The sequence below is a fragment of the Doryrhamphus excisus genome, linkage group LG11 (assembly GCF_037039965.1).
Source record: "Doryrhamphus excisus strain RoL-2023G ecotype Guam linkage group LG11, RoL_Dexc_Guam_v1.1, whole genome shotgun sequence".
In the NCBI taxonomy this organism is placed as follows: Eukaryota; Metazoa; Chordata; class Actinopteri; order Syngnathiformes; family Syngnathidae; genus Doryrhamphus; species Doryrhamphus excisus.
The window spans coordinates 10647720-10759034 of NC_136367.1; the positions used below are offsets into that span (position 1 = coordinate 10647720).

Genomic DNA, 111315 nt, shown 5'->3' on the forward strand with positions numbered 1-111315 from the left:
ACACAAAATATTGACACTTTTGGCCCAATTTGGACATTTTCACTTAGGGGTGTATTCACTTTTGTTGCCTGCAGTTTAGACATTAAGGTCTGTGTATTGAGTTATTTTGAAGGGAACAGTAAATTTACAATGTTATACAAGCTGTACACTGACTACTTTACATTGTAGCAAAGTTTCATTTCTTCAGTGTTGTCCCATGAAAAGATATAATAAAATATTTGCAGAAATGTGAAGGGTGTACTCACTTTTGTGACATACTGTATCTCTACCATGAATAACAAGATTTACTGAGTAACTATTATTTAAGAAAAATGACAAGACTCCCGCTAGGTTTGGGTGTATATTTATTTGGCTGCGGAGAAGAAGCAAGATCATCATCATCACTTTATCCAACACTAACACAGCACATAGCATTTATCCCCACACTGTAAATGTTAGATGATTAACTGCAGGAACAAAATAAGACTGCTGCCATCCTTAATAAGCCAAGGGTACTAAAATATTTGACCTTGTTAAAAAGGAAATATATTTCTTGTTTTCAGTTATACCACTGTCGTAAGTATTGTGTAGAATAAAACTACACACTGTAGATGCCCACAGTGACTTCCTGTTCCTTTTCATCTGCGATTTGTGTTGCCCGACTTCCTCTTTCCTGCCAAGAGGTGTTTGGGTTTGAGGTCAAACACGTGTCGGTCCGCCTCGCCCTTCTTTCCCTGGCGGTTCATGCCCTTCTGAGAGTTCTTCATCAACAACTTTGTCTTTTTCACCATCTGAGCGGCAAAAGAAGACACGTTCTCAGGCTGTGCTTTGTAGCTTTTGGCTTGTTTCCGTGAAATATTTATGACCATAGACTTAAGTGAAGACATGCAAGCATACCTTTGCGTCTCGCAATCCAGACTGGTCTCGAGGAGGACGAGAGGCGCTTTGGCTGCGTGTTTTGGAAGCTGGCAGCACTGATGCCTCACGTTTTCGTTTCCTGGTGACGCTGCGGGAGCGTCGGGCCTGCTCAGCGTAGTGACTCTGAAGAAGACAAGCGCATGGTTCACCTCTGGTCTGGTGATACAGCTAAGGGCTGTGTGACTCACATTGTCCTTGTTGCTCATGTCCAGGCCGAGGTCACCCATCTCCTTCTCCAACCTCTTCCTCTCAACCTGCACACGAGAGGAACATTAGTAACATAATGAACAAATCAGTTTATCATACTGATTATTTAGCCCATCCCACCTTGGCGGATGTCCTGGGCATGCGAGGCCCATGCACGTCCTTTTCTTTGGACTCCATGATCAGAAGCTGCTTTTTCTCACGGATCTGCTTGGCCATGATACGGATCTCCTGCATTTCCTCATCCTCGCTCTCGTCATCAGAGTCATATTCGCCAGCCTGCTCCTTTAGCTCCTCCTCCTTCTCTAGGTCCTCCAGTTTCTGCAGCAGACAACAGACACTTATGAAGCATTTAGGAGGCCAAAGAACCTCGACTAGAAACATTTGAACTTTTAATAATGCTTACGTTCATGATGTCCGGGTCGATGTAGTCGGCAATATTGTGGCCTTCCCACACCTCTGGGATCTTGTCATGCTTCTCATCTTCGTTCATCAAGTCCCAATATTCTGATAAGACAAAGACAATATTAGCATTAGAGTGGACTGATGCACAATTGGCTGATAGTGAAGATGCTCACTCTGAAGGTCCAGGATATAGTCATCTCCCAGCTCCATCTCCAGATCTCTCTCCTGGAAGAAAAAATGCCTCATTATCCAGAGAGCAGGAGGAACGTCCCTTAAAAGGGGTTGTCTTACCATAGTCAGCTGTTTGACGATTCAATTCGACTATCAATCTAGCAATCGAATGACATACAAATGTCATGTGATCAAGATTGTACCATTCTGAAGACATGGGGGGTGGCCAAGGCTGCTGTTGAGCACATTTTTACAAATGTATTTTTTTAAATTTAAAAACAGCCTAATTTGGGTTGTAAGAGAATTACAAATGACACGATGCATGTTTTGACCTATATTTACCACACGTTAAAATCACCCACTTCAAGTGGTACAACCCAAAGGAGCGTTAGCTTTGCATGCTAGCAAGATTGTCCCACCTATGGACTTATTGGCTCATAACAGCTATGAAAAAAATTCAAAGCGTCTAAGCATTTTGAGGACAGCCCTAGTCTCTTGTTTTTCTCATCTGTGGTGGACACCAAACCTACCAGCTTGCGCTTGGGAGTATCCACCTCCATGGCCCTCCTACGCAACAAAGCTCCTTCAGGGATAAACGGAGGTCTCGTCTGGAGAAATATACCAAAGGTGAGCCAACTACACTACAGCCAATGGTTAGGACTGTTATGTCATTGAGGATATTCAACCTTCTCGTCTCTCTTGGCGGGCATGGCCACGTGGAGCCGGTTGAGGATGTCATGGACCTTCTTGCCCTTCATCTTGTTGTCCACGCGGTGGGCGAGGAGACGGTCGCAGGCCTGTGGCACAAGATGACATGTTCATAAGGACAACAACAACATAAGCACATCTCTCCACTCTCCTTGTGTCTCACCTCGTTCTTGACCTGAATGACGCCCTCCTCCGTCAGTGTGCTTGTCTCAATGACGGGGATGCCCTCAGCTGTCAGATCTGCAAACATTTTCTGACAAAGAAATAACCAGCGATATTACAACTGGTTACTAAATCCCAGCATAGCAGAGCAACCTCCAACAAAGAAGCAACACGGTGACCCACCTGGTCCTCCTCAGACAGCTCGCTGATCTTCTTCACGTCACATTTGTTGGCCACGATGATGAGAGGCTGCAAAGAGAGAGCATGTGTTGCACGTCAACAGGAAGAGACTGTAGAGGATAGGATGATGGCGTCACAAGCCGACCTTGTTGGCGAACAGAGGTCGGATGTTGTTGAAGAGCTCCAGCTGTTCCTGCAAGGTGTGTCCGCACTGCTCTGATGTGTCCATGAGGTAGAGGACGGCCGATCGCAGGTGAGCCAGCGCTGTGATGGCCTGCATCTCGATGGTGTTCCTCTCTTCAAGGGGGTGGTCCAGGACCCCGGGGGTGTCCACCACCTGAGCACGCACAGACAGGGAGGAATGACAAGTTGGTTTACATGCTTGATAGAAACAACCATCAGCAGGTAATCAGGGGAATCAGAGGGACGCTGGCATTGATTGTTCGCTGCTCTCCCACTCCACGCCACTGCAGTTGTCATTTTAAACTCTTTGGCAGTATTTTTAGCTAATTTTGCTTAACTTGAAAGTCTGTTATTTCACATGCGAATACTGTTTTATTTGCGTACGATTACCCACGTTTAACATGTGTATTACCTGGATGGAGAAACCACCTGCCACTGGAAACTGGGTCCAGCCATCAATGTTCATTAAGCCGAATCGCTCCACGGGATGACAATTGTTGGATTTACTTCTCCTCATCGCCGCCTCGCAAGTTCGACTTAGACTCCATCCTGAGAAGTTTGATCTGATCTTTGGTCTCCGATTAAGGACCTGGGACTGTCTCAATGGTGTTAATTCCTAGCCGGTCCGACGTGGCTAGGTGGCTAACCGGCATCCGTCCTGATCTGACAAGACCCTCCATTATTCTGCTGCACAGCTCCATAAACTCAATCCTACAGTCACTTCATTTAATATCCTCATTGTGGAAGAGCTCGGACTCCTGTGGCGCCCCCCTATGTCCACCGGAGCGCTCACAAAAACTTTACCACCAGCGGTCTGAGCAGTGTATCCCCTCTGTTTGGGCACCCATCGCACAACTACCACGTCATCAGAACACTGCCACCAGGACACCATTTCCCTCCAAACTGGCCAGAAAACGTGGAGTGGATTACAGCCTACTCGGCCTCAACAGAGACACTCCACCTCCACCAAACCTGGACACTCTGTTAAAATTGACTTTGAAATTTTAATGCACAAGCCTTAAATAACAAGGCATCATTTATTCATGACATCATTATTAATGCTGGGATAGACTTGATATGTTTATTTGAGACCTGGCAGCAGCCTGATGTCGACTCCAGTTTAATTGAAGCTTGTCCCCCTGGCTACACAAATCTTAGTAAAGCCGCACCGCTGGCCGCGGCGGTGGCCTTGCTGTTATGCACCGGATAGGCTTTGAGCTGTCCCCCGTCTCTACCTGCCCATTCCTCTTTCCAATGTCTTGCATTCAAATGTAAGCCCCCAGTCTTCTCAACTGTTCTCCTGGTTTACACCCCTCCCAAACCGAACCCAGCCTTTATTCCCGAGATGCAAGACCTCCTCTCCACTCTCTGTGCAACAACAGGGAATATAATCATATTGGGTGATTTTAATATTCATATTGATAACCACTCTTCCTATTCTGCTGCTGAATTCATGAATCTTCTTGATTGCCTCAACCTCACTCAACATGTTAACGTCCCAACACCCTCCAAGGGCCACATTCTTGACTTGCTGATCACCAACGCCAACCTCATCAGAAACATCCGCTCTCCACTTTCCTGACCCCCTGCTCTCTCTGCATCTCCAGTCTTTGTTGAGCCCCAGCTGGGGGCCACTCAGCCCCTCTGCTACTTTAGGGACATCTCTCAGCCGGACAATGAGGACATCTTGAGGATGAAGCCCTCCGCCCTGTACCCATTTCCCTCAGCCACAGCTCCACAGCCTGTACGAGAAGTTCCAGTCCGGGTTTCGTTCGGGTCACAGTACCAAAACAGTACTGGTTAGGGTCACCAATGACCTACTATTGGCAGCTGATGCTGGCTCTCCATCCCTGCTCATCCTTCTTGACCTCATCGCTACTTTGACACTGATGATTGGTCCTTTACATCCCCCACCCCACCGCAAAGGACTCCTCACCCCACAAGTCTCCTCACACCACCTCCGCTCAGGGCAGGCCAATCTCCTCCTCCTGCCTCCAAGGACCAGGCTCAAAACTATGGGCGATCACGCGTTTTGCGCAGCTGCCCCAAGTCTGTGGAACAAACTCCCTGGTCATCTGAGGGCGTCACAGACATTAGACTGGTTTAAAAAAGGTTTAATTCATATCTTTTTAGAAAAGCTTTTCCATAGTTTGCCCATTTTAATGCATATTTAACGTCTTTTGTTCACTTTGTTGTTTTAGTTTGGCTTTGGTCATTTCCACCTGCACGGCTCTACTTATTTTGGTTGTTCTTATTGTGTTATTGTCACATTTGCTGTTAACTTCTATTCTTCTATTGTAACTGTTGCACCTTGAGATCATTCATTTGATGTAAAGTGCGTTATAAATTACATTTATTATTATTATTATCATCATCGGGTATCAAGCTGCTTCTCACCTGCCAACGCAGGTATCTGTAGTCCATGTGACCCACAAACAGCGACTTGGTGGTGAAGGCATATGGTTGGACATCCACATCTGCTCGGGTCACCTGAGGAGCAAAATCGGGTCACAGCTGAGTCAAGGGCCACAGTCCCGTGCCATGCCACAGTTAATCATTTACCGCTCTTCTTTTTCTAAGCAACAAACAGAATCCAGAAGGGACAGCTCACATTTAGACATGTCTACCTTGTTGATGAAACTGGACTTTCCCACGTTGGGGTATCCACACAAAAGCAGTGTCCTCGTGTTTGGGTCGATGGTGGGCAAACGGGACAGATGCTGACGCACTGTTGAAACCAGACAAAAATGAAGGCGTTGTGTTATATGTAAAATGAGAAAATTAATGAATGAAAGTAGCATCCTGTAGTTTAATTTTCCAAGGACGGCTCTACCTTGTTCCAAATACTCCAGACTGGACTTCTGTCGCTTCAAGATGGTGCACATGCGACCGAGAGCGGCTCTCTTCAGCTGCTTGCATCGATAAAGGGAATCTCCATACTTCATCAGACGCACGTAGTCTTTGGCCACACTGGCGGTTAAGAAAAAACATTAAGGATGCCTCACGGGAATATTCTGCTTGAAAGAGCAACTTACTTGTCAATGAGATTCTTAGCGATGTTGATCTGCCCCAAGGCCAGCTTGTAATGGTCTTTGTCGTACAGCACGTTCATCAGGTCAGCATAGAAAGGGTGGATGTCCTGTAGCAAACCGCACAAGACTCACAACAGGTCTTAATCTGGAGAATGTTTTTTTTTAAAGAGCAAGTTCACTCACGTCCAGTTTTGGGAAGTCGGTCAGAATCTGTGTGAGGCGGTCATGGTAGTTCTGCTGGGTGAACTTCACCTTGCGCATGTAAAAGTGTCGGATGCGGTGGATCTGGTAATGCTTGTGTACCACTGTGGGTGTCTTCCTTTGCGTTTTGGATAAAGTGATGTCAATAAAATCCTGAAGAGTTTAAAAGACAACAGGTTATTTTTAATGACTTGGACATAAAAACAATGACAAGTGTGTTGGTGGCTGGAAATCATTGTCTTTTGTGGAGAGTTTTGAAAGTGACATCAATGGTTTGCATGTAATTAGTGTATACACATTAAAACAACATAAACACACAAACTACAAATAGTTTTATATTTAAATCAGGGTGGATCCTGTGAAAGTGACTCAAACAACCCAAACTTTGTGCTCAAGATGCTGCTCAACAGAACCTAAAATCCACATTCTCCATGTCCCCTCGCAGGCTCCTTATGTTGTCAATAAATGGTGACGCCATGTATTGGTAGTTATAGTACAAAAATGTAACTGTCAGTAATGTCAGATGCCACTGAATAACGAAGACATGCCTTCTCACACTTATACCGAACAAAACCTCAATCAACAAAAATGAAGTTAGCATATCCCCTATGGTGATATCGATACGCCTATGTAATAAAGACAGGTTATTGATTTACATTTTTATTATTTGACTCGTCCAGAGCCTTTTACTGCTGCTGCACGTGCACACTAGCTAGCCAGTTAGTGAGCAGCATATTTCTGTCCTTTTCAACTGTCTCTTTCCAGACGAAAGACGCAGTTAAACACCAACAGCTGGAACTGTTACTGTCGTCAACCGTAACTTACCTTGGCTGTGGGAACCACCATGATCTTCTTGAAGTTATACAGTGCCATCTTGACGAGACACGTTGTGGTCCACAGACGACAAAAGCGGAACAGACGCCACCAGAACCGGAAATGACCTCTGACAACATTATGATTGTGTTTCTACATGTTGCCCTCTGCCGGTCAGATGTCTACATTGCATGAAAAACGTCAACATGGCAGTCTCATGCCGTAGTTTAGGGGTGGTGTCTATAATTACTATGAGAATGCTGACTTGCTAATCCATTGTTTTCAGTTTGCACATCAAAACCTAGAATATAATCACTATCTCGCAAAGCCCGAATAACACAATTACTGAACGAGAGCCAACATTGACATTAGTATAACAAAACACGAGTGTCAATCATACATATAATGAACATATTGAGTACATCTAGACTAATAAGCCGCTCAGTGGAGCTCCCACTCAAAAGCCAAACCGGGAACATATTGTGATCCGCGGCGATGAGCAGTCAGCCAATCAGCGTGGTTCCTTTTTACCACGGCCACGCCCACAACAACCGATCACGAGTGGGTCCGCGTGCCCTGACTGCGAGCAGTTAGCCAATCAGAGCGGTCCACTGAGAGTGGTTACCAATCAGAGCGGGCAGCTACGGACCGCTACTGGCGCGAGGAGGCAGCAGAGAGAAGGAGGGGCAGAGCGCGAACCCTCCGTGACAGCTGCGGGTTCCGCTCTGGGCCAGAGAAGATAAGAGAAGGAAGAGCACCCACTCCATGAATTCAACCCAACTCATCTGTTTAGCCGGCACACAACATTGCACATATTTAAATTTGTATTTTTATTAAATTTAAACTTAGTTTTATTTTTCACATAAAGTAACGTTTAGTTATTAATCATACTATAAAAAATGACAATCTGAAATGCTGTACATAAAAATTAATGCAAGAAATATCTACGTTCATATGTGCAGTTCACATTGAGTAAAGAGCTAACTCGACAAAATAATATGTCCCTTTTTATGTTATGTCACAAGGAATGTCAATGCAAAGTTTATGTCACCTTTGATGATATCAAAAGTTTGAGTCGAAACATACGTTGAGGCTGCGGGATGACTTGGGCCTTTAGGAGCGAGACATCATGCAGCGTAGACGATCTTTGTGTTGAACACGAAAGGGAAAGGAAACGGCGACTTCTCCATTCCTAAATCATCTCTCTCATTTTAAGGAGTAATGAATGTCTGCTCAGTCGGAAGCTGTGACACCTTCCTTTCTTGGATTTAGGATCTTTCAGTCGATAGTTCTCCTTCCGTAGAAACTGTCGCTGACCGTGGGGGATTTGCCTCCCGTCAAATTGTGGGCGCCAGATTTATCGAGCACGACTGCACTAAGTTGGTAGGCAAGCTAGCTAGCAACTAGCCGCGTAGCTAACCCTCGGCTAGCTTACCTGCTAACTAGCTCGCGGTGCTAGTCACAGAGGCAAAATTGTGGGCAAATATATGGGATTGTCGGCTGGTCTTTGCACTGTGACTGCTATTTAACACGTCTAAGGGTTTGAGGACTGTTTTTTGACAAACTTTTGTGCCGGTTATTTAAACCTAGCGTGCTCGATATAGCCTGCTAGCTAATAACCTGCGCATTTAGCCTGGAACGAAGTGAAGGCCTCAGTCCAACCCCGCCGTCAGCTGCCTCCACCGCCAGAGTCTTTGCCGAGCAGTGAGAGTTGACAGGTGAGTTTCTTTAACTTGTCTTCCTGCCGCAGAGCAGCAAGCAAGGCGCACAGCTACAAATTTGCTAATACTTGTTGTGGAAAGTGCCTGTAAGTTAGCTTGCCTGCTAACTAAATATTAGCTTCAAAACGATGGGGGTTGGGAAATCCGCGAAATCACGCCGGTGGACGCCATCTTTCATTGGATGCCTACCAGTCTCGATCTGCTTTAACATCCAGTCTTATTGTGTCTCAGATACTGATACGTTAGTGTGTTTGTGCTTGCTATGTTGAGTGTCGTTTCCCTCCAGAGACATGCATCAGAGCGTCACCGGGTATGGCCCTCGTAATGTTGGCGTGCTGCTGCATTTCTCTGCTGCACCCAAACATCACCACACTGACCCCGTACCTGACGCTCACAGCTACCACCTGCAATGCTGATACAAGTAATCAATCAATCAAATAAACAAACAGACGCCCGTCAAGGTGTGTAGAACACCCCTCCTGGGGCCTGCTGGCCTCCTCCGGTGCCAACCCACCAGTTATAAATAAACACCGTGGCTGCTCTTTTGGACTGCTTGGGACTACTACAACAACATGGTGTTAATAAGCGAGACACCTGTTGTAATCCCATCTTGTTGTGCTGTCATGAGATAATATTGTGTATAAGTGGATGATAAGGAGTCCCAGTTAATGTTCAAACCTCCGCTTTAATTGTGTGTGTGTGTGTGTGTGTGTCTGACATGATCTGTTTTCTTCTGGCTAAAGTGCACCGTCATCAATATATAGACACCTTGAACTTTGATTTGTGTCTAAAAACACAAAATAAGTTCAGAGTGTTTGCAGTTTCAATTCAGTTCTGTTTGTGCCTCATGAATTTGTAAATACTTCTTATTGGCTGCTGCCAATAGTAGTCATTCATGTATAATTACTACATGTGTCACCGTGTTTAATGTGGTGTGATGTGGACCGTGAGGTCATCACAGTAGTTGTTTTGATGGCTGACAACAATCGAGGCTCATTCATTTGCTCACACTATGTATGGCAAGGAGTATGTGGGTCAAAGGTCAACAGCTTTACAGCGGTGCCATTCTTTTTCCTGCTTTGTTTGCAAACACAGTCCGCAGGCCCCCTGATTGCTGTTGCAGGACTAGCACATGCTTATAAGAGATCCAATTGGAAGTACAGCAACACACACCACATCACCCATCAAGCTTTGGACTCAGACAGGAACATACAGTGCATCCGGAAAGTATTCACAGCGCTTCACTTTTTCCACATTTTGTCATGTTACAGCCTCATTCCAAATTGTATTAAATTAATCTCTTACCTCAAAATTCTACACAAAATACTCCATTATGACAATGTGAAAAAAGGTTTTTTTGACATGTTTTGAATTTATTAAAAATGGAAAACAAAAAAATCACATTTACATAAGTATTCACAGCCTTTGCCATGAAGCTCAAAATTGAGCTCAGGTGCATCTTTTTTCCACTGATCATCCTTGAGATCTTTCTACAGCTTAATTGGAGTCCACCTGCAGTAAATTCAGTTGATTGGACATGATTTGGAAATATAATAACTGTCTATATAAGGTCCCACAGTTGACTGTGCATGTCAGAGCACAAACACCAAGCATGAAGTCAAAAGAACTGTCTGTAGACCTGCGAGACAGGATTGTCTTGAGGCACAAATCTGGGGAAGGATACAGAAAAATTTCTGCTGCTTTGAAGGTCCCAATGAGCACAGTGGCCTCCATTATTCGTAAATGGAAGACGTTTGGAACCACCAGGACTCTTCCTAGAGCTGGCCGGCCTTCTAAACTGAGCGATCGGGGAAGAAGGGCCTTAGTCAGGGAGGTGACCAAGGCCCCGATGGTCACTCTGTCAGAGCTCCAGCGTTCCTCTGTGGAGAGAGGAGAGCCTTCCAGAAGGACAACCATCTCTGCAGCAATCCACCAATCAGGCCTGTATGGTAGAGTGGCCAGACGAAAGCCACTCCTTAGTAAAAGGAACATGGCAGCCCGTCTGGAATTTGCCAAAAAGCACCTGAATGACTCTCAGACCATGAGAAACAAAATTCTCTGGTGTGATGGCTTTCGTCTGGCCACTCTACCATACAGGCCTGATTGGTGGATTGCTGCAGAGATGGTTGTCCTTCTGGAAGGCTCTCCTCTCTCCACAGAGGAACGCTGGAGCTCTGACAGAGTGACCATCGGGGCCTTGGTCACCTCCCTGACTAAGGCCCTTCTTCCCCGATCGCTCAGTTTAGAAGGCCGGCCAGCTCTAGGAAGAGTCCTGGTGGTTCCAAACGTCTTCCATTTACGAATAATGGAGGCCACTGTGCTCATTGGGACCTTCAAAGCAGCAGAAATTTTTCTGTATCCTTCCCCAGGTTTGTGCCTCAAGACAATCCTGTCTCGCAGGTCTACAGACAGTTCTTTTGACTTCATGCTTGGTGTTTGTGCTCTGACATGCACAGTCAACTGTGGGACCTTATATAGACAGTTATTATATTTCCAAATCATGTCCAATCAACTGAATTTACTGCAGGTGGACTCCAATTAAGCTGTAGAAAGATCTCAAGGATGATCAGTGGAAAAAAGATGCACCTGAGCTCAATTTTGAGCTTCATGGCAAAGGCTGTGAATACTTATGTAAATGTGATTTTTTTGTTTTCTATTTTTAATAAATTCAAAACATGTCAAAAAAACCTTCTTTCACATTGTCATAATGGAGTATTTTGTGTAGAATTTTGAGGTAAGAGATTAATTTAATTCAGTTTGGAATAAGGCTGTAACATGACAAAATGTGGAAAAAGTGAAGCGCTGTGAATACTTTCCGGATGCACTGTACATTTGCAAGTTATCGTATTACATTTCAAAAACATGCACTGCTGTGATTAGATGTGTTTTTGTTTTTCTGCCTTTTTAGACACATTTTATACAATAGAGACTTCAATCTGGAACATCACCTAGCCCAGGAATCCAGTCAACCTTCCAGTTATTTGCGGGGAAACAAATTTTCTATAAAATATAAATCTGATCCAGAGTCAAACTATGGCCACCATAAGACCATTAACTGGACAGGCAATTCTTAACTGTCACACAAGTGTGAGTAGTATACTAGTTCACAGGTGTTCTCTTTTTCAACGTCATAATGTAGTGGTGTTATGATGGACCTTTTGTCCTGTGTGGTGTTCCATAGCTTCCTTGGTGACACAGAGACTTCTCCTTGAGGAGCCAAGAAGCAGACGGCTCATGACTTCTGACCAGGACGCAAAAGTTGTAGCTGAACCACAGGTGCAGCAAGTACAAGAGGCTAAAGAGAACTCTCATTTGGTAAGTTGAATTGCTTGGTGTTGGTTTCATTTCATGTAGTGGTAGATGTAGGCTAGATGTAGATGATGATTTTAAATGTACCGATTTTAAAGCTAATGTACACATCATTATACGTCTAATTTGTAATCATATTGATTAACAGTTGTTACAATGTGGACCAAGTCTGTGGTTATTTGCGTACGAGTTATGTTAAGAAGCAGACTGTATGTGGTTGTAACTTCAAGCTACACAAAAAGTCCTATGATATTTTGTTTGTGCGCGAGGACAAAAAGGTAACGTCAAATATTTCAAAACAGAAACTATAATGCCAAATTTTCTGTGGCGGTCCAATCTATCAGTGGTGGGTTGAAACAAATAAACGAATGCATGGGGGAAACATTGCGCTCGCATTGCTTTCACCAATTGGTGGTGAGCGGTGAGAGTTTTTCTTTTGTTTGTGTGTGCTATTCAATTTCAAATTCAAATTTTCATTCATAATTGTGTTCACTCACCATTACCACTGAACCTACCATAGAATTGACTGTAATTGTCAAGAGTAATTGTTGTAAGTTGCAGGCTTGATTGATGCTAGTCATGTGATGCTTTTAAATAGAGGCGCGTGGGTGTGCGTGTATGTGCGTTTAGCATGGTGGAACAGATAATGCTACACCAGGCACCTGCCTGGTAATTACCTTGTCATCCTTTTAGAATGGAGTTTGTTTCCCTTTTATGTGTATGAGAAAGGTTACATAAAAGCGTCACAACACATTTTCATGCCACCTGATGTGTCGTTGCAATTGATGACATTAAGCCTGTCACAATAACAAATTTTGGTGGTCGATAATTGTGCTACTACTTACCGACTTACACTACCGCTCAAAAGTTTGGGATCACTTGGAAATGTTTTTGGCCAGTCTGAGATATGTTTTTTTCTTGGCAATCCGGCCATGAAGTCTGAAGTCCTGAAGTGGCCGCTTCACTGTTGATACTGACACTGGTGTTTGACGGCTACTATTTAGCACAGCTGCCAGGTGACGACCTGTGAGGCGTCTTTGTCTTAAACTACACACTCTCAGATATTTGTCTTCTTGCACAGTTGTGCATCGGGGCCTCCCACTCCTTTTTCTGTCCTTGTTAGACCCAGTTTGTGCTGCTCTCTGAAGGGAGTAGTTAACAGCATGGTAAGAGATTTTTTTAGATGGGTTTTCTAATAATCTATTAGCCTCATAAAATGATGAACTCGGAGTAGCAGCCATACCAGGAGATTGATGCAGAGGACTGACAGTTGTTGATAGTAGGCCTCTATGCAAAAGTGTAGATCCTTCTTTGAAAATCATCTGATTCATTTTAATTGTTTGTGAAATGGAAAAAAATTGTGAAATGCATGAAAAGGTGTTTTTCTTAAAGTCAACTTTATTGTCAAATATGCTATACATGCTCGACATACAGCATACATGAAATTTCAGTCCTCTTGGACCCCCGGTGCAGAAAGTAATAAATAATAAATTTACAACAGCTAAATTAAATAATTAACAGTGTGAGCAGTATAAATAGACAGTATAAACAAATGAGGTATGAACAGTGGTGCAAATTAGCATGGCAAAGTGAGATTAAAATGAACAGTCATGAGGTATATGTAATAATAGTGCTAATGAGTGAGGCTAAAGTGAGGTGTGCAGTTCTGAGATAAGTGTGTGCATGGGCAGAGTCAGAGTCACGGACCCAGAGACAATGGTGTGGGGCCAGTGGGGGGAATTGGTGGCAAAGCAGGGGAGGGAGTTAAGCATCCTGACTCCCTGGCGGAGGAAACTGTCTTTGAGCCTGCTGGTTTTGGCCCAGAGACTCTGTAGTCTCCCCCCCGATGGCAGCAGGCTGAAGAGACTGTGGGAAGGGTGGGTGGGATTCACCTGCAATCCTGGTGGCTTTGCGGGTGAGGCGGGTGTGTAGATGTCCAGTGGGGGGGGACACACCAATGATTTTCTCAGCTGCTTTCACAGTACGTGGGAGATTGTTGTCCTCACACCACGTAGCCAGGCGGCTCACCTCACTGCTGTAGATTGTGTCATCGTTGTTGTTGATGAGACCCACCACAGTTTTGTCGTCTGTGTACTTGATGAAGAGGTTTGAGCTGGATGAGGGTATGCAGTCGTGGGTCAGCAGAATGAAGAGGAGGGGGCTCAACACACATCCTTGGAGGGCCCCTGTGTTCAGCGTGATGGTGCTGGAGGTGTTGCTGCCGACCCGGACTTCCTGTGGTCTCCCCGTCAGAAAGTCCAACAGCCAGTTGCACAGGGAGGTTTTGAGTCCCAGCTGGACTAGTTTGAGGATGAGCTGCTGGGGGGATGATCGCTTTGAATGCTGAGCTGAAGTCAATGAACAGCATTCTGACATGTGGGTCTTTGGTCTCCAGGTGAGTGAGGGCTGAGCTGAGGGCAGTGGAGATAGCATCTTCGGTCGAGCGGTCGGACCGATATGTAAACTGGTAGGGGTCCAGTGCAGGGGGGAGGGTAGATTTGATGTGGTGCATGACTAGCCGCTCAAAGCACTTCATAATGATGGGAGTGAGTGCCACCGGGCGGTAGTCATTGTAACAGGATGGGGACTGTTTCTTCGGGTCCGGGGTGATGGTGGTGGCTTTGAGGCACGTTGGGACAACAGCTTGGCTCAGCGAGGTGTTGAAGATGACATCTGTGAGCTCCTCCGCACAGTCTCAGGACACGACCAGGAATATCATATGGACCAGGGGCCTTCCTTGCGTTGGTCTTTTCATGCTGTCCGGAGAAACCTGGTCGTTGGTAGGCGGCGGGATCTTCTGTGCTGAGGTGTTGATGTCTGCCTCATAGCGAGCGAAGTCATTCAACTGATTCAGCAGAGTAAGAGAGTTGTTGCAGGTTTGTGGAAGGAGGGGGCTTGTAGTCTGTGATGGTCTGGATCCCCCGCCACAGGTTCCTGGTATTTCTGCTGTCGTTGAAGCGGTTAGGGATCCTCCTGGAGTACTGTCTCTTGGCCTCTTTGCCAGTGACAGGTTGGCCCTGGCTTTCCTTAGGCGGACCTCATCCTCAACTCTGAAGGCAGTGTTCCGAGCCTTCAGGAGTCTGTGGGCTTTCCCTGGAAAACAAAGAAATGTGCAAGTGATCCCAAACTTTTGAGCGGTACTGTATATACACGGTAATTTAAACTTAAGAAAATAACTATTATCATTAAGATTATCATTCAAAGATCATTGTATCATGTCACATTTGAGCCACTAGACTATAGTCAAGTGTGTTGTACCTATGTGAGACGTACCGTAGTAGCTAATCGCGGATCAGCACCATATGTTTTTTTTGCTGGTCAGTAATTGTGCTACTAATTATCGACCGATATTGAATAATTTTGACCTTTTTTCGACTTAATTTTTTTTTTCATTCAAAGGTCATTGTGTCATGTCACAGTAGTAGTAGTGTATGTAAAGACACATGTAAAATAGATTGCAGTAGATTAGTTTCATGTTTACAAGTGCCGTACCAGAAGTAGTGACTTTCTGAATTAGACGCTCATCACATGTTCCAACAGAAGTGTAATGCAGTAATCATGTTTTGATCTGACAAATCTTAAGTTGATTGGCTGGCCACCAGTCCAGGGTGCAACCCCGCCTCTCGCCCGAAGACAGCTGGGATAGGCTCCAGCCTCCCCCCCGTGACCCTCGTGAGGATAAGCGGTAGAAAATGAATGAATGAATGAATGAAATCTCAAGTTTGATCAAATGTAGAATTACCAGAGCTACTTGCTGGGACATTAACACAGCGGCAGCTGTTGAACTCCGATGGGGAGAAAAAAAGCACCTGCTGAGTAATGAGTGATCGTGGGAATGCTGAGGTAGGCCGGATTGCAAGGTTTATTGTGTACTTAATGAGCAGTTCTTTATCATTCACAGTACAGATGACATAGTTCACAGTTTCACACATGCTTTAACTTCCTAGATTTGAAAGGAAACAATTTTACTGAACCGTATTAAACCTGCAAATTCTATCTTAGTCTTTTAAGAACAACCATTTTCTGGAAAGGGAGGATCTACTAAATATTGATGTCATTTTTCTGTTGAGGTGCCCAAATTTAGGCACCTGCCTATTGCACACTTTCTTCAAATCTTATAAACTTCATTTCACTTCCCATCTATCACTGTGTTCTTCTGATATTATATATTTAACTGAAATGGCTATTCCCAACAACTAGTGATTTAGAAAGGAAAATGCCTATAAATAAAGTATAAATTCTGAATAAAAATAATAATTTAAATAATTTAAAATAATAAATAGGGTGCCCAAACTTTTTCATACCACTGTATCTTTGCACCTACACTACTGCTGAAAAGTTTGGGATCACTTGCAAATGTCTGTTTTTCAAAGAAAAACACATTTTCATGCATTTCACAAACAATTTTTCCCATTTCACAAACAATTAAAATGAATCGGATGATTTTCAAAGACGGATCTACACTTTTGCATAGAGGCCTACTATCAAAAACTGTCAGTCCTCTGCATCAATCTCCTGGTATGGCTGCTAATCCAAGTTCATCATTTTATAAGGCTGATAGATGATTAGAAAACCCATCTAAAAATCTCTTACCATACTGTTAACTACTCCCTTCTGAGATCAGCACAAACTGGGTCTAACAAGGACAGAAAAACGATGCACAACTCTGCAAGAAGACAAATATCTGAGAGTTTGTAGTTTAAGACAAAGACACCTCACAGGTCGTCACCTGGCAGCTGCACTAAATAGTAGCCGTCAAACACCAGTGTCAGTATCAACAGTGAAGCGGCCACTTCAGGACTTCAGACTTCATGGCCGGATTGCCAAGAAAAAGCCATATCTCAGACTGGCCAAAAGCATTTCCAAGTGATCCCAAACTTTTGAGCGGTAGTGTGCATCTTTCTATTTTTCTACAGCCAGTCTGTGCTTTGAAAAATCAACCCTGGAGGGATGGCTTTTGAAAAAGGGCTGGGATTGAATGAGTTAAATGTCTTTTCCAGCCAAAAAATGGCTTGCTCCGAGAGTGGCAGAAAATTGTATGGGAGTCACAGAACAAAACCGTAGAGGCGGTGAAGGTAAACGACATGATGCTCCAGCATGGTTAGAATGACATGTATGGACTCACCTTGGCTTTTGTAGCGTGGATGGATCAAAGCTGGTTAAAGATTTTGTAGTGTGTGAGAAGTGTCTCCTCATTCAGCGCCACACTTGTGGGGGGGAAATGTGTCTGTAAGTGAAATGTTGATTTCTTGCTTCAAATGCCAAATATTGTAATGAGTAAAAACATTGTAAGAGTAATGCGTTAACGTGTTAAGATTTATTTAATAAAAGAACAATGCGTAGACCCGTTCATCCCATCCCATGACTTTTGTTGGAATCTCTGGAAAAAAAAAAGTATTTGACCTCTTTGGGTGTGCAGGACAACCCTTGAATATCTGCTGCATTGCTACAGTGCTGTACACGCTGGCTGACTGCTCCACCTGACTGCTGTTGTTACACGCTCTGGTTCGGACTGGAAAGGGGCTTCATCCAGCCATGTTTGGCACCAGCGCAGTGGAGGAGGAATGTGTTTAGCTTCCAAGTCACCCCCTCGTTATGCTACCAATTAATTTCCAATTGAGACTTTGGAAACTAAAATGATTTCAGGTGTTTGGAGGGGTAAATGCCATACACACACAAGACTTACCGTCATGCTTGTGACTTCTGGTCATTCTCTTCTGATGGGAGAGAAGTGAGCAAATGGCTTAAAGGCAGAAGTGAAACAAATCCAAAATAACAGCATTTTCCATTGCTGTTTACACAGGATAAAAATGGGAAAGAGAATTGGAAGCACAAAGGAGAGGGCAAAATTTCCCTGATGGATCTAAGTAGCCTAATTTGTCCGGTTCATGCTCAAATTTAAAACATAATAAATTCTGTGTCCAGGTTGCAGGGGGTTCCAGCATTCATCACTATTAGAGCTGTCAGCCGTTTGTGTTTTATTTATTACTGGCAACATTGAAATTGTACACTTAATTTATTTACCAAACAGATCTCCACTCAGTGTGGCCATTGTCTTAATGCTATTTTGTGGTCGTCTGTCATCATATAAAGGTATAAAGTCTCAAACAGTTAGAATAGAAAATGACTAAGAGCTGAAGCAAATATTCTTTGGGAACTCTCAACCCCTATGAAAGTATTGTTTTGTTTCCTTTTTCCAAAACCTTTATACTCAACAAGTAAACGCTGTGGTTTTGTTAGTTAAATCATTGTGTTTTACTGCCTGTTTGTTAGATTTTGTTTCACATACACCTTTTCCAAAACATTTCACTTCATCTTTGTTTGCCTGCTTCATTCACACCAGTTAGACTCCCTCAAAAACTCTCTTCTGTGTACAGTCAGATTGCATATAGTGTGTGTGTATATATAGCCCTAAAAATAACAACCACTTTCACTATGCACAATGTCCATTTAGGAAGTCAAATGCTTGATTATCTAAATACTGAAACCAATTGGCCCTTCATTACTTAGTGAAATGTTTTTTTTTTTTGGGGGGGGGGGGGGGTTATTTATGTTCAAACAAGCGGTGTGGCTTAGTTGGTAGAGTGAAAAGGTAAATGTGTCAAAGTGCTTTGAGCGCCTTGGAGGTGGAAAAGCGCTATTCAAGTGAAGTACCATTCACCTCGTGTTTTTTTCCCCAATTAATTGACAAACCTTTCAGTATAATACTCGATTTCTAAAATATTTGATAGCTGCAGCCCTAGACAACAAGAGAGTAAAGTTTTCCAGTGAGACGTGAGACTTGGAAAAAAGTTGGTATGTACCCCATGAACATGATTAGGGATCGACCGATTTTTTTACGGCCGATACCGATTTTTTCCATCACCCTTAGCTGATGGCCGATTTTGCTTGGGCCGATATTTGTGGCCGATACTGCTTTTGCTCCCTCAATTTACATGAAAAAATGACAATGATAACAAATATTTATTGAAATGTGAACACTGAACACAGTAGGATCCAGCTTTCTTAAACACACATTTAAACAGCATTATCAATTTTAAAAGGAATAAATATTCAACCATGTGTAGTTAAAGTTTATCTAGCATCGATGTGATGACTGCTCCTCTGCAGTGTGACGCCCCCCCCCCACACACACACACACAAACACATCACACTGACACAATTTAGTAAGACATCTAAAACATTTCTCTCATCATTAAAGTTCGTGTTGTGCACGCTAAAGACCTCTGATAAGCAGACACGGCTGCTCCAATTCCTTGTGTGTGTGTGTGTGTGTGTGTGTGTGTGTGTGTGTGTGTGCGCGCGTGCTTGGAGAGAGCGCACACACAACACAACACGCATTTAACCTCAGCCCATTGGCTGAATGAAAGTCCTCCAAACACCATGGGACTGAATTGCCAAGGTTGCCATTAAAGCGGTGTTGGTAACAGCTGTACATATTAGCCTCCAACTACATCAACAGCTCCCTAATTCCAACGGGAGGCACTTTTAAAGATGAAGCATTCAGCAGCATTCCTGCTTTTCACACCCACAAACTAAACTATATTGTAGTGTCGCTCAGAGCACTTCCTGGTTCCCAGCGTGCTTTGCAGCACCGTCGATGTAAATAGTTCATCAGTTTGTCGTTAAAGTTGCATAGTTGTTCATTCTTGGTCTGCTCAGCTAGTGAGAGTTAGAGCTAGAGTGCTTTTATTTGTCTGTATGTATGGTATAAAAAGCAAGCTTATTCTTTTACTTGGCATTCATGTTTCCTATTTCAAAACAGGTGGCAATATTTCAACTAAGCCTAACTGTCAGAGGCTAATTAAAAGTTGAAAACGTACCCTTGTTATGATGTGGCGGTGGGGTGTCGCAGCGGATGCCTGTCTGTAAATCATGTGGCGGAAAAATATATCGGCGAACACACGCATGTATCGGCCAATACCGATTCAAATAAAGAATGCAAATATCGGCCCGATATATCGGCCGGCCGATGTATCGGTCGATCCTTAAACGTGATATCCACTTGTGGATTTTCTGTGGGACGACAACAAGTGCCAAACTAACAGCATTGCTTGCTTGTTTTAAAAACCAAAATGTGACTGTGGTAAAGTAGTATTTGCTGCTGCATGCTCATTGTTTTTTGTAAAGTACTTAGAAAGCCGTTTATCGCCATACGCTGTCACGTTTTTTTTCCGGAAACTGGCCAATATTGATTGGTGGCCGATCAATCGACCCTAACAATAAGTCGTCTATGCCAAGCTCTTCTCAATCTGCTGCCTCCGTAAGGGACCAGGCAAACTTGAGCATTGATAAAGGTCATGCTGTCCACGAGGCATGCGCTGATGTTGCTATCTGTTTCCATGGCAGCAAGCTGGGACAGGAGTAGCAGTTTTAAAATAAGTCTTCTTAATGGCAGTGAGACGGTCAATTTGCTTCTGAGGTGTCACATCCACTCATCCGCTTGGAGTGGGGCAGGAAGACCATTGAGATGTGATGGGAACACCATTTAGAAACATGTGGCGATGACCGTTTGAGTCATGAGTTGTCTGCTGTCTGCTTGCAGAGATCCTTGTCTCTGTAGGGGGATGTGACTCACGGATGGATGCATGTAGCCCTCAAATCACTCCCCAAAGAGTGCCGGGCTTGCTATGCCTGTGAACTTGAATGAAATGCTGCTTCTGACCACATTCTGAAACATTGCAATATTCCTAGAGCAGCAAAACATCCCTAGACCATCACACACTATGATGTTCTTTTTCTGAGATGGGGCCTTACTTGTACTCCAAATGTAATGGGCCACACATCTTCCTATCATCAGAACAGAGTATTTTCCCAAAGGTCTTGGGGATCATCAAGATGTTTTCTTACAAAATGGAGACAAGCCAATGTTCTTTTTGTTCAGCAGTGGTTTTAGCCTTGGAAGTCTCATATTTTTCCCATTTGGAATCATCGGCCGTTGTAAAATGTTCCTTACATTAAAGGATTTAAACAACAATGTGCTGAATATATACTCTTGGAGCCACAGTCGTGCACGCACACAGCTACTGGGCATTCTAAATTGAGCTAACCCCTGCTAGCTTCTGTTCACTCTCTGTATGACGATAAACAGCCAACATTCACTGGCGTTTGCCATTTCAACCCGTTTAGGTCGGGAGGTCCGCCGGTAAATACTTCCTACACAAACATTCTTTCTCACGATGACAGCATTTGATTCATGTTATGTATCCACCGCGGCATGTAGCCATCAACTCGGCTTTATAATTTATACCGGTATTAGTCATTTTCTTACCATCTTATCTCATCATCATTCTTATCATAAAAAAAATTGCCCAACCCTAGTCTGAAATCTGACTTAACACGTCAGATTTAAGTGAAGCTCACAGTGTAGAAATAGAAGCAGTCTTTCTTTCCTCCCTTATCGTCATACAAAATATGCATAGATTGTACAAATGTGAAACAGGTTAGTGGACTTTTTCCACGTATGTTATCTCTGCCACATCCCTGAGTCACATATTGTGCTCTCTCCGCAGGAATCCGCCAAGGTTTCGGACCTCAACCCCAATGCGAAAGCATGGGCCAACCACATGTTTAGCCTGGACCCCAGCGGCAGTGCTGACAACTCCACTGCGGCCTTGCAGCCATGGAAGGAAGGGTGTGAGAGTTCAGCCAACCCCGGCCCACAAGGTTAGCCTGCCATTTGTTTTGATCACAATATTATTTACTCTAGTCAGTTTCAGAAAGTCTCAAAGTTTCTTTCTCTGATTTACTTGTTTATTGGTCAGTAATATTATTAAGGCACACGGTGTATAAGCTTATGCATAGTTTATATATAGATATTTATATATAGATATGGTGGTGAAACGCGATGTATCAGTTAGTCTGGGTTGGACCTCCTGTGTCCTGGCCTGGTTCATCTCCTACATGGCAGCAGCATGAAATATTTTAATACAGGCAGCAATAGACTAAAATAATGATTTTTCCATGTTGAGCACTCACCGTGACAAATTCCTCTTTATTTTAGGCAAAAGCAACACCAGCAAATTGAGTTGTTGATTACATATTGAGGGCCGCATGGTTGGCATGATGCCACACAGTCAGGAGGTCGTGAAGACTTGGATTTGAGCGTGCTTGGGCATGTCTGTGTGGAGTTTGCATGTTCTGCCTGTGCGTGCGTGGGTTTTCTCCGGGTACTCCGGTTTCCTCCCCCATTCCAAAAACATGTTCGGTTAATTGGCGACTCCAAATTGTCCATAGGTATTAGTGTGGGTGTGAATGGTTGTCTGTCTATATGTGCCCTGTGATTGGCTGGCCACCAATCCAGGGTGTACCCCGCCTCTTGCCTGAAGACAGCTGGGATAGGCTCCAGCACCCCGGGACCCCCGTGAGGATAAGTGGTAGAAAATGAAAGATTGGGTTTGAGTGTGCATTTGAGTCCCTTGTTGGTGTTCCAGGCTATGAAACCAATGAAGATGAGGCTTTCAAGGAGCCCCTACTAAATGACCCTGATGACCCTCCACCGACACAAGTGATGTTGGCCCAGCCTCCCCCATCGGCGCCCATCACCCTGGAGCATTCTGAGACGCCTTACCCAGAATTTCCGGAGTCGGGGCAGCCTGCACCAACAGGTCAGCTTGTGATGCAAAAGTAACAAAAATGTTTGAATTTTAGATTGCTGTGAGATTTCCATGTCAAACGTGACCTTGTGTGGTTAATAGTCAGTGATCCCCAGCCAGAGAATCCTCAGGAAGGATTGAGGGAACACTTAAAGAAGACATTGGAATTCTGTCTTTCCAGGTGAGTGAGTGTGACATATTTTCCTCCCAATTAGGAATGCATCTTTTCAGTTTTCTGGACTTGAAAGCAAATCAAAGATTTAATTGTCAAAGTGCATGCAGAATTTTGTCTCGGTGGCTATTTTTCTGCCACAATCAGTGTCTGACCAAACCTCACTGCCTCGTCTTCCTTCAGGGAGAATCTAGCCAGTGACATTTACCTCATCTCCCAAATGGACAGTGACCAGTATGTGCCAATCGTGACGGTGGCCAACCTGGATCACATCAAAAAACTCAGCACTGACGTGGAGCTGATTGTGGATATTCTTCGCTGTGAGTATAGCCTTGTGAAAACAGACATGTGACTTGTTAATGTTGATGTCCTCCTCCTTTGCGTCCAGCTCTTCCATTGGTCCAGGTGGATGAGAAAGGGGAGAAGGTGCGACCCAATCAGAACCGCTGCATAGTGATTCTCAGAGAGGTTCCCGAGAGCACGCCCATTGAGGTGAGTGCAGATCTTCTGAATTAGTGTGTCAATTGATGCATTGACTTTCTGTTGTTTTGTGCAGGAGGTGGAAGCTCTTTTTAAGGGAGACAGCCTCCCCAAGTTCATCAACTGTGAATTTGCCTACAACGACAACTGGTTCATCACCTTTGAGTCAGAAGCAGATGCACAACAGGTAAAATGGATGAACATACAAAACACTACACTGTGTCTAAAGGGAATAACCAGAATGTGTCTACTGTCTAGCAATGCCTACTGTTTTGGCATGTTTTCATGTAGACATTTACCGTGAGAAAAGAATTAGAATAAAAACTACCCATACTAGTATACCTCATGACATAGCTGTGTGTAAGTCTGTTGCTACCTTTTGCTACCTTGCTACCTTTCCAAATGACCAAATTCTTATCTTGATGAAGGCATATCAGTATCTACGTGAGGAGGTGAAGACTTTTCAAGGGAAGCCTATCAAGGTGAGTTATTTTGAGGTGTATCACATTACTGCTACTGTGCTATGTTGTTATGGACATTGTGTGCAGAGAGGTTGGTTGTAGTTTGTGATGATGTCCTGGTTCCTGTCATGCAGGCAAGGATAAAAGCGAAGGCAATCGCTATCAACACTTTCATGCCAAAGAATGGTTACCGACCAGTGGAGGTGAACCCATACGCTCAGCAACGCTACACGTCCTACTACATCCCACCCGTCTACAGCCCCCAGCAGCAGTTCCCTCTGTACAGCCTCATCACGCCACAAGCCTGGTCGACCACACCCAGTTTCATCGACCCCACACTGGTCAGAAGTCCAGACCACATTGTGAAGGCATTTAAAATCATGATTGTCATCTTTTATGTTAATCTACTCTTTTATCAGGTTGCACCGTTTCACAACAGCCAGTTTATCAATGGATTTACACCATCAGCCGGCTTTAAGCCACCAACTACCCCCATCGCTGTCAGACACCACTCACCCAGGACCAGGTTGGTGCTCAACACTCTCTGAACAAGACGACAGCTTTTGCATCAGCATAAACATGTTGACAAACAATGTTTTCTGCAGAAATCACAGTAAACCTCATCTGAGGCCAGCCGTCCCCACAGCGGACAGTACCGGGCTCCTGGACAGCCCAAGCCTCTTTCCCAGCTTCCCCAATGATAGGCTGAACGGTGTCCGCAGCAGCCCGCCTACACGCTTCCCTGCCAGCCAGCCCAGAACCAGGTTACCTTCCACCACCACCTTTCCCCGCAGGGAGACTGTGGGCACGGGCCGGGTGTCCGAGTTCAACACCATAGACTACTCCTCACTGGGAATGGGCAGAGGAAGGTAGGATGTTAGAGCTTATTTAAAAAATGTACACTATACTCAATATTGTAGTTTGTTACAATGTAGATTTTATTTTTCTAAATGATCTTCATTACTGGCAACTTGAGTTTGTAAATGTAAGTGTTCCTTTTCTAAAAGAAAAATCTTTCTGCTTGTAGGAAAAAGAGGGATGAAAAATTTACAGTAAGTACTTGTTGACTTCTTGGAACTATGTCTGCTCCATTATGATCTCTGAGCCGTCGTGTTGATGATGAACATTCAACAATGCCAAAGTGACTTTGTGCGTGTCTGATAGCGACTGACGCCTCAATCGCCACCGCCGCCTCCACCCAAACCTCCATCGCCGAGCTTCGAGTTGGGTCTGTCCAGCTTTCCGCCTTTGCCTGGAGCAGCCGGTCAGCTGAAGACAGAGGACATTTTTGACCACCGACTGGCCAGCAGTGTTGTCATCCCGCCTGCCAAGGACAGAGTAGGACTGACCGTTAATTATGCAAATTATTTATAATTAGAAATGCTCCATATTGGCTTTTTATACGTACGCTATACAGCCTTCATTCGTTTATTGGGGTTAATTGGTTTCAGCCTCGACCACAGTAGGTGAATTTCTGTGAAGTAGGATTCAATATTAATAAATAGAATATTTAACGCTAACACGTATTAAAGGAAGATAGCAAACTCACCACCCCCCACAACGCTTTACAGTCATTGCAAATACCATATTACAATCTGAAGGCAAGACATGGAAAGAATGCAGACATACTGAGCCAGTAACCTTGTTGCCGTATGGAGCACAATGTCATCACGTGTATGCCGATATCATTATAGCACAAAATCCAATATGATACCAATAGAAACCAATATCTTAAATTTTTTTTTTATCCAATATCAACCAATAATATTGGTCTGACCCTATTATGCGACATCCTTCTGTATAATCATAACATTAAGTGAATGTACTGTATCTGTCTTACAGAATGTGAGCATTGACTCCAGTCCTGGAGGAACCCCCTCTCTACTTGGGCCCAAAGAACCTCTTCCGCCCCCATCGTCCTCTTCCTCCTCGACTTGCCCGGCCACTTCTTGTTCCTCTTCTCTCATGCCCACAAGCTACGTACCCTCACAGACCACGCCCACCCCCACTCCAGCCTCGACCTGGACCCCAGCGGCTTGCCCTCCACCGCCCCCCTCCATCCCAGTAGCGTAAGAACCACGTTATGTTTGCTTCTATGATATTGTTGTGACAGTGCTCATATACAGTGGTGTGAAAGTGTTTCACTTAAATGTTTCAGATCATTCGTCAGTGACAACACAGCCGTGCACAAATACAGTTTTTGAATTAAACTTTATTATTAAAGACGTATTTATTATAAGTTTTTTCTAATCCGACCGTTCACTCCCACAGACCTATTATACGTCGTTTTAAGAAGATCATGCTTAGTTTACTTTAAGCTGACAAAACGGCTACAAGGTGTCAGCAGTACATTTTTAAAAGAGCGAGTCTGTCTGCAGCCACCAAGAAGTGAAAAGTGCCGTGTAGCTCACAGGAGCTTACACAATGAAGGGAAATTTTAACACTGCATGAATCCATGTAAACGCGTGCATACACACACAGTTGAAAACATGGAGGAAAAATTGGTTCATTTTATGGAAAACATTTTTTTTATTATGGCATCATTGTTTCGACATGTTGGAGAGACATATATGGTTACATTTGTGTCAAAGTGAAAGTTAGGCCTGAAATGTATCTTTTCACTCAAAGCCTTTTTTTTGTTGTTGTTGAGATATGCGATATATATATATATATATCGCATATCTCAACAACAACAAAAAAAATATGTGTGTGTGTGTGTGTGTGTGTGTGTATATACACACACACACACACATACAGCAAACATCAATGCTGATTATAAAGGGTCACAATGGAGAGGACAAAGTATTATATTATTACTTACTTACTAATTTATATAATATTACTGAATTGAAACAGTCAAACATATTAGTAGTGATAGCCGTAATGAAAATATGAATGATGATAGAAAACAGAATTATTGCGACACGCAATTGAAATACAGTAAACCTCGGATATATCGGATTCAATTGTTCCCACTGGTTTGGTCCGATATAAGCGAAATCAGTTATATGCGTATACCGGAAAATGTCCGTTTTACGCATATATCGGATTTATATCCGGTATATGCGTAAATCGGATTTTATCCGTTATAAAAAGGCACTTGCTTGACTATGTTTCCAATGTACCTGGACTGGGCAATGAAAAGAGACTTAAGATAATGAGAATTTAACTTTATTGGACTCTGAGCATAACAAATTGTTAATTAAGCTAGGCCCTGTTACGCCTGTCAGGCCTACGTTATTTCTAATAGTGAGGTTAAGATCTCATTCACTGCTGTGCTAGTATTATTGACGTCACTCACTTTTATATTTGTCCTAAATCTGGAGCCAGGAGAAAGACAATAGCCAGTGACATCAACAAGATTAGCATAACGTAGGCCTACGTGATCTTAACCTCACTACTGTTTTGGGATTTGGCCTCATGTAGACCTAGGGCCTACCCTTCCTGCCACATTCATTACACGGACGCGCAATGCCATGGGGGAACTTTCTTTGATCCATGTTCACAGCCAAAGCTGAAGATTATAACATCTTTGTATGAATTACAGACATGTACATGAGCATGTACAATGAAATAAAAAAAAAATCTGTAGAAATACAGATTTGAGAATTTTTTGTAGAAATGCCTTCTTGTTGCTATTAGGGAGGTTTAGAAACCAAACGATAATGACGTCACAGGCTATTGACAAGTCGGCAAGTTCCCATACATTTCAGTAGCATGTGACGTCATTATCGTTTGCACTTACGTTTATCGTTTGGTTTCTAAACCTCGCTAATAGCAACAAGAAGGCATTTCTACAGATTTGAGAATTTTTTTTTTTCGTTGTACATGTCTGTAATTCATACAAAGATGTTATAATCTTCAGCTTTGGCTGTGAACATGGATCAAAGATGGATCAAAGGCCACGATGCGGCCATCCGATATATGCGAGGGAAATTGGAACGGGACTGGAGATTTTGTCCGAAATAGGTGAAATCCGTTATAAAAAATCCGATATATGCAATGAATTTTTATTGGAAATGCATTAAAGAAAAATCGGTTCTTTTTTATCTGTCCGTTGTGAGCGAATTTCCGATATATCTGAGTCCGATATATCCGAGGTTTACTGTAACTACAATCTCATTGCTGATTCCATTTTTACTGTGATAATAGCATGCCAGTCGCATAATGACATCATGTATAGAGAAGTACTTATCAGACATTCTTTGTAAAAATGTGTGCTCAGCACCCCCCGTGTCGTCAGCATGACTTTTGATGACATTTTCATATGGGTTGGTGGTAAGATTGATAGTCAAATCATAGTCCTGAATCAAATAGTCGCCTATTCTTAAGACCCCAATACTATATTATACAATGTTGACAGTCACATGATGTCATCATTCCTCCACACACTTTCCATGTGTGTTTTATTCCAGAGAAGTGAGGATGACTGAGTTGAAGATAAAGGAGGTTCAGCTGTCCGTGGAGCGTGTTCCCGGTACTCTGTCCACCGCCAGCAAGTCTGTGCAAGTCAACGGTGCTGCTACGGTCAGTTCAGAGGCGACTCCCCCCGTTTGCATCGGTCAGTGTAATCTGTTGATTGGATGTCAAGTGATGACTCTGTGTTTGGTGTCAGGAGCAGAGGAAGCCTTCTTACGCCGAGATCTGCCAACGAGCAAAGGAGACGGCCACATTGACGCAGCCCCCGAATCCCAAGGAAGCGAAGCCAGCAGGCGCTGCCCCCGCAGGCGAGGAGAGGAAGTGCCCTGACACCTCTGCCCCAGTAGGGGAGGCCAAGGCTAGAGAGACATACCCCCCACCTTGCTCTAAACCTGGCTCAGCGGCAGTCGCCCCAGGGAGACCCCCACGGGAGACCCGGAGGTCAGCTGGGCACTGGGCCTCCCCACCCCCACACCCAGGGAAAACCCCCAGCAAAGATTTCCATCATACCCCCCCAAAGTCCCCACTGTAGGGTGAATCCCCAACACTCTAAAGCGCCACACAAGCATTTCTGGATCAGGGCTTTCAGACAAAAAGCACTTTACTGTGCATGTAAAGCACCATCTCAATTCTTTTTATTCTATTTATTTACTTTTTCTTTTGTTTTTCTTTTTAAACATGACTTTTAGTTCTGCTTGGCCTCTTAAGCATTGCATAATTGACTCCAACAGCTCTGTATGATGGCTAGGCTCTCATAGCAGCAGTGGGGGGCTGCTGGAAGCGCTGGTGGATGCTGGGAAGGGAAAACAGACTCCACTTTGCTTGGGAGCAATGGTGCTTGTCTTGTTGGTGTGATGACAATATGCGGTTATGTGCATATGGAAGATGGAAAAACAAAATGGCATCGTTGCGAGACTCCTGGTCACTCTTTGTTGAGATTTTGTAAGCTCGGAGTGGTGCGCTTCTATCTGCTGGTTTTTTCTGTTAGCATGGTTAACACTGTACATGACATGAGCTCAGTTGGAACACAAAAATATTTCCAAGTGTCACCCCTAACATTTTAGTGTGGAGTGAAGGTAACCAGCAGAGACCATTTGAGGTGACAAAGTATGTGAAGAAGAACGGACAGACGGGTGACGATCTACCACTTGTGGACAGGGCTAGATGTGTGTCACAAAGGTCCATTTTCCACTTGGGAAGAGAATGAGTGGCAGGAGCAGTCAAGACGAAGTGAGGGTCATGTGACGTTTGTTTTGTGAGCCAATATGCACCTTTCTTTTCTTTTCTTTTTTCCCCACTGTTGCTGACCAGATTTAGTCATTCCTTTTGGTTGTGTGGTGTAGAGGCTGTGCTTAGGGTTTTTTTTGTTTGTTTGTTTTTTTTTTTACGAGGGAGAGCAAATTGAAGAATGCCATTAAATGCTGAGTTGGTGTTTTCGGAAAGTAGCACTGCAGTTGCGAGAAGGAAAGAGCGCCCCCTAAAGGTCGCAATGACGTGACGATGAGCAGAAACCCTAACCGACAAACTTTGAGTGGATTCACATTGTGCATGCAAGGAGGTTTGCGGGCGGAGCTTGTGAGGTGGGCGGGCAGGATGGAAGCCGAGTACTCTGGAGTGTAGCAGCCTCTTTGGCACACGTCACACGTTTCTAGCATTAGCTTCTAGCTATTGCTAATGTACATAAGAAAAACATCCAGCCACTTTCCCTCCCTTATGTTGTAGGTCATCCTCTCCCACCCCACTCAAAGAAAAACCACTGTAATGATGAAACACCAGGCAGGACGCCACTCGTCCCGCCAAAGTCTTCCAATCGTGTGAAGCATTGTGGGTAATTCTGCTGACAGAAGACGAGGGAGACGCTTTGATTAGGATTGTTTTTCTTCTTTGAAGGACTTAGATGCACTTGGATGGCTCGATTCTTTGTTTTTGGCTTATTTATGAAGCAGTGCAGTTTATTCCGCATTTTCTTTTTAGCCAGACGGAAAGGTCTTCACAAACATAAACACATGTAAAAGAGTTCCATCCAGTGTTTGAGAAACTTGAATTTTATTTAAACTTGAAAAATGACTTTGCCTTAACTTTTATACACAACGAGCATAGAGTTTATTCCCCCACCCTTGACATGCAAAGAAAGATGATTTAGCGACGTCACCAGTCTTACGGAACTAGAGTACAAAAAAATACTAATCTATTAGCGTTTTTCTTTACTTTGTCCCTTTTTGTATAAAGTAGAAGAAAAAAAAAATAGTTTGGATGGTTCTTTTGGTTTAGGGGGCGAAAGTGAAACCTTGTAAATGCAAAAGGAGTCAAAACTGTATTAAATATATGCACTTTGAGGTGTGTGCTTTGCTTGTACAGTTGTAAATACTCAGAAAAATATAAGAGGTACCTTCAAATGACAATTATAAAAAAAAATCTATTGATCATGTTGAGCTATTAATGTCACTATGGAGCTGGATGTAGAATTTAAAAAAAAAAACAAGACTTCATGTTGTATTTTTCTTTCTTTTCTAATTTGAGTTTGTGTGTGGACTATGATGAATCCTCTCTGTATGTTTTAGTTGAATTGTTTCATTCCATCTGTTGTCCATGTAATGTCCTCTGCCCGCCATTGTCCTGGTCAACACGTCGGCTTCTTTGTTTACATGAGGACAACACGTCTTTATCGCTTCTCTGTCAGCGTGAGAGACCTTTCATTTGGCCACTGACGCTCTCATATGACTAGCGGCCAAAAGCATCCCCAACTGCTTCATTTGTTCTTGGAGTGTGAGAGAAGACAAGTAGGAATATGCTTAGCTTGGCATGAAGACAAGAAACTTGATGTCCAGTAGAAGCTAAGCTTTTGTGTCTTTATCAACTTACCAGCTTGAGCTGCTTTGCAGGAGGTCAAAGGTCAAAAGACAAACCCTTTCCAGCCTTGATGCTCAGCTAAGCTAATGTCTTCATAGATAAAGCGTGCATGTTCAAATGTGTTTAGGCCCTAAAAAGTCTCATCTGTGACATGTTTTGGTGGTCTTGGGTCATGTGGCCCCTAAAGCACATTTGAAGCACATACGAACGTGTTTATGGAATCTATTTTCTCTCTCGCCTCCCTGTGTATCCATTTCACCTCATTGTCCGTTTGCTCTCAGTGGACAGGAAATGGACTCCCGGTGTAGGTTTCAAAAGCGTTTGATCACAAGCGGGCGCTCCAGTTGTTGTCCAGCAGATGTCACGTGTACATAGCCTTTGCTTCACCTGCAGTGGCGAGAACTGTTGATTGACGCATTGTCACCTGACCTGGATGGGACTGGAACTTTTGTGCCTGAACTGTGAATGTGTGCATGCGGGGACTAACGGAAGCACCCTGCCACAAAGATGGCCGCCACCGTCTCTTCTGGCCAACGAGGATGCCCCTTCGTGACCACGGTCACTACTCATATCGCCCCCTATTGGCCCGTCTGGACAGTGCCATTGACCCCTCACGCGAACTTTTGTAAAGCAAAAACCCGAGGATGCACAAGGACTTACTGGAACAAGACTCGGTTCTATCTACTCACTGTGGTTTAACCCATTAGCGCTAACATACACGCAACGCTAACAGCTGTGGACAATCGTCGACTCTGCGTCAGGGCTGCCTAACGCCAATGTGGAACTCTTTGGCTTTTTTGTTACCATTGACGTTTTTCTTCCATTGGAGACTGGAGTCAAGCGTACGTGTCATCTATAGATAATTTAAGTTACTCTTGTGTCATGATGTTCAGCTGTCTCATTTGGAGGAAAAAAACATGTAGCTTACTGAAAAAAAATAAACATTTAGGCACTGTTGAGGAGACAAGTGTGTTCTTCGACCGCTGTGCGGTTATTTTGTTTTTAGCCTTATTTGCATTGAACTATAGTTGTTGACCAAAGTTATGATTACCTTAATCACTACCCTTCACCGCGAGGGGGCGTCATGGTCCACCTTTGGCTACAAAGTCTGGCTTTACCTCAGACATCCACCAGGGGGAACCAGAGACTAAACATCTATTTAAACTTGTAAACACATCACGAACATGACGAAAATGGCAAGATTTTTTCCAGATACTCTAAGCACTAACAAATCCGTTTTTGTAATGTTTGATCTGAAACGGAAAGTACATGCAATATGTTGTACAGTACTTGATATGTACACTAGTGCCATTTAGACTAGCCAAGCAGATACTAGTTGTATATGATAAAAGTACGTAGGGCGTTTAAGGTTAGCGGCCGGAAAGCGCATGGTCATCTATATCTGCACGTTGGTCACAGCGTGGCCGCAGTGGCGTTGTTTTTGTCAGCGGCCCTCTTATTTTGTTAGGCGGATCACCGGAAGAAGCTGCATTACGTCGGTATGAACTTGACGGTTTCAGAAGGCCACCGAGCAGCGCTGCTGCAGCACTTGAGCTGCGAGGTTCCGACACTTTTTTGTGGATCTTTTCGTGAGGATTTGACGGGGACAAAAGACGGCCAAAGAGGCTCCGCAAACACATTTAAAGCGCCTGACGACGGCGGAATGGCGGACAGGGACCCGGTGCCGATACCCGTCGAGGTTCGGGCCAAACTGGCCGAGCTGGAGTTGGAGTTATCCGAAGGTGAGTGGCCGAATTCCCCCGCCGTGCTCGGTGGTTCGTCTGTCTGCTCAGCCGGCTGCGAGTCGGTGGTTGGTCAGAGGTGAAGGGTCAAGTTGAAGTTGTTGGTGGTGCTTGGGTGGAGAAGACCTTCTAGTGAAACGGAGCAACATTTGGACTACATTGGCCGTTTTGAATAACACGAACTTTTCAGCATACAGAAGTTTTTGTGCACTTCTTGCTAACGTTGGACACCAACATGTGGTGCCAAGTATGGTTGACTTTGATTGTGTACTCCAGTGTGCCCAGATGGTTTGGATGGTGCCAGTATGTCAGCATGGGACCACACCAGCTTCTCCGTCTTATCAAGTTAGGAAATGTCAGTTTTCGTGTTATTTAAAATACGTTTGGGTTTGAGCTGACCTCATTAGTGGAAGCCTTTGACCTAAATAGCATCACACAGGTGAAGGATGCCCTGTGGGATGTGTTGTGGTCCTCTAGTATGACTTATTCATGATGGCACTTCTACACAATTTATTCGTGTTCAATCACGACTGTTTCATGCTGGGAAGTCTCTCTAAGGTTTCTAGTTACTTTCTATTCAGATTTAAACGTATTTTGTATGATTTTTTAGTACACGGGCCCAAGGGTACCTGAATTTCTTCTAGAAGCAAACAAGCAGCAAAAGTGCATGACAGGAATGTTCCAATCTCCAAGGGGAATTAAATAACGTCCCTCCTGGAAAGTCCTCTCTAGCTGCTTCCTCGTGAAGACCTCCATCATGTTGCGGCGTCTCTCGCATTATCCCGGCAGGCGGCGTCCGTATTGATTTTCCCATCAAGCACTTCTTCCTCCTGCGGCTGCGTCACATGGCTGTCAGCGTGTGGCGGAGCGTCGTGTCATATTTCAGCTGCAGCCGTCTCCTTCCTCACCAAAACATCAGCTGATTCCTGAAGCTGAGAGAAAACGTGGCGATGGGAATGGGAATGGGGGGGTGGAAGATGACACACATTCCAGCATCTTCTGTCTTTATTTCTGCGGCCATATAAACAAGCCGTGGAAATGAGGTCACGTGACCCACTGCATTATTTACTTACTGAGCTTCCAGCATCCTGCAGACTGACCTATTTTCGTCATTTCCACGCATCTTCTGTCCTGAAGTGGGGGCGGGGCTTAATGGTCAGGTGGCCAGTCAGCTTCATTGTGATCTTTTTTATCTTCCTGACCTCATCAACACTACTTCAACAACGGCGTCCATGTTGGCGTCCTCATGACTTCACCCCGCCTGTTACCATAGAGACGTCATTCCCTCTCTTCCTTCCTGCGGTGCCTTAGAATGCTCACACATTCTTAGATGCTGCCATCTTGGATCCGCCTGAGTGACAGACCCTTGACCCTTGACCTCTCACCTCTAACCTTACTACCCAAACTGGAGCAAAATCTTCACCTCGTCACAACATCATCCTCATCTTTACTATACACCGTGACATCCTCCTCATCCTCATCTTTACTATACACCGTGACATCCTCCTCATCCTCATCTTTACTATACACCGTGACATCCTCCTCATCCTCATCTTTATTATACACCGTGACATCCTCCTCATCCTCATCTTTATTATACACCATGACATCCTCCTCATCCTCATCTTTACTATACACCGTGACATCCTCCTCATCCTCATCTTTACTATACGCCGTGACATCCTCCTCATCCTCATCTTTATTATACACCGTGACATCCTCCTCATCCTCATCTTTATTATACACCGTGACATCCTCCTCATCCTCATCTTTATTATACACCATGACATCCTCCTCATCCTCATCTTTACTATACACCATGACATCCTCCTCATCCTCATCTTTACTATACACCATGACATCCTCCTCATCCTCATCTTTACTATACACCGTGACATCCTCCTCATCCTCATCTTTATTATACACCGTGACATCCTCCTCATCCTCATCTTTACTATACACCGTGACATCCTCCTCATCCTCATCTTTACTATACACCGTGACATCCTCATCTTTACATCTTTACTATACACCGTGACATCCTCCTCATCTTTACATCTTTACTATACACCGTGACATCCTCCTCATCCTCATCTTTACTATACACCGTGACATCCTCCTCATCCTCATCTTTATTATACACCATGACATCCTCCTCATCCTCATCTTTATTATACACCGTGACATCCTCCTCATCCTCATCTTTATTATACACCGTGACATCCTCCTCATCTTCATCTTTATTATACACCATGACATCCTCCTCATCCTCATCTTTATTATACACCATGACATCCTCCTCATCCTCATCTTTATTATACACCATGACATCCTCCTCATCCTCATCTTTATTATACACATGACATCCTCCTCATCCTCATCTTCATTATACACCGTGACATCCTCCTCATCCTCATCTTCATTATACGCCGTGACATCCTCCTCATCCTCATCTTTATTATACACCGTGACATCCTCCTCATCCTCATCTTTATTATACATCGTGACATCCTCCTCATCCTCATCTTTATTATACGCCGTGACATCCTCCTCATCCTCATCTTCATTATACGCCGTGACATCCTCCTCATCCTCATCTTCATTATACGCCGTGACATCCTCCTCATCCTCATCTTCATTATACACCGTGACATCCTCCTCATCCTCATCTTTACTATACACCGTGACATCCTCCTCATCCTCATCTTTACTATACACCGTGACATCCTCCTCATCCTCATCTTTACTATACACCGTGACATCCTCCTCATCCTCATCTTTATTACCATCATTCTCATCAGCGTCATCCTAATTACCTTCTTCATTCTAATGGTCATCCAGCTCATTATTCTCATCATTCTATCCTGGTGGTGCAATGATACAGGTTCGATTCCTGGCCAGGGTTGCATCAGAAAGGGCACCCGGGGTTAGACACTAAGCCATTCATACGACTCCATCCTCATCATCAGCATCCTAGTTAAGATTCTCCTTATTCTCATCATCAGTATTCTAATTAATACTTTAATCATCATCATCATTATCCTAATTAATACTTTCATCATCATCATCATTATCCTAATTAATACTTTCATCATCATCATCATTATCCTAATTAATACTTTCATCATCATCATTATCCTAATTAATACTTTCATCATCATCAACATTATCCTAATCAATACTTTCATCATCCTCATCATCATTATCCTAATCAATACTTTCATCATCATCATCATCATTATCCTAATTATAACTTCATCATCCTCATCATCATTATCCTAATCAATACTTTCATCATCCTCATCAACATTATCCTAATAAAAACTTTCATCATCTTCATAACATTAATTAAAACTAATTAAAACTTTCAACATTATCCTAATTAACATTCCACCTCCTCCAGAATTACAAACAGAACATTACAGAATTTACTCTTAAATGAGAATCTCACAGAATTGACATATTAGGAAATATCTTTACAGAATTTCTTCACAAACATGAACCCCCCCCCCAAACCAAACATGTCAAAGCGGCTACTGGAAACACCGGATAAGTCGGCCAAAAAACGTACTCGCCAGCGATCCTGATGGATGTTGTCTGACTTAGCTTAGTTTATATAGTTTTAATAAAGCAGTTGGAATTGGATCAGGAAGTACGTCTTCCTTAACCACAAGTTTTTGTGTTTTTGTATTTAATGAATGGCCATTTTATTCACGGACATAAAAAGTAGCCATCCAGGTGGTAAAATTAGTCTAAAAAGTAAAAAAAAACAGATTTTATACATTATCAATGTCATCATTAACATGTCATGTACCCCCCCCACACACACACTTTTGGTGTGACTTTTGGGGTGTTGGATGTTGCAGGGTTTTGGTGAGGGTGGTGATGTCATCCTTGGGGCAGCAGGGAGGCACGTTTGGAGACGTGGTTGGTATTGCTGTCAGATTGCATCATTGCAGGACTCAGACGCTCCTTGTCTTCACTCTCTGGCGCTTGGCACCGCTGGAGGGGGGCTGGAGGGGGCCTGGCGGGGGTCTAGAGGGGAGCAATAGTTTGTTTGAAGCGAATGCAGCGGAAATGAGGGCTGTGGTGTAATCAATCATCTGAAAGAAGACCATTCGATGAGATGGTCAGCGTCTCGTGTCCCGCCCATCTCCACGCCCATCTCCACGCCCATCTCCACGCCATACCCATCAAGTCGCCAGCTATCACCGCCAGGTGTCCTCCACACGTCCAAGCTCTGAAAGTCTTTGCCTGATGTACGAAGGTCGGGAAGCGCGTGATGGATGCCCTGATGCTGCGTCAGCAATGTTAGTGCTGAGGTTCCCTGCTGACGCTTGAAAGCGTTCTGGCGCTGGTACCAGTAGGTCAGAGAAGGAGGTGGGCGATGAATTCCATCTGTGTCTTTCTCTCTGGAATCTTCCTCAGAGTTCCTTCATCGTTGCGGCGGGAATGTTAACGACAGCGCTCTGGCCCGTTTGCCGCTGACGTTTTCTGGCGCGTCAGACCTTTGGCGCCCTGTTTGACGAGCTGGAAGTGGCGCAGAGTCCGGTGGGCCGCCGGCCTGCCAGGAAGCGCTCATGATTTGTGGTCCTGTGAGCAACGACGTGTCACGGAGGCAGAACCCTCGCCACGCCACCTCGCCATCTGTTCACGGAAAGTTGGACACAGCAGGAAGTGAACATCTCAGCTGTAGGAATGTTGGAGCAAAGTGGACCTGGATCAGTCACATGACGTGGGATCAGGCAGGGACACAGTCTTCTTCAGGCTCTGCCGCTCGCCGTGGAGCAACGCCGCACCCCAACCATCTTGTCGGGAAAGACGGTTGGTGGTTTGGAGATCTGCCAGGTGGCGTTTTTACATATGGAAATAAACCTGTCGTGTCAGACGGGTGCGGCAAGGCGTTCCAGTGTCTGAGGCACACGGGGGGGGTTTACTATTTACTTTGTTCAGGTGTTCGTGTTGAAAATAACTGTCACTCTTTGGCAGCCTTAAAAGGGGCGGTACTAGACGGCGTGTTGATGGATAGACAGGGAATGGTCACTTCCATAAAAACATGTCCTCCATTGTTGTCCTTTCTTGACTTTCATTAATTGATTATGATATGATGTCATCAATCTGGTCCCGCCTACACACAAAACAAGGATTTCCACTCCCGGCTGCCGTGTCCTCCAGAGGACAGAACCTCGGTGGCGTCTCAAATGGAATACTTGAGTCCACCATTTTGAGCATTCATCCGGTCACTGCCTCCTGTACCAATGGAGACCTCCCTCCCTGTCCATGGAGCAACAAACAAGCTCAGACTGTGGGAAAGTCGTCCAAACAAAAGATTCTCCTGAGAAGAAGAAGTTGTCGGGTTGAACGTTGTCTCTGCGGAAAGAAAAAAAGGATTACGTATTTGGTCCTTTTGTCCCATCACTTTGAATGTGAGGAGAAAGTTGGGGTGTCTTCCTGCTCAAAGCTGACGTGTTGATGAAGATGGATGGTTGTGAACCCCCCCACCCCACCCACACTGATGATGCTTTCAGGTCTTTGTTGGGGCACAAAAAGGATGCTCCATTATTTCATCGTTTTCCCGTCTTAAGCCCAACAAGAACCCAATCAGAGTCGACGCTCGCCTTCAGTTGGGTTATCAATAGCATCATGTGACCGCTGCCCCAACTCGACTCCACAGTCCGCCTTGTCCCAGGAGTCTCACGTTACATTTTGTTTAGTTGGCTCTCACAACCAGGCAAGCGAGTCCGTAGGACCACACTCAGTCCTGGTCTTCCTACTAGAGCCAGGCTGATACAGGATTTATGGGCCTGAAAAAAGCCGTTCTGATATATCTATATATATATCTGATATATGGGATGATATCCAGTTAAAATGCATAGAATAGTCGCTTACTAAAATATTCCATAACTGCAGCCCGGATAACGGATATGACCAACCGCACGGATTAGGCGGGTTTAGATGCTAGCCATCCTTTTGCGTCATAACGTGTTTGAATACAAGACAGTGCAACTTCACTGCACAAGCTATGGCAGCTCGGGGGGGGGTCACAAAAGACATCTCGGCTTTTTGTGGACCACTTGCGCTGTTTGGTTTCAAATTGACTCCACCGATCAAAAGCCTCCTTAGGGAAGGCTGTGCTGCACATCCACGTTGGAACTGTGGCATTCAACTATCGCCTTTGTGCCCTCATTCACGTTCACGTCTGCTCGCTAACTGCTAGCATTCCGTGTTGCCCCCACCTCCACAAAGAAAAGATGCTTACTCTCTTTTGTGTTCATTTAGCCAATGCATACAGGCACATGCCCAGCGAAGCCTCATGTCATCCAGCCTGTGTACCACAGAGAGATGGAGCAATTTATCCAGGACTCATAATTACCGACATGTTTTTTTTAGCCTTTGATAAATCCATATATCTATTATCGTGACAGACCTACTGACATGATAGCATGATAGCATCGCTCTTATAGCCTTATTACAATTACACAAACATGTGGCACAATTCCCCACAAAAGTACCTTGAAAGACCAGAAAAGACCTTGAGACAAGCTAAGTTCAGTCAGATGCTAAATAAGACGGACAAGCAGGGCCTGTGTCAATTCAGAATGATCTGATTAGATTAGGGGATTATGGATCTGCAGGAAGACACACACACACACACAAATACACACACATGCAAAGCAAAGAGATAAAACTGTGACTAAAACAATATTAAAATAAAACATATTTGTCATACTGCTGTCATAGACGAGCTACTGCACTGCTAGCTGAAGATCAATGATAGGAATAATGCCGATGCACCTCCCTCCCTCAAGCCGAAGGAGGAGGAGCATCAGGAGCACAACAATACGACTCAACAGCTTTTACCCACAGGTTGTTAGGCTGCTGATGTCTGTTGCCCCCCCCCCCCACACACACACCACTGCCCTCCCCCCTCACCATGGAGGGGTGAATACTCATACACTCCTGCCCCCTCACATGGACAGGTACATTTTTTGGTAATGGTAATGGTAATGGTTTTATGTCATTTGAACATGCATCAGATTACAATTGAGTGCATCCCATAATCAGTTCCCAGTTCCACATGTCCAAAAGGAGTAGGAAGAAGCAAAGCTTATTAAATCCTACCCCTCCATCTGGTACTTTTACAATCACTAACTGTTACATTTGTTCACTTCCTGCTTTCCATAATACCATAATTCCATCAAACTTCCATTTTTTAAATAATGCACCTCATACTTCGGTACGAGGATATGGTACATATGATATGAGCATCCAATGCCATAATGGGTACCATAGTAAGTGTCAATATAGTGATATATATAGCACATCATGACTGGTTCAAGACTCTTCATCCTTGTATTTAGCAAACATCAACTGCTTGTATTGTTTCTTGAATTGGCTCATCGTTGTGCATTGTTTGATTTCCTTACTCAATCCATTCCATAGTTTGATTCCACATACTGAAATGCTATGGCTAGCATAACGTAGTCCTAGCATAGAAGTGTTTCAAATGTACTTCTTCCCTGAGATCATATTTCTCCTCTCTTGTAGAGAAGTATTGGATGACATTTTTAGCTCATTGCTTATTTTTAGCCTTATGCATTATTTTAGCTGTTTGAAGATGAACTATATCAGCATATTAATTAGTTAGTTTATTTTATATGTGTATGTTGTTATATTTTATATTTATTTATATTTTATATTTATATTTCGTGGCTGAACTGGGCCAAACTGGCCAGTGTTTCCTTTCTGACATTGTCGTGACCAAGAATCAGTGAACCGTCTCCGCTCGTTCTTGTGGACCCAATCTGGTGCATGGTGTCTATATTGTCATCGTCAAGTAGGTGTACAATGATAGGAATGAATTTGGAATAGTACTACATTATCAACATTTACACAATAAGGAACAGGTACACTGTGTACACAGTATACTTATTAAAGTGTACCGATGCAAGTATTTCATTTGAGACACAGCAATAGCCACCTTGTGAATAAAAATCTGATAAAAATAATAGAATAGAATAGAATAAAAGATCTTCGGCTGCCTTGGCTAGCAAGCCAGTCAGTATCCACGTATACATGGAGCCAAATATTCCAATTGCATTGGGTTTGTTTGCTCAAACGGAAAGAATGTAACCTTTGTATACACCTCATTCCCAAAGAAAAGTGCCAATCCCAAAGAACGTATAATCGGTTTCCCAGCAGTGGTATTCCTTTCCCCATTCCGATTGAGGTATCTTGTACCCGCCCAAACAGAAAGCTGTCAGGGTGCCTTCTTCTTCGTGGTGTTTTTCTTCTTCTGTTGTTTATTGGCGGTTGGCAAGCAGCTTTGGTGTGCATTAGCGCCATCTGTGGAACAGAATCTAAACCCTTCTATACGCCATTCACAAGTCCACTTTTATTAAAAAAGAAAATATATATCTATATAAAACATGTCCTGAGTTTAATTATAAAATATTAGCAAGTCAACTTTCCATCTCTTTCGCTCACATGAGGACCAATCAGTATCGTTGACCGGCCAATGAGCGGACAGGTTGCTATTCAGTACGCTCTCACAGGTAAACATGGAAGAAAAAAGTGTAATATTACTTGTAGTATTTGTTGTATTCTGTTGGTAGAACTGATAAAGTTTATAAGATATTGTTTTAAACTTGGGCCGCACGATGGACGAGTGGTTAGCATGTAGGCCGCACAGTCAGGAGGTCGGGAAGACTTGCGTTCGTATCTCTGCTTGGCCATCTCTGTGTGGAGTTTGCATGTTCTCCCCGTGCATGCGTGGGTTTTCTCCGGGTACTCCGGTTTCCTCCCACATTCCAAAAACATGCTAGGTTAATTGGCCACTCCAAATTGTCCATAGGTATGAATGTGAGTGTGAATGGTTGTTTGTTTATATGTGCCCTGTGATTGGCTGGCCACCAGTCCAGGGCGGACCCTGCTGTTGATTTGGACCAGAACCAGTCATGCTGCTTGGTGCTGAACCAAGACACAACGTAGGAAGTAGGACGACGTGTTTGAACAAGGGTTGATTGTCAACTATGGGTTGACTTTATTCTGCAGTCATTGAAATAAATTGTGTTTATTTATTACAAAGATGCGACTGTTTGGGCATGAATAAAGATGTTTATTAGGTCCGTGCTTAGCAACCAGCTGTTGCCGCGGGTAACAAGAGAGAGAGGTTGACATGGCGTGAAAAGACCACATGATTTGACAACTAAATGTCTTCTTTGTTGACGATTTCCAGCCTTTCTCTTCACCTTTCATACGCTTCGGGTTTTTATCAGCAAATCAGATTTCTCAGATTTTTTTGCTGTGTCAGCAACCGTAGAGTCCAAAAAGCCAACTGTGTGCACCAAAAGTCACAAGTTGGGCAGAAAAAACTCCACACAAAATCGACAACTGGCTTGGACCCGTAGGTCACATGACACCGGCCCTTCTGGACTCCACTTCCCATCATTCCCTTGTGACGTCTATTGGAGGGAAGAGGTGTTCTCTGCTTGGTTGAGCCATCAGCTGTTATCACGTGTACACGCGACCAGCATCATTGGTGTCACGTGTTGTCCCAGCGAAGTTTGCGGTCAGAAAGGAGACGTGACTCTCAGCCGGATGAACGCCTGATCTACACGCTTGATCTACACGCTTGATCTACACGCCTGATCTAAACGCCTGATCTAAACGCCTGATCTAAACGCCTGATGTGCCGTGTGACGTTCACAGTTACCCGCTGTTTGATGGCCCACAAAGGATGCTTGGTTAGACACACACTGAAGCTCAACCAAGGAGACGGCTTCTGTTTTAGGATGGAGGAATGTGTGTGTGTGTGCGTGTGTGCGTGTGTGTGTGTGTGTGTGCAAAGGAATGATTTTGTATATTTTTGTACTTTGAGTGTGTGTTTGTAGACGAGGAATGTGCTCACTGACGACCAGCAACAGATGCCTTGCTTCAGGCCAGGCCAACATCTGTGTGTGTGTGTGTGTGTGTACGTGTGTGTGTCCCACAAGGAAAGGCAGGACGTGTGTAAGCCACAGCAATGCTCATAAAAGTGGGAATGATGGGGCGACTCTTGATGCCACTTGTAGAAGGTCCCAGCAATAAGAGCAGTGTGTTTTCATTCATTCAGTCATTGGGGGCAGCTTTCATGGGGGGGGGAGTATGTCCTTCCTGTGTGTGTGGGGGGGGGGGGGGGGGGCAACAATGAGAGCTTCCTTATCAAATGAAATCAAAACGTTTTCTGCCAACACCTACAGTAATTGAATAAAAATAAACTGGATTATAAAAGTGCTTTCAGGAAAGTGTACCAAAATACTATTACTTTGTACAGTACTCACAGTAGTAGTAGTAGTACTCCCAAATCCATGACAAGAGATCTGTCATTATCATTTATAAGTCATTTTCTTATCATTGCAAGCCCAACCCTAATGTCTAATTTATCGGGCTGTCACAAGATCTCATGTCATTAAAACGTGATTTCTCATTCACAAAAAGTGTCTCATGGGAACTTCATCATTTTTAATATATTGCCGTGTGCCTGCATGTTTGTTTCCCGCCTTCACAAAGGGGCCAGCAGAGGATTCACTGTGAATTGGTTTGCTCCATAGAACAACGGCATGAACGAAGCGAGCCCTTTTGTCAGTCATGGAGGCTCTTTGTCTCGGTGGGTGGAGGCGGGGCTGCTAGCATGCACACAGCAGTACAGAAGAGTGAACCATAGTACAAAAGAAATTGTCATATTAAAATATTGTCATGGGCTGCACGGCGGACGAGTGGTTAGCGTGCGGGCCTCACAGCTAGGAGACCCAAGTTCAATTCTACCCACGGCCATCTCTGTGTGGAGTTTGCATGTTCTCCCCGTGCATGCGTGGGTTTTCTCCAGGTACTGCGGTTTCCTCCCACATTCCAAAAACATGCTAGGTTAATTGGCCACTCCAAATTGTCCATAGGTATGAATGTGAGTGTGAATGGTTGTTTGTGTATATGTGCCTTGTGATTGGCTGGCCACCAGTCCAGGGTGGACCCCGCTTCTCGCCCAAAGACAACAACTTTTCATTGTACTTGTCTTAAGAGCAACGTTCTTGTATATCCAAACTTGTGTGTCGTCTGGCCTAAATTGAGTGTCTCATGACACGCCCACTAATTTCAGTTTACTTTTCACTGTCACATTCGTTTTCTTTGATGCATTCCAAAAAGTGTCCTTCAGCATTGGGAGACATTGAAGGGAGAAAAGTCCACTAAGTTTTGTTCTGTTGTCCTTTAGTGTTGCGAGTATTCTTCCACTTCCACGTTATTGTTCCTTTGGTCTGCGGTCCAGTGGTTGGGGACCTGTGGTCTACATGGTCCTTATTGTGAAAGTGGTCTAAACGGCTGCCATGGTGATGTACATCAGCATAGAACTATGTGATGATGTAGTGAAGTCCAATGAATAAAGGTTGGTGGCCATCTTTGCTGGCATCACACGCGTTCATTCCTTCATTTGTTCTTCTTTTATTATGAAGTCCCAGCAATGCAAAGTGCCACTTGGACTGTGGAACAGATGTCTACTTGTGGATCATGGATTGGCTCAAAGACATGACATCACACATCATTGTGTGCGTGTGTGCATGTGTGTGTGTGTGTGTGTGTGTGAGAGAGAGAGATAAAGGGGGCACACAGCTCTCTTTGTACTTGTGAGTTGCCAGTGTGTTGGTATCTATGACTACCTCTTCAACACACACACACTAGCCATTGTATGTCACATCAAATAGCACACATGTGCATGCATATGTACACATGCTAACAACAGCCATCTTCTTCTCTGCGTGTGAGTGTCCCTTTTAGAGGCAATGGACACCTACACAAATGTTGGGGGATCATCCCTAGCATGAAGTGAAGCTTTAGTGTAAACAATAATAAGTCTTAACTGCCAGTCTAACTTCATGACAACATCAAGTTTAAATTACACTTCAACTAATCAATGACGTCCTCACACACACAGCAACAGTATTCAGTCATGCATTCCTGCTGAGGACAGTGGGGCTGATTGTTCGAGCCTCAGCTGTGCATGAAGGACACACACACACACACACATGTATGGCCACTTTATCTTGTGAGGACCACAAACCTGATCCAGATTTTTTAGCTTCTGATTCGATTAAAAAAAAAAAAAGAATCTTTTGTTACAAACATAAATTTGTGAAATTGAATATGGTTATGGAAAATAACTTGGGTCTAATGGCCGTGCTTGTGATGAGGAAGATGTAGTCACAAGCCACATTTACATGAGGACTTTTTTTCTTTCCCAATCAAATCTTTCCGAATGACCTTTCCAAAAGCAATGGTATACATGGAAAGGAATATTCCAATCTTCTATCTACATGCGCCGCTATAATCAACCAGAATAGTCAATGGGGCATGCCCAGTAAAACGTAAACACCAACATCATGTGATACCGACTTCCTAGAGTTTTTCTTTCACTTGTTGGAATAACTCCATATTGCCAGTTTTTCCTTCATCCAGTCTTGAAATTTAGTTTGGATCAAAAACAAACTTTCTGCAGCAGGCCAGTGCCGATTGCTGGCCTCCATTTTTTTTAATCGAAGAACGTCCCGAGCTGCACTGGAGCGAGCGTGAGAAATGGTCACACTAAAAAGATGGTTTGATGATAATAGATTGTCCTTGAACCTAAGTAAAAATAAAATGAACGAATGAAAATGAACTAAAACAAAAATACATTTTTGATTTTTGTGATTGTAAAAGAACCAGATGGAGGGGTAGGATTTAATAAGCTTTGCTTCTTCCTACTCCTTTTGGACATGTGGAACTGGGAACTGATTATGGGATGCACTCAATTGTAATCTGATGCATGTTCAAATGAAATAAAACCATTACCATTACCATTACCATTACCATTACCATTTTAAACAATAATTGAAGGATTAGCAACTGCATAGTAATATGCACTTTATACCATTCTGTGTTCTGAAAGCGACTAATCTTCATCTTCATGTCTTGAGACTAAAGACCATGGACTCCAAGTTCTGGATTTCACCTCCAAATGTTTCTTCCTCCTTCAAACACAAACATTGACACAAATCTTTGTTGTCATCATATTTTCTCTTTATTATAACGACCATGTGTCTTACAGTGTGCTTATGAGCACGGTTGATCAATCTATTTGTGGCGGTCCAAATTTATTTGTGGCAGAAATGAATGTGTGGGGAAACGCTGCTAAATTTACACTCTGATTACTCTACATTCTACTGTAGCATGGACCTTATTTGGCGTCAGCATGATAGAAATATGAATATGAACCATGAATTGTCAGAAAGTGTTGCGTTTTAATGAGGATGATTATCGTTGTTGCTGACATAACGCTGATGTTGGCACTCTGAACGCTCTGCTAATGACTTTCTTAATGAGGTAACTAACTGCTAATTGACTCTGCACACGGCCAGGCTGCTTCTTTCCTTTCTGGTGTTGCTGAAGCCACCGTCCCGCTCGTCACAAAATGAAACGAATATGAGACCTCAATGTCACCATCATTATTGTTCCTTCCCTAACTTCCTTTCTTCCTTCCTCTGGACTTTGCAGTAACAAATGAGTACAATGTGTGTGTGTGTGTGTGTGTGTGACAAACACACAAGCAGTGTGTTGCTACAAATAGAAGTGTGAGGGTGACATGTTAACATCATGTGACATTCACCATCAATGATGTCAACATTGTACACACGTGGAAGTACTTACAGTTGTTAACGTTTCCTAATTTTACGACCTGACCTTGTTGGCCGCTCCAAGCGGACACTTGCGCCGGGTCAGCCAATCAAAAATGCATTGGACGTCAGCCGCCATTTCAATGTTGTTTTGTTAGCGTGACGATTTCAATCCTTTCTGACATTTTGTGGTCTCACCGGGAAAAAGAAAAAAGACTTGTTAGTCATCACTCGTTCGGCAGCGAGTAGCGACATTCTTTCTTTCTGAGCCAATAGTGTTCTAGTCGGCACTCAGCTCTCTGCTCGTCTGTCAGCATCCCACCACCTGTGCCCACCACTCATCACTCTTGGCCCACTTCCACTGTGGTGAACGGATCTGGAGTTGAACCGGTGTTGGCCATGAACAGGCTCTACACCAAATTCATCCTCCATTGTCCTGGGGAGATGTGTTGTTACTCACAAGGGGTACGCCTCCGATCAGGAAATAACGAAACGCAGATCACTGTGACAAAAGGCATTTTAAACAAAGTCCAGATGAAAACAAGGACTTTCCTGAAGCTTTTCTTTCCAATCGTCTTTGAATCTTCTTTCAGAATTTGACAAACTACCTCATCAACCAATCATAAAAAACAGCCATTAGGCTTTCGCCTAGGATTTTTTGAAGCTGTGGTGGTGGGCTGCATGGGACACGGTGCCGGTTTCCTCCCACCTTCCAAAATCATGAAGTTGTTAGCGTCATTGGGAAGTCTAACGAAATTGGGTATGAATGAGAGTGTGAATGTTTGTTAGTCTATATGTGCCCTGCGATTGGCTGGCATACCCCGCCTCTCACCTGAGGTCAGCTGGGATAGGCTCCAGCCTACCCCCGCAACCCAGTGAGGAGGGAAAAAAGTACTGTATAAGTCTTTGGTACAAGTGAGCAATATGAGTAATATGACAATATCCAAAGATGTGTATTTATGTACATCACAATGGTTGGTTGATGGAATTAATACACAGACATCTAGTCAGCCAGGTTAGCATCAGCACAAGTTAGATACAAAAACTGGTTTCTAAGTCAACTGGATCAGCCCCAGTGTGGGACTTCATTGTTAATCCTGCTTTTTTTTTTGGCAAAGCCAAATGGATTGTATTGAGGGTCCATCAGTGCACACTCTTGGGTTCTATGTCCGTGTACTACATTTTGCTGTACTTCTCAGTGGGAACACACTTATACACTCAGAGGACTTAGTGTTAGTATGCAAGTGCACCAATTGAGACACAACTGAGTGAACAAGTGAATATTGGCCCGTTCCTTCTTTCTCTCAGTGGAGTGTTTGCTATCTTTGGCGTGCCTTGTGGGTGAAACTAATGATGCTGCATTTTTGCATGACAGGGCGGTACGTTGTGGACCCAGCAACTTGAATTCAAGCTTAAAAGTAGCAAAGGAGTCAGTCGCATCCACCTTGATACAAACTTCCATGGTAATTGTATGAATAAGATTGCCATTAAGTCTCAGCCTGACCAAACGCTAATCTGGATTAGTTTAGCTTCGTTTTGGCAGGACGCCTTCCATACAAAGGCCTCAGAGCTTTCTGTTTGGGTGAAGCTAATTGTGCTGGAACGTGAGCTCAGTGTCACAACCTCACTAGATTGTTTCGTGTCAACCTCCAAATGATACATTTATATTTTGGTCAGTCTGCAAAGCGTACATTCCACTTAGCGACAACATAACGCTCACTCAGTCTGAGTGTTTCCCAGGCATCTGTTTATTTATTTTCTAGCCCCAAATTAGATTTAAATTTCTTTAGATTTGGGAATACCTGTTCCCCCTCCCTCACAAACACATCATGGGATATCCTTGTTGTTTCAACTTTGTACGGTAGACGACTGCTTTTGCCACATCTCATATGCACATACCACAGCTGACTTGTTTGCACATTGTAACACACTTATAACAATTATTATAATAATTATTATAATATTATTATTATTATAACAATTCATGGCCTTCATGAAGTTCTGTTGGCAAGTCGGTGGAGTGTCAGCTTTGTTTAGCAAGAACGCATCACACACACACACACACATACTTCATGACTTCATTACACTTTGTGCTTCTTAGGTGATTGGATTATAGTACTTTGCTTCCTGAGTGAAGTCTTTTCTTAACATTTTTATAGATTTGAGTGAAGTAGTCGTCGTGAAGTAGAAGGCCCACCTCCACCGGCCTTTTGTAAATAGAAGCCTTGGCGATACAAATACAGCTAAATATAATGTATTGTTATTAGCATGTATGGAGGACCCTCCACTGCCAGAACGTCTGCCTCGGAGAGGTCAAGGACCAGCCCCACCCTAAAAGAGACCCTTACTTTGCTTTTGGAACATGACCTCATTCAACAACCAATTGAATGTGTTGTAGCTTTTTGCTCCCTGAAGGTGTCCCAATACTTTCGTTGAGGAACAGAGTAGCGACTAAAGGAGGACTTGGAGGAGAGAGACGAGTCGGTCCATAAAAGGAGACGGTGAGGCGGCAGCAGCAGAGAATGGAGGTTGAAGAGAGAGAGAATTAAGAAAAGACAAAAGTAGGAGGACGAGGCTGGCCAAAGAAAACAAGAGATTAAGTATTTGCCTTTCAGCCAATCCACACGCAGCAAGTTCATCAGCTGACTGGCAAAAGTGTCACAGTTGGCATCGGACTTTTCTTGATATTTAAGCTCGCTAATCTTCCTAGCATTTAGTTTGCTTGGCTGCCATGTCCCTCCTCTCTCATACGGGCCGAAGTGTGATGTGGTCTAGTCGTGTCCATGCAGACCAGTCTCAGGAGGTCAGATGGAGGACACAAGGAGGACAGGAGGAGGAGGAGAGGACATGCCAGACGATGTGCGGCAAGAGACCTCTCCAGTGGGGAAGTGGGTAGGGCCCAATGTGTTAGTTGTGTTAGAATGTGTTGGAGACCACATGAAAGATTGATGGACATGACAGAAGGTTGTCTAACTGGTGGTGCTGTTGCTGGGTGGAGCTTAGCCTTTAGTAGGTCGACACATTTAAGACCTCTAATGTCGCATTTTGGCCGATATGAAGCAGAAAAATTGCTACTCGTCTTCTGCTGACTCTACTTCCTGTTCCTCCAGTTGGATGTTGGAAATATTTTGTTGTCCACGTGGCACAGAACCAATAATTTGACATTTTATGTATTAGGGCTGTCAAAAATAGCACATTAATGCCTGATATGAATCTAAAATCTTAAAGGGGACCTACTATGCTAATTTTTCGGCCCTTCGTATTGAGTTGTGGACGCCTATTAAGCAGCGACAACACGACAACCAGGATTTTGTGCTTCCTGTGAAAACGGTCTGTTTTAATGTATTCCACCCGTAGCCCGCCTCCAGGCACGACCACTTGGCTGTGGTTGGTCTAAGCGCTTAGACTTGCTTAGACTTGCGCTTAGACTTGCGGTGTTGTGCCGTTCGCTAGCTGCGAACCCAACTTTAGTGTCGTATAGGAGAATGATAATAAATGCAATTTATCTTTTTAAAATGTCCGCTTTTAACCGCTTTTTTAACTTTATGAATATTTGGAGTAGAGTATGAATGAGATGAATGAGGTATTAAATTACATTTCTAGTCATGCAATTTTACAAATGTCAAAATTGTGTAACAATGCTACTAATTGTGATGGTCTATTGGGAGATTGCAGCTATGCTATCTGTACATATAATGTTTACCTTACCAATATATAAATATTGGGTAATATTGTTGTGTATAATGTGTATGGTATATGTGCTATGTTAATATTTTGGAGTTACAGTTTTACTGAAAAACTTGAAATGACTTCAAAGACCAACCTTGTGTTCATATTGGAGGTGCCAAAATGAAAAGGGAATACATATGGAAATATTTTATAAAGAGAATCAATAATAAAAAAGAAATACAAAGTCCTATTATTTTTCCATTTTGTCATTGCATTTACCTGATGGCTCACCTGGCAAGTCAAGGGAATGGCTAAACCAAGATTAGCTTTCCAACGCTACTGGAATGCCAGGCGGTGCAGTAGAGGGCTGACTTTAGTCGGCAGAAGTGCCACACGTGTCAAACTCAGGCCCACGCTGCAGTTTCATCTGCCCGTGGAATTGTTTGGAAAATAGCGTTGAGTTGGCTCACCGTACGGACGTCATCAAACAAAGTGCTTACAGCGACTTGCATAATCAAGCAACTCCTCCCATATAAAATACTCCTCTGACATTTGAATTAGAAAAGTGGAAACAATGATGTGATGTAGCTCCGCCTTTTGTCAACGACCACACTGGTTTTTAAGGCCTATAGCACGTAGCACGTATCGCAGTGTTTCTCAATTCTTTTCTGTCATTCCCCCCTAAGGGAAAGAAATGTTTTCATCCGCCTCCCATCTGAAATTCTAGAGAAACTGATCATGTATTTTATTTTCCTGAACTTTACAGACTGAAACCAGTGAAAATGCAACAAAATGGGGAGACTTTATTTAAAAGACAAATTGAGTACTATAAATGTATACATGTTGGCAGGTCTGCACTAACATTGAAAGTATTCCCTGCCACTCATGCCCTGCAACCCCTGACAGTTCACCACGCCCTCTCCCAGGGGGCCCGCCCCATTATTTGAGAAGCACTGACAAGAATTGGGACACCACTTGATCCTCGTGAATCTGCATACCTCTGGTAAGATGAGGGGTAGAACTGGGATTCAGCCTTAGAAACATGCTGGCCTGTTGTTGTCGATGGAAGTCGGAACTACTACCAGCATGGGGGGTCCTGAGATTTACTTTGACTATTCCAGTTTCCAACTTCTTGTGGGTCTCCCACTACTTTAGTCAGTGGAGAATATTTCATGCAGTGGCTCTTCTCGTTCTCTCAGCTTGTTTAGTCCTTCCTGGTATATTCACATCTTCTCAGTAATCTCATCAAGGGTGAGGAGAGGGCCTCCTCAGCCATCTTAAAGGAGATGGCTTCCTCTTTTTGCACGTCTTATCGGGTCATGAAGAAGTGACACCCATCTTTTCTGTTCAGCTCAGATAAGTTATGGTTTTATTTCATTTGAACATGCATCAGATTCCAATTGAGTGCATCCCATAATCAGTTCCCAGTTCCACATGTCCAAAAGGAGTAGGAAGAAGCAAAGCTTATTAAATCCTACCCCTGCATCTGGTACTTTTACAATCAGTAACTGTTACATTTGTTCACTTCCTGCTTTCCTAATATAAATTATTTATGTATTTATTAAATTTTTTGTCACGTACCGAAGATTAAGTTAACCGGTTAGCAGGCTGTGCTAATGCTTATTTGGATTGGGAATGTTTGGCTCATGTGTGTTTTAGCATGGTAGCGTCCCTTGATGTCCACAGGATGTCTGCGTCCTGAGTTGTCCACCTTCTCAGTCCCCTCTTGCTATTTTTCCAGACATCCTGTTTCCACACGTGCCTGACACCTGTGTGCCACATCCTATGCACACACACACACACACAGACACACAAGAAGGCTAAACATCCTGAACATGAGTCTAATTGTGTGCAAGCTTTTGTTGCTTTAAAGCTGAGACATCTCACAAAAGTGGAGAAAAGTGGAGAGTGAAAAGTGAAAATGTGTGCATGCACGTTTAGTGGCGGTTGTTTAAAAAGTTGCTGTGTCGTCGTAAAGCTCTTCCTGGGCCCGAGCGGTGAACTGCAAGTGGGTCAAAGGTCAGTGTGATTTGACACCAAGCACGCTCAGTCTTTCACTCTTAAAATATCACAAGCCACAATCAACCTCCCTTTGTGTAAACATGCGTGTTTGGGCGTGGTCACGCCATCTTTACTTTCTCGTTGTTTGTACTGCCACTTATTAGACTCGCCTAGTGGCCATATACAGGAAGTGATTTGAAATAAGAGACCTCTCATTCAAAGCATCACCATACGCTTCCTCACATGCAGCAATCTTATCACATGTAGCAATCTTTTATCTATTTACACAGCTTCACTTCTTTTTACACTTGTATTCCACTTTCAAATGTTATTATGGACTTCATTGAACTTTTATGGTGGAAGCGATTAGTTCTATTTCCATTCTTTTCGATGGGAAGCCATTGTAATAAACAACATGGCTGCTGTCATCGCACCTCATCAAGCCACAATTGATGGTTGCTCTTCCAACAGATCACCTGGCATTGCTTTATAACACCAGCGTCACACAAACCACCAAAAAGTCCAAAGTGAGATGCGGTGCTAGAGAGAGCAAATAAAAAGTAAATGCAGCGCTCTCCCAGCTTCTATTTTTGTCCTCCATCTCTCTGCACAGTGGGGGCTTATGGGAGCAGCCCCATGCGGGACAAATCCATTTTGGAAATCCCAGAATCTTTTCACACACACGTACACACACACACACACACACATACATACACATACACACACAGAGGGTAGCAGCGAAGCAGGCGGGAGCCTCTCAGGCATTTAACTCATGTAGAGTATGTGATGAAACATGAGCCCCCTCCTCCGTGCGGAGCTGTTTGGATCCCAGCGACACCATTAGAATCAGAGAAGAGGGAAGTAAAGAAGAAACCAGTAATCTTCTTGTTTTTGTCGTCAACACAAGGTGAATCATGTCATCAAGTCCCCTTCGTTGAGCTTTAGCAGCTGGGCGCTAACCATGCTAATCACTCTGATACTACTGCAATGCAACATATATACAGTACATACTATATATATAAATATATATCTTATATGAGGAGAGAGTGGCTTGCATCTGTTTGGAGCGTTTGAGAGGGAAACTGTTTGTTTTTGTCCCATAAACTAAAATGTTCAACTCACAAACTTTTAATTTGAAAGGGTGTGTTCACTTTTTTCGTCTTTTGTGGTAGACTCTCAATGAAATTGCATTCATCTGTTTTGTGTAAGTTGGGATAAAATAGTTTTCATCTTTACACGCCTTTAAATGGAAACAACATGGTGCCTATGTGCGTATGCGTGTATGTGTGACCCACTTGACGACACACGGTAGAAATGTAATCTACAGTTGGAATGACAGAGGGTGGAGTGTCACAAGATCTCGGACAATTAAAATGTGACAAGATTTGTCCTTCAGAAAGCAACGTCTAATGGACGCTAATAAATGAATGAATCATAATGGATCATTTTGCCAGCCTCCAAATATTGCCATGTGCATGCGTGTCTGTTTTCCTTGTCTCTTGCCTCCAAATAGGCAAAGAAGAGGCTTCCTTCCCTCTGACCTTTGGTTTCATCACCTTGGTACGTTTGGTCCATAGAACAATGGCATGAACGGTGCAAGTTCTTTTGTCTGCCTGTTTGTCTCGGTTGTGGAGGCAACGTCGGTAGGATATACACAGCGTGCAGAAGGGTGTAGATGGCAAATATGAATTAATATTAATATTCATATTTTTAATTGTATTTTTCTTAAAAGTAATGTCAAAATCTAGTCTCATTCGCGGAGACGCAATCTCATTTATCCTCTCGTCTCATGAACGGAGTGTCTTGTGACCCCCCCTACATGAAGGTCATCTGAGGTGTTTAAGCAGCAGCTGTTGTATGTATGTGTGTGTGTGTATGTATGTATGTGTGTGTGTATGTATGTGTGTATGCGTGTGTGTATGTGTGTGTGTGTGTGTGTGTTGATGTCCACCCTCTGCTGCGTGAAAACGTTGCTTCAGGACCACTTGACACGCCTTAATTGTAACCTTTGAACTTTTTAAAAGAGTGCTTTTAATTAGTCTGAAGTGATGTTTGTTTCCATGGCAACAGTCATTACTTAGCATGCATACTTTTGTCCTTACTGTCGGTAATAATGTCAACATTAGGGTTGTTTTCAGGGGCTTGAACCACAAACACATGAATAAACTTTAAAGGGAACCTATTATGCTCATTTTTTGACCCTTTGTATTGAGTTGTGGACTCCTATAGAGCAGCTACATACAATAAACCACTCGGAAAACTTTCTAGATTTTGCAGAATCTGCACCTATTCTTGTATTTTTTTGTATTTCCTTGGATTTGTGCTTCTAGCCAAAGCCGTCTGTGACGGCTGTGATTGGTCACACTCTCAACCTTCCCAAACTTCTTGACTACTGCGAAAAACATTTTGTAATTTATTGGGTATTTTTTTTAGTGAGTTGATAATAAAGGAATCAAGGAATCACGGGGGTGAGCTGCCCGGCGGGTGTCGGCCGGCCCAGTGGAGCGCCTCACCACTCGCCTGCTCGCCCCCTCCGCTTGCTCATATGCGGGCCTCCTCCCCTCACCCGCTCCTGTGTCTGCCACACTGCTGTAGCCCTGATGCCGTGGTCGAGGGGAGTCTGGGGGTGCTATGCCTTGGCGGTCCGTACCTCCCTGGGCTCGGGGCCTGGTTGTGGGTCTGGGACCCCTGGGTCCCCCGCCCTGTGATGCCCCGGACGCCCCACCCGGGGACGTCCACAGCATGTGCTTGCATGTGTGTGTATTGAATGGATGGGGTGTGCATGTGTTGAGTTTATTTTATGTATTTATTGTTTTAAATACTTAGATAAATAATGATTAGTTTTATTATAATTATATATATATATATATATATATATATATATATATATATGTATGTGTGTGTGTGGGTGCGTATGTGGGTATATGGCCATATAGATATACGGGGGGGGGGGCTCTGCGGGGGTCTGGCGTAGGGCGTTCCATCTCTACCGCCCGGTCCTCCATGGGGCAGTGTTCCCGGGCCTCTTCTGTCCTGGCCTGGGCGGTCCTATGTCGGTGGTCAGGCCTGGGGTTGCCTGGGGCGGGCCTGGTTCTGCTTCCTGGGGGTGTGTGGGGGGCGGGAGGCGGTGCCTCCGGCCGTGGACGGGCTCCCTTCTGGCCGGCGGGGGCGCCCCTGTGCCCACGGGTGTGTGGCCTTCGATGCCCTTCTGCCCTAGTGGGGTATGGTCTCCCGCTGGTCTCGGGGGTGCGGCTCTCCTCCGGCCTGCTGGCGCCCTGTTGCCGGTTGGGATTGCTCCTCCATGGCCTCTTGCTGGTCTCTTCGGGGAGTTGCTTTGGGGGCGGGTCTTGGGGAGTTGGCCCTGGCTTTGCCCACACCCACGGGGCCGGAGAATCTCTGGCGGTGGGGGCTTGACCTGGCTGCGCGGGGCGGGGTTCGCTGGGTGGTAGAAGGCAGTCTCTCTCCTTTTGTCATTCTCAGTGACAATTACACATTCACACACTCGCATTCACATACACAACACACCTCCATATGGGCACTCACAGCACATGGGTGCTTCTCTTATCTACTATCTTATCCCTGATGTTTATATAGTATTTGTATGCTATTATTACAGTAATAATGATGTCAAGCAGTGAGATTTTAATTACTGTAACCGTATGGTTGCAATTGTGTTTACTATCATGGGTCATGTCTTCATCGCTACTATTGCTACTGGTAAGTTGGACTGTTTCATTTCACTGATATCATCTCCATTGTGACCCTTAGCCATCATTGACATTTAACTGTTCTGTTTGTCACTGTTGTTGTTTTGGGAATTCTTGTTGCTGCTGTTTTTGTCTCTCCCTCTACTGACATTTTGTGAGGTTACTCCGGGTGTTCTGATCTTGGGAGTCAGCATAAGCAGTTTCAAGGAGTTAGATTTTTTTCTCCAATTCTACTTCCAATAATGTTTCTTTCTTTTTCTTGTCGGATGAATAGGACCGATGAATAGTTTACCCACAAATGACTACTTTTGCTGTCTCCCAGCTGAGGTTTCTGGTCGATCAGTAAAGTCTAAAAACTTTGTCCACTCTCTCCAAGTATTTTATGGAAATCTTGATCTTTAACTAATGAGGTATTAAATGTCCAGCACTTAGTAGGTGCACTTCTAGTTTGGTTAGTGAAAAGGATAGCGACTGGGCGTGGTCACTAATGGTGATTGGGTGTATGTGAATATTTCATATGTCTGATAAGATTGAGCTACTTGTTGAAACGTAGTCAATACGAGAGCAAGTGTGGCTTCTTTTTAAAATGTTTGAGTTTGGACACGATGGATCTCAGCCTTGTTAGGCTTTTTGGCTCCCAGGCTGTGAAAGCAGTGGATGGGATGTTTTCATTGACATCAGCTGGGAGTTTGAGACCATAAAGGCCCAGAATTCTCTGGAATTCCCACAAAGACAAGATTGTCCCATATGCTCCAGGCCTGGAGGTCTTGGATAGTCTCCGTCATGGATTTAGTCTCTTGGAAGAGTTGCCAAAAGTCCTGGTTAGGAACTTGACCGACTCATGCAGGGCTGCATTCTCCGTGACAAAGGACACAATCTGTTTTTGGCTGAAGTCCAGAGGTTCACGGACTCGACGAGAGCGAGGCGACCGTCCGAGCAAATCAGCCTCTTTTTGATGGAATCAAGGACGTCTCGGATGTCGGTGCTTGGTAGCAAAATTTCTCCAAGCGAGTCCTTACAGCGACAACTTTGCGTTTGTGTCGTGGGTGACTTGCCTATGACTAAGCAATGGTAGCAAGCCGAGTGGTTAGCGCGCAGGCCACACAGCAAAGAGACCCGAGTTCAATTCCACCCTCGGCCATCTCTGTGTGGAGTTTGCATGTTCTCCCCGTGCATGTGTGGGTTTTCTCCGGGTACTCCGGTTTCCTCCCACATTCCAAAAACTAGGTTAATTGCTAAATAAGTAATAAATAAGCTAGGTTAATTGGCCACTCCAAACTGTCCATAGGTATGAATGTGAGTGTGAATGGTTTGTCTATATGTGCCCAGTGATTGGCTGGCCACCAGTCCAGGGTGTACCCCGCCTCTCGCCCCAAGACAGCTGGGATAGGCTCCAGCACCCCCGCCACCCTCGTGAGGATAAGCGGTAGAAAATGAATGAATGTACTGAACATTGTTTTCACATTTAAAAAAAAACTAATTTCCAAGGAGTGGCGGATTTTACTGAGCCGTGGCGTCCCACCACGATCCATTACATGTAGTGGAAACCCTTGATGGACACATGAATGATGGGTACATTCACAAATGGGTATAAATAGGGTATATGGAGACCTGTTATTTTTAAGAGCAATTTTTGCTAAAAGAGACCGAATCCATTTTATGTTCACAAGGTTTTTTTCTGTCTCTTTTGTTTGTTTCATTTATTAAGTTGCTTGCGTGTTTCATTTATTTGATTGAAATTCCAATGTTCAACGTGATTGACTTTTAAGTCACAACAAATCAACTGGATTCAATTACATGTGTTGTCATGGGCAGGGAGGTGTGTGTGTGAAGAAAATCCCAGAGGAGTGCATGTACGTATGTGTATTTGCATGTGTGTGTGTGCGTGTAGCGGGGGGTTTATGTGTTTGTTTTTCTTTTTGTTGATGTGGCAGGGTAGTGTGTTTGGGCTCATTTCATCCTATCACATCGGGGGAGGGGTTGTTATCTGCTGTGTGTGTTTGTATGTGTGAGCATCAAATGCTACATATCAGCAGGCAACTTCTGGCTTGACGTCTTTGCAACTCGTGAGCTTCTTGTTCTTTTCTGCCTGTGTGTGTGTGTGTGTGTGTGCGCAATAAGCAGTCAGTGTTGTTTCCCACTCGATAAGAAGGCCCACTTAAGAGGATGAAGTTTGTGTAAATGGTGAGTTTTTAGTGCTCAGTCCCATGGTGTGTCGTCTGTGTAAATTAAACACATGAGTTGTTTGTGCTCAACAAAAGCTACGTTCCTCAAACAAAGTTCAACGTTACTGCGACGGCGGTTAGCAATTTGCTTTGGCTTTGTGCTCAGTGAGTACTCAGCGTGTGTTGACATAAAAGGGGGCTTCGCAGGATACCCCCCATGTGTGAGAATCTAATCATGTGCAAGTGAGGCGCTAGCTAGGTTAGCATGATTTGTGATCCGATGTAGCTTAAATGCTTTTGCAGACTGAAAAAGAAACTGGAGGACAAACGTGTATGAAAGCGTGTTTGTATGTCTTAAGATCTCATCCCATAATGAGGACAATAGTCACCAAGAAGGGACAGTTAAACAACCACATGTAAACACACCTGTCGTCTTTTCTACCTGAGTAAAAAAACCTCCTGACTCATCATGTCATCACTGCAAACACCAACCGCCTGGTGTGAATCATGGCCCAGCCCATATTTGGCGTGCTACAAAATGGCTAACATAAGCTGTGTCATTAAAGCTCTAAACGGTTAGCATGACTGATTACACGTGTGTCGGTGTATGTTCTGTATGTACTGTATGTACTGTATGTTCTGTATTTGTGTGTGTTAGCTGAAACGTGAAAAGCTTTATTTGAGCCCCCTTTCAGCGTCATCGTCTCTTCCTAGGACTAATGTTACACTTTGCATGGAAATAAATGTGCCTAAGTCCCGTTACTTCCTGTCACATGACACACTTCCACTTCTCCTCCTTGGAAATTGAAATATTTTGTGTTCATCTTTTATCCACTCACAGTTCTCCTAATTATTCCCCAATCCTCCATTGTTGTCTTTTGGCTTGCTGGCTGGATTTTTTCCATTTTTGAGCAACCTTCCTCAACTTCTTTCATCTTCCTTCCTCTCCTCTTCTTCCAACAGTCGTCACGCCTTCTTCTTTCGTTCTTTCTTGTTTTTCTTCCTCTGTCTTTGCCATCTCTTCCTGCAGGCCTCATCGCCGGACTCTATATGGTCATGAAAGCTCTCTCTCACACACAGACACACACAGACACACTCGTTGTGTGACAAAGCCAGCTATGGTTAAGAAGTAACAAATGTTCTGGTACGTCTGCCCTCTAGTGGCCGTTTGTCTTATATTTTGCCAACGCCATGATGTCTTACTAGCAACACACGTACTGGCAGCATTGATTAGCATCCATTTTTAGATGTGATTTGTGAAAGTTATGTAAAGGTTGCATCTTTGCTGGGATAGCATATTAAATAGCATATTAAATAGCATATTAAATAGCCGACTTCTCTCTCACTTGGAGCCCTGCTACTCCCTTTAGCAAGTCGTGCCAGAGCTCCATCAAGCGGTGTACTCTCAAATCCAAAATCTCCTTAAAGAAGCTGTCTCATCCGTTGCGAGTTTGAGGTTGTTGCTGACATTACATGATGCCTCACCGTAACAGGTAACCAGGTAACCAGGTATTATGGTTTGGCTAAAAGAAGTACAATTCCCATGATGCCTGGTGTGCAGTACCAAATAGAAGCTAATATCCTACGTTGTTAGGTCTTTTCCAGTGATGGTGTTTTGATCTGCCAACTCTTAAGTAAGTTTTACTCTTCAAACCGCAGTAGCCGTTGAACTTTGATGAGAAAGTGTCTCACATCTCAACCACCCGAGTAAACATGACTTCACAGTGAGCCTTGTGAGATGTCAGACAGTGACTTCCTTATATGGGCGTGCCTGGGTACAAGATGTACAAGCTGAGTTGGCCGTAGTTTGAATAGATTAAAACAGCCCCTTTTGGAAATCCAAGGAAATAGAGCAGGAATAGGTACAGATTCTGGAAGATTTAGAAAGCCTTCTGTGCAGGTTATTGTGTGTAGCTGCTCTATAGGAGTCCATAACTTGAAAATGAGCATAATAGGTCCCCTTTCAACAAGAAATATCATCACAATCTCATGAAATCCATAATGTAGAATATTCAGTACTTTATAATTTACTAATTTCATTTCATTTCATTATTACATTGTTTTCTATTAATATTATTTATTTTCAGCATTATTATAATAACGGCAATGACGACAAATTATGGTGCATCAAATATTAATTATTAATTGTCGTGTTGTCATCTTGATGTTTTCATGTCTCTTCAAACAAACAGAATTAACAAGCAGATTTCCACAGGGACGACACGTCAACTTCCCATATCAGCGCTCAATGACAAACTGGTCTTCCTGACAAACGTCCAATTAGGCATCGATCCAAAGGTCACAATCTGCTCATCGCCCCATTTTTTCTGATCCGAGTCCCGCACGTCTGAGTTAAGTCAGATTTGTCAAGTCAGCCGTGCAAACAAATGTCTTTCCTGCGTGCGACAAATCCTCTGTAGATTTAAAGGAAAGCTTCACGTTGTTTGGAATTTTGCCCATCCTCCACAATCCTCATGTGGGACATGAACATACGTCTTTCTCTTTTCTGTGTCTTCTAGATATAAAGATATAAAAACAGATAAAAGAGATGTCTGTTTTGTCTGTTTTTCCGTCGTCTGTATGTGTTATTATTTATTCTTGAACTCCGTACAGTAGATCGTAACTCACCTCAAACACACCTGGTCTGCCAGGGAAGGGCAGGGATCGGTGATGCTAACTATTAGCGAGTATTGAGATCTCTCTAGATCGCCATGACAGTTTCAGATCTTTTTAGACTTTTTTGCAGACTAACAAGAAAGCATGTATCGCTCTTCTCAACGAGCAGCTGGCCCTGCTGTGGGACCATCGGTTCCCCCATAGGTCTTGATCGTGTCATAAAAAGAAAGCTGATGTGTATTTCTAAAGTTATTTTACTCTCTTTTTGTCTCCCACAGCATCCATAAAAATGACATGTACATGCGTCATGGTCAATAAAATGCCTCAGATTAGCTCAGATGTGCAAATCTGCTAACATGACGTGGCCTTGGAGAGAACGTGCAGGATGTTCTCACACACGCATTCTTGTTGTGTGCTTGACTCAGCAGGATTGAGTCAAAGGCTGTGATGTCACAGACGCCTGCTTGCATGTTCAAATTTGTCTTTCTGTCAAAGAAGTCAAATGAAGAAGAATGAAAGTATTTTTCTCTTTCCATCAGGTGACATCACACAGAAAGGATATGAGAAGAAGAGGTCCAAGCTGATTGGAGCGTATTTCTCACAAGGCCCAGGTAAAACGTCCTGGTAGCCATGAGGGTTAAATGTGGTGAAATGAAATGTCTAATGTTTTTTCTAACTTCCCCTCAGGCGTGGATCCATCCACAGGCCAGGAGAGAAGAATGCCAACCACTCCGTCCTCGTCCTCTCGCTACCGCCGCCGCTTATCTGGGTCACGGGATGAACGCTACCGCTCAGGTGAGACGCAGGGTGAACCCTGGACGGGGGGTCCCCCATCCTTGGCTGGTCTCACATTTAATCCGTGGACTTGCAAAGATGCGTGGGAAAAGATGGCAAATCCGTTAAAGCTTTTTGCATCAGCTGGGATTTAATCCGGATTATTTCAATTGAAGGTGGAATATTCTCACTTTAAGGTCCAATGTGACGCGACATGTAGTGGCTCAATGTAGCACTCGGTGTATACAATGTGTAGTAATACAGCGTACAGTGTAGCATACAGCGTCACAACAGATACGTATGGGCATCCACCATCTGTAACACATGCTAATGCTAAAGTAGCAAAGCGCCATGACTGATCTCGCATGTTCATGTACAAAAAACAGAAACAAACTAGAGAACACAACAAATTGCGAGGTTGCGCCAAATCTAAAAAAAAAATAAAAAAGGTAGTGGCAAATGTATTTGTGGCGGGCCATGACAAAAGAACGGAACATATGTTTATATTGTGTGATCGTCAACATTCACACAAATCAATCAATAATCCGATGTGACGCATTGATTGGCGTGCTTTCCCAGACGTGCACACCGAGGCGGTACAGGCAGCGCTGGCCAAGCACAGAGAGAGGAAGATGGCGGTGCCCATGCCTTCCAAGCGTCGCTCTCTGGTGGTCCAGAATTCCATGGAGGCCTACACACCACCGGGTACGCCACGCCCTCCACTAATAACCTTTGGTTACCTTCTTCCTTGTGTGTCTAGAAGTCGATGTTCATGAAGACCTTCAATGTTTGTGTTTCTTCCTCAGATACCTCCTCCGGGTCAGAGGGCGAAGGTCATGGCGACGAGGAGGAAGAGGGCGAGGGAGTGGACGGTGAAGAGGAGGATGGGGGCGGTGGTGGTGGCGGAGGAGGAACGTCGTCCAGCCTAGAGGGCGGCATCAGCATGGAGCACTGGATCAGCCGCGCCATCCACGGCACCTCCTCTACCACCAACACCACCTCCTCCACCTCCTCATCCTCCTCCACTCGCAGCGGGAGCAGCGGGGTGGCGCGCGCTCGACTGGCCGAGGTCCTAGCGCAACACGTGCACATCTCGGCCCATCAGCACCACCTGCGCCTCCACCACCAGCACCACCAGCACCACCAGCGCCACAAGGCCGGTAAGAATAAACGTTGCTCCCCCTTGAAGCATCCGGACACTCTGATTGGTCCGTGAATGTGGAAGCACACATCTGCTAGCTTGAATAAATGACGTGTAGACGTGTCCCACTGTTGGAAACTCAACATCATGAACTCTTTCTAGTGGGGGTTGCACACCGAAAAACAAAATGATGACGGACCACTTTAAAGGAAATAGCACAGGCTTCGCACTTTGCACACCCCTGTTTTAGAACCTCGAATTGGTTTGAAGAGATTTACGTTGTGAAGGTTCTTGAATAAGTTCTTTGTGTTGTTAAGACATTCCACCCCAGCGTGACGGAGAAGAGCAATAAAAGTGGAGGAAGAATGAAAGTAAAAAGTCAAATGAATGCGTGGCGTCTGCTCTCTCTTCTGGAGGTTGTCGTCACATGACACATGGAGCTGAAAGCAGATGGTGGTGGAATGTTAGTTCTTCTTCTTCCTCCACGCTGGTCTTTCTAATCTGTCCTCCCATCACAAACACGGCGAGCAAGAATTTCAGCTCAGATGCGTCTGCTGGTTAGGATGGCGAAGGTCAGAGCGGCACATCAGAGCATCAACACCAACCGTCAGGCAGCATTTCGCTCTAACTTGGTGTTCCAAGTGTTTGACTTTTCTATAGGGGGTGCTGAGTGTCCTTCAGTGTTTTGAGTGAAACATCTGGGTAGCGACAGTGCACTCATTTTACCAAACTTGTCATTGTGAACTAATGCACTCAATGGTTATGTTCTCAAGTGCACCAGTTGAGAGTTCTGGACTTCTTGCTTCTTGACATGAGGAACATGCCCAGACCACCTTAGTCTGGTGTGCATTTGGAAAACGTGTGTGACCACAGCATCACCGAGCAATTTGGTGACCTTGTCGTTTTCCTTGGACGCCAACTGCTGTGATGATGTCATCTATGGATCTACTCCTCAGAATCCCGATGAATCACGGAACATATGCTGTAATGCAGCAGGCCATGTGACTTGTAGTGCACATGTTACCCGTTATTGAAGGCTCTTCTGCTTGTCTCTGCACACACACATGCTGTGGTCACGTGTGCACTTCCATACTTAATGTTTTGGTGAGTGTGCAGTGATGGACACGTACCCCCCCCCCCTCCCCCCTCCCCCTCCCCCCCCTCCCCCCCTCCCCCTCCCCCCCCCCCCCCCCCCCCTCAACTAGAGTGGTTGCGATTCACCATTAAAAAGGAAAAGGTAAACATTGTGATCAGCATTTCCGGTAATTGTACGACAGTAATGGACAGCACAACACTGGCAAAGTGTAGTACAAAAGTGTGGTATACAGAGTACACATTATAGTGTATTTTCTGGACTACAAGTCGCTCCGGAGTGTAAGTGGTCAGAGACCAAGAACAGACTGTTAATGGAACACAAATATAGACGGTATGTTCACGTGACATATTAGCAGTTACTTCCGATAACTTTCGCTGAGACAACATAACATAACTAATTGTATCAGCTTGTGATCTGCAGATGCTGTGATGTAAATTTCCAGTGGTACAGGAGTGATAGGAGTAGCAGATGCTGGCACGCAAGCCCTCTTGTGAACACAAACATATATATAAGTCACTACGGAGTATAAGTCACAGTCAAACCATGAAAAAAGTGAGCCCTTTTGAGCCCTGAAAATACGTACTAATGAAGTGTAGAGAAGTACAGAGGACACTATTTATTTACATTTCCTGACAAATAAACCCACAACGCCTTTGTGCTTCAGTCCAGATGTTTCACAGACTCCCAAACGTTAGCATGCGTGTTAGCACACCGTGGTGTCATGATGCAGTCTGTCTGCATCGTCCAGAATCCTGCTCCTTCTCTCTGCTCGTTTCCTTTCTCGAGACAGCCCTTCCTTCGGCGTCTCTCTCTTCATCAGGTAGTCTGTAAGAATAATTGTGTTCTTGTGGAGGGCACGTGTGTCGTTAGAGCCGTGAGAGCCTCACGGGGGGTCTGGAAGCAAACATGAACTCCATCAGTCAGACAACTGGAAGGACTCTGTTGTTTGTTAAATTGAGGACATCCAGAATGTTTCCTTGGCTTTGTCATCAAGGCGAGCAAGCAGCGAGCCTCCTTCAAGGCGCTAACCAGGCTTATTGTCCCCAGAGAACCACTCAGCCCCTCAGCCAGATGTTACCGGCTACACCAACAATGACAGGATCCAGACAGAGAAGACCCCCAGTGACGGCCCCCTGGTCCAGAGACAGACACCAAAGTACGGCAACGCTGAACTGATGGAGACGGGAGACGGTGAGCTTCAGGATTAGTATTTCAACATCTGACTGCGTCGTGTGGTTTGCTCCAAACTTTGCTTGTCCTCAGGTGTTCCAGTCAGCAGCAGAGTTTCAGCCAAAATCCAGCAGCTGGTCAACACCCTGAAGCGACCTAAAAGACCTCCATTGCGAGAGTTTTTTGTTGACGACTTTGAGGAGCTACTGGAGGGTAAGAAAAGGATTTATTCCTCTCTTGTAGATCAAACATTTTCCACCAAGGGCTGAATACTGAAAATGAAAGGAAGCGGTGGGCATTTTTTAAAGCAACCTATGTAAGTCTATTTGATGATATGCAAAGAAAAAACAGCCTGCATCTCTGATTTGTGGTATTGCAGACAAAGCATCTGATGAACTTTTTCTTCCTACATTTGACTTTTTTCTAATCATTTTTTGCAAATATTTCACTTTTTTTTGTAATATCATGTCTTTATTTTCATAACATTTAGACCTTTTTATCACAATACTATAACTTTTACCCATTTTTTCTAAAATTGCAACTGTATTTTCTGTTTTGTTTTATCATTTTAAATGTAAAATGTTATTTAGTCATAAATATTTGTTTCTCTTAATATTATGGCTTTATTCTTTGAATATTTTGTCTATTCTCATAAAATGGCTGCTGTTTGTTCCATTTTTGTGTTTTCTTGTTTAATTGTATTTTTAAAATGTGCCTTATTTTGGACACCCCTGTTCTAGATGTTTATCTTACATATTGTATACAGTCTACAATCAAGAAAGGGAGCAGATCAGGCCCAGTCGGGCCGCCATCTGCCTGCAATGCCTGACAAACAACCAAAATCATGACTTCACCTCCATTTCCTTTTTTGCCCGCAGTCCAGCAGCCTGATCCCAACCTGCCCAAAGCCGAGGGCTCCCAGATGGTGGCCGTGCAAGGGGAGGAGCTGGGCGTGGTCACCAACTGGCCCCCGTGTCTGGAGGCGGCCCTGCAGAGGTGGGGCACCATCTCCCCAAAGGCCCCCTGTCTCACCACCATGGACACCAACGGCAAGCCCCTCTGCCAGCTCACGTATGGTCAGTGACGTCTTTTAGCGCCTCCTCATAACAAACCTTGGGAGCTCCATGTCGGGTGGATCACTCTAAAAGCCCCTAAAATGAGCTGGCTAGGAGCCCTTTCAGGCATGCTTGGAGGAGTTTGGTGTGGAAGAACTACCACAAGTGTCGTGTCAAACTGTATTTACATATGTTCTGCATCTCAAAGTTTCTCCAATCAGTCACGTACACAACGTGACATTGGAGAGTTCACACAAAGGTAACGTTATTCTTTCACAGCGCGCGTGTGTGTGTGTGTGTGTGTGTGTGTGTTTGTGCGTGTGTGCATCTTTGGTTGTGTGGACATTGTCTATCTTCACACACACACTGATAGTGAAGATGGAGGCTGGTGCTGATGATGAAGGGATGTGAGCTCACTAGACTGTGAAATGTTTTCTGGCAGCAGTCAGGAGTTTTTCTCCAGACACCACAACACGGCCACAACATGGTGAGACTGTGTGTGTCTGTGTGTTGTGTGCACGTGTGCCGAATCCAAATCTCCATCTTTCTATCTTCCATTCCTGTCGTGTCGCTGCTCTGACAAGGACAAACGTGTTTTGCTGTTTCATCTCAGCCAGTCAGGCTCCGCCTCTGGACAATTCCTGACACTGAAATCTCCCGCTGTCCCCCAACTCAACTCAACTCGGAACTGTTCTGCTGCCTTACAATAGAAGTTATGCAGGAGCTATCATGAAGTCACAGCTGGGTGCCAACAAAAAAGCCTTTTTGGTTTTTCATACTTCACGTGTGCTAAGAGGAATTTAAAGGGCCAGTTCATCTTTTCTCTGTTGAGCTGCTGTGAAAATGTGGTGTTGTGCTATTGTTATTATTATCACACATTATTGCGTTAACATGAAGTGTTTGTGTGTGTTTGTAGGTAAATTGTGGACCAGAAGTGTGAGGGTAGCGTACAACCTGATGCATAAACTAGGAACCAAACAGGAAGCTGTCGTCAGACCAGGAGACAGAGTGAGTGTGCACGGATGGTGGATATGAGTGAACACGACTTTAACAAGTTCTTTCCACGATGACAAGCGCTCTCCTGTCTTTTCCTGCAGGTGGCGCTGGTCTTCCCAAACAATGACCCAGCTTCCTTCATGGCGGCGTTCTACGGCTGCCTGCTGGCCAATGTGGTCCCGGTGCCCATAGAAGTCCCTCTGACCAGGAAGGTGAGCTCTGACAGGAAGAGGAACATCATCCCGAGTGCCTTCAAACGTGTGACCTGTTCCTGGCAGGACGCCGGCAGTCAGCAGATTGGCTTCCTGTTGGGTAGCTGTGGCGTCAGCGCGGCTCTGACCAGTGACGCCTGCCACAAAGGACTTCCCAAGAGTCCCACTGGGGAGATCCCACAGTTCAAAGGTCACTTCAACCACGCAAAAATAATATGTTAAAAAACACTTAATGTTAAAAAGTACAGTATATTGTAGTTATGTTAGTAAAGGCTGACTGTGGATGTGCAAAGTGTGAGACAGGAAATGATGAAAATTCATAAGAGCAATAAGAAGGGAAAGACATCATCTTCCACATGAATTAATGCACCAACAATGAAGCTACACTGACTGTATGTGTGTGTTATGGAGGTGGAGTGTTGAGTGTAGGGATCGACCAATATGTTTTTTTTGGGGCCGATGCAGATACCGATTTATTTCCATCACCCTTAGCTGATGGCCGATTTTGCTTGGGCCGATATTTGTGGCCGATACTGCTTTTGATCCCTCAATTTACATGAAACCATGATAACAAATATTACAGGTCTCATGTTTAAACAAATATTTATTGAAATGTAAACACTGAACACAGTAGGATTCAGCTTTCTTAAACTACGTGTGTTGCGGGGTCCTTAAAAATTACTGTAAATCATGCGGTGGAAAAATACATCGGCAAACCCACGTGCGTATTCGCCGATACCGATACAAGGAAAAAAACGCAAATACCGGCCTGATATATCGGTCGATCCTTAGTTGAGTGCATCATCAAACCCGTGAAGGCGTCCGTTGGCGTGCGCTAACAACCTGCCTCGTGTGTTTGTGTTTGATTCGTGTCCCTGCATGTCCAGGCTGGCCCAAGCTGCTCTGGATTGTCACAGATTCCAAACACCTATCCAAGCCCCCTCGAGACTGGTTCCCCGATGTCAAGGACGCCAACCAGGAGACGGCCTACATTGAGGTAACACATGTGCTGGACGTCCACTCTTGGGTTCGTCCATCTTGACCGTGTCACATCATAGACCTGGAATGGACTGGTTTTGGTTTGGGTCCTGTCATCGCTGCAAGGGAGGAAGGGTTTTTATTTGAGAGATAGATGAATGAAACAGTCCATAGAACACAGTATACCTACTGGTAGAACACAGTATACCTACTGGTAGAACACAGTATACCTACTGGTAGAACACAATATACCTACTGGTAGAACACAATATACCTACTGGTAGAACACAGTATACCTACTGGTAGAACACAGTATACCTACTGGTAGAACACAGTATACCTACTGCTTGTGTTTATATTAGCAGACTGACTGAGTAACGCGAGTGACAACTCCTGCTCAGTGTGAATAATTGAAGCAGCAGGGCGATCACACAAAAAGACATTTATCTTTCCCATCGAAGATTCCTCTAGACTTGGCGGAGTCTCTCCCGCTCTGCTGAAAATCAACACAAACTGTTGCATTTCATTCCCTGAGGTTACTGAGTGTTAGATGTGTTAATTTCACTCAATGTTGGCATTTGTCAACATACAGTGAAGAAAATAAGTATTTGAACACCCTGCTATTTTGCTATTTCTCCCACTTAGAAATCATGGAGGGGTCTGAAATTTTCATCGTAGGTGCATGTCCACTGTGAGAGAGATAAACTAAAAAGAAAAATCCAGAAATCACAATGCATGATTTTTTAACAATTTATTTGTGTGATACAGCTGCAAATAAGTATTTGAACACCTGAGAAAATGAATGTTAATATTTGGTACAGTAGCCTTTGTTTGCTATTACAGAGGTCAAACGTTTCCTGTAGTTTTTCACCAGGTTTGCACACACTGCAGGAGGGATCTTGGCCCACTCCTCCACACAGATCTTCTCTAGATCAGTCAGGTTTCTGGGCTGTCGCTGAGAAACACGGAGTTTGAGCTCCCTCCAAAGATTTTCGATTGGGTTCAGGTCTGGAGACTGGCTGGGCCATGCTAGAACCTTGATATGCTTCTTACGGAGCCACTCCTTGGTTTTCCTGGCTGTGTGCTTCGGGTCGTTGTCGTGTTGGAAGACCCAGCCACGACCCATCTTCAATGCTCTGACAGAGGGAAGGAGGTTGTTCCCCAAAATCTCACAATACACGGCCCCAGTCATCCTCTCTTTAATGCAGTGCACTCGTCCTGTCCCATGTGCAGAAAAACACCCCCAAAGCATGATGCTACCACCCCCATGCTTCACAGTAGGGATGGTGTTCTTCGGATTGTACTCTTCATTCTTCTTCCTCCAAACACGCTTATTGGAATTATGACCAAAAAGTTCTATTTTGGTCTCATCTGACCATAAAACTTTCTCCCATGACTCCTCTGTATCATCCAAATGGTCATATGCAAACTTAAGACGGGCCTTGACATGTGCTGGTTTAAGCAGGGGAACCTTTCGTGCCATGCATGATTTCACATCATGACGTCTTAGTGTATTACCTACAGTAACCTTGGAAACGGTGGTCCCAGCTCTTTTCAGGTCATTGACCAAGTCCTGTCGTGTAGTTCTGGGCTGATTCCTCACCTTTCTTAGAATCATTGAGACCCCACGAGGTGATATCTTGCATGGGGCTCCACTCCGATTGAGATTGACCGTCATGTTTAGCTTCTTCCATTTTCTAATGATAGCTCCAACAGTGGACCTTTTTTCACCAAGCTGCTTGGTAATTGCTCCGTAGCCCTTTCCAGCCTTGTGGAGGTGTACAATTTTGTCTCTGGTGTCTTTGGACAGCTCTTTGGTCTTCGCCATGTTACAAGTTAAAGTCTTACTGATTGTATGGGGTGGACAGGTGTCTTTATGCAGCTAACGACCTCAAACAGGTGCATCTGATTCAGGATGATACATGGAGTGCAGGTGGACTTCTAATGGGCAGACTAACAGGTCTTTCAGGGTCAGAATTCTAGATGATACACAGGTGTTCAAATACTTATTTGCAGCTGTATCACACAAATAAATTGTTAAAAAATCATGCATTGTGATTTCTGGATTTTTCTTTTTAGTTTATCTCTCTCACAGTGGACATGCACCTACGATGAAAATTTCAGACCCCTCCATGATTTCTAAGTGGGAGAAATAGCAAAATAGCAGGGTGTTCAAATACTTATTTTCTTCACTGTAAGTGTGACGTTGCAGAGGCCGCAATGGAATAACAGTAGAAGAACAACTAAAGGTAAAAATGACTTAGGACGGGCCAGCAAGGCAATCGGGAGGACGCCGCTCATTTATCGCCGTTAATTGGTTTCACATTCGATCGGGATAAGTGATTTTTTTACAAAGTAGATAATGAATAGATTCTTTTTGTACTTAGAGCATAGAAAAACTGACTTTTCAAATATGACAAGACCCCTATGGTCGCTTCTATTATTCTTTGTTTACACTACATTGCGCAACACAGAGGCATTGTGTAGGCAATGGGACCACTGCAGGGACACGAGAGATGGACATCACTTTAAACATAGCAAGCTACCGAGCTAACTAGTTAGCTCCCAGTTTAAAAAGAAAAAAGCAAGAAGCTTCCATATACAGTAAAGTCTCGTTATATCGATATCGGTTATAACGAATTACTACTTATACTATTTTCATTTCAAATTTCTAGTCTTTTATGATATAATTAGTTCCGTTAGTACGATACCCGGTTATTATGATAATTCGGTTACTAGGATGCCCTTTTCATCTCCCGCCAGCCAATTTGGTCTGCTTATATCAATACAAAAGCAGCTTAAATCAATCTTTGCTTAGATTTCAACACCAAAAAAGAACACGGCGAACGGCTGCTTTCAGTCAACTTTATTTTTCACACTTCCACCACCAGAGCGCAGCACACACACCGATTCCCGCACTTCCTGGTTCACAGGTCATGCTCAACCCGCCCCACATACAGTGCATCCGGAAAGTATTCACAGCGCTTCACTTTTTCCACATTTTGTCATGTTACAGCCTCATTCCAAATTGTATTAATTTAATCTCTTACCTCAAAATTCTACACAAAATACTCCATTATGACAATGTGAAAAAGTTTTTTTTTTGACTTTTTTTGAATTTATTAAAAATAGAAAACTAAGAAATCACATTTACATAAGTATTCACAGCCTTTGCCATGAAGCTCAAAATTGAGCTCAGGTGCATCTTTTTTCCACTGATCAAAGGTGGATCAACAAAGTATTAAGCAAAGGCTGTGAATACTTATGTAAATGTGATTTTTTTGTTTTCTGTTTTTAATAAATTCAAAACATGTCAAAAAAACCTTTTTTCACATTGTCATAATGGAGTATTTTGTGTAGAATTTTGAGGTAAGAGATTAATTTAATGGGGCGGGTTGTGGGGCGGGTTGAGCATGACCTGTGAACCAGGAAGTGCAGGAATCGGTGTGTGTGCTGTGCTCTGGTGGTGGAACTGTGAAAAATAAAGTTGACTGGAAGCAGCCGTTCGCCGTGTTCTTTTTTGGTGTTGAAATCATTAAGCAAAGATTGATTTAAGCTGCTCGACATTGTTCTATACTATAGAACAATGAGTGCATTATTGCCCACTTTAAATGCAGTTCGGCGCAGGATCGGATATATGGATAGTCCGGTTATATCGGTATTTTTTCCCACTCCCGAGAACATCGATATAACGAGACTTTACTGTAATTGAAGTGAACCCTTTTTCACTATGTCATGTTGGCCATGCTATAGCTAACTACATGCAGCGTGAAAGCCATCTCATTTTCTATGCCTATCCCAGCTGACTTACACGCTGGTACACGCTGGACTGGTTGCCTGCCAGGGTAATCAGGGTAATCTAACGTAATGTCATGTCTTCTCCGGAGTACCCGGAGAAAACCCACGCATGCACAAGGAGAACATGCAAACTCCACACAGAGATGACCGAGGGTGGAATTGAACTTGGTCTCCTTGCTGTGAGGCCTGCGCGCTAACCACTCTTCCACCGTGCAGCCCAGAACAGCAGTCATTTATTTTTTTAATTAAAAGAGTGATGTTTGAACGGCAATATAGCGAGGGACGAATGTATACTGGAACATGGACCAAGAAGAACTGAATAATCAGAAAGTAGTGGTATACAGAATGTAAACAAATACATTGTAGCCAATATAATAACACATTATAATAGGACTGTGTGCAAATGTAGCTGGCATGGTAACTATGCTTCTTAACATACCTGCTTTGGATAAAAAGACATAACAACTTATGACATGTTTGTGTGTGTCAGTACAAGACGTGCAAAGATGGCGGCGTCCTGGGCGTGACGGTGACGCGTGTCGCCATGCTGAGTCACTGTCAGGCCATCACGCAGGCGTGCACGTACACAGAAGGTAATGCAAACATCAAGCTGGTTTCCTTGGCCCTTGTGGCGCTCACACTGTATTTGTCTTCATCCAGCTGAAACCATCGTCAATGTTCTGGACTTCAAGAAGGACGTTGGGCTATGGCACGCTGTCCTCACTGTGAGACACACACACACACACACACACACAGCTGTGTGTAGGAGCTACGCTAACCAATGAATGTGTGTGTCCTTCAGAGTGTGATGAACATGATGCATGTCATCAGCGTTCCTTACGCCCTCATGAAAGTCAACCCTCTGTCCTGGATACAGAAAGTGTGTCAGTTCAAAGGTAACATAAGGTCACGTAACGTAACGTAATGTAACGTAACTTAACGTACCATAATGTAACGTAATGTAACATTAATTTTGTATAAGTTTAATTTCCTTTCTAATTCCATCATGTCCATGACCATTAAATGCGTTATTATCATTGTCGAAATATGGTCATAAAATACTGACTTGTGACACGACTTGCGTGTCATGTGATGTACGTGTGCAGCCAAGGTGGCGTGCGTGAAGTCACGTGACATGCACTGGGCTCTGGTGGCCCATCGGGACCAGCGTGACATCAACCTGAGCTCTCTGAGAATGTTAGTGGTGGCCGACGGCGCCAATCCTTGTAAGACGCACACACACACATACACACACACTTATCTTTGGCCTCCCAGCAGCATGGTGTGTCTGATGAAGCCCCGCCTCCTCTCCATCTTTCCGTCCCTGTCTCAGGGTCCATCTCGTCATGTGATGCCTTCCTCAACGTATTCCAGACCAAAGGTTTGAAGTCAGAGGTCATCTGTCCCTGCGCCAGTTCCCCCGAGGCGCTGACTGTTGCTATCAGGAGGTACACACACACCCACACACACATGCACACCCACACACACACATGTGTGTCAGTCGTTGGCCAAGTATTTTTAATCAAAGCAAACGTTTCTACCAAGTAACTTTACTGTCGGGGTGTCCAAACTAAGTAGCAACCTAAAAGTACTCTCAGGGGGCTCCGTCTTCTTTGTGACATAAATAATAAATATCATAAAATGAAAAGCACCCTCGGCCATCTCTGTGTGGAGTTTGCATGTTCTTCTCGTGCATGCGTGGGTTTTCTCTGGGTACTCCGGTTTCCTCCCACATTCCAAAAACATGCTAGGTTAATTGGCCACTCCAAATTGTCCATAGGTATGAATGTGAGTGTGAATGGTTGTTTGTCTATATGTGCCCTGTGATTGGCTGGCCACCAGTCCAGGGTGTACCCCGCCTCTCGCCCCAAGAAAGCTGGGATAGGCTCCAGCACCCCCGCCACCCTTGTGAGGATAATCCATAGAAAATGAATAAAATGAAAACAAATAATTCCTATGCAGATTAGTTGATCATCTAATCATCTAATCCTTGCAGCCAACCACGACCAATAGGTTGCCGTCATGTGGGAAACACTGCACAGTGTATTATTGTTTTTAGTATTAGTAGTAGTAGTAGTAGTAGTAGTAGTAGGTGTGTGATAGAAGAGTTTCAGCTAAAATGAAAGGAAAGGTATACAAAACTGTGGTGAGACCAGCCATGTTGTTTGGTCTAGAGACAGTGCCACTAAGGAAAAGACAGGAAGCAGAACTGGAGGTAGCAGAGATGAGGATGCTGAGGTTCTCATTGGGAGTGACCAGGATGGATAGGATCAGTGGCTTAGGGAAGGAGGACATGAGGGAAGGACGGAGGAGATTGGTTTGCTGTTGCGACCCCTGATGGGAAAAGCCCAAAGAGAAAGAAGAAGAAGTAGTAGTAGTAGTTGTTGTTGTAGTAGTTATAGTATCAAGATTTAAACTTTTCTTTTCAACTTTTCATTTCTTTTTTAAAAATAGTGTTTGCATTTTTTTCTGTAATTATTTTTATTTTTAGAAAGTGACGATAAAAAAACAAGCTCTGTGCTGCAAATGGTTCCTGGGTCACACTTTGGACACCCCTTATTTACTGAATTATACACACATCTAATGTCTTACTGCACTTATACAATTCTAAACTTTTTCACGGTGTTATTCTAACATCAGCTAACCTTTCTCCCCTTCATCATCCGTGCTACACAGTATGTGTCAGTAAGGAAGTGCTTTTATTTGCTAGTAAAGCATTCTAAAACGGCTTCAAACCTCATAAACATCATAAAACAGAAGACTTGATACCGAGGTTAAGAGTCGCTAACAAGTCATAAGGTTTGATGTCTGCTAACAAGTCATCTAACTCTAACAATAAGTCTTTCCAAAAATGCTTGGCCTTTTCCACAAAGCCACCTCCAGAACGCTGTAAGGGTTTTAAAGTAGACATGGGCACATCTAACATGCATTTCATCCTCCAGGCCGCTGGGGGAGGGCAGCACACCCCCAGCCCGCGGCATCTTGTCCATGCAGGGTCTGAGTCACGGCGTGATCCGAGTGGACTCGGAGGAGAAGCTGTCGGTGCTCACGCTGCAGGATGTCGGCCACGTCATGCCTGGAGGTGACGCTCAACAAGACAATACTACACCATCACGTTTGTCAGGGTGTGCAATGTGCAGCCCGGGGGCCATGTGCGGATGGCAGCTTGTTTGTTTTATTGGTCTGCCGCATATTCTAAAAGTACAGTAAAACAATGAAACTAGCCTGCAAAAGTTACAGGCTCTTAAGAAATGCACTTCTACCACCTTACCGCCATTTTTTCAGCGTAAAACTGCACCAGATGTTTAGAATTCTACTCTTCTATTAGAACTGCATCAAGTCTTGGTGCTGCTCACTGAAAATAACATAGAAGACCTATAATTACGTCTTTGGGACCGAATGAGATAATAATCATCCTAATAATAACACGGGATAATGTTGTGGCCATACTTACTCTAGCTAAAACTCTGAATCACCGACGTCACTTCCTGTCTGCACTCGGGGTGTGAATCTCAGCACTGAGGACGATTCGATACACATCTCAATGCACTGCCAGCGATACCATACTTTAATGATACATGGAATTTTCTGATGATACCATGCGATATGATATGATGCAATAATCATTTAGTTCAAATCAATGCAATCCGATACAATATGATGCAATTACTTGCGATATGATGCAATTCAATATGATGCAAATAAGCAAAGGGAAAAAATGTAATTCAGTTATAGTCCTACAAAAAGGATTTGGCTTTTATTCCTTATAAGCACTTGGCAGTAAATTTGTTGGTAGACTTGTCCGTGTTATGGTGTCCCCTTTTTAAGGGGGGGTCTGCATGTTTGTCTTGCTGCTGTTGTACGGCTTCTTAACGCGGCATTCTTTTCAAATGACGGACGTTTTGTCGAGCTTCCCGCCGTTCTTTGACATTCCGTAGTGTTTCCAAACATACCATTTAAGCGTTGTGGGGGGGTTAAATATAGAAACTTCCTGGCTGCGGCTTGCTACGAACGTCCATGCTGTTTTACTAGTAGTTGGATGTGCCTCACGGCTTCCGTCCGTAGTCAATACAAAAGGCCAAATAATGATGGTGCGTTCATGGCACCTGGGGAACAGGTTTGTGGTTATTTTACCGATACCCACAAACGCATCGCGATGAATCTAGATTTCACCCCTCAATTGCATCCATACCCAGTGAATGAACCGATGGACTCTCATCGCACGCATGCACATCAATGTATCGATAAATATCGATTATTTTCCACACCCTTAGTCTGCATGTGCAGAAGATATTTGTTTATTTATTGTCTTACGTGTTAAATGGCTTATTTTCTCTGATTTTATCAACTATATTGGGTCAAGGTAACTATAGAGTTGCTATTTCATGTTCATGTTTCATGTTCATACATTCATATTTTAATATTGAAAAGCGTATGTAGAAGGACCTAAATGGTATTTCTATGCTTGGAAATATTTGATTTACAAATAAGGAATCCAACGTTGCATCACTGTATGTACAGAAAGTGGCGTATCTATAATTTATTCAGTATGTGACCCACAGTAGAAAAAGTTTGGACACCCCTGACTTATGTAAGGGCGACCTAAAGTATTGGGACAACAAGAGAAAGTTGGCCAACTTTTATTTGTGGAGTAAAAGCATCCCAATCCATGTATCCATATAACATTACCATGTCAGGTAGGCTATGTCCACACATCTGCAGGCAAAGTTTAAGAACCCCTCCTGTGGTCTTCTGCAGCTGAGATGTGCGTGGTCAAGTTGGACGGCGTTCCTCAGTTATGCCAAACAGACGAGATTGGCGAGCTCTGCGTGTGTACGGCAGCCACAGGGACGTCCTACTACGGCCTGACGGGAATGACCAAGAACAGCTTTGAGGTAGGAACGCCGGTCCTGGAAATGGAAATAGTCCATCCTGACTCACCGTTGATGGTGTTTTCACGCTCCAGGTGGTTCCCGTGACCAACAGCGGCATTCCCGTCAGCGAGTTCCCCTTCACCAGGACAGGCCTGCTGGGCTTCATCAGCGCCTCGGGGCTCATCTATGTGGCGGGAAAGATGGAGGGTCTGATGGTGGTGGGGAGGCGCCACCATAACGCAGACGACATTGTTGCCACAGCACTCGCTGTGGAGCCCATGAAGTTTGTCTACAGAGGAAGGTGAGCAACACAACCGCATGCACTACCGCGTACCGCCTCCAGGGGTGATACGGCGTAATAAACGATGGAGATAGTCTTACTGGCGGATAATTCTAAAACAGGATAGCCGTGTTCTCCATCGAGGTCCTCCATGATGAAAGGATTGTGGTGGTTGCCGAGCAGCGTCCTGATTCCACGGAGGAGGACAGCTTTCAGTGGATGAGCCGAGTCCTGCAGGTACACACACACACACACACACATCTTATCTCCTGATGTCCACCAACATTTGTTGTTGTTGTCTTGAACGTCCATACATGGCAAGAGATCTGCTGTCGGTTCTAGAGTTTCTATTTTGGTTCTTCCCTGACTATAGTGAGACCATATGGTTGAATTTCAGTGATGACAAACATAGTTCCATAGTTATTGTGCTTACTTAAGTAAATAGTTTGGCTTCTCCAAACAATATGCATCACTGACTCACTGATGCTCGAAAAATGTCTTTCATAAACTCATGCGAAGGCTAACGCCCAAAAAACCTGTCTCACAAACTCGCTGTGCTTGACAACGACTCAAGTTTCACTGACTCATGAGTGCTTGATGTAGACCCGCGTTTCACTGACTCGTGTGACAAAAATGCCTCGTCAAAAAAATCGACCTCACAAATGGCTTGGCTTGACTTTTGTCTGACGTCGTATGAATGCTTGCTGTTGGCTGTCCATTGTTGTGTATGTGATGAGGACGCCATCTTGATACGTATGTAATCCACAGCAGATGATTTTCAGTTTCCGACATTTTGTGTGTGGGGGGGGTCACTCAGCATACAACAACATACAACCCCATGTCAAATCATCCAAACTATACTTTGAACTGAGACAGGAGAGAGGTACATATTCTGTGAAATAAATGAGTTCCGTGTGCTAACAGCTGCTAGCAATCCTAGCTGGCTGCTGAAGTGCAAAGCGGTTGCATAACAACAACGTCCAAACAAAAAGAACAACCATACCAGTCCTGGACATTCTGGTCCAAAATCAGAAACCGAGCTGTTGGATGAGGAGGATTTGATGTTAGATGACGCCTGGGAGAATGTAAATGTGGGCCAGAACTATATGGACTTGTAGATGACAAACAATGGATGTTATATGGCGCCTTGAAGGACAAAATGAAGGAGCTGCAGGAGGAAACTGTGTCGCAAATGAGGAAAGAATAATTATTTTTTTCTATATGCATTATTTTTGCATGTAAAACTATCATTATTCTCTATAAAATGTTTTGTTTTAACATTTGTGGGGGTCTGTAACGAATTAATTGGATTTACACTATTTTCTATGGGAACATTTGATTTGGCTAGAGCAGGGGTGGGCAAACTTTTTGACTCGCGGGCCGCATTGATATGACAAAATTTACGGGGGGGGGCAGACTATATATTTTACACGTAACAGTCCACCTGGTATTATTGTATCTGTAAAATTGTCATGCAATCTGCTATTATTATTTATTATTTTATATTTATATTTAAAAATTTAAAAAATAATAAAATATTATAATAATTACAATAAAATTAAAATAATAATTATTATATTATTATTATGTACAATATGCAAATATAACAATAATATTATATAAAATTAATATAATAATTAGCATTAATATAATAATTATAATAATCATCGTAGTTCTAATAATAATTATAATAATCTAATAATAATAATAATCATTATTATTATTATTATGTGCTTGTGTCCCTTTTTTCAGGAACACTTTGTAAACAACAGACCATGTCAAAAAACGAAATTGATAAAACCATCAAAAGGTTGGCTCAGGCCATGATGCCAGGTTGTATGTTGAGTTGAAATGAAATACTTTGGAAAGATTGGGCGGGCCGTATTCAAACACTTGGCGGGCCGGATGTGGCCCCAGGCCGTAGTTTGCCCACCCCTGGGCTAGAGTCTGTTTTGGTTTGAGTCGGCCATTTGGCACGCATTAATGATGTTAACCAAGGCGCCACTGTACTTGGAGCACCAATGGCAAAATATACTACATCTAGCTTGCTGGAGGACCAGTAGAGTACTTGAGTACTACTACTACTACTGTACTACTGTACTGTAGAGTACAGTACTTGTTGTCAAAGATATCAAGATCTGGATGAATAAACAGCAAATTTTGGTCTTTGGAATAAACTCCATGTGAGTTAAAATCAAGTCAATGTGAGTGTACATGTGTGACCATCCATTGACTCCACAGGAGTGAATAGAACTCTGCTTTTGGAGTTGATCTTTTACCCCCTATTCAGAGTTAAAACTCAACTCTTCTTGGTGTTAAAATACTACTCCTTAGAGAGTCAAATGTGACTCTAGAATGGAGTTGATTTTAATATTAACTCTTAACCGGTGTTAAAAGCCAACACTTCATATATAGTTCATTTAACACTATTTAGAGTTGACATTCATTTTACATGATTTTATATTACACTGAACATTTTACTGTGTACGACAGTTTTATTTAATTTATTTATATATTGTTTTATCACAGTCATCCCTGCCGGCCTGGAGTTGAGGATTTGCTCGACATTCCGAAAAGAACAAAACAAAATTAATTTAAGCATCGTTTTCAAGTTAGCCTGGCTAAAGAACAAAAATTAATATGAAGAAGCTATAAAATTACATTTCTTGCACAAGTACTGTCCATTCAAGTTTGAATGACTTCACATCCAGTATCATTTGCTCTACTTGGACTGCTTGAGACATACAATCTTTGTGTCAAACTTGGAGAGCAGGTTTCTTTATCCCCTTGCTGAAGGACACTCAAATGTGAAGATGACAAGAGTATAAGAAATATATATTCAGACTAGTTACCACAAATCTTTAATAAATGCCTGTATAAATAATCCTTGGCTCAAGACCAAACATAAACATTACGTACAGTATAACTCTGCTTACCACATGTAGTGAATGTAGTGAGTAATGTAGTGAGAGTCAGTCAGGTTGGAGCCATCACCAAACTCTGGAATACATATTGTACAATCAAATTAGTGTAGGAAAATACTTGTTGGGGCGGATTATTACCATACACACAAACTCTATTCTAGCACATCATCAGGAAAGATACAATTTCCTCAAAATATAAGTGACCTACCCTCATCAGTATAGATGAGTGTAGATCTTTGACTGTTCTTCTTCAACTTGAGGAAAGACGTCCTCATCCACTTCTATGGCCTGGTCGTCTCTGACTTTCAGTGCTGTGCTCTATGGGATAAGAAACCTCTGCTGAACTGTACCAAAACATTTATACAATTTATAAAATTACAGTTTAATATCTTCTTAATAGTTTTAATAACAGTTTTAAACACATAACTGCACTGAGAAAAGCTGAGAAGTATGCTTCTTCCAATTTGACATACTTCTTTCCTCCACGTTCTACTTTTACTATCTTGACCTAGGAATAAATAAATACACGTAATTTAGTGGAACAAGTGATGACAGTGGGATTTTAACCTTGCATATATCACGATGAAAAGCTGTTACTAACGTTGAATAGTAAAGTTACGTCGCTGCAGGCCTGCACTTGTCTGATTAGCGGTTAACTTAAACCACATAGACTGGGTGACCTGCCTACTCAGTCTCTGCTCTTTCACTGTTAAACACAGTCACTTTTTTACGACAAAACATTGTATGATAACGCATATCTATCCCTGACTTATAAAAAGTAAACTTTTTCGCATAACCGCGTTGGCGCTACTTGGAATTGTTTCTTTCCTTACCGTTTTCAACGAGCAGACACAGACTGAAGAACAATAAACATTTTCAGGAACGGTGAATGATGAACAGAAAGGTGGTTAGCTAACGCTAAGTAGTTTTTATCAACAAACTGAGCAAAAATCAGGGAAGCAGGGTTCAAAAATCAACTCTTTCACTCTTTTTACTTTAACTCCAGATTTTTCAACTCTAGAAATGTGCTGTGATATGAGTTTATTATTAGATTAGATTAGATTAGATTAGATTAGATGACACTTTATTGTTATTGCTCATGTCACTGGTACAGGGCAACAAAATGCAGTTAGCATCCAACCAGAAGTGCAAATGTATAAATACCTTATTAGCAAGCAAATGCAGAAATAGGATAGAGCTGTAAAAGGACAGATATATGTACAAACTATAACAGGCTATGACTATGATACAGTGTGGATATATACAGGAATATAAATGACGTGAAGTATGGCTATGGCAGATTATAAACAGTATGCGCAGTATGAATGTGACAAGATATAATAACAGTAATATGTACAGTAGTGCAATGAAGTGACTATGATACAGTGTGTATATATACAGGGATGTAAATGACTATAGTATGGCTATTGCAGATTATACAGATATACAACTATATAAAAAATATGAAACTCACCAAGCAGCAAAGAAATCCACAAAGCAAGAACCATGCAGGATTCCATTTAATTCCAATGGCCTGCTCAACAAGTAGTGGGATTAGAAAGCCAATCTCCATCCAATTGCATTCACTGTCCAACATGAAGGACGGCAGGACAAGAGGACCTGGAAGGGGACGTTTTAGCTGGAAATGGCATCAATGCGGACAACAACAAGGGAAAAGGGAAAAGAACGTTTTTGTTGACAAACAAACACCAACAAACACTAAGACGTGTTCCTATGCAGGCGATAGACGGCATCCACCAAGTGGGCGTGTACTGTTTGGCCCTGGTTCCGTCCAACACGCTGCCAAAGACGCCCCTGGGGGGAATTCACCTGTCTGAGACCAAGCAGCTCTTCCTGGAGGGGGCCCTGCACCCCTGCAACGTCCTCATGTGTCCTCACACCTGCGTCACCAACCTGCCCAAACCTCGACAGAAACAACCAGGTGACCATCATGTGACCCCACCTTGTAGACGCTTGGACCGTCTTCATCGCCCTCTCCCTCCTCCTCCTCCTCCTCCTCAGAGATTGGCCCCGCCTCTGTGATGGTGGGGAATCTGGTGTCTGGAAAGAGGATCGCTCAGGCCAGCGGGAGAGATTTGACTCAGGTTGAAGACAATGACCAGGCAAGGAAGGTGTGTGCGTGCGTGCGTGTGAATGCTCTTCATCTTCATCCTCTAATGTGTCCTTCCTGTTCTTGGTGTCCACCATGCCGTTGTTTGATGGTTGTCATGACTTTGTAGTCCACATTACTGCCACCTACTGGCCAGGAGGGCCGGTAGATGACATTAGATTCTAAGATAACTTAAGTGGAAACTAATTAAACAAACTAGTTGAAGTCACCAATCATGTCGTCAGTCACCTCCATTTTGCCTCAATCAATAAATACCCACACTTAATAGTTTTGTGGCCCGCACACATTGCAGTTCCTCTTCCTGTCTGAGGTTTTACAATGGAGAGCCCAGAGCACGCCAGAGCACATCCTCTACACGCTGCTCAACTCCAGGGTGAGTACACACGACGGAGGAGGGAAGCGCTACATTTCCACGACTATGAATGAGAGTGTGTATTGTATGTATGTGTGTGTCTGTGACGTGCAGGGTGCAACAGCCAGCTCAGTAACATGTCTGCAACTCCACAAGCGAGCAGAGAAGACGGCAGCAATGTTGGCTGAACGGGGACACCTGCAGGACGGAGATCACATTGCACTGGTCTACCCACCAGGTACACCCCCCCCCCCCACACAGACACACACACAGCAGTATCTTCCTCAGATACATGCCTTCTTTTTGAATGAATCCTAGCTCGTCTTCATCTTCCTGCAGGTATCGACCTTATCGTGGCTTTTTACGGCTGCTTGTACGCCGGCTGTGTGCCCGTCACAGTGCGACCTCCTCACCCTCAGAACATCTCCACCACGCTGCCTACTGTCAAGATGATTGTGGAGGTCAACACATTATATATATTATATGGTATAAGTAGTACTTTTATACACGCTATAGGACAGGTAGGCCCAAAGTGCAACTAGGAGACATTATTTTTTTTATTGGGCCTTGGTACATTCTAGCCATCATTTTCTATGCCGCTTATATACACGAAGGTCACGGGTATGCTGGAGCCTATCCCAGCTGTCTTGGGGCGAGAGGCAGGGTCCACCCTGGACTGGTGGCCAGCCAATCACAGGACACATATAGACAGACAACCATTCCTATCCACATGCATACATTCAATGCATGGGGAAACCTTCCGCTCATCTGTAGGGCTCTATAAATTCCGTTTTATTTTTTCCCAAATTCCGTTTTTTTCCGTTTTAATTTTTTGGAATTCCATTTTTGTTTTACCTTTTACTCATTTTACCACAAAAGAATGCGTTTTAATAATGTTTATGAATAAAATGCACACTAATTAATTAGAAATGAACTTACATTCATTGAGGCGACACATACTACTGCATCATGTAACACAACATTGCACTAGGTACTTCAAATAAAAAATGTTTGAAGTGAAAACAAATGACATATTAAAAAATAATTAAGTGCTCAACCAGCCTTTTCTCTTCAAGCGAAAATATACTTGACTTTATACAAAACACAGTCAATTTTTTTAACATAGAACATATTAGATGTTAGATGTCACAGATGGTGACTACCACTACGTTGTATATTAGGCTGATAAATTAACATTAACTTACCAATAACGATGTTTAGCACACTGCAATCCCTAGCATCAGTGGTCTCATCCACAACAACGGAGAATTTTTTCCCCCGGATCTTCTGGAGCACAGAGGAGATGTGTTGCTCAAACACTCGGGGGAGGTGAAGTTGTCGGAGGCTGCTGGCATTTTCAGGCAGCGCTCCTCCGTTTGCAGTGCTTCACGAGAAAAGGACGTATTTTTCCCAACTTCTCCAAGGGGATGTCGGCCTCAGCACACATGCTCACAAAATCCTCGACGAAGTCTTTTCTTAAGTCCGCTGACTTGAACGAGGCAGTAACGCATGTCTGTCGGGGCCGCCTGCTAGCGTTAGCGCTATGCGTTTCTTTTTTTTTTAGATGACTTTTGGATAACAAGTGGTCATCACATGTGTTTTTTCGCTTCCAGTCAACTGAGTGTTGACAGAAAGTACAAAATAACATGTCACCAGATACATAGAAGTCACCTTGGTACTGCTCGGCTCTGTATTTCGGCGTTAGCGTGGTATTGCGCAACTTCTTCGCAGACGGGGGAGTGCCATGTTTGAAAAAGGGCGGTAGGCAGGTATTGTGTCACATTGATTACCGACCTCCGGGAACGATTCCCCAGGTTTATGTTCCTTTTTCTCATGAAAACAGCATTTCCGCGATATTCCGCATTCAAAATAATTTCCGTTTTTATTGTCCAATTCCGCGATTCCGTCCGCGATTCCGCGAACGCGGAAATTATAGGGCCCTACATCTGCAGCGTTTGGGGCCCTGTGTTGGCTCGGGGGCCCTCGGCATTCACCTAGTTCATCTACAGCAAGAAGCAAGACCTGCATACACTAGACACAGAGACGCCATCATTGATAGATACGTCTGTTGGTGCGTGGTGTTGTGTTCCCATCACCTGTTTGAACATCCCTTTGTATCCTTGTGTTGTTTTCCAGGTGAGTCGTTCGGCGTGCGTGATGACCACCCAGGTCATCTCCAAGCTGCTCAGGTCAAAAGAAGCGTCGGCTGCCGTGGATGTGCGCACGTGGCCACCCATCCTGGACACAGGTACATGCGAACATGCTAGCATGTGACAATAACAACAGCCTGCAAACGGGGGGCCATACTGTGAAGCTTTGTACTTATGGCACTGCAACAGTTGACATAAAATACATGATGTTACAGTATTGTACTTTCACCTAAAATCAAAGCCATCCCAGCCAGGGTGTTACACGAGATCAGCAAGTGATGATTGAGTGTGACGAGAAGTGGAAAATGCCCAACTTTGGCATTAAATGGGCTGAGTACTCATGCAAGGACTACTGTGACTTGTATGTGTCTGCAAACAGTGGCTGTTCATATTTCATATTGCATTTGATATCTCTTTAAAAGAGACCTACCTTCGTTGAACAAGCTAGCCCGGCTTTACGCTCAAACATCTCGCTAACCTGCTAAACACGCTTCACAGTTTACCCTTTATGTCATATTTTTGTTGTGTTCTTGTTTTTTAGACGAGTTGCCAAAGAAGAAAGCTCCTGTGCTTTTTAAACCCTCCAACCCTGACATGCTGGCGTACCTGGACTTTAGCGTGTCCACCACTGGCATGCTAGCTGGAGTCAAAGTAAACACACACATTACACACCAAACATGGACGCTTCAGTTTGCACCAAAACAACATCAAGATGCTAACATGTGATGCTCATACAGTACATGTAAACAAAGCACTAAGATGCTAACATTTCAGTACATGTAAACAAAGCACTAAGATGCTAACATGTGACACTCATACGGTACGTGCAAACAAAGCACTAAGATGCTAACATGTGATGCTCATACAGTATGTGTAAGCAAAGCACAAAGATGCTAACATGTGACGCTCACACAGTACATATAAACAAAGCACTAAGATGCTAACATGATGCTCATACAGTATGTGTAAGCAAAGCACTAAGATGCTAACATGTGACGCTCACACAGTACATGTAAACAAAGCACTAAGATGCTAACATGTGACGCTCATACAGTACATGTAAACAAAGCACTAAGATGCTAACATTTCAGTACATGTAAACAAAGCACTAAGATGCTAACATGTGACACTCATACAGTACATGTAAACAAAGCACTAAGATGCTAACATGTGACGCTCGTACAGAACGTGTAAACAAATCACTAATATGCTAACATCTGACACTCATACAGTATGTGTAAACAAAGCACTAAGATGCTAACATGTGACGCTGATACAGTACATATAAACAAAGCACTAAGATGCTAACATGTGACGCTCATACAGTACATGTAAACAAAGCACTAAGATGCTAACGTGACGCTCATACAGTACATGTAAACAAAGCACTAAGATGCTAACATGTGACACTCGTACAGTACATATAAACAAAGCACTAAGATGCTAACGTGACACTCATACAGTACATGTAAACAAAGCACTAAAATGCTAACGTGACGCTCATACAGTACATGTAAACAAAGCACTAAGATGCTAACATGTGACGCTCATACAGTACGTGTAAACAAATCACGAACATGCTAACATGTGACGCTCATACAGTATGTGTAAACAAAGCACTAAGATGCTAACATATGACGCTGAAACAGTACATGTAAACAAAGCACTAAGATGCTAACATGTGACGCTCATACAGTACATGTAAGCAAAGCACTAAGATGCTAACATGTGACGCTCACACAGTACATGTAAACAAAGCACTAAGATGCTAACATGTGACGCTCATACAGTACATGTAAACAAAGCACTAAGATGCTATGTGACACTCATACAGTACATGTAAACAAAGCACTAAGATGCTAACATGTGACGCTCATACAGTACGTGTAAACAAATCACTAATATGCTAACATGTGACGCTCATACAGTATGTGTAAACAAAGCACTAAGATGCTAACATGTGACGCTGATACAGTACATATAAACAAAGCACTAAGATGCTAACATGTGACGCTCATACAGTACATGTAAACAAAGCACTAAGATGCTAACGTGACGCTCATACAGTACATGTAAACAAAGCACTAAGATGCTAACATGTGACACTCATACAGTACATATAAACAAAGCACTAAGATGCTAACGTGACGCTCATACAGTACATGTAAACAAAGCACTAAAATGCTAACGTGACGCTCATACAGTACATGTAAACAAAGCACTAAGATGCTAACATGTGACGCTCATACAGTACGTGTAAACAAATCACTAACATGCTAACATGTGACGCTCATACAGTACATGTAAACAAAGCACTAAGATGCTAACATGTGACGCTCATACAGCACGTGTAAACAAATCACTAACATGCTAACATGTGACGCTCATACAGTATGTGTAAACAAAGCACTAAGATGCTAACATATGACGCTGATACAGTACATGTAAACAAAGCACTAAGATGCTAACATGTGACGCTCATACAGTACATGTAAACAAAGCACTAAGATGCTAACATGTGACGCTCATACAGTACATGTAAACAAAGCACTAAGATGCTAACATTTCAGTACATGTAAACAAAGCACTAAAATGCTAACATGTGACACTCATACAGTACATGTAAACAAAGCACTAAGATGCTAACATGTGACGCTCATACAGTACGTGTAAACAAATCACTAATATGCTAACATGTGACGCTCATACAGTATGTGTAAACAAAGCACTAAGATGCTAACATTTCAGTACATGTAAACAAAGCACTAAAATGCTAACATGTGACGCTGATACAGTACATATAAACAAAGCACTAAGATGCTAACATGTGACGCTCATACAGTACATGTAAACAAAGCACTAAGATGCTAACGTGACGCTCATACAGTACATGTAAACAAAGCACTAAAATGCTAACGTGACGCTCATACAGTACATGTAAACAAAGCACTAAGATGCTAACATGTGACGCTCATACAGTACGTGTAAACAAATCACTAACATGCTAACATGTGACGCTCATACAGTATGTGTAAACAAAGCACTTGGATGCTAACATGTGACGCTCATACAGTACATATAAACAAAGCACTAAGATGCTAACATGTGACGCTTATACAGTACATGTAAGCAAAGCACTAAGATGCTAACATGACGTGTATGTGTGTGTAGATGTCTCACACAGCCACCAGTGCCTTCTGTCGATCCATCAAGCTTCAGTGTGAGCTGTACCCGTCCAGAGAGGTGGCCATCTGCCTCGATCCGTATTGCGGTCTGGGCTTTGTCCTCTGGTGCCTTTGCAGGTGTGTTGGTGATACACAGAATCCTGTGTGTCTCATCGTATCACAAAGTAATGTGTGTGTGTGTGTGTGTGTGTGTGTGTGTGCAGTGTGTACTCGGGCCATCAGTCCATCCTGATCCCGCCATCCGAGCTGGAGGTCAACCCGTCCTTGTGGCTGTGGGCTGTCAGTCACCACAAAGTGCGGGACACGTTCTGCTCGTACAGCGTCATGGAGCTGTGCACCAAAGGTCTGGGTGTGCAGACGGACGCCCTGAAGGTAAAGACCACGCTCCCCTTTCCACGCCGCACCTACACGACTATCAACACCTCGCCTTGTCCTCTCTCACTAAGGCTCGGGGCTTGGACTTGTCCCGCGTGAGGACCTGCGTGGTGGTGGCTGAGGAACGACCCAGGACCTCCTTGACCCAGTCTTTCTCCAAGCTCTTCAAGGACCTGGGACTCCACCACCGAGCCGTTAGCACGTCCTTTGGCTGCAGGGTCAACCTGGCCGTCTGCCTGCAGGTACCACCTTTGACCTTTGGATCACGTGACACAGTTCCATGTGATTTCATCCTTTCATCCTTTCTCGTTAACATTCATTTCACACTTGGCCCCGCCTTCTTTACCTTCGTAACCATGACAACATCTCCCTTAACTATGACAAGCTCGCAGACATTTGTCTCCGCCCCTTTTCTTGTTTCTGTTACCTTGACAACTTGGCCCCACCCACTTCATCATCAGTAACCATGGCAACAAAACTCGCCTCCGCCTACTTTTATACTTTTTAATTTGTAACTGTGATGTCATATCCATGTGTAACCGTGGCAACCAAGCCACTCTTCATCATCGGTAACCATGGCAACATATCTCACGGTTCCTCCTTGCTCCTCCTCTCTGCTGCTGCTGCAGCTACACAGGCTGGGACAGTCGGCCAATCAGGTAGGGATTTGCCATTAAGCTCCGCCCTCTCCCACCTCAAACCCCTCCCACCAACATCTAAGCTGACGACAAGTCTTTAAGTCATCCAGCAGTAAAATAAAAGTGCTCTGTCATGGGCGGGGCTTAGTGACTACAGCAGAGGGGTGAGGGGAGGAGTCCCCTTCATGACGCCATGATGATGCCTTCACTGCCACCGCTGCATTTGCGTGTCAACACGTTGCCAGCAAGGAGCGACAAACACAACAAGCGTTAAATTGAAATGAAACTTTAAAAAGCGATTGTGTTCCTCAGGGAACGTCTGGTCCTGACCCCACGACCGTCTTTGTTGACATGAGAGCGCTGCGTCACGACAGGTGAGCTAACACGGCAAGCTAACGTTGGCTAAGTGAGAGGCTGTGACTGGTTGTTGTTTTAGGGTGCGGCTCGTGGAGAGGGGGTCACCTCACAGTCTGCCCCTGATGGAGTCTGGCAAGGTGAGTGTGTTGTTCCCACAATGCTGGACAGGAAGTAACAATGAACTTGTTTCCCTAAGTAGATCCTTCCGGGTGTTCGCATCATCATTGCCAACCCGGAGACCAAGGGACCAATGGGAGAGTCTCACCTGGGAGAGGTAAGTCTCGTACGTCAGCCATGTTGTAGGACCAGGTGTGTGTTGAACGTGAAACATGAGTTTTGTGCGTAGATTTGGGTGCAGAGCGGACACAACGCCAGCGGCTACTTCAGCGTCTACGGCGACGAGGCGCTGCATTCGGACCACTTCAACTCCCGCCTCAGCTTTGGAGACACACAAACCGTGTGGGCTCGAACGGGCTACTTGGGCTTCCTACGCAGGACCGAGCTCACTGACGCCAGCGGAGGTGGGGAACCACTTTGTCCTCTTTTATTTTGTTGGCCAGTTCAAGTGACTTCCTGTTTGCGTTCAGAGCGTCATGATGCTCTGTACGTGGTGGGCGCCTTGGAGGAAGCCATGGAGCTGAGGGGGATGAGGTACCACCCCATCGACATCGAGACCTCGGTCATCAGGACGCACAAGAGCATCACCGAGTGGTGAGATGCCACATGACATGATGGCACACAATCCTGCTGGAGTGCTGCTTTGTTTGGCCACTAGAGGTCGCAAACAACACAGTACAGTGCAAACAAACTAGGTTGTTGCTTGCTATCGTGTGTAAAATCCGAAGCAGCATTTTTGACAAAAAACAATTCATACGAATACAGTATTCGCCGTACAAAAAAAGCATGTTTGACTGCACGCCCGATGGTGAAGGGGAACAATACCCCCTGATTTTCCGGATAATTTCTCTTGTTGACGGGTATGCCCAGAACTTTGACACCAAGGCTATGTCTCAAATACAATACTTCACCAAATTCCACATGGAACATAAGAGAAACAGCAAAGTGGATGCTAGCATGCTAACCGGCGAGCGTGTTTGCGTTGCAGCGCCGTGTTCACGTGGACCAACCTGCTGGTGGTGGTGGTGGAGCTGGATGGTTCTGAGCACGAGGCTCTGGACCTGGTACCGCTGGTGACCAACGCGGTCCTGGAGGAGCACTACCTGATTGTGGGCGTGGTGGTGGTGGTGGACGTCGGCGTCATCCCCATCAACTCCCGCGGCGAGAAGCAGCGCATGCACCTGCGTGACGGCTTCCTGGCCGACCAGCTGGACCCCATCTACGTGGCCTACAACATGTAGAGCCCCCATTACACCCAGGAGTGGAAGCAGAAGGACTGTGGATGTTTTTAGAAGAAGCAGATAGTTTCAAGGAAGTTGTAAAAAGGCTTTGAAGCCCTGAATGGCGTCCGTCCAGGCTGGTTTCCTTTTGCACTTTGAGGCTACTCAGCAAGTTGATGCTTCTAATGTTTAACGTCCCAAATGATTTGTCATTTCTGCTTCAAGTCAGCTCCAAAAGCTGTCTGCTGTTTCACACACACACACACACGTTTTGTAGCCTCAACAACAGAAAGATGTTTGGATACCAGTCCTTTGCTTACTTTTTTTTTACCTGATACACCTTAGCTCATTTGCATAACTGACCAGCCGCAGCCTTGGACATATCATGTAAGTATGTATAAAAACCACTAGTCATTTAATTTATTTTGTCTCTTTTGCAAGTCAGCCACGACACTTTGAAGAATGTTTCATGTAACAAAAAACCAAAACAATCATCTTTATTATGGAAAGTATAGCATTTGATTAGTTTACACTCAATCCTCCAAAGTCCTTTGTCCTTCTTTCAACATTCAGTGCACTGCTGGCAAATGTGCGGCTTTGTGACGTCACAAAACCCAACTCGGTCAGGAGTACATGGGGTCTTCAGAGGTTGTGAATGTTCTCATTTCAACAAAAATATCTTTTGGAAAAAGAAAAAGCACTTTGCTCAGTTTTTGTTTTTAAATAAATTGTCTTTTTGGACTTTTCATGTCTGTTTGACAATAAAAATCAAACACGTTGCCTTAAATGTTTCATGTATGCTATTTGGAGAGAAAAAATATGAGAATACAGCGGCTCCCTAAGAAATTTGCTGATTTATGGTTAAAAAAATACATTAAAAAATTGGCAGTTTTTTCCTGCAGAAAAAGCCTTTCTGCCACTGAAAGCAAAGTTCCTTTTATCATGCACTCAAAACACACACACACAAAACATGGATGTGCCACTTTTTATGCTTCCATACGTTCACACTAAGTCGGTTTATGCTGCAAGAGAAAATTGAAGCGACGAGTGAGACTTGTTGATACATTTATTTCCTCCATGTTAGCACATAGAATAGATTATATACATATTGCTAGCAAGAGCAACAAGTTTTGGACAGAATATGTGATGAGTAACGTTTGAGTTCATTATGAGCTACAAAGGCAGTTCAAAGTCTTACTTTGCCACATGATCCATTCTGCTTCACCATACAAAAAAAGACAAAAATCACATGGTGCTCATATTGCATAAGTCTTCAGCCAAACAAAGGACAAGGCGGCGTCACACATGCACGTGCACACTGGAATGACACGGGTGGAAGAAGACCTCCTGGTTCAAAGTTCAAAGTGGAGACATGAAACCGAGAGGAGAGCAGCAGGTCGTCATGGCAACAAGGGAGGCCCATATGAAGCACGTGTGAAGTCATTTACAAAGTACGTATGTGAAGCAGGACACTATTTACATGTAGTGCAACCGCCGTGAAGACACAAGACGCCCAAATGGCCACTTCAGTCCTCAAAGTCTGATTTAAAAGTTGACAACTCCTCTTCCGGGAACCCAAACACGAGCGGAAAACGGGAAAACGAACTTGACTGTTACCGTAAGTCCTCTAATAGCAACTCCTCCTCCTTTCTAATTTGTCTTAGTTGATCAGGACAGCTTTTGCTGCGCTTTCAAAACCTTTGACATGCAGCTACACTTCCTGCACATATTTCACAATAAAAGCAGACATTGAAGTTAACAGTGTGGCCACTATTAGAAAAGTTACTGTAAGTACGTTGCAAAAAAATACATGTGCTGTTTTCCTCCACTCAGCCTGGCGTCATCACGAAGGGGGGGGGGGGGGGGTTTAGGGCGTCACCTGGTGGCGCCAAGGAGGAACAAGAGTTGTCATTTGGTTTACCTTTAAAAAAGATGATTATCTTATTGTGGTGTCACAATGGGGCCAAAGTCATTAGAAAAGTGTTGTCAGGCCTTCTAGCAATGTTGTGCACGCCGCAGACAACGTGCACAATAAAGTGAAATCATAATAGAATCAAAGATTTGCTTAGCGACCCTGTCCCCCAATAAATGATCAGGTTTGAACATTTTCAAAAGGTGCTGCCACCCGCGTCGGCCACAAATTGTCTTTTTAAAAAATTAAAACTAACAATAAAAAGGTTAATGCTGCACGCTTAAATAACATTCTGTGCCACTCCAGGAGGAAAGAACTGTGACACAAAGAACTACGTTTAAAAAAGAAGGAGCTGGAAAAATCACGTTAAATAAAAAAAATCTGAACATGTTTCAAAAGTGTGAGCCACAAAGGAAGGCCAGTGTGGTTCGAGTGTTGCACACACGACTGATGACAGGATGGGGCGGGGCTAACAGCCAATGGTGGGCGGGTCAGTTCATCTCTTCCTGCGACAGGTGCGCTTGTGGTCAGCATGCCAGTGCTCCTGCTGACACTTGATGGAGCAGTAGGAGGTGTTCCAGCAGCAGTGGTACATGGCCTCCTCCTCGCAGTTGTAACACTGATGCACACACACACACGTAAATAAGATGGGCAGGGGACAGTGGAAGGGGCAGAGGCGGGGCGGCGTACTCACCCACTGCTTCTTCTTGGTCTGCGAGATGAGTTGTTTGTGTTGGCTCACGAGCTTCTTGACCTCCTCCACCAGCTCCTCTTTGCACTTGTCCTTCACCTGCTTGCACTTCCTGTCCATCTCCGCCTGAGCCCCGCCAACCGCCTTGCTCACCGCCTGCCGCTTCTCCTCCTCCATCTCGGCACGCAACTTTGCCAACCCAAGAAGCAGGTTAAAAGATTGTCCACTTGAACGTTTGATCAAGCTGAAGAGTCACCTTCTCCAGAGCTTCCCGGACCACTCGCTCCGTCTCCCTCTTGTTGTCGGCCTTCATCATCTCCAGGACCTTGGTGTACTTCTCGTGGCACATGTTCTGGCAGGCGCCGTCGGAGGCGGTCTGCGTGCCGCGGTGCAGCGTACGAGGCGACCCCCCGTTGGTCTTCCTGGTCTGCGTGGACACAGACAGCTTCTCGGGCTGCGGCGGCGCCGACGACACAGGGATCTCCTGACTGGAGCTCACTGCCTCCATCTCAGGCTCTGGGTCCTGATAGAGAGACAGGGTGGGGGTGGGGTCAGAGACATGCTGATGGATGTGCTCATTCAAAGGAGACCACTGATGATGATGATGATTATTATTATGATATCAAGAAGCAAACATACGCTGGCTTCTTCTTTGAGCTCCACCTGCTGAGCTCGACGACTTTTCTTGGCTTTTGGCTCCTGGCTGCTTTTCATCTGGCAGGAGACAACATGTGCTTGTGTGGGTTCATTGTGGTGCTCAAAATCTGGATACAACCAATGTTGTAATGTCTGTACGTCACATGATAGTTTCTTCACTAAGCAAACATAGCAATCGTCCCCACTGACCTGTCGGACCAGCTCATTGCTGGTGGATGAGATGCTGGACTCGGCCTCGTCGTTCCGCTCCGGCTGCTCCGTCCTCCCGCTGTCGCTCTCGTCCTGCGACGCCTTCCGCTGGCTCTGCTGGCCGCTGTCCTCCAGCTTGGTTTTCCAGAAGCGGCCCTCCTTCAGGAAGCGCTGGTAGACCTCCAGCTCCTCGCAGGCCTTCTTCCAGCCGCTGCTACGCTTCACCTGGAGCTGCTGCACGCTCACCTTGATGTCCTGGATGTTGTCTGAGGGGATCCATGCCCTGGAGACCACCAGGACAAGCTTTTACAAGTCCACTGTCATGAGACACTTTCACTAGGTGATGCCTTAAATACAGAGGAACCTCAGGTTTGGGGATGAAGCCGTTCTAAAAGGTTAGTCTTAAAGCATCAAAACTGAAGCAATTTTTCCCACAGGAAACTATGAAAATCCTATGAAGCCATTCTAGACACCCTAAAGCAGGGGTCTCAAACACCTGGCCCGCGGGCAAAATGTGGCCCGCAGGACACTAGTTTGAGGCCCCCGCCTTGATATGAAAGTTTAATGTTTGATATGGATGCTGTATGGTATCATGTACCCAGAAAAAATTATTACGTTTGATTAATGTTCATGTTAAAGGTTAAATAACTGTTAATAGTTATCCTCCCTATCCGTGTGGAAGTGGTAAGTTTTTAAATTTAAATTTAAAGGAAATAACTTGAAGGCTACCGTTTAGGTCGCTAGCTCTCTAGTTTGTGAGTTAGCATGTGTCTCAAGACCCTGCAATTGCGCAATATGTTGTAAATAAAAAGAGTATAAATGTGACTATAGTCGTGTTTTGTCATGTCTACAGGGCTCTAATAATGCTTTGTTCATTTTAATCTGAAAAAAATTTGTCTACCCACCAATTATATGTGGTTTCTTAAGTTTTTATTATTTGCCATTTTATTATTATTATTATATTTATTTATTTATTACAACACAACACGTCACACTGCCATGACGTTCTTTGGCTTCATCCGTCAGCAGTCACCAAAGCAAAGCAAAGCGCCTGTCCAGTTTAAGGTACTCATGATGTCCCTCTGGTGGCCAGGCAGCCATGGCGAGCCCTTTGCCAATGAACTGCATTATGGGATATTGTTGTATCTTGTATATTTGGGATATTACTGTATATTTTGGAATATTATTGAAGTTCCTAGCTATCTTAAGGTGTTGAGTTGCTGCGTGATGATTATACCCTAATGACAGTGTGGGTCAGACTACGTATTATGCAGAGTAATTATCTCCTGCAATTTCTGATTGGTTCACCACCTTGTTCTCACTTTTTAATAGCTCATAATTGGCTCCTGCCTGGTTTCACAGACTTGTGCGCTCCACAATATGTCATGACATGTTCAGTGTGGCTTATTTTTATATACAAATACGTTTTTCTCTCTATATTTAGTGCTCCTTAAAAACTGGTCCATCTTATACACCGGAAATTACGATACATCCATTCTCATCTTCGGCCGTGGTAAGCTATGGAGTATGCGTGACAATCGTTTCGCCGGCAACCCAGGCGCTCACGTAAAGAGACTTACTGTAACCGGTTGCTAGGGTTGCGTTAGCCAGTGCATGTCGTTGGAATTGATGAATTCAACCTAATCTAATCTTTACCAATGATTCTTAGGACGCTACCTCCGATGGAGCCGCATCGCTGGCTGGTCAAACCGGATATCTGGTCACATTGGTTTATTATTATTACACAACCCTAGTGTTCTGTGTGAAAAGCAAATGAAGACATGCAAACCTCTGGTGTTGGTGCCCAAAGAAGCGCACGTCCACCTGGTTGTCTTCTCTCTGCAGGACTTTGGCGGGCCAATAGCCAAAGCCTTTCATCTTGGCCCAGACCAGGTCATGACTTGGACTCTATAGGACCACAGACACCAAAGACTCAGTTGACATTTCAATCTGATGAGATTCAGATATAAGAGTTGAAGTTTGAGTAGTTGTATTTACACAGGGGTAACAGAACCAGTTGTCAGGGCGAGCGTTGGACAGGTAGAAACAGTTCTTACACAGCAGCAACTCGTTCAGCTGAAAGAAGCATAAGCTAAATGTCATCCACAATCATCATTTTGCTTCTTATGATTGACATGTTGGTGAGAAGTGTACCTCATGACAGGTGTCGCTAAAGAGCAGTCGTGCAATCTCAGCCTGGTCGCTGTGAACTTTGCACACAAGAAACAGATCATTCAAATGACTGGTGCACAACAACAAAAATAAATTTATTTGACGGAATAAAGCTGCCATGATGTATGGAGAACACACCTCCATACAAGATGGCCGTGTTGTGAACAATTAGTTGGGCATCGGCTTTGAACTCCTCAAAGTTCTTGTATTTCCCCTCAGACAGATTCTGGAGACAAAGAAGTTAAGTTAAGAAGGCATTAGTCCTGTCACAAGATCAAATTATTATTTTAATAATAATTGTGCTCCAAAGTATCGTCGATATTCAATATTATCCAAAAAATGTTTCCATTCATTTTAGTTATTAGAGGCGTCATTCACATCTGAACCACTAGTGTACCATGTACCGACATTTGCGCAACAAATATGCGGCTCCACACTGGTTAGCATATAGGCCAGTCAGGAGATCAGGAAGACCTGGGTTCGATTCTCCACTTGGGCATGTCTGTGCGGCGTTTGCATGTCATCCACATTCCAAAAACATGCATGACATGGACAGACTAATGTGAGGTATGAATGGGATTGTTTGTATATATGTGCCCTGTGATTGGCTGGCGTCCAGTCCAGGATGTACCCCACCTCTCGCCTAAAGTCAGCTGGGATAGGCTCTGTGAATACAAGGAGCTCACGGAGCTGACTAACTGCAGCTAGGGTAGAACTTGTAGCCCCGCGTCCACAATGAGGCTGAATGAGATGAGAGCCCACTCTCTCCGTTCATTCCACTTATAGAAATAATGCGCACAGATGCATACATGCATATCAATTTATCGAGGATATAATTATCAACGTGTTTTTTATGTTCTCAATCGCTTGATAAGCCGATTTATCCATCGTCCTGACAGGCCTACATGGCCTCAACTGGACACATGCTACCTCCTGGATGTTGGAGACATCCAGCGCAGTGTGGATCAGTCGTCTATACATGGGATGCTTGGTGTCCTTGCCCTTCTTGTTCAGGTCGACGGCCTGGGAGGATAAAGAATAGATCAGGACTTACATTAGACACATTAAAGAATAGATCAGGACTTAGATTAGACACGTTCATTTAAGAGACTCATAAAGAGACTTTTGGGGATTCTGACATGAAGGCATGTATCGCTCTTCTCAGCAAGCAGCTGCTGCGGGCCCTTTCCCCATCTATAAATATGTACATCTTGTTTGGGACTTTAAAAAATGACAACAGCAGGAAGTTGTTTTCTTTCCATGTTGCATGTTAACATGTTTCGCAAATTATGAAATAAAAAAAGAAGACTATGTGGTGATTCTCACCCTCTCCTTCATTCGCTGGACGATGAAGCGCAGATATTTGCACATCTCCTGTTTATTCAGGTTCTTCTTTTTACTCCCCTGTGGACGCATTACAAATTTTTTTCGGACATGACTAAACGCAACGCCAGCCACGCTTGTACGGAACAGGCTCGAACCCACCCTGCAGACCACACACTGCCAATGAGAGCCAGCGTCTCGAGGCCTGCCCTCCTCCGACAGACACTTGAGGTGGAACACTCGAAAGCAGTTGTCGCACGGCAGCACGTCACCCGGCAGGTGACACTGGAAGCAGTACCAGTCGTGGCTCTCCGCCTCCCACTCCTGTGGAGGACACACAGCAGAGCAGATGTTTGCGTGACCCCCCTCCCCAACCTGACAAACACAGCAGGGGAGGAAGAGAAGAAAAAACACCAAATCATCTTTAGTTTAAAGAACTTGGGAAGAAAATATTTCATAGGCTATTATTACTACAGACTGTAAAAATAACATGCAATGCAAAAATGTCCTGCAGCAAGCTCCTCTATCTGGACCACAAACATTCATGTTTCTTTTTCATTCTATTTAATGAATAAATATTTTACAAATGTGTTGGGCCAAGAAAAAAAAAAAGGGGGGGGATCTTGGTCTCAAGCTGTCGCAGGTCCAATCCTCCCACACACAATCTGGACTGAGGAGGCGGGCAACAGATGATGACTGTGGTAAAAGTCGCACCAAGCTTCCTCTTGATGGGAGCTCTTGTTGACCATCTAAGCTCGACTTAAAGAAGACTGCACTTCTAGCAATGGAAGGCTGCCACTAATTTATATTTCATGGTAAATGATAGGAGAAGAATATTCAAACTTTAGATCAATGAGGAGTTCTCTAGACATGCTCCTTGGGGACTGTGGGATTGACTTACTACTTGGAGTCAACTGTGATCAAGAGCCAGGACGAAAACAACAAAAAAGCATCCTATAGCCAACAAGAAGACTTGTTGGAGGCATTGAGAAGCTCTGCTGTGTAGCGTCAAGCCTGGACGCGCTGCGAGCCAAGTCGATTCATTGGCTGGGTGGTGACACAACAACTCCAGATTGTTACCTCCTGGCTCCTCACACACCCTGAGACTCCTCATGCATATAGCATCATCATATATCAATGTGTCATAAACATCTGCTCTCATACTGCCTTCTCTGCACGGCCCGTTGAACACAGAAGCATTGAGTCTTCTTGGTGTTTCATCTCTTGTGGAGAATGTAGTTGAGAGACGAGGAGACACGACGGTCTTTGAATGTGACGCAAGTGTCAGACAAAACCTCCCCTCTCCAGTAATGAGTCATGAAAGTAGATTTACAACACTGAAAGAGACTGACTACCCGTTCAGAAATGGATGGCAACGTTTGGGTGAAGACTAAGTAGAAAGAGAAGTGTTGGTGCAGTGAAGCAGGAAGGTGTTCATTTATTACTGTCAAAGCACATCAACATGTCAACTGTTCAGGCATGCATCATTTGAAGTTGCCCTCTGTTTGGACACACACACACACACACACACACACACACATAAATGAACAGGTATTGCTTCAAAGACGCTGCAAAAGTTAGATTCAATCCAAATGTGACTGGAGGCACGGGTTTTCCAAGTCTTTTCCGAGTCTAATTTAAATGTCATGACCGGCAGGGTGGGCACACTAATGTTGTCTGTTTGAAGAGTAAATATTCCCCAGGTCAGCACAAGGACACAGCACTCACCAGCTGGATTGAATCCACCTGCAGGGGGGGTGTGAGGGGCTGACCTGAGTTTAGGCAGTGATCTCGCACAAACATTCACACAGTGACTGCCACTCGGTGACAAACAGTGGCAGGTAGAAAGAAAACCACACGACCACGCACCCGTGGCTGCCACCCTCACTCCCCACTTTTAGTAACCCAACAACAGGAAGAGGAAAGGACACAGGCATGCAAGACAGAAGTGGAGAACACAGTAGAGTACTTCTGAGAACTTGTGAAAATGCTACCAAGGCACAGCTATGGCTAAGCTACACCGTGTCTCTTTAAAGCCCCGTTTCCACCAAGCAGTACACTTCCACTTGGGAATGCAATAAGCACAGTGGTGTGAAATGGTGTTTGTTGTTTGTACGTTTGTCACACTTAAATGTTTCAGATCAACCTAATTCAAATATCAGTCAATGACAACACAATTTAACACAAAATACAGTTTTTAAACTAAACTTTTTATTATTAAGGGATAAAAATATATCCAAACCTACATGGCCCTGTGTGGAAAAAGTGGTTTGCCCCCTAAACCTAATAACTGGGTGGGTCACCCTTAGCAGCAACAACAGCAATCGTATGGAGGACCAAAACTGCCAAAATAATAAATAAATAAAAGGTGGAAATAAAAACAAAAATGAAAAAAAAAATCAAAAAATTAAATACAAAAAAATAAATACAAATGGAAATAAACAAAAATAATTTTTTTTAAATTTTTGAATCTTGTTTTTTATTTTTGTATTTATTTTTGCTTTTATTTATTTATTTATGTATATATTTTTTGATTTTTGATTTTATTTCCATTTATATTTATTTTTTGTATTTAATTTTTTGATTTTTTTTTCATTTTTGTTTTTATTTTCACTTTTATTTATTTATTATTTTGGCAGTTTTGGTCCTCATAGAAATGCAGAAGGAAAAACTATTCAAATGAGGGGGCGGTCCTAAGTGTGTCTTGGGTTGAACTGTTCGCCTATTGGTTGATCGACATGTGAGTGCGAAAATCGACTAGGTATGCCTGCAAACGGCCACAGCAAGAGGAAGTATACATTTACCGGGACAATAATGGCGGGGTCCACCAGGAAGTCGGTGTCCGAGCTTCTCAGGGACGCTGCCAATCGTTTGGATGATTTGGAACGTGGTAAGTATGAAACAGCTGATGTGTTACGCTTTTACTTAATTCCAGTTCAGGTGTGTTGACTCTTTCTTTACTTTCTGCTTTCACAAGCTTCAACTTCGGACGAATCGGACGAGAGTGGTGTGGTGACTTCCTCTTGCTGTGGCTGTTTGCAGGCATACCTAGTCGATTTTCACACTCACATGTCAATCAACCAATAGGTGAACAGTTCAACCTAAGACACACTTAGGACCGCCCCCTCATTTGAATAGTTTTTCCTTCTGCATTTCTGAGGACCAAAACTGCCAAAATAATAAATAAATAAATAAATGTGAAAATAAAAACCAAAATGGAAAAAAATAAAAAAAATTAAATACAAATGGAAATAAAACAAAAATAAAAATATATATACATAAATAAATAAATAAAAGCAAAAATAAATACAAAAATAAAAAACAAGATTCAAAAATTTAAAAAAAATATTTTTGTTTTTATTTGCATTTATATTTATTTTTTTGTATTTAATTTTTTCTTTTTTTCAATTTTGTTTTTATTTCCACTTTTATTTATTTATTTATTATTTTGGCAGTTTTGGTCCTCCATACAATCGAGCACTTGCAATGAGTCTCTTACAGCGGTGAAGAAAATAATTTTGGCCCCCCTTATCTAATTCAGCTACATTGGAGGTTTTTCCGGCATGACCCCCTTTTTAAGGTTATACCAGAGCATCTCAATAGGGTTTAGGTCAGGACTTTCCCTAGGCCACTTCAAAGTCTTCCTCAGCCATTGAGAGGTGGACTTGCTGGGGTGTTTTGGAGCAATTCCTGCTGCAGAACCCAAGTTGGTTTCAGCTTGAGGTCACAGACATATATTCTCCTTCAGATTTTTTTTTTGGTAGGCAGCAGAATTCACAGTTATATTAATTACAGCCAGTTTTCCAGGTCTTGAAGCAGCAAAACAGCCTAGACCATCACACTACCACCACCATACCTTATTGCTGGTATAATGTAGGGCTCCAACAATTATTTGGATAATTCGAATACCCCGATTACAAAAAGTAGTCAAGGGTTTTCCACATTTGGAATAATTGCTTACGTCACCAAGGAGAAGGAAGTGAAAGAAGGAAGTGGGTGTTTGAAAACGCGGGAAGAGTGGCAAGAGAACGAAGGACAGGGAAAATTGGAAGTTCCAGCAATTGGAACACCATGACGTGTATCAGTTTAACGCCGAGCTTGGCGGTCGCTTGGCGGTTGCGGTTGCTGCAATGAAATCCCCGCGTTTGCTGGTGTTGCTGATCAATAAAACAACTCAGCGGTAAGATAAAAACACCTTCCACTATTGCCACTCGTCGTATTTGAGGCTGCTATGTTGTGTGGAAAAGTGACTTTTTGGTTGCGCCGTTCATGCCATGAAGTTATTTTTCTCATGGACTTGCTAGTTCATTTATTATTGCCTGACTGAGTGACTAGTGGTGTCATTGGCTATATATGGTATAATGTTATTTTGCATTACTTAACGCCAGATGTAATGGGACAAACACCTTCCAAAAAGCTCTACTGTTGTTTCATCAGACGACAGAGTCTGGTTTTCGGCAGTCAAATCTGGTTCTTGGGACATGGAATGTCACTTCTCTGGTGAGGAAGGAGAACTTGTGCGAGAGGTTGAGAGACATTCTGACTAGATATAGTCGGACTCACCTCGACCCACAGTTTGGATTCTAGAACCAAACTCCTCAAGAGGGGCTGGACTTTGTTCTACTCTGGAGTTTGAGAAGGGGTCCTGACTGTTCAGGATGGTGTGACCGGTGTGAGGAAGGGCCTTCCTGATCTGAACCCATGTGGTGTGATGGTAATGGACTTGAGTGCGAACCACAGTTTGTCCATAACCAACACCATGTTCGAACATACGAATGCCCATAAGTGGAGACACTTATGTGCATTACACCTGAGGCTACAGGTCTATCATCAACTTTGTAATAGTATCATCAGACCTGGGTCCACAGGTTCTACTGCTGATTGCTAGAGAATGGAAAAGGGTAGAAAAAAAACTTTGATAAAAGACAAGAGTCTAATATTTCTTTTGGTATGTTCCATGTTTACATAGCCTGAGAACACAATATTTTGTTAGCCTTGAAAGATAAGCCTCAAAAATGATCTGTACTGCATGTTTAGTCGTTGAGATTGAATGAATTAGTAATAAAAAGTTTAATTAAAGACTGGATTTTGTATTCATTTGTGTTTACTAACATTTTAACATTTTTAACATGGTTAACATTTAAATACTGTCTGTTTGATTATCTGAAATATTTAAGTGTGACAAATGTGGAAAAAAACAGGAAGGAAACCAAGGAATCAGGAAGCGATCACACACCTTTTCACAGCACAGTACAATTAAAGAATACTCTAATATTTGTCATACTTAAGACGCGCTGCTGTGTAATGATTGGTGGACAGAAAATTGTCATTTCCAAAATGGGAATAAGACAAAATACAAAAGGAAAGGTTTCCTCTATTGTTGTTCTTTCTTTACTTACACCGGGGTTGTCCAAAGCTTTGCATGTGGCAGTTAGAAAATGTGTGTGCTATACACATTATACACAAATGTGTTTGCTCCTGCATGGCGGGCTCTAGATTCAGAAAACATGTAAACACGCTAAAGGCAACCCATGAAGATATGCTAATTAGTCATAAATCAGTGTTTCCCATACGGTCACACTACAAATCTGTTTGGACAGTTATAAACAGATTTGGTGCAACCTGTTTGGCCCTCAAACACTCTAGGGCACACCTGGTCTGCCAGAGAATAAGAAGACATAGCAGGAGAGACAAGTGTTGTCAACTTAGTGACTCTGTCGTCACTGTGCTACTGACCTTGTGGATTCTGCCTACACACACACAAGACACGTCAGCATTTACAACTGGACTCGACCGCTTAGTGGAAACGTGGCTTAGGACACACTTAAGGCAGACTTGATTTCAACTTGCACTTTTTTTTTAAACCTCTACCTCTCTTCTCCAAATAGAGGCACGTCTGTGCGTGAGTAGTGAGCATGTATTTCATCAAGATCCGGATCACTTCAATAGGAAAGGTGCAACGCAGTGATGGACCTTATACTGTCATATCTCATCACAACAGGTTGCCATTATCATGTCTTCTCAGTCCAATGGAAGAAAATGCCAATTCAAGTTCTGGTGTAGACTTTTTATTTGCCAGACAGGTACACCTGTCTTTCATTTCCAATTCTAATTTCGTCCAAAATCCAACAAGCGCTCCATTTAGAGCATGGCTCAGAATGCAACCAGCGTGAGGACATTCCGTCAAATCCATGACTGCGCTGCGTGCAGCAGAACAAACTTCTCCCTTGGAGACGTTAGTTGAAAGGGGACAGGTCAAATGACGGACAGTAATGATGCAACTTACCTTGCTTCCCTCTGCTTGAGGCTCCTGTGGTGGCAATGATTCAGAGAACAGTCAACTTTTAATGTGTGATGTTAACACCGCAAAAGTGGGGTCACACGGGTGACGTGTTTATCCACATATGCGGTGTGTTTCAGGTGGTAAAAAGAAGTACACAAATTGGAAATTGGAGCAGCCTTTGTGTGATGTTATGACATCGTTGGCCTTGAAATGCAGCCTCCAAAGAATGCTGTCCTCATGTGCGATACATCTAAGATGTCGTTTTATAGCTTACAGTAGTGGAAAGTTTGGGGATCTGCCGACATTATTGAGAGTGACAGTGGACTCACCATCTCGTCACCAGGCAGCCAGTAGCCCTCCTGCTCGATGCCAGCCTTGGAGCCCTTGCAGCCAACAGTCAGTGTCTCCACCACCAGGCCGTCCTTCACGGCCAAGCTCAGCTGTCTGGCCGTCTCCTTGGGGTGCATGCTGAACACACGGCTCAGGTACCTGGCGGGAAAAACATACACTGAGGAACGTGTGGGTGTAGATTAGAGTTTAAGAAAGACAAATATAAACAGGCCGTCTCAGATTGTGTGAATGGACCATTAACTTCTTTCTTAGATCAGTTCCTGTTGCAGGTCACCTTCCCCTGACTAAAAGAGTTAATCATTCTCCTCCTGCCTCCTCTTCGCCACAAAGAACATCTGCTGGAATTAAGCAGCAGCAAGACAGTGGTGGGTGGGGTTCTGGTGGCGGGGTTGCTTAACATTGCCATGACAACAGCCTCTACTCTCTTCTCTGCTCTGTTCTGTTTGAACGTGCTAAGTGATTCATCTGGTCAGGAATGATTGCAAAGAGATCGCCAGTGTGCAGAAATCATATTCAGTGCCAGCATAAGCACATGTAATTTGGATTCTTTTCAAGACGACAGGCAGCGAGCACAGATCATATTCAGTGCCGGCATTTGCACACACAATTTAGATTCTTTTCAAGATGACAGGCAGGTTTCAGCCTCTCCTCAATAAAGACAACTTGTATTTTTATGGCTCCACCCTAGTGAACAACAGGTCTTAAGCATCATGGTGTCACTCTGTTGTTGACTGAGCTCAAACATAATTGATGAATCCATGTCTTTGGGAACACAAACAACTTATAAACAGCAGTGAAAACAAGCATCCGATAGCTTGTGGCGTGGTCATTTGAAATGTCGGGTGTCACACAACAAAGTCAGACTTGTGTGCAGTAGTGAAAGTGTGTTAGTGCATGAAGATGTGTGCTACACTCAGGTCACATCAGGTGTCATCAATGAATAATGGGCTCTCAATGTAAAGCGCTGTGGGTGTCACAAAATGGCGCTTAATTAATTCAGTAAATTACTAATTATCATCATTGCTGACATCACATGTCAACAAGACAATTAGCTACAACAGAGAAGTGGAAATGCTCATCTTGTGTTTAAGTGACGTCTGCACCCATCGTGGAAGCCTGGAAGGTCCACCTACTTGGAGATACGGTCCATGTTGGCGATTTGCTTCTGGTTGCGGATGACCTCGATGGCAGCCCACACGTACTGGACCACTTTGGGGTCCGCCTGTCTCTTCTTCGCCACACGTGACATTACTTCCTTATTCATCTCAACTGTGGGGAGCAGGTGGGAAAAAATGAGCGCTCAGTTTAGCGAGCATCAAATAATTTACTTTCTCCATACACACAAATTTAAAAGATATGTTTGATACCAACCCTGCTTCACTTCCTTCAATGCGACTTCAAACATTGCCAGTTACTATGATGGCCACAGTTGGACCCTCTAACAGTATTTCCATGTAGTATACAAGATAGTGATGGAGTTGTAGTGATGTACGCTACACAAATGTCACAGAAAATCAAACACATAGAGCTTCAAAGCCTCTAAACAGGAGTGGAGTTCATGATTCTGAAAAATTGAAATCCAATTTCATGTGGTCCTCGTCTGGAGCAAGCGTGAACGTGTCGCTTTCATAAACACAGCCAACAGCAAGAAGCAGAATGCTGCTTGGAGCGTACTTTTTATGTGCTGGAAAATGCATTGATCCAAAACAACTGTGAACTAATAAAGACACTGAGAGGGTCTGTTCATGTTTTTCCAGAGAGAAGTGCATGCCATTTAAGAAAAATTAACCACACTGGGTTAAAGCGGGTAAGTCTTGTTGTGAGGTAAGAGGCTACAATCAAAAAATGTCTGTTTCATATTATAGCTGAGCTGTCATGTAATACTTGATGTAATCATTTGAATAAGTGGAAACTTTCTTAGGGATGAATATAAAAACAAGAATGATAATGTACCATCCAGGAAGTTGTGTGCTGTTAAAAGTTCTGTGTTGTCTGGTTGTGAAGGTCAGGCTGAGTGCTTGTGTGTGTCTGTGGGGATGCATGTGTGGCGACTATGTTTGCCGATATTCTTGAAGCTACAATTGCTGATATTCCTTTGACATAGTAGAGCAACAAACGTCTGGTGTCACAATTGTATATGTATCAGCAGATATCCAAATTCTGGTGTCGTGGTTGCAGTGTGCAGTGATGTACACTTACAGTTTGACGCTCTCATTTCCAAACACAGCTCTTAATAGATGACCTAACCAATCAGCAGGTGCACTGGAGACATTATAGGTCTTATGCCATTGTAATTTCTCATCTTAATCAGACACTTGTTTTGATATTTTGGACAATGGATAAATTAAATTAAAACCTCAGCGAAATGAAGTCATCAAAATATGACAGAGAGCAGTGGTGTGATGCAGTGCAGGTTAGGATTGGAGGGCAAGGACTAGCTGTGGCTGGGATGCTGTCGGGGTGTAGCTGGTATATATCACCAGGAAGCTCACACTACATGATGGTGGTCTTCAATCAATTAAGCAGCATGTGGCACTAATTAAGCAGCAGACAGACGGGATGAACACACACAGAAGAATTCCCTAGAAGACGCTAATGAAGCAGACATCATTCCTCAGGCTGTCACTCACGCATGACACCTCACTTGACCTGCTGACTGCTCTTTCGTAACCAGCGGAATGTTCTTGTACAAGGAGTAACTGTTTGGTGTTTAAGGTGTTGTTGCGCCCTAAATGCAGTGAATGTGTCCACAAAGAGATGGCCGTGGTAGGCCACGAACACTGGCATTTACACACAAGCTGTAGCTAGGAGCTAGCATGCTAATTGACGTTCAATACAAAGCTTGACAAAGAGAGAGTTAGCTTCTCCAGCAGATGTCAAACAAACTGAAATGACTTCAACTGCCGGTTAAACAGCAACGACATGTCAATCCAACCTTTTTTGGGATTTTCTGGCGACATACAAAGAGAGATTGGAGTTCATTTAGTTAGCCATGCTAAAATATTGTGACGTTGCTCCGTCTAGCTAGCCAACTTTACATTCTAGCCAGTTTACAAAGCGACATAAACGTTCAGTTACGTCGTTAATTGTGTGTGGCTTTTTGGCAGTGTCGACGTGAACAAATAGTGATTTGTCTCTGCAAGCACCAGGTTTGTTTTGAAGGGCGCCATGTTGGCGGTTCTCCATGACCCGATAGTAGCTGCAGCTAACCGCTAATATCTCTGGACTGACTGGTCGCTTTACAGCCGAATAAAGCCACGACTCACCTCCAGCACGGTGTCGCTAACACACAACGTTGAACACAGTCCACGAGGAACGAGCGCAAGACAGTTTACATCCGTGTCGGCCGGGCTGGGGTGGGCGAGGCTGCGGGCGGCGGTGTGTATCCAGCCGGCCACAGTGGAGGAGCTCTGGGCTGAGAGGTAAACAGAGCACCGTGGCAGCCCTTGCGGTGGAGCTGGTGTACTGCACCCCACACGAGGGACTCGTTATATCGTCACGTTTCACAACTAGTGACGATTTATCTACTGTACTGTACTCTACTGTACTATTCGTGGGTGTTATTAATGTATTACACTTTGCTGTTGACATCTGCGTATGTTGTAGCAGTTTATGTTGGTTTTATCGACATAACCACAAACGTGCAAACATCAGAAATGCTTTTTTATACAGGAATGTGACCACTGATAGTTCATTTCAATGTTTCAATGCCATAGCAGCACATCGTAGCAGTTCCCAGTTTCTTGGGAAGGTGAAGTATGCTCTCTTTACCACCAGAGGGCGCACAAGCCCAATTCTATGAACACATCATCAGTGTGCACAGAAAGACTGAGAGGAAAGCAACATTTTTTTAAAACGTGATTGTTCCTTGTGTTTGATTATAATTTTGGGGCTAATTACTAATTACTGCACTGGTGCTGAAATCTCCTTTGTAGCTGAATACTGAAGTATGTTGCTGTTGAGCAGGTACCTGTATGGAATCTGGGATGCTGTGATTAACTAAAGATACATTGAAATTGAACCCTCCGAGGGATTTGCCACTTCCAGTTTAATGTAATGGTAATGGTAATGGCAATGGTTTTATTTCGTTTGAACATACATCAGATTACAATTGAGTGCATCCCATAATCAGTTCCCAGTTCCACATGTCCAAAAGGAGTAGGAAGAAGCAAAGCTTATTAAATCCTACCCCTCCATCTGGTACTTTTACAATCAGTAACCGTTACATTTGTTCACTTCCTGCTTTCTTAATATAGTTTAAGGTTTTTTTTTTTTTGTCACATACCAAAGTACAAGGTGATATGAGCATCCAATGCCATAATGGGTACCATAGTAAATGTCAATATAGTGATATTGTCACGCCCTGTGTGGGTTCCTAAGTGACAGTTTGGGTTTGAGTTACCTTCTTTGGCTTTGGTTTCCGTTTTGAACTCTTTTTGTATTGGACTTCCTCTTTTGCCCCGTCTTCCTTAGTTGGCATGGTCACCCACACCCGTCCCTAATTTGTCCTCTATTTAGTTCAGGTGTGCGCTTCTCCCTTAGTGGGGATCATTGTTAGTTTGTCCGTCAGCCAGTTGAGTTGCTTTTTCCTGTTGCTGCAATTATTGCACGAAATAAATATAATTTACCTGCAATTGGTCCTGCTCTCTGCATCCTGGGGTCGAACTTTAAAGCTCTCAAGCCGTACCGTGACAGAATGATCCCACCAAAAGACGACGACCTCGCGGAGAATGCTTTCTGGACCTGGCAGCTGTTCAAAGCCATGGAAGACGAGGATATGGCGAGACCGCCATGGGAACTGGAGAACACGGTGCGCGGGCCGGACGACACCTCGTCTCAATGGTGTGGTTTTATCCCGGACCCACCGACAACACTCCAGACCGTCCGCGACGCCGACGCAAGCCGCGGCGCCGGAAGAAGCCCTGCTCGTCCTCTCCACGCCGAGCCAAGGTACCCCCGTCCTCCTACTCTGCTGGTTTCGACGAACCCGACGGAGATCTCGAGTTCGACGAGTGGACCCGGCATTTTTTCAAGGAGTTGGACCAGGCGTGTGCGAGGTACACGCCGAAGGAGCTGGAGACCATGTGTTACCTGTCAGCGTGTTCAACCCCAAACCGTGGTCAGGGGCGGCCTGACTTAGGCAGAGAAAAACAACACGACTGCCGGCTGCTTCCAGTCAACTTTATTTTCGACTCTCCCACCACCAGAGCACAGCACACAATGATCCCCCGCACTTCCTGGTTCACAGGTCATGCTCAACCCGCCCCACATAGCTGGCCAAACACATGCCTGCAACACTACCCCCACTCTGGATGATGATTAGGCCCTTAACATTGCTCCAGGACACTTTAACGATTTCCCACAGATATACATATACGTGACAAGCTCCATAAGCTAGAATAACCATAGCTTATCAATAATGGGAGTGAAGAACCAAATCTCTTTAACATACATGGTAGAGCATCTACAAAGGAAGAAACCAACAATTCCAATGCACTTTAAATGCCTCACTTTTTTTTTTTTTTTTGCTCTGGGGGGGCAGCGATCCGCCTATACCCCTCCCCAGGCCACATCCTTCAGGTGGACCGGCGAACCCAGTCCCCAAGCCGTCTGGGTGACCTGCGAGCCCGCTGGCCCCTTCGTGGCGGTGTGGGGGTCGTATAAGACTGTCCGGCTTGATGATCGAGGGGAGGCTGAGTCTCCGTCTCTTCCGTACGGACTGGGGGTCGGCCGCTGTCCACCCCCGCCGGTGACAATCTTTCCGGGTCGGAGCCCAGGGGAGCCCCTCCTGCTGATGGTTCCCCACAGTCCGACGGCCTGTCCCACAGGTCGAGGGGGCCGTGGTCAGGAGCTGTGGCGTTGGAGTCCGGCAAGGCGGACGATACCTCCACCGGCGACCAGCTGTCGGCGTCCTTGTGGGCCCAGGTGTTGTCAAGCGGTGTCCGTGAATAATAAGGCTTCAACTTGTCGTGATGCACTACTTTGGCTGCGGACCTCGGACATTTCTTGATCCGGTAGACCATGTCGTCTAGCACGCCCACCACGAAGTATGGGCCCTCATACGAGGGTAAGAACTTGCGCACTTTGTTCCTCACTCTTTTGGTCCCCTTCACCAGATACCAAACTGCATCAGCGATTCTGTACTGGGTTTGGCATACGTTCTTGTCGTACTGTCGTTTAGCTCATTCGACAGATCTCCCAAGCGCTTCCCGAGCCAGCTTGTGAGCAAGTTCCAAGCGCTCCCTGAGTTGCGCCACATACTCTGGAGGGGTGTCAACATCCTCGCCATCTGGGGGTAATCCGACAACCAAATCAATTGGTTCTGTTATTTCTCTCCCAAGGAGCATCATGTTTGGGGTGAGGCCTGTGGCTCTGTATGCCATGACTGCATAGGGAATCATTAGGTCCCAGTCCCAATGACAGCGCTCCGCAGTGGTGGCCAATGTCTTCTGCAGGGTAGCATTAAAACGCTCTACTTGACCATCTGACTGGGGATGAAACGATGTTGTGCGCGTCTTGTCAATCCCCAGCAGTTCACACATCTTCTGGAATACCGCTGACTCGAAGTTGGCCCCCTGGTCACTATGCAGGCTGTGAGGAGCCCCATACCTACACACCCATTCCGTCGTGATACGCTCGGTGACAGTCACTGCTTGCTCATCGGGGAGAGGGTAGGCCTCCAAGCGCTCCCTGAGTTGCGCCACATACTCTGGAGGGGTGTCAACATCCTCGCCATCTGGGGGTAATCCGACAACCAAATCAATTGGTTCTGTTATTTCTCTCCCAAGGAGCATCATGTTTGGGGTGAGGCCTGTGGCTCTGTATGCCATGACTGCATAGGGAATCATTAGGTCCCAGTCCCAATGACAGCGCTCCGCAGTGGTGGCCAATGTCTTCTGCAGGGTAGCATTAAAACGCTCTACTTGACCATCTGACTGGGGATGAAACGATGTTGTGCGCGTCTTGTCAATCCCCAGCAGTTCACACATCTTCTGGAATACCGCTGACTCGAAGTTGGCCCCCTGGTCACTATGCAGGCTGTGAGGAGCCCCATACCTACACACCCATTCCGTCGTGATACGCTCGGTGACAGTCACTGCTTGCTCATCGGGGAGAGGGTAGGCCTCCACCCACTTACTGAAATAATCTTGTACTACCAGTATGTAGCGGTTGTGGCGCTCTGTCTCATTTAGGGGACCCATTAGGTCAACGGCCACTCGTTCCATAGGGGAGCCCACCCTCACTGTCCCCATAGACGCCTGAGGGGTCTTTTTGGGCCGAGCCTTGGCGGCACAGCTGACACAAGTACGGCACCACACAGTGACATCATCCTCCATATTGTACCAGTAAAATCTGGCCTGAAGCCTGGCGA

At 44.1% G+C, this 111315-nt stretch overlaps 4 protein-coding genes and 1 long non-coding RNA gene across 12 annotated transcripts; 2 read left to right on the plus strand and 3 right to left on the minus strand.

Moving 5' to 3' along the window:
- Positions 1-327: 327 nt before the first annotated feature.
- Positions 328-7134, minus strand: gtpbp4 (GTP binding protein 4). The gene is made up of 17 exons (XM_058070150.2): positions 6969-7134; positions 6126-6296; positions 5946-6049; positions 5744-5880; positions 5538-5638; positions 5308-5400; positions 2873-3064; positions 2731-2796; positions 2549-2638; positions 2364-2474; positions 2208-2285; positions 1680-1731; positions 1508-1608; positions 1225-1422; positions 1086-1151; positions 877-1020; positions 328-770 (listed from the first exon to the last, which is right to left on the minus strand). Exons 1-17 carry the CDS (start codon positions 7014-7016, stop codon positions 618-620), a joined length of 1905 nt encoding a protein of 634 aa, XP_057926133.2. The 5' UTR covers positions 7017-7134; the 3' UTR covers positions 328-617.
- Positions 7135-8089: 955 nt separating this feature from the next.
- On the plus strand, positions 8090-31937 carry larp4b (La ribonucleoprotein 4B). 2 transcript variants are annotated; one of them, XM_058079629.2, is made up of 17 exons: positions 8090-8674; positions 11859-11992; positions 21499-21652; positions 22420-22593; positions 22684-22762; positions 22937-23073; positions 23142-23245; positions 23310-23420; positions 23662-23715; positions 23829-24035; positions 24114-24220; positions 24300-24563; positions 24722-24746; positions 24859-25032; positions 25537-25763; positions 28110-28221; positions 28316-31937. In XM_058079629.2, the coding sequence occupies exons 2-17, from the start codon at positions 11912-11914 to the stop codon at positions 28643-28645; spliced, it is 2340 nt and encodes a 779-aa protein (XP_057935612.2). In that variant the 5' UTR covers positions 8090-8674; positions 11859-11911; the 3' UTR covers positions 28646-31937. The 2 variants fall into 2 exon arrangements, with proteins under 2 accessions (XP_057935612.2, XP_057935603.2); XM_058079620.2 differs by having other exon boundaries at positions 8091-8674; positions 28310-31937.
- A 462-nt stretch (positions 31938-32399) lies between these two features.
- dip2cb (DIP2 acetate--CoA ligase C (putative) b) lies at positions 32400-90933 on the plus strand. Of its 6 annotated transcripts, none has more exons than XM_058087117.2 (38): positions 32400-32705; positions 61082-61153; positions 61230-61337; positions 61896-62021; positions 62123-62476; positions 64601-64744; positions 64817-64936; positions 65602-65799; positions 66695-66786; positions 66876-66986; positions 67053-67176; positions 67874-67983; positions 72253-72355; positions 72423-72487; positions 72565-72658; positions 72869-72988; positions 73096-73210; positions 74705-74844; positions 76521-76657; positions 76729-76937; positions 77039-77153; positions 81581-81782; positions 81863-81972; positions 82264-82344; positions 82438-82561; positions 82663-82784; positions 84460-84571; positions 85015-85124; positions 87645-87775; positions 87862-88030; positions 88105-88275; positions 88663-88692; positions 88984-89045; positions 89108-89165; positions 89228-89302; positions 89375-89549; positions 89616-89739; positions 90134-90933. In XM_058087117.2, the coding sequence occupies exons 1-38, from the start codon at positions 32465-32467 to the stop codon at positions 90384-90386; spliced, it is 5007 nt and encodes a 1668-aa protein (XP_057943100.2). In that variant the 5' UTR covers positions 32400-32464; the 3' UTR covers positions 90387-90933. The 6 variants fall into 6 exon arrangements, with proteins under 6 accessions (XP_057943100.2, XP_057943175.2, XP_057943344.2 ...); XM_058087192.2 differs by having other exon boundaries at positions 81863-81963; XM_078794738.1 differs by lacking the exon at positions 32400-32705 and adding an exon at positions 48711-49272.
- On the minus strand, positions 76912-80159 carry LOC131138682 (uncharacterized). Its single transcript, XR_013629447.1, has 3 exons — positions 80049-80159; positions 79853-79916; positions 76912-77147 (listed from the first exon to the last, which is right to left on the minus strand). It is a non-coding gene; the product is annotated as an uncharacterized LOC131138682 (long non-coding RNA).
- Positions 90934-92643: 1710 nt separating the features above from the next.
- zmynd11 (zinc finger, MYND-type containing 11) lies at positions 92644-107376 on the minus strand. 2 transcript variants are annotated; one of them, XM_058087649.2, is made up of 16 exons: positions 107210-107376; positions 105077-105212; positions 103922-104081; positions 103596-103619; positions 97472-97633; positions 97313-97390; positions 96917-97009; positions 96125-96212; positions 95969-96024; positions 95813-95890; positions 95604-95722; positions 93815-94097; positions 93608-93682; positions 93225-93491; positions 92972-93157; positions 92644-92896 (listed from the first exon to the last, which is right to left on the minus strand). In XM_058087649.2, the coding sequence occupies exons 2-16, from the start codon at positions 105205-105207 to the stop codon at positions 92774-92776; spliced, it is 1923 nt and encodes a 640-aa protein (XP_057943632.2). In that variant the 5' UTR covers positions 105208-105212; positions 107210-107376; the 3' UTR covers positions 92644-92773. The 2 variants fall into 2 exon arrangements, with proteins under 2 accessions (XP_057943632.2, XP_057943548.2); XM_058087565.2 differs by having other exon boundaries at positions 97472-97684.
- Between the last annotated feature and the right edge of the window lie 3939 nt (positions 107377-111315).

Excerpts from the sequence above, each read along its gene's own strand:
- gtpbp4 (XM_058070150.2), bottom strand. The coding sequence starts at position 7,016 with ATGGCACTGTATAACTTCAAGAAGATCATGGTGGTTCCCACAGCCAAG. Across the intron at positions 5,639-5,743 it reads TCTGGAGTATTTGGAACAAG|TGCGTCAGCATCTGTCCCGT; the intron begins GTAGAGCCGTCC and ends TGGTTTCAACAG. Across the intron at positions 2,475-2,548 it reads TCATTCAGGTCAAGAACGAG|GCCTGCGACCGTCTCCTCGC; the intron begins GTGAGACACAAG and ends CTTGTGCCACAG.
- larp4b (XM_058079620.2), top strand. The coding sequence starts at position 11,912 with ATGACTTCTGACCAGGACGCAAAAGTTGTAGCTGAACCACAGGTGCAG. Across the intron at positions 23,074-23,141 it reads GATTGTGGATATTCTTCGCT|CTCTTCCATTGGTCCAGGTG; the intron begins GTGAGTATAGCC and ends CTTTGCGTCCAG. Across the intron at positions 23,421-23,661 it reads CAGAAGCAGATGCACAACAG|GCATATCAGTATCTACGTGA; the intron begins GTAAAATGGATG and ends ATCTTGATGAAG.
- dip2cb (XM_058087117.2), top strand. The coding sequence starts at position 32,465 with ATGAACTTGACGGTTTCAGAAGGCCACCGAGCAGCGCTGCTGCAGCAC. Across the intron at positions 88,031-88,104 it reads TGCAGACGGACGCCCTGAAG|GCTCGGGGCTTGGACTTGTC; the intron begins GTAAAGACCACG and ends TCTCTCACTAAG. Across the intron at positions 89,046-89,107 it reads AGAGCGCTGCGTCACGACAG|GGTGCGGCTCGTGGAGAGGG; the intron begins GTGAGCTAACAC and ends TTGTTGTTTTAG.
- zmynd11 (XM_058087565.2), bottom strand. The coding sequence starts at position 105,207 with ATGAATAAGGAAGTAATGTCACGTGTGGCGAAGAAGAGACAGGCGGAC. Across the intron at positions 96,213-96,916 it reads ATGTCTCCAACATCCAGGAG|AATCTGTCTGAGGGGAAATA; the intron begins GTAGCATGTGTC and ends CTTTGTCTCCAG. Across the intron at positions 95,723-95,812 it reads ACTGGTTCTGTTACCCCTGT|AGTCCAAGTCATGACCTGGT; the intron begins GTAAATACAACT and ends GTGGTCCTATAG.